The sequence below is a fragment of the Rattus norvegicus genome, chromosome 12, assembly GCF_036323735.1.
Source record: "Rattus norvegicus strain BN/NHsdMcwi chromosome 12, GRCr8, whole genome shotgun sequence".
NCBI lineage: Eukaryota > Metazoa > Chordata > Mammalia > Rodentia > Muridae > Rattus > Rattus norvegicus.
In genome coordinates this window covers 27,028,052-27,153,823 of record NC_086030.1, presented here as the reverse complement: position 1 = coordinate 27,153,823, position 125,772 = coordinate 27,028,052, and the positions used below count along the sequence as shown (strand labels likewise).

Sequence of the window (125,772 nt, the reverse complement as noted above, 5' to 3'; positions counted from 1 at the left end):
AAGGCCAGTCCGTTCTACACAGCAAGTTTAGACCAGCCAGAGCTATTTAGTTACACTCTGTGTGATGGTTTGAATATGCTCAGCCCGGGGAGTGGCACTCCTAGAAGGTGTGGCCCTGTTGGAGTAGGTGTGTCACTGTGGGCGTGGGCTTTGAGACCCTCACCCTAGCTGCCTGGAAGTCAGTCTTCCACTAGCAGCCTTCAGATGAAGACGTAGAACTCTCAGCTCCTCCTGCACCATGTCTGCCTGGATGCTGCCACGCTCCTGCCTTGATGATAATGGATTGAACCTCTGAAGCTGTAGGTCAGCCCCAATTAAATGTTGTCCTTTATAAGAGTTGTCTTGGTCATGGTGTCTGTTCACAGCAGTAAAACCCTAACTAAAACACCTTGTCACAGGAAAAAAAAAGTTAATGATAGGCTCAGTAAGTAAAAATACCTTTCGCCACACCTGACAACCCCACTTATATTTCTATCTATGCTGACTCCTGCAAGTTGTCCTCTGACTTCCACATGTGCTATGGTGTGTGTACATATACACAATTTTTAAAGAGGATGCTATATTTTTTTTTAAAAATTTAGGGGCTGGAGAGATGGCTCAGCGGTTAAAAGCACTGGCTGCTCTTCAAGAGATCCTGAGTTCAATTCCCAGCAACTACATGGCGGCTCACAACCATCTATAATGAGATCTGGTGCCCACTTCTGGTGTGTCTGAAGACAGCAACAGTTATCTATATGCATACACTATCACTGTCTTCAGACACACACCAGAAAAGGGCATTGGATCCCATTACAGATAGTCATGAGCCACCATGTGGCTGCTGGAAATTGAACTCAGGACCTCTGGGAGAGCAGTCAGTGCCCTTAACTGCTGAACCATCTTTCCAGCCCTACACACAATTTTTTTTTTTTTGGTTCTTTTTTTCGGAGCTGGGGACCGAACCCAGGGCCTTGCGCTTCCTAGGTAAGCGCTCTACCACTGAGCTAAATCCCCAGCCCCTAATTTTTTAATGCTAAAAAAAAGGTTGGGGTTGGGGATTTAGCTCAGTGGTAGAGCGCTTGCCTAGCAAGCGCAAGGCCCTGGGTTCGGTCTCCAGCTCCGAAAAAAAAAAAAAAAAAGGTTACAAACCCACTCAGAGATATCTTAGTCAGCACAGCACTTACCCCACAAGCATGAGGATCTGGGTTAGATCCCAAGAGCCCACATGAAATACCTGGGTATGTTGCTCTGTGCTCATATTCCCAGAGACAGGAGTAGCCATGGGACTTGCTGGCCAGCCAGTGTGGCCCAGTCAGCAAGCTCCAGGCCAATGAAAGACCCCTGACACAAAAATCAAGGAGACTGATAACCTGAGGAATGACAGGCGAAATTCAATTCTGCCCTCTACACACACACACACAAAACATATAGGCACACACATATGTGCCCAGGTACATGTAAAATGTCTTTTGTTATTTTTATGTTATTGTAGTCGTGGTGGTGGTAGTAGCAGCCAGGTGTGCACATCTTTTATCCCATCCCTCAGGAGGCAGAGGCAGGCAGATCTCCAGGTTTGAAGCCACACTGGTCTACAGAGCTAGTTATGGGATAGCAGGGCCACACAGAGAAACCCTGTCTTGACAAAACAAACAGCTCCTCCAAATGTGTGTGTGTGTGTGTGTGTGTGTGTGTGTGTGTACGCGCGCACACGTGCGTATGCATGTATATGTGTATGTATATAAAGAAAACAATAAAAGATTACTGTAGGGGGTTGGGGATTTAAATTAGTGGTAGAGCGCTTGGGCCCTGGGTTCAGTTCCCAGCTCCGAAAAAAAAGAAAAAAGAAAAAAAAGAAAAGAAAAAAAGAAAAGAAAAAAGAAAAGAAAAGAAAAAAGATTACTGTAGCCGTATGTAGTGGTGCATGCCTGCAGGCTATGCACTGGAGTGACTGAAGTGGGTCATATGAATCCAGAAGTTCAGGAGCAGCTTGATCATCAACACGAACCTCATCTCTTTAGAGACAGCATTAAGGGGATACAAATAATACTGGGTTATGATTGGTGATTGACTTTCTTTGTGCTGGATCAGTACTCTGTCCCAATATTCTAGACACTGATTCTAGAGACTCAGGTCCTCTATATGGTACAGAAACCAGGTGTTCCGTAGCTTGCTTTTGGGGCGTGACTTTTGGAATTCGGGTTCATGGAAGAGCATAATCTTCTGAAGTTGCGAGAACACACAACATATCACAAGCAGGTGCCTGGTCTGTCCTCTGATGGCGGCCCCAGTTTCAACATCTGGTTTCACAGGCTGTTTCCAGAGTTCAGAAGAATTTAGCCTGGGGAAGAGTGTGTGTTTTTGTTTTTGTTTATAATGATTTATTTCATGTGGATTGGTGTCTTGGTTGTATGTCTGTTGTGTGAGGGTACCAGATTCCCTGGAACTGGAGTTACAGACGGTCGCAAGCTGCCATGTGGTGCTGGGAATTGAACACCGGTCCTCTGGAAGAGCAACCAGTGCTCTCAACCACTAAGCCATCTCTCCAGCCCCATAACTATGGTTTCTGCTCGGTATACAAATGCTGCTGCTGCTGCTGCTGCTGCTTGCAGTTATTGTGGTTTTATTTAAGCACAAATAAATCATGGATGTGAGCGAGCCTGCCACTCACTTTCTCTGATGCACAGTCTGGCCTGGGGACTGGTGACTCTGATGCTGCTCTCTCAGGTGGCTGGCAGAACTCACAAGCACTGTGTGCCATCTCAGTATAGTAAAACTGACTTACACCAGGAGCAGTAACAGCTGTGTGATGCTTTAAACCAGAAACTTCTGGAAGCCACCAGGCAGTGTGTGCTTTGTTTTCGTATTGCTCCTGTGTTCGTGATGCTCCAATGTTGGGCATCAGGATCTGGCCCTTGATTCTGCATGGCATCCTGTTCGGCAGACACCTCTGCATTTACACCAGTTGCTCTTAGTTCTGATGTAATGGTCTGACTGGTGCAGGATGGGATCTTATTTCACCAGAGGCTAAAGGGCAGCCATGATGCTTGAAAAAAGAAAACTGCCACTTCACAGGCAAGCCGAGAGGAAGAAGGTGATGATATCTGCTTCTCTTTAAATTTGGGGGTTACTTGTGTTTTGGGACAGAATTTCACTATGTGGTCCTGGCTGGCCTTAAAATCAGAGATTTGTCTCCTCTGTCTCCCAAGTGCTAGAACTTGCCAAAATTTTAGAGTATTTTTGTTCAAACGGTTTTATATTATATATAAGTACACTGTAGCTGTCTTCAGACACATCAGAAGAGGGCATCAGATCTCATTACAGATGGTTGTGGGCCACCATGTGGTTGCTGGGATTTGAACTCAGGATCTCTGGAAGAGCAGTCAGTGCTCTTAACCTCTGAGCCATGTCTCCAGCCCCCGTTCAATCAGTTTTTTGAGACAGGGTTTCTCTGTGTAGTCTTGGCTGTCCTGGAATTTGTAGAACTCAGAGACCAGCCTGCCCCTGCCTCCTGAGTGCTGGGATTAAAGATGCGTGCTACCCCTTCCAGACAAAATTTTAAACCAGTCTTGAACTACCCTAGCTTCCCTATCGCTAGTGAGTCACCATGCCCCATGTGACTTCCACTTTCACATCTACTTCTATCTTGTGAACTTCCAAACATATGTAGTCCACGCTGGCCTGGAACTTCTTGCAATCTGCCTGCTTCAGCTTCCTGAGAGCTGGGACTGCAGGCACAAGACACCACGCCAACACATTCAGTCTTTTAAACTGTAGGTCAGAGATGAAAATAGTACCATTTTATCAATGACCTGCCGTATTCCAGAGGTAGGTGTGTGTGTGTGCGCGCATGCATGGGCTGTGTTGGGGGGATAGACATTCTACATGCTAAATACATGCTCTATTTTTGAGCTACGTTTCAAGCCTGGACATTTCACATTTGAGCCTTATCGCAGTAAACATAGATGCTTACTCCCTGAGGGAATGGATTGCAGCCAGTGATGCTGTCTGACCATTTCAAGGTCCAGAAATGACTTGCCAATGGGCTGTTTCCAAAACACCATTTCAGACTTTAACACCTTAGAAATGACATACCACATCATGTTTTATTTCTGTGTTATGTGCATATTTGTACTTTCTGCAACAAACGGGTCGTTTTCTGAAACCAGCAACCTATCGTGGAAGCAGGACTCACTACATCCCTAACTGTCCATGACGACTAGGGATGTGGATCAGGGAGGAAGTACTTCTCTGGCGTGTGTAGGACTGCATTCCATCCTCAACACCATCACAGCAAAATAACCTCTCATAGCCTTGCTCTTTTCCAGGTGGCCAAGGCTGGCTTAGAACTTGAGATCCTCCTGCCTCAGGCTCCTGAGTCTCGAGCTGTGCCACCATGGTCAGCTCAGTTTTACTTTGGACTGGTTTTCTGAGGTAGTGCAGAACTGTGAGCACACGGCAGAGGGAGACTGATGGAGCTGAAATGGCAAGCACGAATTCAGTCCAAGGTCTGAGCGTAGAGCTCAAACTTGCTCCTAGTGTTTCCCTGTAGAGCCCCACCAACTTTGCCATCTACGAAGTGATCCTTTAAGGATCCTTTGAGTGGTCCTTTAAGACCTTTTAAGTCTCAGGAGTACATTTTCCGTGTGCATTAGGTGTGATACTTGGGATAGAAGTCAAGTTGCATGTTCTAACGTTGAGCTGTGTTCCGACTCTCACTGGCTGATCTATCAGGTCCTTGGTTACTGACCCATACCTGATTTTACCGAACGACTCTAGGCCAGTGCTGTACCATCAAAGTCTTCTCTGATTCCAAACCTACTTTTTCCTCTTTTCCTCAAAACCAAGATCTCAGGGAGCCCAGGTTGGTCTTGAAACCACAATGTAACCGAAGCTGGCCTTGATCTTGAGTTCTTCTAGCCTAAATTTCCCTAGTGCTGGGCTTACAGGTGTATGCCAGTAGATCCTACCTGTTTGTTTGAAAAGGGGTCTTGCTATTTAGCCCAGTATGGGCAGGTTGGGTTCCAGGCTGCATGGGAAGACACTACCTCAAAAAAAAAAAAAGTTTGGGGCTGGGGATTTAGCTCAGTGGTAGAGCGCTTACCTAGGAAGCGCAAGGCCCTGGGTTCGGTCCCCAGCTCCAAAAAAAAAAAAAAAAAAAAAAAAAAAAAAGTTTTTAATTAAATTTAAAGAAGGCAGCAGAGAAGCATGAACAGCAGAGGGAGTTCTTGCTGGCAATAGCTTGGATTTAGGTCGTGAGAGAAATTAAACAGAGCTGTCAGGGGGTGGCCTTGTACTTGTGCTGGTTTGGGGAGTGGGTGTCCATGAGCAACACTGGTGATGTTCTTTTCTTGTTCTTTACTTTTCATCAGTGTAGCAGTGAGAGGATCTTCTTCATTGTATCCTTCGATGTAGGGCATAAGGTTTAGGCAATGCTGGGTTCACTTGTATTCGCCATCTGGGTTTGAGGAATAGATTCATCACCTTTGATCAGGTTATTTCAACAGTAATTCTTTCCCTGCAATTTCTACTTGGGCCCTTCCACTCACCAGGCGGGAGCTGTTTAGGAATCCCCTACCAGCAAACATGCTTAACCATCTGAAAGGCGGAGAATCATAAATCAGCTTTGTCAAGTTCAGGATAAGCTACCCATTCACTGGGGAAGGGGGGACGCACTCTTCTCCCTCTTCTTTAACAAGGTCTCGTGTAGCCCAAACTGGCTTCGAACTTTCAACGTAGTCAAGGATGATCCTGAACTCTTGATTTTCCTAGAACTGCAAGTAAAATTCAGTGTTCATGGGGCTGGAGAGATGACTCAGCGGTTAAGAGCGCTGACTGCTCTTCCAGAGGTCCTGAGTTCAAGTCACAGCAACCACATGGTGGCTCACGACCATCTGTAATGGGATCTGATGCCCTCTTCTGGTGTGTCTGAGAACAGCTACAGTTTACTCATATAAATAAAATAAATAAATCTTTAAAAAAATTCAATGTTCATTTAAATGAATACCACCATGGGAGCATGTAATGTCAGCTTTGAGTCACAAGTGCCCAGGACACTTGATGCCTACTATTTGTTTTGTCTGTTAGCACTGCTTTCACTCACCCGATTCTTTTCTTTTTGTTCTCTCCCCTCCCATCCCAACCCCCAGCCCTGGCTGTCCTGGAACTCACTCTGTAGACCAGGCTGGCCTTGAACTCAGAGATCCACCTGCTTCTGCCTCCAGCATGCTGGGATTGAATGTGTTCATCATAATCCCTGATTCAGAAATTCTTTCAAAGGAGAAACACTTCTATATCCACAGTACTTGGTCTAATACACAGAACATAAGCCGTGTGTTATCCAGAACTGAATTCCATGGCAGTTGAGTGCTAAGTATGAGCCAGGTACAAAATACTCAGGACAAGCTGCAGTTTGAGCCGGATGTTGAAAAAGTAGTTTATTCAATCAGAAGAAATTTCCAGGTGGGTAGTGAAGAATTGGAAGACGAGAAGTCAAAAAGAAAAAGGTGTGATATTGACTCTGGAACACAGCTATTTAAGCAGTGATGACACAGGTCTCCAGTTACATGAACATGAAAAGCATAAATAATTCTTGAAGGGCCAGGAGTCATAGGGGTTTAAAGGACTTGATGCCAGCCTAAAACTCACTAGGGAGAACCAACTCCCACAAATTATCCTCTGTACCATATATACTTAAAAATTTTCTTCCCAATGGTGCAGTGGCTCACACCTTTGATCGCAGCACTCCAAAGGCTGAGGCAGGCAGATTTCTGAGTTCAAGGTCAGCCTGGTCTACAAAGAGAGTTGCAGTACAGCCAGGGATACACAGAGCCTGTCTCGGAAAACAAAAATGAAACAAAAGTTTCTAGTCAAATGCAGTGGCACACAACACCTGAGAAGCAGAGTCAGGTGGCTCTGAAGTTCGAGGTTGGTCTGGTCTATAGTACAGCAAATTCCAGGAAGCAGTAGATTGGGAAAGTGGTGACTTCGAAATCTCATCCCACCAACATCATTGCGGCCTCGCCTGGCACACACCACGTGCGGGCGACACTAGGTTCGGCCTCCCAGTGAGGTGTCTAAGGGTCTCTTGAGGTGCACAGTAGGGACGCCCCCGGGCGGGTGCGCAAGCGCGCTGAGGCCTCAAGGGCCCAAGGGGCGGGAGGGTGCGCGCGCTCCCCCGCGCACGCGCGCACGGGGGGGGGTGCGAGCGACGGCCGCGGTGACGTGCTGCGGTGGCAGCGGGTGGACGACGACGCGTGAGGCGCGTGATATCCCGCGTCTTGGGAGCAGTGTCCCGGCCCCCAGCCACTCCCCGCCGCCGCCATGTCCGGCCGTTCGGTCCGGGCCGAGACCCGTAGCCGGGCCAAAGATGACATCAAGAAGGTGATGGCGGCCATCGAGAAAGTGCGGAAATGGTGAGGGGCGGGAGTGGGGGGGGTTGCTGACGTGGGTTTGCGGGAAACCCGGCGCGGAGGATCGCCAGACACGTACAGACAGGGTGGGAACCAAGAGGCCGGCCTCTGGGGGGAGGGGGCCGGAGGAAAAAAGCGAAAGGAGGGCGCGCCGGCGTCGGCATGAAGTCAGAGTCCGCGTTCACAGTAGCCAATCAGAAGGACAGTCGGCTCTTAGCCCCTCCCACTAGCTGTCATTAGTCGCTTCCGGCCCGCTCTGCCTGGGGCGGGACCTGGCGCTGCAGTGTTGCACTTCCGCCGGGGACCTCGCGGAAGTGCGGCTTGGCGGCTCCCAGCTGGGTTTCCGCTCCTGCGCATCGCAACTGTCCAGTGATGTCCGTTGTTGCCAAGTCTTATGCGCTATAAGTGGTCGAAATTAAGCGGAAGTTTACAAACGCGGCACTTTTGGAACACAAATCCCTTATATCTGTAGATCTGGGGCCCTTAGCCAGCGCACCCGTTTGCTCTAGGCGCCCAGGGGACTCCGTCTCTGCAAATACTTACTGCAAACCCGGATTTAACGGACAAATGGTCAGGATTTCATTGCATTAAACTGTTCTGAACCAAGTCTTTGAGCCATTCCCCCTCACTTAATGACGAGTAATTTCGTTACTGTTTCGTTCATTTTGTTTTTTTTTGGTTCTTTTTTTCGGAGCTGGGGAACGAACCCAGGACCTTGCGCTTCCTAGGCAAGCGCTCTACCACTGAGCTAAATCCCCAACCCCTGTTTCGTTTATTTAACCGGATCTCCCCGAGTACTACAGTCTGGCTTTACACTTGCAGTGATCCTTCTGCCTCAGTTTCCCCAGCGGCTAAGAGGCCGCTAGAGTGATTTTTTTGTTTGTTTTGTTTGTTTGTTTTGAATCAGTGTCTTAAAAACCTTTGGCTGTTTTGGAACTCACTTTGTAGACTAGGCTGGCCTTGAACTAAAGATCCGCCTTTCTCTGCTTCCCAGGTGCTGGGTTATGGCATGCCTCTGCTTCCTATGTAATTCTCAAGTGTCTCCATCCCCTTTTATTTTTTACTGATAAGGAAAAGTTTGGAGGCTGGAAAATGGTTTAGTGGTTAAAAGCCCTGGGCTGTTCTTGCAGAGGACCTGCATTCAATTCCTGCCACCACATGGCAGCTAACAAACACCTGTACTTCAGTCCCACACACACACAGGAGAAATGCTGAATGAGTTGAGGGTACACTTGGTTCGGTTGGGTTTAGAGACCTGGGAGGCCTTCATAGTTTGCCTTAGGGTGATCTTCAGTAAAAGCCACTCAACGTTTTCTTACTTTGCTAGTACGTTGGTAAATCTGACATTTCTACCTCAGGAGGAACAAGGAAGAATGTTGAGGGAGGGGTCAGTTTTGTTTGTATGCTGGGGATGGAGCCCATAGCCTTGGGCAGGCTAGACTAGTGCCTCCCACTGTTGTTCCTGGCCAGAGAAAAAAGGCAGCTAGCTACAAAGCTGTAGTGTTTCTCTGTGAGTAATCTCAGTGACCCAGCATGCAATTGCTGCCTGTTCCTTTCTGGTGATTGTTCTTCCTTTGGAGGAACCTTAAATGGAAAATGAACAAAACTAGTTTAGAGAGACTTGGAAATTATCTCCACCATCCTCCCTGACTTCTGTCTGCGGGGGATCAAAGTCAGGACCAGTGCATGCTAATAAGCCTGTTAAGACTGAGCCACAATCAGTGTCTTTCGTGCCTTCCTCCAACCCCAATTTGTGGCAGTCCTCCTGCCTCAGCCTCCAAGTGCTAAAATTACAAGAATGCAAGTGAAAGCCTCCCCACTCCCCAACCCCTGGCTTTCATCCCTACTCTGGTTACATCCTCTTATACAAACCCACCTTCAGGTGTAATTTGATGGCATTCGAGATCAAAGGAACAATCTCTTGAGACACAAAAGCAGAGTTAGTAAACAAACAAGAAATGTGATTTATTAATCCTAATTAATGCTCATCTTCTAGGGAGAAGAAATGGGTGACTGTGGGTGACACGTCCCTGAGGATATTCAAATGGGTGCCTGTGACAGATAGCAAGGAGGTAAGTAGGGGGTGGGCAACAGTTAAAGAAACCACTGTCTTAGCTTCCATTTCTCGCCTCTTTCAGTTATAAAGGAAGTTCTTTTCTGAAAAGACCTCAGGCTCCCTCGGCCCGGACTATGCAAAGTGCTCCTTTGTCGTTTGCTCCTGTATCCTCTCTTTACTTAGACAGTAGCTTCAGCCCCGTTCCTGTTGATGGGTCATTTCTCTAATGGTGAAGTGAGCTGATGCAAGCCAGATTAGATTATATATAGGCAGGTTTATTAGGAAGCTGCTCTCCGGGGAGTTCGTTGACCCCAAGGACAGAGGCCAGAGAAGTCACAATGGGGAGAGAAAAGGGTGGAGAGAGAGACACACACACAGACACACCGACACACAGACAGACAGACAGATAGACAAAGTCTGGATTATATAGAAAAGACTCTCTTGGGGAAGGGCAGCCCACTGGGCTGGAAAGTTTAGGGTATGCCAGGTAGGAACTAAGGAATCCTGGGAGAGCCAGATGTAAAATATGCTCCTCGGTCCCCTGTCTGGGTGTCAGAAAGCAAACACCTGTATTTTTTCTGCATAGGCTTTTTCTTTTCATTATGGCTGTGCTGCCTGCATGTATACAAGTGTACCATATTCATGTCTGATGCCCAGGAAGGTCAGAAGAGGGGTTCAGATCCCTCGGAACTGGAGTCATAGATAACAGAGTCACCATCCGTAGATGGTAGAACTCAAACCCAGATCCTCTGAAAGAGCAGTAAACAACATTCTTTAACTGCTGGACCATCTCTCCAGCTCCTCCACATTTTAAAAATATTACTTATTAGCTCAGCGGTTAAGAACACTAACTGCGGAGTTGGGGATTCAGCTCAGTGGTAGAGCGCTTGCCTAGCAAACGCAAGGCCCTGAGTTCAGTCCCCAGCTCCGAAAAAAAGAAAAAGAAAGAAAAAACCAAAACACTAACTGCTCTTCCAGAGGTCCTGAGTTCAAATCCCAGCAACCACATGGTGGCTCACAACCATCTGTAATGAGATCAGATACCTTCTTCTGGTATGTCTAAAAACAGCTACAATGTACTCACATATAATAAATAAATCTTAAGAAAAGAGAACCTTTTAAATATATATTATTTATTTTTATTTTATGTGTGTTTTGCCTGCAGAGGCCAGAAATGAATATTAGGTGCTATGGAACTAAAGTTACAGACAGATATGAGCTGCTGTGTGGGTGCTGGGCTGGAACCCCACTAAGTCTCTGGAAAAGCAGCAAATGTGCTTACACTGAGCCATGGCTCTAGCCCCCGTCTTGCTCTTTAGACTACTGTCTGGGTAGCTCTGCATGGACTCAGAAGGGTATGAGGTCTACACCAGTTTCCTGGTCACCACCCTCCTCTCTGCCTCCGTCCGTCTGTAACTCTAGCCCCAAGAGATTTGATGTCCCCTAAAGGAAAAGATAGATAAGGTGCTGGCGGTTGCTGCATTTGCCTAGCAACCTTATTTCAATACTTGGAACCCATGTGAGCGTGGAGGGAGGGAGCTTTATCCTTAAATCTCCACCTGTGGGCCATGGTGTGTGCCCCCCCCATTGTGCACACATAATAATTAGTTCATTAAGAATATATAATGGGGGGCTGGGGATTTAGCTCAGTGGTAGAGCACTTGCCTAGCAAGCGCAAGGCCCTGGGTTCAGTCCTCAGCTCCGAAAAAAAAAAAAAAAAAAAAAAGAATATATAATGGGCTGAAGAGATGGCTCAGTGGTTAAGGGTGCTTGCTGCTCTTTCAGAGCACCTGGGTTCAGTTTTCAGCACCCACATGAAGGCTCACAAACTGCCTGTAACTCTAGTTCCAGGGATCTTGCGTCAGGCACACTTGTGCTGCATAGACATACGTACAGGCAAGGGACTCATACATGTAAACAAACCTTTTAAAAATATATAAGAAAGCTGGGGGTGTGGCTCTGTGTGCTGGGGGTGTGGCCTAATGCTTGAGGCTCTAACTTCCCTTGCACTGAAAGAAAAAAGTGTATGTACATATGTAGAGAAACATATTCAAAACAGAACTTAGTCTAGTAAGTATAAACCAGTGTCCTTGGCATATATGCCTAGGTCTAGCTGGGTGGTGCGTACATGTAACCAATCCTAGCACTCAGGAGACTGAAGTGGGACGGGGAAGTCTAAGCCAGTCTGGGCTGCACAGCGAATCCCCTGTCTTGGGTGAGTAAGTTGGAAACACTAGGGTCCAGGAAGTGAGCATCACTAACTCTGAAGATCCCGTGCCAGTCTGTCCTCCTCTCCAGGAGTGGCCACTCATGTATTTCTTACCACCACTCTGGTCATTTTTAGGGATTTTGAACTTTATACAAATGAATCATAGGGCTGGAGAGATGGCTCAGCAGTTTTGAGCAGTGGATGCTCTTCCGGAGGACCTGAGTTCAGTTCCCAGCCCCCACGTGGTGGCCCACAACCATCTATAACTCCAGTTCCAGGAGATCGGGTAACCTGTTCTGGCCTCTGCTGGCACCAGGTAGATGTGTGGTGCAGACGGTATATGCAGGCAGTCCACCTGTCCACATAAAATAAAAATTGGAAAACTGAAAAATGAACCATATAGTGTCTATTTTTGTGTCTTGATTTTGCTTTGTTGTGATTTTGGTTTGTTTCTTGTTTTGCTCCGCACTGTATTTTTGGTAGCAGTCCATGTTGTCTTTGGTCCTGTTTTTCCCTTCCCTTCTACTATAGAATTTACTTTCTTTTTTTCTGTCTGTTCTTTGTTTACATTTTTTCTTTGTAGGGGAGGGTGAGACAAGGTCTTTCTTCTAAGCCCTGAATATTCCGGAATTTGCTATGTAGGTCTAGCTGACCCTGAACTCATATAGATCCTCCCACCTCTATCTCCCCAGTGCTGGGATTAAAGGTGTACACCTCAGGGCGTGGTGGTTGCTGCCTTCAATCTGAGCCGAGACAGGTGGATATCTGTGAGTTCAAGACTAGCCTGGTCTACAAAACAAGTCCAGAACAGCCAGGGCTACACAGAGAAACTGTGTCTCAAAAAAACAAAACACAAAACTACCATAGAAAAGGAAACACGAATGCATGTGTATACCTGTATTGAGATTTGTCCCAGAGTTGTTTCTTTTTCGAGGTAGGGTTTCATGTAAGCCAGGCTGTCTCAGGTCTAGTGTACAGACTTGAACTTCTGATCACCCTCCCTTTGCGGTCTAAGTGGTGAATTTCTAGGCTTGCATCACATCACTGTGCTTGGCGGGTTCCTTACGTAGTCTGTTCCTTATGAGTTGTGAGAATTCTGCTTACTGTCCACTAAGCTGTCCATGCATCTTTCCACTTGTAACTTGTTTTTAGGAGTGTTTCATTTTATTTATTCATTTGGAGATTTTTGCAACAGAATCTGTGTAGCTCAGGCTGTCCCTGGACTTGTACAGCCCTCTCTAGCCTCCAGAGTGCTAGGATCACAGGTATGAGCTGCAGTGCTCAGGTACAGTGTTCAATGGATAAAAATAAATCTTTGAAAATATAGTTGGTGCCTTTAAACTAAAGCCGGAAGGACGTTTTCCTGCTGAGTGTGGTAACGCACTCTTGAGATCCCAGCAACTGGAGGCTCGTGAGCCTGGGCCTCATAGCTGTCTAAAACAACAACTACTTGGGCCTAGTGCCACAGGCCTGCAGTCACAGCTATTCAGAAGGCAGAAGAGGAAGAACACAGCTTCACAGCTGTCTGGGCTACAAAGGGAGTCTGAGGTCGGTGTGGGTAATTAGTGAAATGGAGGCAGATCTGTGGTAGGCCCCATAATGAAGGGAACAGAAGAAATATGGCCGTTCTTCGAGGCTCCAGAGATGATCTTCCATGTAATCTAGAGGCTGCCTGTTGTTTTTCCATTTAGAAGACACCTGAGACAGGGCGACATGTGTGAAGTAGGGCTCCACTTCCATCCATCATTTCCATGCAGATGGATATGTGTCCTGGCTCTTTACTGGGGACAGTGCCAAGTTACCCCTTCTCCTCTGTCCTCACAAGTGTTCATTGATGTGGCCAGCACATTCTGGCTGCCATTGATGGTCAGATTCCTGCAGTGTGTGCCCTCAGGCTTCCTCGTTGACTTGGTTATCAGGACCTGAACTGTCCTCGGCCCCTGAGCATGGTCTTCAAGTGGGCTGCTACTGAGGGATTTTGCAGGCTTCTTTTGTGTTTTAAAACCTGCCGCACGGGCTGGGTGTACACCTTTAATCTCAGCACTCAAAAGGCAGAGGTGTCCAGGCCATGCTGGCGTGCACCGTGCCTTGGTTACTTTTCTGTTGCTGTGATGAGATACCATGACCCAGGCAACTTTAAAAAGAAAGAATTTAATTGGACTTTTGGTTCTAGAGGGTTATTTAGAGTCTACCGTGGTGGCCAAGCTAAGGTGTGGTGGTTGGGACAGCTGAGCGCTCGCTCTGCAGGAGGCAGAGTACACTGGGCGGGGTCTTTTGAAAACTCAAAGCCCACACTGAAAGCCCTCCTTTGTCTTCAAATTGTCATTGGTAATTAAAGACCTTTGATCCTAAGCAGCTTGGGGAAGAAAGGGTTTATTATTCTAGTTTACAGCTCTCTGGTTTCATCCAGTCATTCTCTGGTTGCAGTCTAATCCTGGCAGGAACTCAAGGCAGGAACCTGGAGGCAGGAACCAAAGCAGAGGCAGGAAGGAGTGCTGCTTCCTGCCTTGCTCAGCCTGCTTTCTTATAGCACTCAGGGCCACCAGCTCAGAGGTGGCCTCATCATCCTTCAAGAACATGCACCACAGGCTTGCCCACCTGCCAGTCTGATGGGGACATTTTCTCAATTGCAGTTCCCTCTTCCCAAATGACTTAGTGTCAGGAGGACCAGGAACAAGCCAGCACCTCTTCCAACAAGGCCTGGCCTCCACCAACCAGAGACCAAGTATTGAAACATATAAACCTGTAGAGACCATTCTCATTCAAATCACCACACATAAGAGTTCTAGCCAGACTACATAGTGGAGTCTCTCTCAAAAACCAACCAAACAAACGAAAACATGCATCTGCTTACTATGCCTTCCACTCATTTTTGATGTATTTATGACTTTTCCACAATAGGCACTTTTGTTGCCTCTGAAACCTGTATAAGGAGTTATTGTACCGTTTCTCAATCTCTGGGATTTTGCTCTGGTTACTTCGTTTGCTCCTGCTCTCTTAGCTTATTGAATTGTTTAACTCTTGTGGGCATTTTCATTTGTTTAATTCTTTTATTTTGAGTGTGTGGGTGTTCTGACTGAGGGTGTGCCTGTGCACCACATGCATGCCTGGTGCCTGCACGAGGCTCAAAAAGGTATCAGATCCCCAGGAAATGGAGTTACAGATGGCCGCGAGCTGCTGTGTGGGTGCAGAACCCAGGTCCTGTGGAAAAGCAGCCAATGTTCTTTCCTGCGATCTATCTCTCCAGCCTAGTTGGGTTTTGTTTTTTTGTTTTATTTGGGAGGTTTTGTTTTTAGGGTTTGTTTGGGACAGTCTCATGGAGTCCAGGCTGGCCTCAAACTTGCTATATATACACAAATACATATATGTATACCTTCATATCCACGGATGACCTTAAACTTCTTGCCTCCCAGGTCCTGGGATTGCAGTCAGGCACCATTACACCTGACTTCATTCAGTGTTGGGGATGCAACCCCAGGGCATCAGGAATGCTACGAAATGCTATGCAAGCACTATGCCACTGAACTACATCCCAGCGCATGTGCGCATGCGTGTGCCTGTGCGTGTGCATGCGCACACACAACTCTAAACCTGGCTTTTAGGCGGGGCTGGTTGAGTGTTGACTGTTGTGGTTAGAGCAAAGGAGAGCCATGTTGCTGTAGAGGAGCCTCACTCATTGCTCAGCTGTTCCGATACAGCTACAGCGTTCACTCTACAGCTAAAGAGGCTGCGTCGAGAGGAAGCAGTCACCTGCGTCTTCCTCATTCTCTGTCTCCTGGCTTCCTAGTTCCCACATTACTTCTGTTCGGACCTCTGAGGGCTCTCAAATAGCAGGTCCCCTTGTCCTCCTTGTGAGTCCTGCTTACCTGTGTCGTATTTCTTTCTTTTTCTTTTATAGAAAGAAAAATCAAAATCTAATAATACAGCAGCCCGAGAACCTAATGGTTTTCCCTCCGATGCCTCAGCCAATTCCTCCCTCCTCCTCGAATTCCAGGGTGAGTTGACGTTTTCCTTTCAGAAAATAGAAAGCTTAGGGACTGAAGGCCCCCAAGCTCAGTGCTTCAGAGCACTCGTTGCTCTCACAAGGACCCAGGTTCGGTTCTCAGTGCCCACAGGGTTGCTCACAGCCATCCACAACTCCAGTTCCAGGCGGGGCATCTGATGCCTTCTGAGTTCCAGAGGCACCAGGAACACAAGTGGGGCACACATGAAGACACAGGCCAAACCTCACACACATACGATAAATCTAAGAACAGAATAATTCAAGGACATCATGGGAATGAGAGCACACCTGGGAGCCATGTGTGGTGGCACCAGCCTTTAATCCCAGCACTCACCTGAGGCAGAGGCAGAGGCAGGTGGATCTCTGAGTTCGAGGCCAGCCAGGGCCGCACAAAGAAACCCTGTCTCAAATAAAACAAAATAACTGGGTTGGGGCAGTGGCTCAGTGGTTAAGAGTAGGAACTGGGGGTTGGGGATTTAGCTCAGTGGTAGAGCGCTTGCCTAGGAAGCGCAAGGCCCTGGGTTCGGCCCCCAGCTCCGAAAAAAAGAACCAAAAATAAATAAATAAATAAATAAATAAATAAATAAATAATAGCATAACGAACCCCATTGCCGCAGGCTGTGACAGCTCACCCGCAAGTGGCTCTCTCTGAATCTGTGACCAGTCTGGTCTAAATAGAGAGTTGCAGGGCGGGGTTGGGGATTTAGCTCAGTGGTAGAGCGCTTGCCTAGGAAGCGCAAGGCCCTGGGTTTGGTCCCCAGCTCCAAAAAAAAGAACCAAAAATAAATAAATAAATAAATAAATAAATTAATTAATTAATTAAAATGAAAAAGAACAGCGCCACTCACACTGTGGTCAGAAGCAGTTCTATGCCATCCTCATTTTTATCCTGTCAGGCTATGTGTGGTACAGGCCGTGCAGTTGTCGCCAGCCCCACTTAAGGAATCGCACACTCCAGGGTGCACAGGTGACAAGACTTGGCTGCTCTTTTTTCCCTTTTGTCAGTACTTGGGATTAAATTTACAGCCTTCCTAGGGTAGGTCCCTGCCTCTGAGCTTTGCCTGCAGCCCTGCTATCTTTAATTCTGAGATAGGATCTCTGTAGGTTCCACAGGCTGACCTTAAACTGTCATCCTTCTGCCTCAGCCTCCCAACGAGGTCTGTTACAAGTCTGTGCCACTGGCCTCAATCAGAACTTCAGTGGTAGAGCGCTTGCCTAGCAACCGCAAGGCCCTGGGTTCGGTCCCCAGCTCCGAAAAAAAAGAAAAAGAAAAAGAAAAAAAAAAAAAAAAAGAACTTTAGCTTTCTCTGTCACACACGCACACCCAAAAAACCAGAAAGCCACTTTGGTTTTAGTGTGGAGGATAGTAGTCCTGGGAAGAGGGAAGCCCGCAGCAGCCTTCCACTGTCTCTCAGGAACCATATGCAGAGATACCTAGCATGCAGTTGTCCTTGCTGTCCCCCTTCCACCACACCAAGGTCGATGTCATGCAGGAACGAGAACACAGGGAATGGCATTCAGTGATCAGAAGGTTCCAGGAAACGAGAGGCATCAGTCTGGTCCCCAACTCCTCCTTTTTGTTTGTACTTCCTGTGTCTGGCACTGGGACATCAGGGACAAGGCAATGACAGAGACTGCCTATAGAGTGTGATAGAGGGTGACCAGTGTGTGCCAGGGCCAGTAGAAGCTTCAGACACTGGGGCTCCACAGAGCAACTGATGCTGTCATTGCGTTTTACAAACATATAGGAACTTTGCAAGGAACCTGGAAAGGGAAGTCACACTAGCCAGCAGCAGGAAGGTTGGGAGCAATATGGTCGGAGAAACAGTGCTTAGTCAGCTTCTAGCTGCTGGAGCCAGGGTAAAGGTTAAAGAATGGCAGACAGTGAGGCCTGAGGGCAAAAACCTCTCTGCCTGCCCTCGGAAGAGCAGGGGCACAGAGCACTCTCCAAGGAGGAGCCAGGCATGGGTTGGAGCGTTCGCTTTGTCTGTGGTTAAGACCGAGATTCAAGGCTGTCACAACAGGCTAGACCAGTGACAAGGAGATCTGAGCTGATGCCCTGCGGAGCAAGAAACAAGTGCAAGTGACCAGACTGCCTGCTGGAGGCGATGGGGGAGGGGACTGTGCATGCCTCAGCTTTTAACTTACTTGGTGACCTTAAGCCTGTAGACAGAGCCCCGGGTGCTAATCTCTCGTCCTTGGGGCAGTCTGGTGTCTGAGAGCCTGAGGTGATCACCTCCAGACACCACTGCCTTCTTCAGGAACCCTGAGGTCAGGACACGTGGTGCTACCATTCTCTGTGCCATGGGAAGGCACAGATGGCACCCCTGCCTCCCACGGTGCAGCGAGGAGCTACCTACCGGGTTGGAGCTGTAATTGGTAGGCAACAGAAACACGGTTATATAAGCAGAGCTCCATAGTCCTGAGCTGGAAATGTTGCAATGCTAAGTTATGGCCGCGTGTTCTATATATTGTCAAATAGAAAACGCTGGGGGTGGGAATGTGGCTCATTTGGTAGAGCGCGCGCTCAGGATGCATGCAGCCCTGGGTCCCGTCCTCAGCACCACACAAAAGCAGGTGTGGTGGTGCACGCCTCTGGGCCCTCCAGAGGCGGAGAAGGCAGGAGGCTCAAGAGTTCATAATGAGTTCTGCTGCTTGGTGAGTTCTTGTCCGGTGTGGTGAATCACGTCTGTAATTAGGATGGGGAAGCAGAGCCAGGAGGATGGATGTAAGCTTGCGGCCAGCCTGGTCTGTATAGTGACACTTGTCTCAAAGCAAATTAGCTTAAACTCTGCAGAGTCCCCCCACCCCAGGACATGGGAACCCCACTCAGGCCCCCCTTTTAGGGGCGTGCAGCAATGGTAACTGTGCCAGCGACTCTGTCTGAACTCCTTGTGCGGTGCCAGCTGTTGCCTTACTATGCTTGGTTTCCAGATGAGAACAGCAACCAGAGTTCTGTGTCAGATGTCTATCAACTCAAGGTGGACAGCAGCACCAACTCAAGCCCCAGCCCCCAGCAGAGCGAGTCCCTGAGCCCAGCACACACCTCAGACTTCCGCACGGATGACTCCCAACCCCCCACCCTGGGCCAGGAGATCCTTGAGGGTGAGTCATGAAGATGCCCCCCTGACGCATCTTTGGCCTTCATTAGCTTCTGTTGTTTGGCCACACAACGGAAGTTATTTTGGTGTAGATACTGTGTGCTTGCTGTTGGCCATGTGTTGTTCTAGATCCTTCCATGTGTTGTTTTATCTGATGCAGCAGCCCTCTCAGACCAGGGAGGCTTGGTAGGAAGGGTGATGTCCAGAATGGCAAGTGAACGTTGGCTCCCAGTGTCTGCCACTCACTCAGGCTGGGATGGTGGCCCTCTGTGATCCGGTCAACTTCCTTCATCTTATGTGAGAGACAGGGCTTCTTAGCTAGACCCTGCACCTGTGGTTGCTGAGCCTGCATCCTCCGGATGTCAGTCTCAGGAACTGCCCCAGGCCCAGGCCGAGGCTTGACTTACCTTGGGCTGACACTGCTGCTCTTACAGAGCCTTCGCTGCCTGCGTCTGAGGTTGCAGATGAACCCCCCACGCTCACAAAGGAAGAACCGGTGCCAATAGAGACCCAGGTAAGAGGTTGCTAGCCTGCCCTGTGTTCTAGATAGGGGCAGGGTTTGGTCACCTGGGGGCAGGCAGAGCGTAGGCTGCAGGTGGCAGTGTGGTAAATCCGAGGACTGCTGGGAATGACTCACCACGCCGTCCTGTTTCTTCCAGACCACTGAGGAAGAGGAGGACTCTGGTGCCCCACCCTTGAAGCGATTTTGTGTGGACCAACCTGTAGTGCCGCAGACCACGTCAGAAAGCTAGCACCTTCCGGCCCCTCGCCTCCTGGCCCCTGCCTCTATTTATTGCATTCTGGTCTGGCCGAGCTCTGATGCTGGGGTCCGGGCAAGCACTAGGGTCCAGAGCCTGTGCGTGGGAGCCCTCTGGGCTAGAAGGCTGACGGAGGGCGTGGGGTCGTCGCACCATCTTCCTGTCCCTGACACTTGTGTCTGCTTGCTCTTGGGCAGAGGAGCGCTCACATCTTTTCTGCACCCCAAGTAGGCCAGAGCAACAGGGTTCATGTCTCACCTCCGAACCACTGCACGGAGCTGCTGGCGCCGCCACGAGGAGAAAGGTGTGGAGGGCACCCTAGAGAGAGTGCCTAGATTACTCGAACTGAATGGAGACTGTAGAGTATGGACTGTGCCGCGGGGCCAGGCCCTGCAGGCTGCTGCTGGAAGAGGGACTGACCGGTAGAGAAGCGGAGAACACGGGAGAAGAGGCTCTTCCAGGAGGGAGGGGCTTCCACTGTGGGCAGGAGACCCACGGGGGATCGCATCCTTCCCTGAGGCAGGCCGGCCTCTGTTGGATGCCCCAGCCGCTCCCAGCCCTGTGCCTGCCAGAACCTTCCGCTTCCTCACGCTCACTACGCACACGCGCAGCTTCCTGTCTTCACCTGTTTCATTCCAGCATCCCTGCCTCCTGCCACAGAAAACCCCAGCCATGATTGGAGGTTCTGACCACAGTACCTGCCCCCAGTACTCTTTCAGCTCAGACTTTCTAGAACGTTCCCTTTTCTTTAAAATCTGCATGTTTAATTAAACTTTATGATTTTATTTTTTGTCTGAAAAAAAGAGAAGTTTAAGAAAATGGAAATGGGTAACAGCAAGTGAAGACCTATTTTAGCACTGAATAGAGTATTTTTAAAATTAAACTATTTGAAATATTTCTTGTTAGTACCCGATTGCTTCTTTCTACAAGGTTGTGGGAGCAGAGTTGGGTGGGTGAGTGGTTGTGACATCATCACGGCTGGCAAATGCCAGCCCTGCAGATTGAAATGGTTTCCGGCTGCCCTTGGAATGAGTGTGAGTGCCGAGTGCACTAACAGCCTGGAATACCAGCCCTCAGGAGCCTGCGGCAGGAGAATCTTGAGGCTGACTTAGAGTTCGAGGCCTGGCTAGCCTTCACAGAAAGATCCTGCTCAGGAAAACAAAGACACTAGACTTGAAGAAATGGCACAGTGAGAGCCTCCAGGGACTAAGCCACTCCCCAAAGACTATACATGGACTGACCCTGGACTCTGACCCCATAGGTAGCAATGAATATCCTAGTAAGAGCACCAGTGGAAGGGAAGCCCTGGGTCCTGCTAAGACTGAACCCCCAGTGAACTAGACTATGGGGGGAGGGTGGCAATGGGGGGAGGATGGGGAGGGGAAGCACAAGTAGAAAGGGAGGGGGAGGGGCTAGGGGGATGTTGGCCCGGAAACCAGGAAGGGGAATAACAATCAAAATGTAAATAAGAAATACTCAAGTTAATAAAGATTTAAAAAAAAAAAAGAAAGAAAGAAATGGCACAGTGGGTAAAGCGTTTTACCTGGAGACAGTGAGGACCCAAGTTCCAGCCCCACCCCCACCTACGTAAGGCCAGATGGAGGAGTGTCGGCCATTATCCCTGTGTTCCTATGTGAAATGGGAGGCAGAAACAGACTTCCTGCGAGCTCAAGGGCCAGCCAGCCTGGACTACATGGGTGAACCAAATACAAGGTGGAAGGTGAGGACCAAACTTGAGGTGACCTTCTGACCTCCATCTGAACTCTGCTGACATGTGAACACCCCAACCTACATGAAGATCTAACACAAATATATGTATAGAAGTTAGGGTTACATACATTATTAGCCAGGAGAGGTGGCTTAGTGGTTACGGGCAGCATGTACTGCTCTTGCAGAGGACCAGAGTTCAGTTCCCAGCACCCACAGGATAGTTGACGACCAGAGGTTCTATCTTCCACATCACTTAAAACGAGGTGTAGATGGATAGGCGGGAAGACCAGGGTCAGCCCTAGCGTGGTGGCACATGCCTTTAATCTCAGCACTTGGGAGGTAGAGGCATGAAGATTTCTGTGAATTCAGGGCTGGTCTACATAGTTTCAGGAGAGCCAGAGCTGTACTCTGACTCAAAAAAAAAAAGGGGGGGGGGCTGGGGATTTGGCTCAGTGGTAGAGCGCGCTTGCCTAGCAACCGCAAGGCCCTGGGTTCGGTCCCCAGCTCCGAAAAAAAGAAAAAAAAAAGTTTAGGGTCAGTCCTTTAGGCCAGCCTGGATTCCACAGGGTCCTGTCTCACAAATAAAAAAGGGCACTAGTTTTTAGAGTGGACTCAGGTTTGATTCCCAGACCCCACATAGATGCTAACAATGAAGGGTAACTTTAGTCCCAGGAGCTCTGACATCCGTTTGTGGCCTCTGAGGGCACAGCACACCTATAGGGCACAGCCAAACACACAGACCAAACGCTCACCCACATAAGTAGTAAAAGCCGGGAAGAGTGGCACACGCCTTTAATCCTAGCACTAGAGAGGCAAAGGCAGCTGGATCTCTGTGGGTTCAATGCCAGCCTGGGGAGTTACACAGTGAGTTCCAGCACAGCCAGAGCTGCATCATGGAACCCTGTCTCAAAAATAAATCAAGGAATAACAAAAGTTCCAGCTTGGTTATGGAGCTCTAAATGGTGCTTTCCTGGCAGGAAGCCAGCTACTGCTGACACAGGAGGAGGTCTGTAGAGGATGCCTAGAACTGCCTGCCATCTTTAATCTTTGTTCTTTAGTATTAATTTGTTTATTCAAGTGGGACAGAGCCTACATGGAATGAGTAATCGTGCTAAAGTTATGATTTAAAAAAAAGAAAAGAACAGTCTTGCACAAGGGGTTGGGGGGGGGGTTTAGCTCAGCTGGTAGAGAGCTTGCTTAGCAGTCGAGAAGCTTTGAGTCAGACAGAGGCCCTGACAGCAGAAATGGGGCACCACACACCTGTAAGCCAGGCTCTGGGTGGTGGAAGCAGAAGATCAGCGGTTCAAAGTCATTCTCTCAGCTACACAGGAAGATGGAGGCCAGCCTGTCTCAAAAACAAATCCAAAGCCTTGAGTTGTGCCTATCTGCACGAGACCTTCTCAAGACCGAGCTCATCAACATTCTGTCATAGACGGAGGGACTCACAGACCCTGCCCCTCCCTGGGAATCTGTGAAAGTCAATGCTGCTGGGAGAGGGAGAGGCATCGTCAGTGGTGTGGTGACTGGCAAGACGCCCACACTCCTGTATGTAAGCCCTCAGCCATGCTCATGCAATCAGCTGGCATAGACCTCATCCTCCCCCCCCCCCCGTCTCTGTCTGTCTCTCTCTCTCTGTCTCTCTGTCTCTGTCTCTGTCTCTGTCTCTCTCTCTCTCTCTCACACACACACACACACACACACACACACAGGAAAAACAAACAAAAAGCGAAAAACAAAAAACCCCGAAAAGTAACAGTAACAAAACCAACAAAACATGAAAGTAGGGGTTGGGGATTTAGCTCAGTGGTAGAGCGCTTGCCTAGCAAGCACAAGCCCCTGGGTTCGGTCCCCAGCTCCGAAAAAAAGAAAAAAGAAAAAAGAAACAAAACAAAACAAAAAAAAAAAAAACATGAAAGTAAAGTCCTGTAGGGGTTGCGCATGTCTTTAATATCAGTACATGGGAGGCAGAGGCAGGTGGATCTCCGAGTTCAATGCTAACCTGGTCTAAAGAGTGAGTTCCAGGACAGCCAGGGGCACACAGAGAAACATTGTCTGGAAAAAAATCAAAAAACCAAACCAAAACAAAATTAAAACACAAACAACAAAACAAAACAGAAAACAAAAACCCAAAACAAAACAAAATCCATGAAAGTAGAAAGGGATGGTTAGTTGTTCTAGTTCAGAATAAAGAATCAGAGTAGGAAGGAGACAAGGGAGGGTTAAGAGCGTGCCTATGATCAAAATATATACTATGGGCCTGCAGGATGGCTCAGTGGGGTGCTTGTTGTCAAACCCCTGAGGACCTGAGTTTAATCCCCAATATCCACATAGTAGAAGGAGAGGACAGACTTCCTCGGACCTCCACACCTGTACAGTAGCTCCCATGCTCCCCTCAGAAATAAAGAAATAAATCTGGCCAGGGCAGTGGTGGCACATAATGAATTCCAGCATTCAGGAGGCAGAGTCAGAGGCTGATCTCTGTGAATTTGAGGCCAACCTGGTTTACAGAGTGAGTTCTAGGACAGCTCGGGCTACACAGAGAAACCATCTCTCAAAAAGGGTTTCTCTCTAGCCCCTCAAACCCTATTTTTAATGATGGTTCTTAAACGCTGCTTTAACCTTCCTCCTAGTCCACCACCCACCAGGGGTCTTAGAAAAGAAAGGATACTAGGGACGTGGACCTGTTTAGAACTGGTTCTTTGGGGGCTGGAGAGATGACTCAGAGGTTAAAAGCACTAACTTACTGGCTGCTCTTCCAGAGGTCCTGAGTTGAATTCCCTGCAACCACATGATGGCTCACAAGCATCTGTAATGGGATCTGATGCCTTATTCTGGTATGTAAGTGTATATACAGGCAATAAATAAATAAATAAATCTTTTTTGAAGAAGAAAAGAAATAGTTCTTTCAAGCAACTCTCATCTGCATTGTCAGGTATAGGTCAGCAGCAGCAGCTCCATCCACTCCCAGACATCTTATAGATATAGTGTTGGGATAACAGGAGATGTCAGGACCTAGCAGGAACAGCCAGGTGTCAGCCTCAGCACCGGTCAGCAGGAGGGATCAGGAGGGACACCAGGGGAAGGTCTTGGTTGTGCCTCTCAGTGAATCGAAGATCAGCGAAGAGTCAATACCAACAAGCACTGCACAGCTAACTATACCAGCAAGCCAAGCTTAACCTCTGTCTGTTGAGTCCTTTGAGTTCTTTGCTGTATTTCTCTCTATGGAGTCCCAACAAATGCAGTCCCAACTACGAAATGTAAGGTAGACTAATACATGCGTGTCATTAGAGAAGAATCCTTCATCATGCGTCCTTTCACATGCTAGCAGAACGTCCTTGCTCCCATGACTGCTTCATGGAAACGTTCCTTCATGTGTCTGCCTTAGCCTTTCTTTCATCTGTGTCTGCTTCAGTGACATGTTCCTTCATATGTTTGCCCTGGCAAAACACCATCTGACACAACTGACTTTCCAAAGAATCCTTAAGCTTCCACTTCAGGTGGGTGTGCTTAGAACAATTAGGAGGAAAAAATTCAGAAGCAATGAAGCCATCAGAGGCACAGTGGAGAGGTGGATGCAGCTGGGAAGACTGAGGCAGGATGGCAGGCTGGCCTGGCTGCGTGGCAATGAACCTGTCTCACCAAACCAGGATGGCAGTGCTGGATAATTCTGTCCCTGTCAAGTGAGTGCATTTTTCTTACTTTCCCTTTTTTCTTTTGTTTCTCCTTTCCTTCTTTTGCTCCCTGTCCCTACCCCCTCCCATTTTTGGCAGTCCATAGTCCTGCCAGACAAGGATCTGGTTGCCTCCCCTCCCCAGTGCTGAGATTCTGAGATTCTGATCTCCATGGCCACTGAGTGTCAGGTCCCCAACTCTCCAGCTTTTATTATTTTATCTCTCTCTCTCTCTCCCTCCTCCCTCTCTCCCTCTCCCTCTCTCTCTCTCTCTCTCTCTCTCTCTCTTTCTCTCTCTCTCTGTGTCTATGTGTGTGTGTGTGTGTGTGTGTGTGTGTGTGTATGAATGTATGTTTTGCCTGTGTATCTGTGCCCTACATGTGTGCAATGCCCAAGGAGACCAGAAGAGCATGTCAGATCTCCTGGGATTGGACTTACAGACTTTTGTGAGCCACCATATGGGTGTTGGGACTCTAGACCCCCTGCAAGAGTAGCCAGTACTCTTAGTTTTGAGCCATCTCTCCAACCCTAACGTTCATATATATGTATATATCCTTTAATATCATTTTAATTAATGCCACAGACATTTAAATTTATTATTGTTATTGGTTTTAGAGTCTTACTTTGTACTTAGTTTTTAATTATGTGAAGGGCTGGAGGTGGGGGTGCGGTGTGAAGGTCTGTGCATACGCCTTCAGGGAAGAGGGCGTTGGAGCGCCTTTGAAATGGAGTTACTCACAGTTGGAAACCATCCCACGTGGATGCTGGAACCCACCTCAGGTCTTCCGCAAGACCCGTAAGTGTTCTTAACCTTAAGTCATCTCTCTAGGCCCATCTTTTTTTTTTTTTTTTTTTTTCTTTTTTTCGGAGCTGGGGACCGAACCCAGGGGCTTGTGCTTGCCAGGCAAGCGCTCTACCGCTGAGCTAAATCCCCAACCCCCACCTTTTTTTTTTTTTTTTTTCTTCCGGAGCTGGGGACCCAACCCAGGGCCTTGCGCTTGCTAGGCAAGCGCTCTACCACTGAGCTAAATCCCCAACCCCAACCCCCATCTTTTTTAAATAATACTTTTATTTTTATTTTAAATTATGTGTATGGGGGGTATGTTTTCAGGTTTGTAAGCGCCTATTGCTTTGGAGTTACAGGTGATTGTGAGCTTCCAATGCAAATACTGTGAATCAGACTCAGAACTTCTGGAAAAACTGGAAATCTTAATTGTGGAGCCACTTCTCCAGCCCTATTAGCTTAATATATATGTCCTCTAACATAATTTTATTTTATTTACTCATTGTTTTAGGGTCTTGCTATTCAGCCCAGGCTGGCTGGTAAGACTCTTTGTAGCCCAAGCTAGACACAGACTATTTATCTATCTATCTATCTATCTATCCATCCATCCATCCACACACATATATTCTCTTATATGTGTACATACAAAAGAAATTTCTCTATTATTCTTCCACTTTTTTTTTCAAGGTTTATTTTTAAATTGGGTATGTGTGCATGCATGGTGGGGGATGTTGTATGCACATGAGTGCTGTTGCCTGAGGAGGCAAGAGGAATGCTAATTCCTGGAGTTGCAGCTGCAGGCAGGGTCGTGCTACCTGATGTGGGAGCGAGGAATTGAACTTGGGTCCTCTGAAAGAACTTAGCCCCTGAGCCAACTCTGCAGCTCTTCCTCCACATATTTTTAAGGAAACTTCTACATTATCCTTCCCTGTAGTCCTTAATTTCTGTTTCGCAGTTATGTCTGGTCGGGAAGGGTTGGGGTCCCAGTCGCCCCACTGCGGAACTTCTGTTTGAAGAGGATCAGAGTTACTTCCCGCCCAGAACAGCTCCACCCGCGCATCCCCGGGCGTGGCCGAGCGCGGCCCCTTTAAGAAGGGGGCGGAGCACGAGTGGAAAGACAAAGCCCCTGGCCGCGCGCTCCCCCTCCCCCCTCCGGCGCACCACACGGACAGTGAGTGCCCGGATGTCGGTGTCGCCGTCGGTGACAGATGGCGCAATGTCTGTATCTATGACAGGGCTTTCTGCTCTGACCTCTTTGAGTCTTCCGCTTTTCGTCCTCCCCCTCCCACTTGCTGTCCCATTACTTTTTAAGTCCGCCACTGGAGGCCCGCATGCCAGTCACCGGCTCTTACATAACGTGACCTTTCACCTTTTCAGACTGCCCTCTAGTGCGCTGCAACTAAACTTTGTGGCTGGGGCCCAGGGGGCGGGACTCGACCGCGGAGCGGCAGTCTCTCTGAGCCAATAGGCTACGAATGCCGACCAGTCCTCCGCCTATCGGAGCATCCGCCCCAGGGCGCCACGGAGAAGCAAGTTAGTCTGTGCGCTGGCCCGGCAGCGGGGGGGAGGAAGGGAATCTCCCGCCATTTTTCAATAATTTCCTCCCGTGCCCGCTGGAGAGGAGTCGTGACTAGCGGCCGCCGCAGCGGAGATCAGCGTAAGGTGAAAGCTGCCGGAAGGAGCGAGCAGAATCTCTCCAGTTTTTCCCCTCGAGGCGTTCCCCTTGCTTCCATGGTCGTGGCGCGGTCCCGCCAGCTCTGAGGGAAGCCGGAGTTCGCGCCGCCCTCTCACCCCTCCCCTCCCCCATCGCCCCGGGAGCCAGGCGCTTCGCTAGCTCGTTCGCCCGGGGCTGCCCGGGCCTAGCGCTGCGCAGCGGAGCGGCCGAGCCTTCGGCGCTCCGTCCCTGCCGGCGCTGCCGCGATGGCGCCGCTGTTGGGCCGCAAGCCCTTTCCTCTGGTGAAACCGCTGCCCGGAGAGGAGCCGCTCTTTACCATCCCGCACACACAAGAGGCCTTCCGCACTCGGGAGTATCCTTTTTTTCGTGCGCGGTGTGGACGCTCGGCCGCGGCTGCGCAGGGCGAGGGATGGAGATGGCGAGAAGCGAATGGGCCGCGCGCGACTCGCCGGGCAGCTGTCACTGCACGGGGCCATCCGCGGGCTGTGATGCCCGGGTCCTGCCTCGCCGGGCTTGGGATCTCCGTGGCGAGATCCATCTGGGCTGTCTGCAGCCGTCCTTCCCGGAACCTCGCGCCTCCATCCTTTTCCCCCTTACTTTGTCCCCGGGGCCTTGGTGATGATCGCAGCACCAGTCCCCTCCTCCCCAACTTGGCTTCGGGCCCTAAGTGACTAGGGAGGGTTAGCCGGGTTTCCTTTGCGCATTTTATTTCTCTCTCCTTTCATATAAAAGAAACCGTCAAGTTAAGTTTCTGAAATTGTACCGGCGCAGCCGCGTGATCCGGCTTGTGCAAGCCTCTACTGCGTCTTGTCTGGGCTGAGCGTGGACACTGATGTGGCTTGTGGGTTTTGTTTTTTTCTCCTCCGGAGTGGACTTTAGGCCAGGGATGAACTGACAGAAACCCGGCATTAACTTCTTGCCAACTGAAGGTAGGGAGGAGCAGAACGCTACATTGATAGTGCTGGTGGCCTTTGCTTTTCTAGAAAACAGAGAAGTTTGACATTTAGAAGTTTCATTTTTCTGTCGTTTTTGAGAGAGCGCTTCATATAGCACCGACTGGCCTCGAACTCAGTATGCAGTAGAGGTTGGACACTGCATTCCTGATCCTGCTGCTTCCCCTTCTCCAGCCGGCTTGCTTTTCTTTCGTTCTTTTCTTTCCTTTCTCTCTGTTTTTAGGACCGTGAAACTGGTGTTTTGTAATAGGAAGTCTGCATTTCCAATCATTACTTTAAGATTTCTTGACCAAGCATAACCTCTTAATTTAAAGTTGTATTACTTTTTGGGGGGGGGGCAAGGTAGGGGGAATGTTGAATGAATCTTTTAAGGCTTATTTGTTTTTTTTAAAAGAAAGATAGGTTTCTTTACCAAACTTAGTGTCCTGCTAGGTTTAGCATCCCCTTTCCTTTGGAAAGACTAGATTTTGTCTTACTTTCTGTTGTACTTGTGAGAGCAGGAAGGATTCAGGTGAAGAATTTCAGTTTGCTCGTGGCCTTTGCTTTCCTGGTTTGTTTATTGTTGTTTTGTTTTTAATTGTCTTGTAGCCTAGGTCGATGTCCAACTTATGTGTTGGAAGCTAAGCTGACCTTGAATGTGGTGTTATTCTGCCTAACCTCCCAAGTGTGATTGCAGACATCACCTGCGTAGCCTTAATACAGCGTTTTGAGTATTTAGGATACTTTTGCTCCCTTTCCTCCCCCTGATATTTGGGGGGATTTAACATAGGGCCCTGCAGTATTAGTAAGCTCTGTCCATAGCCCTCTGTTCTTTTATTTTGTGTCAGGGCATTGTTAGAATTGCTGAGGCTGGCTCTGAACTCACCCTGTGGCTCAGGCAGGCCTTGAACTTTTGTTTCTCTTGCTTTACCTCCCTAGTATTTGGGATTAATAGACCTCAGTACCAGCTAGCACGAATCTTGTTAGCATCAGTTCTGAAAGGCAGTGTCCACCTACAGAGAGACTTGGAAAAGGAGTCTTTTTTTTTTCTTCCCCCTTTTAAACACCCCTTTGCCTGTAGGGGTGTTTGCCTGCCTGTATGTCTATGGAGTGTTCCTGGTGCCCCTGGAGGCCAGATTTGCATCCCCTGGAATTAGAGTTAAGATGATTGTGAGCTACCGTGAGGGTGCTGGGGACTGAACTGCTGACTCTAGTCCGGGTAAGTTCTTGTTTTGTTTTGTGTTTTTTTTTTTTTTTCTTTTTCTTTCAATCAGGTCTCAGTGTGTGACTCTGTCAAGCATCGAAATCATTTTGTAGCCCAGATTGGCCTGATACTCAAAGATCTGCCATTCTTTACCTCTAAGTTCTGAGATTAATGGCTTGCACCACCACGCCTGGCCTCCGTGTAGGTGTTTTTGCTTAGGTATGCTGATGGCATTTCTGAGCTGAAAGGGGTCTTAGAGGTGGTCCAGATTTCCTGTCTGCTTGCCAAGTGCGTCCAAGGGAATTGAAATTGGTATGACTTTGAGTATGATGGTGAATGTTGGGATTACCATCCAGTGCTCTTTCAACTAGGTCACTGTAAATAAATCATGGGAAGAGCGAGGAACTGTGATGCTGGGGTGGAGCCCAGGGCCTTCCTTGTGTGCTGTACACTGAGCTGCAGTGACTGACATAGACTGTCTTGCTCTTGGGCTCTTTAATCCCGCTTCAGCCTCCCACTGTGCCACACATCCTCCATTGCTTTTAATCGAATTAAAACACTTTTTAAAGACTTGTATATTTTATGGATATGCATGCTTTGCCTACTCATATGTGTGTGAAGCTTCTGAGTGCCTATTCATGGTTGCCATCATGTATTAGCTGAGAACTGACTTAGGTCCTCTGTAAGAACAGCAAGTGCTCTTAACTGTTGAGCTGTCTCTCCAGTAACTAGCCTTACCCATTTATTGAAATATTAGTCTACTGTGTGTCAGTTTGTGATGTAATTAGATGACATACGGTATATTTAGTTCTATGAAGTACATTATTCTGAAGGTACCACACTTGGTTTTTAAAACAATTTCTATGATTTCAGTAGAGTAATAGTTTACTCCTAGGACTCTGACATAGTCTCCATACATGTCAGTTATCTGTCTGTCCATCCATCCAGCCTTGTATCTACTTATTTATTAAGTAGGTGTCACTGTACATCAGCCCTAGCTTGCCTTGGCCTCCTGGGTGGTAGGATTAAAGTCTCATGGTACCATACCCAGCTGTTGATTCTTTTGGAACTGTTGATGGTCGTACTAATATTACCAGAGGTGGAATATGGTCTTTTTTGTTTTTTTCCAGTCTGATCCTAGTGCAGTATAATAAGTACTTCATAAAAGAGATGAATTCCACATCTAACGGATATACTGAGACATTTGAGAAATGGCCATAGCCAACTAATTTAGAACTATTAACAAAGGCACTGTATATTATCTATTTATTGTGTAGGGGGGTGTATGGTCACTCATATGCTTGGGTGCACATTGTGGAGCATGCTAGTACTATTTTCCTAATCTTGTAGACATTTTATTAATGAAAACTGAAACCTGAACCATTTAAAATGGTATACATTTAATAAACTTTCTTTTAGAATTTCCTATACCAGTATTTAGGACTTTTAAACAAAGGAATTCTTTTTAAAAAGATTATATTTAGAGAAAATTGCTCTCCTAGAAATTTCCTGAAGCAGGGAGCACATTGAGGGTGGTTTAGAGAATTCTGGACCATGTGGCTGGCTGACGTGTTTCCTTATGAGGCTATTCGTGGTTCCATAGAGGAAAGCAGACGTATGGTTGAGCAAGAGCTGTATTTGAAGTATTACCACTCCTCAATTTATATTTATGGTCATTTTTTTTTTTTTTTTTTTTTGGTTCTTTTTTTTCGGAGCTGGGGACCGAACCCAGGGCCTTGCGCTTCCTAGGCAAGCGCTCTACCACTGAGCTAAATCCCCAACCCCTATGGTCATATTTTTAATAAGATTAATTTTCTCCTCATTTTGACTGCATAGTTACAACAAATTTTCCTATTTTAACTTAAAGTCATGAGTAAATCACTATGTTCTTGAAGGGTACCTTGTACGTCTTCATTGAATTTACAGTGGAGGCTTACTGGTGGCTTATGGCTGTAATCCCAGCATTCCAAAGCTAATGCAGGAGGAAAGGGGGCTTTAGGTCAGCCTGGCTACAAGGGAGACCCCTGTCTCAACAAAAGGACTAGACAGTAAGACACTTAAGGCTCTCCTTACCAGAGAAACCTCAGATTGTAGGCTCAAACCTCCTGTAAGTCCGGCTCCAAGGGAACATAATGCCCTCTTCTGGCTGCTGCAGGTACTACAATACATGGCTTGCTTCGTTCACAGACACCAGCACACATAAAATGTTTTAATAAGATTCATTTTATTTTATGTATATAAGTACACTGTAGTTGTCTTCAGACACATCATAAGAGGGCATCAGATCCCATTACAGATGGTTGTGAGCCACCATGTGGTTGCTGGGAATTAAACTCAGGACCTCTGGAAGAGCAGTCAGTGTTCTTACCTGCTGAGCCATCTCTCCAGCCCCCAGTTTTTTTAATTAAAAAAAAAAAAGGGTTGGGGATTTAGCTCAGTGGTAGAGCGCTTGCCTAGCAAGCACAAGGCCCTGGGTTCGGTCCCCAGCTCCAAAAAAAGAAAAAAGAAAAAAAAAAAAAAGGAAACTGGAAGTTGCAGATAATACATGAATTTAATGAGTGTATGTTTTTATTATCATAGGTTATTAATTGTACTTTACCTTTGGACCTATGGGATATTCTTCTGTAGGGGAAGTACCATAGGCAAGACAATCTTACTAGAATAACAATTGATTAGAATCAAGTTTGGTGTATATTTTTTGTTGTTGTTGCTTTTAGATTTTATGTGTCTGAGTGTTTACAGACATTAATGTATGTATGGTACACATGGAGATCAGGGTTGGATCCCCTGGGATTGTAGTTACAGTTTCGAGTGTCCATGCTATGAATTGAACCCAGGTCCTCCTTGAGAGCAGCCAGTGGTCTTAATCATTGAGCTATTTCTCTAGCCCTCTTTGTTTTGAGACAGGATAAGCCAGGTTGGCCTTAAATTTACAGAGACCCATCTACCTCTGCCTCCCAAATGTTGGGACTAAAGGCATGTGCCACCTTGTCTAGTCCTCCACCCTGTTTTTTTGTTTTGTTTGTTTGTTTTTGGGAACTCAGAGATCCTCTTGCCCTTGCCTTCTAGTGCTGGGATTAAAGATATTTACCACTACTAAGCCACTCGCCAGAGTTATGGTCCTGCTTATGAAGTCCAGACTGGCTTTTACTTGAGTTTGACACCGTTGTGTAGCTTTTTAGCCCTGCCTGGCCTGGAGCTTTAGGCAGCCCATCCAGCCTTAGCCTCCTGGCTGGTGGAAATGCAGGCGTGCATCACCATGCCCAACCAGTGGTTTTTGACATTTGGTCATAGGATGATCTATTTAGTAAAACTGGGTTTTAAAAAGAAGCAGGAGCTGAAGCTAGCAGTAGCCTGGTGTCATGGTTCTGTGGTGTGCATCAGTTGTTTGTGTGTGATTAGGAACAGCTGTCTAGGAGCTTTGGCATATGCTCCAGGAACTCTCTTTCTTAGATGGTTTAGTGAGGGGCTGTTATTTGTACGGTAAATCTGGCTTTACCAGACTGAGCAGAGCATGTTTGAAGAATTGGGTAGCTGTAAATAGAGTTAGCTTATAGTTCTAGATAAAATTTCTTTTTAAGCCAGGGTTTCTCTAACCCTGGCTGTTCTGGATCTTGGTTTGTAGGCCCGACTAGCCTCAAATTCTGTCTGTCTCCACCTCCCAGGTGCTGGGATTAAAGGTGTGGGTCACCAATTCTGGTTCTGAATAAATCTTTAAAAACTAAAAAAAAAAAATAAATAAATAAATTACTTTATCTGTGTTTTGCTGGCATGTATGTCTGTACCACGTGCATGTCTGGTGCCCTCAGAGCCCAAAAGAGAAGAGGTCAGATCCCTGGGAACTAAAGTTATGGATGTTTGTGAGCCACTATATAAGGCTAGAAATAAATCCAGATTATCTGGAAGAGCAGCCAGTGCTCTTAACCACTGAGCACCTCTTCAGCTCCCAAAATTGTAGTTTTGGTAGGGTTTATTTTTCTTTTTAATTATAGCCCATGCTGGTTCCAAACTTTCTGTGTGGAACAGGCTGGCTTTGAACTTGGGGCAGTCTTCCTGCTTCTGTCTCCCATCTATTGAGATTACAAGTGTATGACATTGCCCGCTTAATTTAATATAATAAATGATGCCAGGTTAGAGTTGTTAATTGGCACAGTGATCCAAAGAGAGAAAAGATAGTATTAAAAGGCAAATCTGAGCTTTGGCGATATTCAAACTCTAGGATTATATTTGTGTGTTTGTGATAGGCTCAGGGGTTCTGAGATTGCAAGTGTGTGCCACCCACTTTGAGTAATTACTGTGTATGGGGATTTCAGTGCATGTGTGTGTGTGTACCACATGCATATCTAGTGTCGGTGTCAGAGAGAGCATCAGATTTCTGGAGATCTTCAAATGGTTGTACCTTTGAGTTCTGGGGACAGAACATAGGCCCTCTGTGGGAACATCAGGTGCTCCAAACCACAGCTTTCTCTACCCAGCCCTTTTATTTGTGCTATTTAAGTCTCCATATGCTCTTTTCAGACTGTCAGTGTCTTGGTCAGTGTTGTGTTGCTGTAATGACACCATGACCACAATCATGCTTATTAAAGAGAACATTTAATTGGGGCTTGCTTATAGTTTGAGAGGTTTAGTCTATTATTGTCATGGTGGGGAACATGGCAGCGACAAGGTGGCATGCAGACAGAATAATGGTTCTGCATCCAGTTCTGCAGGCAACAGGAAGAGAGGACTCTGGAATTGGCTTGGAGTTTGAAGCCCCAAAGCCCACCTCCTTGCCATACTTTATCTTACAAGTCTACACCTATCACTGTTCTTAATACATCTCAGGTAGTGTCATGCACTAATGACCAGGCATCAAATGTGTGAAACTCTGCGGCCATTCTCGTTTAAACGACCACAGTCAGGTACTTTGGAAAGAAATAAGCCTTATTAGGTTGAAGAGAATCAAGCAGCATATTGTGGTGAGGCGAATAGTTCAAGAAAGTAAGTGCATAATGATACAGTCAAGGGCTTCCAAGTACCTGATCAGTTATAGATTGCTTAACCTTTTGAGAATTGCTTTGACATTTTGTCTTGATTACATATACAGCAGTTGCTGAAACAGAAGAACCTCAGTTGACATTTTCTGTGAGTGGTTACTTGGGAGTGAGTGACTTCTGGTAACCTAAAATCTAAAACAGAATTTAGGGGCTGCTGACTCAATATTCCTTAACAGGCTAGCCCCCCATCCCATGCTTTTTGTTTTGTTTTTGTTTTTTTTTTTTTTTTTTTGAGGCAGGATTTCATTTGGCCCACGCTGGTCTCAAACTCCTTGTGTATGAGCTGGAACTCCTGATCTTCTGCCCCTGCCTCCTAGGTTCTGGGATTACAGGTGAGTGCTACTCCTGGCTTAAATATACAGTCCGGATGAAGCATGCTGCATTGCGCATACTGGGATTGACAGCTGACTCTAGCTGCAGCTCAGTTTGCTTTCTTGTAGAGCATCTGTTACTGTTGGTGCACAGAAGTCAACTAGTTACTTGCTGTTTGAATTTGGGTGTGCCTGACTGATAGTGAGCTCCAGTTGGGACAGACGGTAGGAATTTGCATAGTGTAAGGCACTCTTCTAGTCTCTTCTCCCATCTCACTCAGGGAGACTGAACAACTAGGTAATGATTTGGTGAGTTTAGTGTTATCAGAGCCAACATGAAGGCTGGAATAAATAGTATGTCAAAGCTATGTTTAGGTTAGGCGCTCATGCAGTTGGCTTGCTTATTTTGAATTGCAATACTGGAATTGAATTGACAGTCTAGTGCATGCTTAGGCAGATGTCACTGAGTGACAGTCCCAGCTTAGAATTTGTTTTTCAAGCCTTAGGAAGGAACAGGTGTTCAAGGTAGATAGAAGGGCTGGTGGTAATGAGTCACTAGTCTGCATTTCCCTCAGACTGTGGGATGTGGTCATCTTATCTTAATGTAGACTGATTTTTTTAAAAAAATCTGTTTTTAAGTTTATTTATTTCATTTTATATGTATAAATGAATGTTTTGCATGCGTGCGTGGCTGCATACATGCATGCATATATGTATGTGTACATGTAGCATGTTAGTGTCTGAGGAGTTCCAAAGGAGATACTGAATCTCCTAGAGTTGGTATTAGAGATAGTTGAGAGTTACCATGAGGGCGCTGGGAACCAAATCTGGCTTCCTTGGAAGAGCAGCAAGTGCTCTTTACTTCAACTATGTCTAAGTTGTACTACAGTTTCACTTAATCTTACGTCACTTAATCTTAAGTCCTCATTCCTGCTGGGTATGGTGGTGCACACCTTTAAACCTGTCATTCAAAGGCAGGTGGGTCTCTGTGACTTTGAGGCCAGCCTTGTCTACAGAGTTCCAGAGCTACAAAGAGAAACCTGGTCTTGAAAAACAACAAAAAATGTGACCAGTTAATATCATTCATTTACAATCATACTTTGGATTTATGACTTGTACAGATTTCATTCTTATTTTCTCTTCTCTTACCTTAAAGAAAGGACACTTGGTCATTTTTCTATAAAGTCTTCTCCGAGTGTGTGGTGGGTGTCTTTGTTGCTTGAGTATTGTTTTCCTGAGCCACTGTGACAGAGAGTATGAAGCCCGCTTGGAACGATACAGCGAGCGCATTTGGACCTGTAAGAGCACAGGAAGCAGTCAGCTAACACACAAGGAGGCCTGGGAGGAAGAACAGGAAGTTGCTGAACTGTGAGTAACAGAAGCCTTGTCCTTTGGCTTTACCATCTTTACTATGTCAGGGAAGTTGGGGGGCAGGGATAGTGCCCCTAAGGTAGTGTTTGTATTTAAGTGTCTGGGACTTGAATGGAATACATTGTGTTAGTGTACTGTACTCGGAGTGCTGGTTGGTTAGCATTTTGCTGGTATTTGTGTATGTGTACTTACTGAGTATTTTACTAAGCCTTGGGTAAGTAAAGGACTGATATGATCTAGAATTAATATCCAGGCAGCAAAAAAGCAGACTAAACCTGAATTGGCTAGAGGTTCTACAAAATAAATGATTTGGTAATTAAGAATGTTAGAAGTAGGGGTTGGGGATTTAGCAAGGCCCTGGGTTCAGTCCCCAGCTCCGAAAAAAAGAAAAGAAAAAAAAAAAAAAAGAATGTTAGAAGTAATGGGGGATTCTTGAAAAAGAGAGAAGGGGTCTGAAGAGATGGTTCAGTGTTTAGAGCACGTGTTGCTCTTAAAGAACACTTACATGGTGGCTCACAGCCATCCAGAACTCCAGTTCTAGGCAGTTGCAGAGGATTTGATGCGTTCTGACCTGCTTGGGCATATGGTATGCATTTGGCACACATCCATTCATGTAGGCAAAACACTCATAGCATGTAAAAGAAAATCTAAAAACAATTTTTTAAAAAGTTAGAGAAGTTTTAACATTTTTAGTCAAGGTAGAAATCTTTTTTTTTTTTTTTTTTTTTTGAGGTAGCCCGGGAAACTCGGAGGGCTGAGAGGGCGGCCTAGAAATCTTTTTCTGATTATTGAAGTAATTCTGGGGAATGCAGTTCAGTGGTATCCCACATGCCTGGAGTTGCTAAGAAAAAGTAGTGTGAGGTTTTAAAACTTGATTGACTTGATAAAATTAATGGAAAGAGATTGAATTTGTAGGGTTCAGGAAAAAACTTAGGCATTAAAGAAAATGGAATTAAAGAACTCTGAGGTCGGGGGGTGGACCAGGAGGGGAATAAAATCTGGAGTGTAAAAATAAAAAATTAGGGGTTGGGGATTTAGCTCAGTGGTAGAGCACTTGCCTAGCAAGCACAAGGCCCTGGGTTTGGTCCCCAGCTCCGGGAAAAAAAAAATTTAATAACAACAACAAAGAAGTCTGAGGATGGTTAGGCTGGGAAGGGAGGTACATGGGAAGAGTACAAAGGTAATTGACTACATACCTTAACCCAGACCAGATTCTACTTTGTAGACTGCAGTAAGAGACTTGAACTCCAGAAGTCAGTTAGAGAGCTGTAAGTAGCCATGGACAGCACAGACTAAAACAAGACGATACACAAGGCTGGGCTACAACTCTTTGGTGGAAGACTTGCTTGACACGCCCCTGGGTTCAGCCTCTAGTAACTCAATAAAGCACACGTGACACTGTCATTTCTAGTTGAAATTACATGTCTAGTTGTCCAGTTAATTTTTATTTTCTGGGGAGGGGGAGGGGTTAGGGGGATGTTGGCCCGGAAACCAGGAAAGGGAATAACATTTGAAATGTAAATAAGAAATACCCCAGGCTGGAGAGATGGCTCAGTGGTTAAGAGCGCTGACTGCTCTTCCAGAGGTCCTGAGTTCAATTCCCAGCAACCACATGGTGGCTCACAACCATCTGTAATGAGATCTGATGTCCTCTTCTGGTGTGTCTGAAGACAGCTGCAGCGTACTCAATACATGAAATAAATAAATCTTTTTTTTTTAAAAAAAAAAGAAATACCCAATTTAATAAAGATGGAAAAAATATTTATACCAAAAAATTTATTTTCTGTTAAAGGAATTCAACTATGAATATCTTTGTATATATAGCAGGTTTTTTAAAAAGATTTATTAATTTATTATATATAAGTACACTTAGTACAGATATTAAGCCAGCATGTATGTGTGTACAGTGCCCTCAGAAGCTAGAATCCTCTTGAACAGGAGTTACAGATGTTTATGGCACCATATGGGTGGTAGGAATTGAACCTGGTTCTCCTAGCACAGCAGCCAATGCTTTTTTTTCCCTCCCCCTTTTTTCCCCTCCCCCACAGCCAATGCTCTTAACCACTGAGCCATCTCTTCATCCCCCAGTTGCTTTTCAAAAGGATTGGAACAGATTAGTCATTAGTGTCTGAGGACCACTGTAGCATTCACTGCCATCCTTGGGCTGATATTAAAATGACTCTATGCAGATAAGTAAGTGAAGGAACTCTTATTTAAGCTCATTGTTTTACTTTGCTAGGGTTTTAGATTCAAGTCAGGAACTGAACAGGTAATCTTTCCTGAAGCTTTTGTCTGTAAAGTAAAAATGCTGGACAGCTCATGGGATATTGTGAGGAGTGAGTGACTGCATTTGAAACACACACAACCAAGGGGTAGGAAGAGACTCGCACTTGAGAAGACGCGCACTGCAGAAGCAAGGCAGTGGGGCCAAGCTTGATGGCACACACCTTAGATTCCAGCAGAGTTCAGAACCCACCTGGTCTACATAGAGGGTTCCAGGGCCACACATTGAGAGCCTAAAAAGGAAAGTAATAGGGGAGTGTTGAACTTACTAGTAGAATGCCTGATATTTTCATTTATGAGTGAGAAACTAACCTGGATGGATTAATCTGACAAGTAAGGGCTCTCCCTGCCTATCTGCTCCTGTTTATCCACACACTTTGCACATTGGCCTAGAGCGGAGAGATCTTGCTTCTGCCACCTGACTGCTTTGTTTTGTTTGTTGTTGTTGTTACTTGGGAACTACCATGTCCTGGTTAGCTGCACAGTTTTTTATTTTTTATTATTTTGCTTCATTTTATTTTTTATGCTGTGTTTATTTTATGCATGTGAGTATTTTGGCCGCGTGTATGTATGTGCGCTCTGTGCTTGCTTGGCACAGGAGGAGGCCAGAAGAGGGCATCAGATCCCTTGGAACTGGAGTTACAGACAGTTGTGAGTTCTTATGTGTGAGTCCTAAGACTCAAAGAGCAAATGCTTTTAACTGCTCAGCCCTCTCTCCAGCCCCACCTTGGGCTTTTTAATCTTTGTTTATTTTCCAGTTCTCTGCTTGTATTTGCTGGAGAAATACTTTTGGGGGGTAGGGAGTGAAACACACTGTATGAAATTTTCAAGTAATAATATTTTAAAGGAAATATTTGTTTCACTGTTACCCTAAAATTGCTCTAAAATGTTGTCTTTTTTTAAAGTTTGAATTGAAATCTCTTGGTAAAGGCTTTTGTATTTCCTTTCTAATTGTTGACACTTATTTAGTTTGAAGGAAGAGTTCCCTAACTGGTATGAGAAGCTTGTTCTGGAAATGGTTCACCATAACACAGCCTCCTTAGAGAAGCTTGTAGATTCCGCCTGGTTAGAAATCATGACCAAATATGCTGTGGGAGAAGAGTGTGACTTTGAGGTAAGTGTCTGCATTTCTGTTTGTTTTTCGAGACAGGGTTTCTCTGTATAGCCCTGGCTGTCCAGGAACTATTCGCTATAGACAGGCTGTCCTCAAACTGAGAGATCCAGCTGCTGGGATTAAAGGTGTGCACCACCAGCACCTGGCTTATTTTGGGTTTTTTATTTTGTTTTGTTTTGTTGTTGTTGTTGGGGTTTTTTGTTTTTGAGTCTTAGGCCTCATTGCCTGTCTCTGCCTGGCCTGGAACTTTCGATGTGGTCCAGCTAAAGTGAAAGTGATTTGTCTGCATCTGCTGGGATTAAAGGAATATACTCCCATGTCTGGCTGAAGCTAACAGTTTTTAAAAATACCTGTATGTTTGGGATAGCAGAGTCACTTTACAAAGGCAAAATAATCTGAAGAGAAATAGTAAGGTAACATTTATTTTCATAGGTATTCATGTTGGCATGTATCAGAGATGAAAATTGGGTGTTTGTTTGTTGTTGGGTTTTTTTGTTTTGTTTTGTTTTTGGAGACAGTTTCTCTGTGTAGCTCTGGCTGTCCTGGAACTTACTTAGTAGACTAGACTGGACTTGAACTCAGATGGGATTAGAGGCGTGCACCACCAGGGTGTTCTGAAACCTAGACTCTCGCAGATTTGTAGTTCTTAGCTTGGTTGCCTAATGTTCTTTTCTTCCTTTTGAAAGAGATGGATTTGGAGTCCAGCTTGGCCCGGAGCTCATAGTCCTACCCCAGCCTCCTAAGCGCACCACAGTGCCTGCCAGCGGGCTGTTTGATTTCCATCCCTCCTGCCCTGCCCAGCCCTTAGGAAGGGAAGCCAGGGCTGTACGAGCCTCCATCACATCTCTAGACTTTTTGTTGCATTTTGGTTCTGAAATTGTTACTGTATTTGGAGTGAGGGGATACTTGTTAGAGGATTATATTTTATTAATTTTTTGTTTTTTTTAACTTAGGATGTTGTTCTATATCCCATACTGGCCTAGAACTTCCAATCCAGGCTGACCTCGAAGTTGTGGGCATCTTGCCACAGACTCCCTAGTTAGTACTGGGATTATAGCTGAAGACCTTCATGCATGATTTCGTGTCTTCTTCTTTAAGAGCAGTGTGACAGATTGATTTAACACAGTTTTTCATTAGTTCACTCACTTGTGTGTATGCACACTCCTGTACCACAGTACATGTGTGGAGGTTAGAGAACACCCCGTGTGAGTTGGTTCTTGGCTTCTAGCATATGGGAATTGAACTCCGTTTGCCAGGCTTGTTGGCATGTACCTTTATCTACTCAGCCATCTTGCCAGCCTGAACATAAATTTATTTAGGAGAAGTGAGAAAGAACTTCAGTGAGGGGAAGTGGCTCCAAAGGGAGGACTATTCAGGAAATGCTCTTTTTTTTTTTTTTTAAAGCACCTGGTATTCCCAGGAGGTCTCCCATCCAAGTACTAACCAGATCCGACCCTGCTTAGCTTCCTGCAGACGAGATTGGGCGCGTTCAGGGTGGTATGGCCATATTAGGAAATGCTCTTCTAAGTGGGAGAAGAAAATGTTTCCAGAAAGAAAAATAAAGCAGCCCCTTATCTTGGCAAGCTACTGCCTAGATACTGGTTTAGACAGCTACCTATCTTTACAAACTAAGAATGTGCTTGTCAGGGTTTTTAAGTGGCAGGCTATCTTGCTCAGGGGCACAATGTGCTCCATAAATAGTGAGATCAATATTCAGTTCATATATGTATCTCTGATACTTCACTCTGTTTTCACTTTATTTTACGTATTAATGAAATTACTCCTTTTTTTTTAAGTTTTATTTATTTATTATGTATACAGTGTTCTGGCTGCATGTATGCCTGTGGGTCAGAAGAGGGTACCAGATCCCATTACAGATGGTTGTGAGCCACCATGTGGTTGCTGGGAATTGAACTCAGGACCTCTGGAAGAGCAGTCAGTGCTCTTAACCTCTGAGCCATCTCTCCAGCCCCATGAAATTATTCTTGTTCTGTGTATTTTATATTTATTTGTAGTGTCTGAGGTTATCAGTGGTTTTGTTTATTCGTTGGTTTGGTTTGATCTTTTGAGAGTCTCATTCTGTATGCTATGTTGGCCTTAAACTCTAAGCCATTTTCTTGCTTCTGTCTCTTTTTGTTGTTTTTAGGACAGGGTTTCTTTACATACTCCTGCCTGTTTTAAAACTCACTCTGTAGAATAGGCTGTCTTCCAGCTCAAAGAGATCCGCCTGTGTGAGCCTCCACACCTCTGCCTTTAAGTGTTGTGATTACATGCTATATAAGTCTGGTTTATTAGTGAGTTTTAATCACATGGTTGGTATCAGTTACATGTTGACAAAAAACAGATGGAGGACTAGAATGGTGTGATTGAATTGAGTTTAGTAAAGGGACTTTTGAAGTCGGACAACAGTCTGATCAAACATAAGCAATGCTTCACAAGGAGAAGTCCTGGTTGCTATGAGCTGTAGGGATATCGTCATTTCTAAACAAACTTGAGGGAAACAGAGGGAAGGTAGAGGATCCAAAATGTAGAAAGAGTAGTTGTAGTTATTAGAATAATTTACTGATCTGATCTAGCTAACTTGTTTGGAATTTGTTCAGGGAAATGTACCAGAAATAACCCCACCTCATTTCTCCCATGTCTGGTTACCGTGTGCTTCCCATGGACTGAGTTCAAGATCTGGAGGACACAGAAACCCAGGATAGTTAGCCTTTGTAAACACCAAGCCAAGTAGAAAAGAAAGACTAGACTTAAAAGCAAAAGGAAGAAAAACAAAACACAACAAAAGCGAGAAAAGGAAAGCATTGGGCATATCTGCAAGATGGGAAAGGCCTGGAGACGCGCTTCCGTTACAGCTGCGTGCTTAGAGTCTGCCTGCCAGCGAGGGCTGCAGGACGCTTGCCCAGCATGAGCAAGGCCCGAGACTCCATCCTCAGCAGACACTGAAAATAAACCAAAACAAAGATGGAACAAGAACACGCGAGGCAGAGGATGGGAATATGTCTGTCCCAAACCATGAAAAGATGTTTAAACTCATTTCTACTTCAGCAGTCAAATCAAAACCACAGTCAGGAATATTTTGTACATATAAGATCAGTAAATATGAGCAACTGCCAAAGTTTGGTAAGAAAACGGAACTGCTCATAGGTCATTTTTGCTTATTCTTTTTCCCGTGTGCTGTTTGTGGTACTCAGCCGTATACATGCTAGGCAGGTGTGTTACCTCTGACCTATATTGCAGCGTCCATTCACCACCGGCACTGTGAACGCTATGGCTCTTTTGGTGAATGCTTTGGAATTGTTACTACAGTTGAATGTGCAAGCCCTTGACTGGGCTTTCATCTTTGAACATTTATTCTTTTTTTTTTTTAAAGATTTATTTATTTATTATATATAAGTACACTGTAGCTGTCTTCAGATACACCAGAAGAGGGCATCGGATCTCTTTACAGATGGTTGTGAGCCACCATGTGGTTGCTGGGAATTGAACTCATGACCTCTGGAAGAGCGGTTGGGTGCTCTTAACCGCTGAGCCATCTCTCCAGCCCTGAACATTTATTCTTATATCACCCCAGGATACTTGCATAAGAACTCAATATTTTATTTATAATAGTCCAGAGAGGAAATAACCTAAGGACCTATCATTGGCAGGTGAATGAATAAATTGTTAAGGCCTTGAATACTCAGTTGAAAAAAGAAATGTAAAATTAAAAGAAGGTAGTCACAGAATAATATAATCTTGATTCCATTTACTGAAGTCAAAACAAAATAATACAGTGGTTGTCAATCTCTGAGGTAGAGACGGATTACTTTAAGACCTGTTAAAGTTGCACTTCTATATGTGTGTGTGAGAGGGGTGTGTGTGCTGTTCCCCCTTCCCTTGTATTTTTGGAGACAGGGTATGATTTAGTTCAGACTGGCCTCAAAATTCGTTGTATAGTCAAGGGTGGCCTTGATCTTCCTACCTCTACTTTCCAAGTGCTAGGATTGCAGGTATGTGTCCATATGCCTTACTGTCTTGTGTGTGATAAAAATATAGTGTATATGGTGTATGATAAAAATATAGTGTATATGGTGATGTAGATGTTGTGTTGTCTCAATTCTATAACTGCTTAGCCTAAGTACTGGGTTTGTGTGTGTGTTTAATTATGTATGTGGATGTATGAACAAGTACTGGTGTCCATAAATGTCAGAGCTGTCTGATCCCCTTTGAGCTAGAGTTAGAGGTGGTTGCAAATGTGATGTCCCCCATTCCCCCCAAGTTGCAGTTTCTGTGTGGTTTTGAGACAGGACTATAGTGTGGCACAGGCTGTTGCTATTCTGGCAGTCCACAGGACGAGGCTTGCCTTCTCCTTGTGTCAGTCCTGCCTCTTCCTCTAGAGCACTGGATTACAGTCACGTGGTACCATGCCCAGCCAGTCTAGTTTCTGTGGTAAGACAGTTAGTGCTTTGGATAGCCTAATATCTCAGAATAACCCAGACGACTGATTTGTAATAGTCACTGACAGGTAATCAAGTGGAGAAAAGATAACAGACTGGTTCTGTAACCACTGGATATGTTATTTTTGGAAAAGAAAAGTTCTGAGTGTGGCGATGCACTTGTAATCCTTTCACTTTAAAAGAAAGGACCACAAGGTTTAGGCCTTGTCTGCTATACACGGTGAGTTCCGGGTTGACCAAAAAAGGCAGTTCTTGAACTGTACTTGGCATACAATTTAGGCTCACACAGCAGCTGCCCTTAGTATATTAGCACATGAATTATGCAATGGATATTATTTTTAAGGTATATTTTACTTTCTGTTTATAAATGTTTTGCTTACATGAATATATGTGCACCACATGTGTGCTCCAGCCCCTGTGGAGTTACAGAATGTGTGAGCCATCATATAGGCACAGGGGTTCAAACCTCCGTCTTTTGCAAGAGCAACTGCTCATCTTATTTATTCAGCCCCCCATTTTATTCTGTTCTAACTTTTTTGTTGTTGTTGAAACAGTATGTTGCTATGTAGACCTTGAATTCACTATGTAGGATATGATGAAGAGGCCCTGATCTTCCTGCCTCAGCCTCCTAGGGATTATAGATTGTCATGGTATTGTGTGGCAGATCTTTCCGTTTGTTTGTTCAGTGATCAACCTGTGGGTCATGACCCTTTTGAGGCTGTATATCAGATATTTACATTTTGATTCATAATAGTAGCAAAATTAGTTATAAAGTAGCAATGAAGTGATTTTATGGTTGAGAGATGCCATATATGAGGAACTGTATTAAGGGCCACAGTCTTAGGAAGGTTGAGAACCATTGGTTTAGTTGAGTTTTGGAACCGTGTTTTTGTAGCCCATGCTAACCTGGAGCTCACTACTTTTTCAGACTGGCCTTGAACTCACAGCTTCTTCCTCACCCTTTCAGATGTTGAAATTATAGGAATATGATACTGTGACGGGCTCATTTTATTTTTTAAAAAATGTATATTTAGATCTAGAAATCTGAGGAGCAAAGTTTACTGTGCCTGGATACTTCACAGTTTGCATGAATCTTTGTTTGTTAGGTGTCTTAGTCACTGTTCTGTTATTGCTGTGAAGAGACACCATTGACCAAAGTCACTCTTACAAGAGAGCATTTAACTGGGGGCTTGCTTACAGTTTTAGAGGCTTACATTTTCAGATGGAGAGCATGGTGGCACACATGTTGCTGGAACGTTGCTGACAGTTACGTCCTGATCCATAGGCAGACAGACAGACAGATGGACAGTCAGTCACTGGGACTGGCTTGGACTTTTGAAATATCAAGGCCTGCTCCCAGTGATATGCTTCTAACAAGGTCTTGACTTTCTAATTCTTTCAAATAGTGCCATTCCCTGGTGGCTAAGCATTTAAATATATGAACTTATAGGGGCTATTTTTATTAAAATCACCATATTAGATATACTGGGTCATGCTTTATTTTTGTAGGTTTCTAGTTCTACTTCCTAAGTATCTCTTCATTTTCTCTTGTATTGCATGCACAGGTAGGAAAGGAGAAAATGCTCAAAGTGAAGATTGTGAAGATTCATCCTTTGGAGAAAGTTGATGAAGAGGCTGCTGAGAAGAAATCTGACGGGACCTGTGATTCTCCATCAAGTGACAAGGAGAATTCCAGCCAAATGGCTCAGGACCACCAGAAGGAGACAGTAGTCAAAGAGGACGGAGGCAGGAGAGAGAGTATTAGTATGTATGACGCTAGCCCGCTCCCGAGTCGAGGCAGTGCTTATTTGTTACATAGAAATGTAGCATTCCGTAGCAGCCGCATGTCTACTTAGGCTTTTATATAGCCATGGTTTTAGTCATTATGATTCAAAAAGCCACTAACATACCCACAACCTGACTTAGGACTTAAAACTCCCTAAATAGTTGAGACCATTCTTAACCAGGATGGTAAAAAAAAATGGATTTCTGTTCATTTTCCTACTTTTTTTTTGTTTGTTTGTTGTTGTTTTTTCTTTTGAGTCAGGGTCTGAATATGTAGACTAGGCTGACCTCATTTGGAGTGGTCCTCTTGTCTCTGTCTCCTGAATTCTGGGATTACAGGTATGCACCAAGATACACCTAGGACTCTTTCCTACTCTTTGTTCTTTTTGGTTGATTGGTTTGTGGTTTTTCCTTAATCAAGGTCTTACAATGTAGCCCTGGCTGGCATAGAACAGAGATCTGCCTGCCTCTGCTAACACACCCTGCCCTCTTGCCTTTACTCTTAAAGCAAAATCCAGGTAAACAAAGCGCATTCTAATCCCTCCTGATCCTCACAGTGCAAGCTAGTGTGGTGGCTTTCAGATACAGCTTCTCTGTTTGTCTCTTCTGACCTGACTTTCACATAGGAGCCACTAGATTTCTAGAACACTGTGTTAACCAAATATAATTTTTACAGATCTGGAGACTAAAATAATATTTTACAGTTAGAAGAACTGAGAGCTTTGCTTACTTGGAAAGCTTTTCTGATAGTGTGTCTTAGTTATTAGGGTTCCTATCGCTTCGATGAAAACATCATGACCGAAAAAGCAAGCTGGGGAGGAAAGGGTTTATTTGGCTCACACTTCCACATCACAGTCCATCATTGAAGGAGTCAGGACAGGAACTCAGACAGGGCAGGAACCTGGAGGCAGGAGCTGATGCAGAGGCCATGGAGGGCGCTGCTTACTGGCCTGCTCAGCCTGCTTTCGTACAGAACCTGGACTAGTATAGGAATGGCACCACCCACCATGGGCTGGGCCGTCCTCCCCCATCACTAATTGAGAAAATGCCTTACAACTGAAGCTCTTTGGGATGATTCTAGCTCAGTTGTCAGGCAAAACCAGCCAGTACAGAGTGTTACCACTTTCTAAGCCTTTGTTATTTAAACTTAAGACTCATTAAGGAAATTAACTGTCTTAAAAGTCTTTTGTCTCTAAATGAGCACACAGTATTTGGTATATATGATCTGTAACTGTTGGCTGATTGAATAATTTCACCTCACTATTTTAATTGCCACTTTTCCTGCCAGCCTTTCTTTTGTGTCCAGATGTTTTGGATCCACGCTGATTATTTTAGAAGTCCTTATAGTAGTCTGAAGGAAACTTCTGAGGCTTGGTCGTAGCGGGTCTTTTGGTTTTGTTATTTCAGCTGTGTTTTCTGCTTTGTTGGGATTGCATATCTGTCCCATTTCTAGGTTCTCTCTTTGAAACTGAATTTATATTTATTTGTAAGCTTATTCTATTTGTGTGTGAGTGTATGGCCTGTGTGTGTAGGTGCACAAAGGCCAAGAAAAGGGGTCAGATCCTCTGCATCCAGAGTTACAGGTGATTGTGAGTCATCCAGCTTGGGTGCTGGGAACTGAACTTGTGTCCTCTGGAGGAGAACAGCAAGGGCTCTTAACTGCTGAGCCTTCTCACCAGCCCCTAAAATGTGGAAATTCTGATTACCTGAGGTTGAAAATTGTTTCATGAGGAGCTGACTGAAGAGGATATCTTCCTACTCTTCTCCCTCTGGAGAATCAGTTGGTCAGTGGGATACCAGTGATCCCGAGACTGTTTGACGTCACTCCTGAGACATTGGTACCCACGAATCGGGATTTAGGTTCGACTTCCTTTTTAGTGTGTTTGCCTTAGTTAGGTTTTAATTACTGGGATCTAGTGATATTTCTAATGTGTAGATGATATTTCTAATGTGTGGATAGGCAGGTTGAATCAATGTTACAAAACACTGAATGTTTTCTCTAAACTTAAGATTTCTGTAGGAGTGTGATAAAATTCTAGTTTCCATAGTATTTTCTTGGTGGGGAGAAAGGGTTAATAATATATCAGGCAGAAACATGTTAGCTCTGTGTTTTTATTTTGGCTTGATATTTTATTTATTTATTTATTTTTTTAACACTAGCCTTGAATTTCTGGTCCTCCATTTGTACCTCCCAGCAGTTGGGATTACAGCTAGGTGTGCCACCACACCCAATGGTACTCCCCTATCCTGTTTATTCCGAGAGTCTTGAGAATATTTTCTTCTGTACAGACAAGCCAGTGGTTGACTCCTTTGTATTAATTATGATTTAACTTATCTGACTTTTTACTTTTTTGCTTGGGGACAGTAACTCAAATAGGCTAGCCTCAGGCTCACTATGTCTGAGGAAGATGTTCAACTCGTGATCTTTCTGCCTCTGCCTAGAGAATACTGGGTATTGTTATAAGCTTGTGTCGCTATTCTTGGCACTGTTTCTTTGTAGGCTGTTATGACAGCCTAGTACTGTATTTTGCTCTGTGACCCAGACTGGCCTTCCTCCGTTGAGTTCTGGGGTTACAGGTGTATCAAATGTATGCTTCCATGCCTACGTTAACTTCTGCCTTTTAATGACTCAGAGTTTTCTAATCAGGTTGCAGATGGCTTCTTATTTGCCAGGTACAAAGAATTTTCTTAAACACTTGTTTACTTTTTGAATTTTTAGAGATTTCATGTGTGTCAGTTTTTGCTTGCGTATATGTCTGTGCACCACTTGCATGCCCACTGCCCTTTGAGGCTAGAAGGTGCCAGATTCCCTGCAGTTAGAGTTACAGGCGGTTGTGAGCTGCTGTGTGCTGGGAATCAGACCCAGGCCCTCTTGAAAAACATCCAGTTTCTTTTTTTGTTGTTGTTGATTTGCTTTGGGTTTTTTGTTTTGTTCTTAATCTTAAATTTACTTTATTTTCTGTGTATGGGTATTTTGCATGTATGTCTGTATACCACATGCATGCAGTGCCCATGCAGGCCACAAGAGGGCATTAGATTCCCCTGGAGTTGGCGTCAGGTGCTTGAGTCATCCTGTGAGTTCTAGGAGCCAACCCAGTTTGGTCACCTCTCCAGCCCTAATTGTTTTAATATTTTTTGTTTTAACAAAACAAAAAAGTTCTTGTTTAACTGGTGGTTATCCTGTTATAATTCACTTTCTTTTATTCGTGTCTTTATTTTATGTGTATAGGTGCCTACATGTATGTACACCATACGGATGCCTGGTACCACAGAGGTCATAAAAAGACATTAGGTCTTCTGGACTGCAGTACAGGCAGTTGTGAACCACCATGTGGGTGTTGGGAATCTAACCCAAGTCTAAGCCATTTTTCCAGCCCATAAGTCATATTCTTTTAAGGTGTTTTCATGCTCACCTTCTGGAATATTTTCTGTACTTTGAGAGTGTTCTTGTTTGTCAGCCTGTGTAGTGGGATTGTAGGCATTAGCTTCCCTGACTTCCTTCATAGACCAGCTCCTGGAGGTTACGACCACACCTCATCAACCAGTGCCTGGCATAAGTGAGGGACCAAATGAAGTTATTAGTTATGAGTAAATGAGTTGAATTAAAATAATTTATTATTATTATTTGCTAATTTCCTGTTGATTTAACTAGATGACAGAGCACGTAGGTCTCCGAGAAAACTTCCTACTTCGTTAAAAAAAGGAGAAAGGAAATGGGCTCCTCCAAAATTTCTGCCTCACAAATACGATGTGAAGCTACAGAGTGAGGATAAGGTGGGTCAAACCGCTTCTGTGGTAGACCTTACGGACTTTTGTAGGGGCGGGTGGTTTTCATGGGGGAAAATATGCTAAGGAAAAGCGTACAGGAATGTCTTCACAGAAATGTAAAGTTACATGAGGAGTCGACTCTGAAACCACGTTTATCATTAATCTTAATAGATTTCAAGCTAGTCAGTACCCTTAACTACTGCTTTTTTACCTTTTTAAAAAAAAAAAATCCCTCAATGAGTATTGAACTCAGGGTATTGCTATGCTAGGCAAATATTCTACAAGGACTTACATCCCCAGCCCTTTTTTTCTGAGATATAAGGTGTTTGGCTTTTACATTCTTAATTTTTCATGTGGAACTAAGGCTCTTTTGTATGTTGGAAAGTACAATCACTGAACTGTTTCCAGCTCTAGTTTTTTTATATCTTTCAATATATTCAGAGTCACGATGTATTTAAAGGCAGTTGGCGAGGGTTTATTTCCTAGCTCCTGGTAATTGGAATATGGAAGCAGGAGGATCAGGAGTTAAAGGTCATGTCACACAGTGAGCTTGAGGGTGACCTGGGCTACATGAGACCTTGTGGCAGAAAACAAGATTTAAACGTAAATAAAATATGTTGCCTTGATGAAGTCTAGATTTAAAAAATATTGGTATATTATTTTGGGTGTTTCTATACATACCTGAATGGGACTTTTAAGTTTATTGCACAGAGGACTAAGATGTTGAAAATCATAGATAACCCTTTCATACAAGAAGCAGCTTAGCCCCGTGAGGTTTAACCTTGCAAAAGGTCGTGACGAATAACCTAGGGATTGTTTATTTTGAAGTTCTGTCTCAGAATTTTGCCTTATCTTCTAACAAGAAGGAATTGTGATTCTTTCCCTTGTGTCTGTGTTTTGTTCTCGTTGTTTAGTGGCTTCGCTTCCCAGTGCTGACTTCTTTGTTACTTTTTCACCTAGATCATCAGCAATGTGCCTGCAGACAGCTTGATTCGGACAGAGAGACCCCCAAATAAGGAGATACTCCGATACTTCATCCGGCATAACGCCTTACGCGCTGGTACTGGGGAGAATGCGCCTTGGGTGGTAGAAGATGAATTGGTGAAGAAGTATTCCCTGCCCAGCAAGTTCAGTGACTTTTTACTTGACCCATATAAGGTAAGCTCACTATTCTGTTGGACACCTAGGTGAAGCCTTACTAGATCATTTTCTTTTCTCTACTAACTCACAGTAGAATTAGATTCATATCAGGATTTGAACCTTTAACAGCAGATAATTCACTCAGGAACTGAAGTAGTGTGTGAAGGGATGACACTGGCTTGCTCCTGTGCTTGCTCAGCCTGCTTTCTTATACAGCTCCTAGCCACCTGCCCAGCCCATATGAACTGTGCCTTCTCACGTCAGTCGTTAGTCAAGAAAATGCGTTACAGGTTCACCTGTGAGCAGTCTCTAGAAGCATTTCCTCAATTGACATCCTCTCTCTGGATTACTCTAGTGAGTGTGGAGATGACAAACCCTAACTCGGATGTCAGAACCAAGCTAGGCACAGTGTCACATGCCTTAATCCTAGAACTTGGGACACACAGACCAGCAGATTCTCAGTTCCTGGATGGCCTGGTTTACATAGTTTTAGGACAAGGGCTATGAGAGACCCTGTTGGGGTATGGGGCTATGGAGGTGGAAGAAAAACTGATTTTCTATATAAGGCAAGATAATTTTGACAATCCTATAAAGCCTGGAATATAACTTATGGGACATGTTAATAGAAACCAAGCCTTTTCTTCTCGAGACTACATTTCCCCCTCCTGAGTTGTCCTTTTTGATCTTTAAATCATTTTTATGTAATTTATGGTGTATCTATTGGTCTTATTTTATAAGTGGGGAATCTGAGGTATAATCTAACTAGAACCAAATAACAGTGGGTGATTAACTGAGGATTTGGCTTAGGATTTCTTTTCTTTTTGTTTGTTTGCTTTTTTTCTCTCCCATCTTCCCTCTCTTGTCTCCTCCATTCCTCTTTCCCTCTCTGTGTGAGGTTCTGGGCTCAGTACCCAGGACTACAAAACAAAACAGAAAAATGCCTTCCCAGCTAACTTACTGGCCAAAAACATACAGCGGTTGAGATAAGCTATTAATTGCCCTCAAACTTGTGCTGTGTTGTCATCGGTGAGGAGAGAAGGAGAAAAGCATTGAGTTTGGTGGTAGACGACTTGTCTGCTGTGAGAGGCCCTGGATTCTATCCCGTGTGCAGCAAGGAGGAGACTGGAGCTCTCTCTCTCTCTCTCTCTCTGTGTGTGTGTGTGTGTGTGTGTGTGTGTGTGTGTGTGTGTGTGTTAGCACATGACTTCATCTAGTCTCTATAGCAAGTGCCAGAATAGCCAGGACTACATTTTTTCAAAGGAGAACAAAAAACAACCCACTGGAATAAGTATGGAGTATGTGAGTGAGGCTGAGAGATGGCTAAGTGATTAAGAGCACGCACTTCTTGTCTGGAGGGCCCAGATTCAGCACCTGTCATCACATCAGGCAGCTCACAACTGGCTGTGACTCCACTCCCACAAATTTGACACTTGTGGCCACTCTGCTCACCTGCACTGACAAAGCTCTCAGTTGGTCTGAGTGCTCAGACACGGTATTTTATTATTAAATTCAGCTTCAGATTGACTTGCTGCAGATTGTTTCCTCATTGTTAATCAACAAAGAAAAGTTTTCTTTGACTTAGAGTCCTGGTGGTGTTATGTTCTCTGTGATGGAATAATATTAGAATAATGTTAACTTTTTCTTTCGGCCTCTCATGTTGCTGTCACAAGTACTTAGCACTGAGAAAGGGCCCTTACCAAAATAATTTTTTCCTATTCCCCCCCCCCCCGTATTAATCTTATAGAACTGTGCTGAGTGGGAAATAGAGGAGACCCTCAGCACATAAGTGGTTTTATACTTTTTCAGATTCCCCCCGAGTCCAGCCATGCCGGCTCCCATTTGGCTGTGACTACCCAGCATGCTCCATGCTGAGATGATCCAGCTACTGAAGGACTGCTCACGCCGGGAGCCGGCCTGTTGGGAGGGGGTTGGGTGAGTTCATTTCTTTCATTTTTCAGAAAAAAAAATTTTTTAATGTGATATGACTTGATGAAAATAGAGACTAGAGCTCTGGCCATTTAATGGTTCATATTATTTTTCAACACTGCTTCCAAGTGGAAGTAAAAGCACCTTATTGTAACTTTGAATTCTTTTAAATAGAAAGACAATCATTAAGTTGGGCCTCCCAGTTCTAATGATGCCTATTAAAGGTATCTGTTTAAAATGTCAGAACAAAGCTGTCTTGATCAGCCTCCTATTTAAGCATGCACCTGAGCATCAGCAGGAGTGGTCTGTTTGTCCTGTTGTGCGGTTGGTTGTCTGGGCTGCTTGAGGAAGGGCCAGCTTGAGTGCATACACTTGTTTTCACTTGCTGCTGGGGTTGCAGGACAAGCTTGGCAGTACATTGCTCTCTGAAGCACTCACAGTGTTGTTGTCTGTGAGGGGAACCTTAAATAAGTTGTCTTTTTTTTTTTTTTTTTTTTTTTGCTTATTTCTCATTAACATTTGATATTTAGTCCTGGGAAACTACAAGTAGGGAATTCTACAGTGGGGAAAGGTATCCCAGGAGTCACAGCTAGTGTTTATGTTCTGTAAGATGGGGAACCTTCGTCCTGAGAAAGGGGTATTGGGAAACAGCACATTTAGTTTTAATCAGGAACTAGTAAGCAGCCAGCTAAAATCAGCTAAAAGTCCTGCAGTTTTCCTCCTCCTACGAGGCCGAATGGGGGCGTGCACCAGTATCTTGTTGCCTATAATTCTGAAAAGCCAGCTTGGGCTTTAATGTTGGGATTTGCTCATTTACTCAAAAGAAGAGTTTAATCATAGTCTGTTCTCTCAGGCTCTTTTGCTTTCGGTTTTGTTGTGGTTCTATGGGTTTGTTTCCTTGATTCTGTTCTTAATGTTTGAGCTGACCCTCCTCCTTTCCCTCCTGAGTGCTAGGATAACAGATGTGCGCCACCATGCCAGTTAGCCCTGTCCATTCAAAATGGTTCCTCAGGGATAGCTGCTTCCGGTGGTGGAAATTATCTAGTACTCTTTTTCCTGTTAGCTCAGATGAGTTTGACCGTTTAGTTTGTATTTTAACTGTCAGTTTACTGTTTTGACTTGTTTTGGGTTTTTTGTTTTGAGTCATGGTTTCATGTAGCCCAGGCTGCCCTTGCCCCTCCTGTTCCTGTCTTTCCAGTGCTGGGGTTATAGGCTTTGACATACCTGACTTATCATTATATTGTTTAAAATATTAAAATCAATTAAAATTTTATACATACTTTAAACAAATTCCTGTTGTGGCCAGTGAACTAGGTTCTAACCTAGTTTTGGTTGTTTTTGAAATTGGGTCTGACACTGTAGCCTCATCTGTTGGCCATGAGGAAATTCTCCCAGTTTTCCAAATGTTGGCATTTCACATGTGCCTTTTAGATTTAGTTTATTTTTTTTAAAGATTTATTTATTTTATTTATATGAACACTGTAGTTCTCTTCAGACACTTGAGAGGAGAGCATCCCATTACAGATGGTTGTGAGCCACCATGTGGTTGCTGGGATTTGAACTCAGGACCTCTGGAAGAGCAGTCAGTGCTCTTAACCGCTGAGCCATCTCTCCAGCCCTAGATTTAGTTTTTTTTTTTTTTTTTTTTTTTGGTTCTTTTTTTCGGAGCTGGGGACCGAACCCAGGGTCTTGCACTTCCTAGGCAAGCGCTCTACCACTGAGCTAAATCCCCAACCGCTAGATTTAGTTTTGGTACAGTGTCTCATACTGTAGTTCCGGCTGACCTCAGACTCCTACATGACACTCCTTCTGACCTGACAGTCTTTCTCCCTCAGCCTCTGGAGTTCTTGGATTACAGGTGTGAGCAAGCATGCCAAGCGCCTCTTAACTAACTCTATGCGAGGGAAATGAGGCATGGAAGCTTGGGGTGCCAGAAGGTGTGAATGGAGCAGGAAGGGAGATGGACTGTGAGGGAATGGACTGTGAGAGGGCCAGCAGCGGATTATTGTAGTTTCTGTCCTGACGCGTTTATGATGAACATGAACAACCTGGGCAGAATGGACTGGGCTTTTCCAAGTAAATACAGAATATGAAGTTGTTCGTTTGTGTGAAATGGTTTGTAATGACTGCCTAGAATTAAATTTAAGTGAGGAACAGTGGAAACCAGTCATGGTGGTCTATGCCCATCTACTCTGTACGCTTGGAGCATGGCTTGTTCAGAGTCTTGAGACTGTCTTGGGCATATCTTGTTTATTTGGAAGGGATTTGTCAGCATGTTTCAGACAGAGCTCACTGGATATCCCTGGATATCCTGAAACTTAGAGACTCTCATGCCTCTGTATCTTGAGTGCTGGGATCATAGGTATGAGTTACTGTGCCTGGCTCTGATGCCTCACCTCTTCAAAAAGTACAAACAGGTTAGGATCTTGAAAATGTAATAAAATTAATGGATTTAAAGTTTTATGAGATACTCTGGGTGGTGGTGGCACACACCTTTAATCCTAATACTTTGGAGTCACAGGCAGGAAGATCTCTGTGAGTTCCAGACCAGCCTGGTCTGCAGAGGTAGATCCAGGATAGCCAGGACTACAAGGGAAACCCTGTCTCGGAAAATAAAGGAAAAAAGGCTTGTGAGATTGCAACATTGTAGACTAGAGTGGCTGAGAGAATGAAGGGGTGGGGGAAGCATTCAAACTATACAGTCAGGATTGGCAGTGTAGCTCAGTAAGGAAAGGTACTTGTGTTTAAGTCTGAGCATCTGGTCAAATCCCCCTGATCGACATGATGGGAAGGGAGAACCAACTCCCTTCATGTTTTCCCCTGCCCTCCACATGCCTACCTTGGCCTGCGCATAGCACCACCCAGCACACATATACTCAACCTACGTAAGATAAACAGTGGACAGTGTTAAAAGAATTTTAAAGAACTGTATAAAATAAGTGAGAATTTATAGTGCTTGTAGTTAATATATTCATAGAAATGAGTTTTTTCATTGTGGGAGAGAACAAAGAAGAATTTGAGAAACCAAGAGCCAAGGCCAGGAGGGTTCTATATCTGAACAGTATTATTACCACTCCACATAATTGTGTTTTCACAGGAATGTATGCCTCTGGGTTGAAACTAGGTATTTGTATAGTATATTCTACTTACAGCAGAAATTATTGAAGCTGACTTAAAATTAAAGGTTGAAAATCTAACTTATTTCAAGAACAGGGCTATACCCTCTCGATGCCCCACCCCTGTTTTCAGGGACAGGATACAGGGTTTTCATGTTCGGCAAGTGTTGTACATAGAGTCAGCTGGAGGGAGGGTTCTAGGAAGGTGCTCTACAGCTGAGCTGCACCCTCAGGTTGAGAGTGATACTTCTTGAAATCTTGAGATGCTTCTGATTTTAGATCAGTTACTTCCTAATCGGACCCATGGATAGACTTTGAAAACTGTATGCATGGTTTTTATATGTTGTTGCTGGAGAAAGTGTTCATAGAGTTCATTAAAATACGTTGAGAACCACTAAGCATATGGGAACATGAAGCTAGCCATGCACCAAAGCATCTAGCATTCAGAGGACGGTAGACTGGTTACAGTGCTGGAAGTAGAACCCAGGTCCTCACATATAGAGAAGCGTCCTATCACTGAGCTGTACAGCTCCACAGTGCACATTTTGGGGGTTGGGGGACATTGAGACAGTCAGTGAGTGAGTCAGGATGTCCCCAGTCTTGGTATGTAACAAAGACAGACTTTAAATTTCTGATCTTCTTGCTTTACCTCCTGAGTTTGGGGATCACTGGTACCTCCTCCACCACATCGGCCAAGTGTAAGCTTTGCTCTCAGACAGGTCTTCCCATGTTGTGAAGCTGGATGTGTGGCTTTACAGGGCTTAGATAGTGCTTGCTGCACATAGTTTTTAAAAGTAATTTTGCTCCTGTTCTTAAATTTTAGTATATGACTCTCAATCCCTCTACCAAGAGGAAGAATACTGGATCTCCAGACAGGAAGCCCTCAAAGAAACCTAAGAGAGACAATTCTTCTCTGAGTTCCCCACTAAACCCTAAGCTGTGGTGTCATGTGCACTTGGAGAAGTCGTTAAATGGCCCGCCACTCAAAGTAAAGAACTCAAAGAATTCCAAGTCTCCAGAAGAACATTTGGAAGAGGTGATGAAAATTATGTCCCCCAACAAGCTACACAGCTTCCACATACCTAAGAAAGGCCCGTCCACCAAGAAGCCGGGGAAGCACAGCGACAAACCTCTGAAGGCCAAGGGCAGGGGCAAAGGCATCCTGAACGGACAGAAGTCCACAGGCAACTCCAAGTCGCCCAGCAAGTGTGTGAAGACGCCTAAGACCAAAATGAAGCAGATGACTTTGTTGGATATGGCCAAAGGGACTCAGAAGATGACTCGCACCCCGAGGAGTTCTGGGGGTGTGCCAAGGTCTTCTGGCAAACCCCATAAACACCTACCACCTGCAGCCCTGCATCTGATTGCCTATTACAAAGAAAATAAAGACAAAGAGGACAAGAAGAGCGCCCTGTCCTGTGTAATCTCCAAAACCGCACGGCTTCTCTCCAGTGAAGACAGAGCCCGTCTTCCAGAGGAGCTCCGGGCTCTTGTCCAGAAACGCTATGAGCTCCTGGAACATAAAAAGAGGTGGGCCTCTATGTCTGAAGAGCAACGGAAAGAATATTTGAAAAAGAAACGACAGGAGCTAAAGGAGAGGTTGCGGGAAAAAGCCAAAGAACGGAGAGAGAAAGAAATGCTGGAGAGGTTAGAAAAGCAGAAGCGATATGAGGACCAGGAGTTAGGTGGCAGAAACCTCCCGACATTCAGGCTGGTAGATACCCCTGAGGGGCTGCCCAACACCCTTTTTGGGGATGTGGCCCTGGTAGTGGAGTTCCTGAGCTGTTACTCCGGGTTGCTCTTGCCTGATGCTCAGTACCCTATCACTGCCGTGTCCCTAATGGAAGCCTTGAGTGCAGATAAAGGTGGTTTTCTGTACTTGAACAGAGTGCTGGTCATCCTGCTGCAGACCTTACTGCAGGATGAAATTGCAGAAGACTATGGAGAACTGGGCATGAAGCTGTCGGAAATCCCCCTCACCCTGCACTCTGTCTCAGAGCTGGTCCGGCTCTGCTTGCGCAGGTGTGACGTCCAGGAAGACAGCGAGGGCTCAGACACAGATGACAATAAAGATTCAACACCATTTGAGGACAACGAGGTACAAGACGAGTTCCTAGAGAAGTTGGAGACATCAGAATTCTTTGAGCTGACCTCAGAGGAGAAGCTACGGATATTGACAGCTCTGTGCCACCGGATCCTCATGACGTACTCTGTGCAAGACCACATGGAGACCAGACAGCAGATGTCTGCAGAGTTGTGGAAGGAGCGGCTTGCCGTGCTGAAGGAGGAGAATGATAAGAAGAGAGCAGAGAAACAAAAGCGCAAGGAGATGGAAGCCAGAAATAAGGAAAATGGCAAAGAGGAGAACGTGCTAGGCAAAGTGGACAGGAAGAAGGAAATTGTGAAGATTGAAAACCAAGTGGAAGTGGAAGCAGATGACATGATTAGCGCTGTCAAGAGCAGAAGGCTGCTTAGCATGCAAGCTAAGAGGAAGCGGGAAATCCAGGAGAGAGAAACAAAAGGTAAACTTTGTCCTGAGAGCTTCAGGAAAGCCCTTTCGTGGGTAGAAGAACAGAAAGTACTAGTAATGGTAGGGTATCTGTCGTAAACTAGCACTCACTAAGATAGTTTTGTTTTCTCAGTTTTGAGATAAGGTCTTAATTAGCTCAGCCTTTCCTGAAACTTAATTTTTAGCTAAGCCTGACCTTACACTCACTCTCCTGCTTCAACCTACAGAATGCTAGGATTACAGGCATGAGGCCACCATGCTCGCTCACCAGCTTTGTGTGCTTTGGATACAGTGTGTGTGTGTGTGTGTGTGTGTGTGTGTGTGTGTGTGTGTGTGTGTGTGTGTGTGTGTGTCTCTGTGCGCGTGTGTGCGTGCGATTCACAACTATTTCCAAAGGATCCAGCCTCCCCTTCTTTCCTCCACAATCATGCAGGTGGTGAATGGACATATACAGGCAAAACACGCAGTCATAATTATTAAATGAATAAGTAATTGAGGGACCTGCAGACTGTAGTAAGCCATGGAATAATAACCACATATAGACAGCGGTTGCGATTTTTGTGGCTGCCTGCATGCACTTAGACTTGTCTCTTTTTGTTACTGTTTTTGTTTTCTTTGTTTGTTTCTTTGTTTTGAGACAGTCCCACACTGTAGCCCAGGTTGGCCTTGAATTTAAGGAAATTTCTCTGCCCTGGAATTGAATGTGTGCACCAGAGCATTTTCTGAGAGGTTCATCTGTGTTATAGCATGTAAAACAGTATGTTGGAAGAAATCAAGACATAAAAGACAGACTTATATTTCCACCATCCCAGAAGAAACCTCGAAAGTTGTTCTTAGCCTCTGAAAACTACCGATTTCTCTGGATTCATATGCTCTGTGCATTTCATTTAAATAGATTCCCATTGGGCCAGTAAAAGAACTCAGTGTCAGTTGCTGTCACATCTAGCAACTTGCGATTGCTCCTGGGACCCACAGAGCAGAAAGTGAGAACTGACTTCCACAATTTATTCTCTGACCTTTACACACACAGGATAATTAAATGTAATATATATATGCATTATATATTAAATAGTATCACATCAGGCTGGAGAGGTGGTTCAATGATTAAGAGAGCATTACTGCTCTTTGAGAAGATATGACTTCTGTTTCTGGCAAAATAACTTATAACTACCTGCAATTCCAGCTCCAGGGGATCTAACACCATCTTCTGGCCTCCTCGGACAACTGCATTCTCATGTACATGCCTTCACACAGACACATGCATGCACATAATTTAAAGTAATAAAAACCATATAATCTACTTTAATGTTGTATTTCTTTCATTTGAATGGATTCAAGAATCACAGATGTTATTTGTTGACTGCTCACCAGTCAGTGGACAGTTAGGTCACTTGCATTATTTGGTTGTTACTAGTATGCCTCTGTGAGCATCTCTGTAAAGGATTTGTCTCCACATAATGCCTTTGGGGTATGCCTAGGAAAGTACTTACTGAGTCCTGTAGCTATGCTTAACCGTTTGAGGAGTTCCCCAGCCATTTACAAAGTGACTGTATAGTTTTACATCCCTGTCGCCAGAATGAGGGTTCTGATTTTTTTTCCACGTTTTCACCAGATCTGTTTTTAACACTTACTCCCTTTAATGTTTACTTTTGTACTTATCTCTTCTGTAACTGCTGTAATTATATAGCTAATCCATCTAGAGAACTTTATTAAAGGCCATAGATTTTATACTTCATTTAATTTTTGTGGTTTCAGGGCTCAAACTGAGAGTTTTGGATGTGCTAGGCAAGCACTGTACTACTGTGGTTATTTTTGTTTAATTTTTTTTGTTTTCTGAGACAGGGTTTTCTCTTTGTAGCCCTGGATGTCCTGTAATAAACTCTGTAGATGAGGCTGGCCTTGAACTCAGAACTCAAATATCTGCCCGTCTCTGCCTAGAGTGCTGTGAATAAAGGCATATGCCACCACTGCCTGGCTGTTGTTTTGTTTTGTCGAGGTTGTCTCTCACTTCCTGGAACTCCGCTCTATGTACTCCTGGCTGACCTCGATCGAACTCAGAGACCTTCCTGGCTCTGCCTCCCAAATGCTGGGATTAAATGTGTGTATTATCAAACCCAGCTTTATTTATTTAGATAGATAAATAGGTAAGATTTTTACCTTATTTTTAAGAGATCCTGTTGACAAATGTATTTTTTAACATTCTAACTATATTGTATGTATGATCATAGAGACAATTTTGTGACATTGTAAATAGCAGCCTTTTGTTTATTATAGTAGTAGGATTTGACAGACAAAAACTTAAATACTGGATTCATAGATTGTTTTTATTGAGCAACATTCCACATAATAACAAGGTTGGAGACCAGCTTGGGCTACACGAGACTCAACTCCATAATTTTTTCCCATCAGTGAAGTAATAACATTAATTTTTAACTTGTATTTGTTTATAATTGCTTTATCCTTATGTATGTATGCGCACCGTGTGCCTGTCTAGGGTCACTTCCCTTAGAACCCAAGTTACAGGTGGTCGTGAGCTGCACACGAGTGAGCTGAGGTGAACCAAGTGCTCCCAGCCTCTGATCGTTTCTCCAGCCCCCAAGCAGTAACTATTAAAAACAAAGTCATGTGGTGATGGTGGGTGCCTTCAAACCAGGGAGGGAAACAGGGACAGGCAGACAGATGGCTGTGAATTCTAGGCCAGCATGGTCTAAATAGTGAGTTCAAGGACAGCCAGAACTACACAAAGAAACCCTGTCTCAAGGGATCTGAGTGCCCAGTGGTACCACATTTAATCTCCACACTCCAGAAAGTCCATGAGTTCAGGCCAGCCAAGGATATAGAGTGAGATCCTGTCTGAAGAAAGAAATGCTCTCCGATGAGCCTCGTGTTAGTACACGGGTGTCTGGAGTTTGGCTTTGGATGCTAGGCAACTCTGCCACTGAGCCTCACCCGTACTTCTGTCGTAATTACTGCTGCTCTTTCCCTGTCCTGATTTTTTTTTCTCCTGTCACATTAAGGAGCCCAGTGTGGTGGCCTAAACCTTTAGTCACAGCACTTAGGAACAGAGGCAGGCAGACCTCTAAGTTGAAGGCCAGCCGGGTCTGCATAGTAAGTTTAAGGCTGAATGGAGCTATATATGAGAACCTGTACATACACACATACATACTTAGAGAAGTTGTCGCAGGTTCTGCACAGGCTTTCTGTGTGTGTGGCCCTGGGTGTCCTAGAACTCTGTAGTCCAGGCTGGCTTTGAATGCACAGAGATCCTCCTGCCTCCCCAGTGCTGGGATTAAAGATATGCACCACCCCTCACTCCCATCTGCACCCTCTGTCTTGACTGAAATAATTTCTTTTTAATTCATCAGGGATCCTGTGGCAGTGAGGGTGAGACATCCTAAGGAATATGGGGAGGATCATAGATGATCATGTCCTACCTTACATGGAAAAGGAAGAGAGACTGGTCCGGCAAGCACGTGCTTCATACAGACACTTGTTTTTAATCTTCACAGTGAGATTGGAACGGGAAGCTGAAGAGGAGCGAGTGCGGAAGCACAAGGCTGCGGCAGAGAAGGCTTTCCAGGAAGGGATTGCCAAGGCAAAGCTCGTCCTGCGCAGGACACCTATTGGGACAGACCGCAACCACAACCGGTACGTCACTCAGCTGAGTTTCTGTGTCTTCGGAGTGGTCCTAGTTGTTACTGGTTGGGAAGCTAGCTGAGGTGTTCTGTTCAGTTTCTCAGTTCTGTTTGTAGCCATGATTGCGTGCGGTTCAATCATTGACTATTACTGGTGTCAGATGCTAGGGTTGAAGTTAGATAAGGCAATTTCCCAGGCTTATTGGTAGCTTATATCAGAGCTCTTGCATAAACCATGGGTTCTATTCCCATGATTAAGAAAAAAGTCTCCTCTTGTCCTTAAGGCTACCATCAATAGGAAATTTAAATAGCACAGACAGATGAACTGTAATCCAAATAGTTATTTTTAAGTGGTTCGGTATTTTAGGAGAGATGGTTCCGTGATTAAGACTACTTACTGTTACTGGGTTTGGGTCCCACCCACATGGTGACTTATAACCATTTGTAACTCTAGCTCCAGGGGTTCTAATACCCTCTCTGAACTCAGTGGGGCCCCAGTCATGTCTATACATACATACATACATACATACATACATACATACACACACACACACACACACACACACACACACACACACACACACAATACAAAACACTAAAAATAATTTTTCAGGTAAGTTATTTTAAATTTATTCATTGTGTGGAACCTAGTGAAACAGAATAGGTACTACAGAAATGACACAGACATTAGATGAGTTCCAGATGCCAAGATGTCTTTGTTGCCCTGACTTTCCTTACAGATTGTGAGGAAGGGACTGTCAACTGTGACCAGTTTCCTGCTTCTCAGGTTGCTGTCCAGCAGTAAAGCGACCCAGCCTTCTCCCTGTCCACTGTCTCACTTATCATGGCTGTCACTAATTAATCCCTTGTTGTGCTTTGTAGATACTGGCTCTTCTCAAACGAGGTCCCAGGGTTATTCATTGAGAAGGGCTGGGTCCATAACAGCATCGACTACCGGTTTAAGCATCACCGCAAAGACCACAACAATCTACCTGATGATGATTACTGTCCCCGCAGTAAGTGTATCTGCTGCGGAGCTGCTGACGTCAAGCAGCGCTTCTCAGCCAGGGCTGCAGGGGCGGGGTGGGGGTGGGAAGACCCTTTCACAGGAGTTGATAGTCAGGTGGTATGGTTGGGGTCATGCGCCATGAGGAACTGTGTTAAAAAGTTGCAGCACTAGGAAGGCTGAGAACCGCTGCCCTGAGTATGGTGTCAGCCTGTCACAGGCGGGGGATGGTTTGTCCAGAGTGCCCTGAGTAAGTCAGAACTGTGGAGCAGCAGCACAGCACGAAGCACTATTTTCCTAAGTGAGTGTGTGGCTGCTGAGGAGCTGTGGCCACACCAGTGTGCTGCACATTGCTGTCACAGAAAAAGATTTAAGGACTGTTTCCTTTGAGTGTGTTTTGACCTTCTTCTTTTGTAAAGATGAAACATTTTTATTTGTTTGAAGCAGTGCCTTGCTATAGTTCAGGCTGGCCTAGAACTGTCAATCCTCCAGCCTCAGCCTCTTGAGTGCCAGGATTGCAGGTGCACACCTCTGCCCTGGCTTTGAGATATTTAAGGTAGGGACTGTTTGTGGTTTAACAGAGTTGGGTAGGATCCACACTGCGGACGGACTCTCTTGTGCCCCCTTTCCCAGCCATGTGTTTTCTTTATTACCAGCCTAGCTTCTGAGTGAAGAGGAGCATGTAGAAAGGAGAGAACCTGGGAGCCCTGCTCCTAGCGTAATGAGGGAAGATGAAGAGCTAGCACGTGGGTAGTCGATTCTACAGAAAAAGCTTTCAGATTTTGTACCTTGGGAATGTCTGTAGAGGCGGCAAGCCTAAAATTGAAGCAGGAGACCAAGGAACGAGTTCTCTTCTTTCTCTGCTTTTTAAATTAATTCTGAAATATCTTGTATCATGCAAAGGAAATCTAGGTATGCTGGGGATTTGACTGCAAAAAAAACAGATAAAGTCCTGAGTGTCACTTCACTGCAAATCTAATAAGGAGGAAACAGTATCTTTTTTTTTTTTTTTAATTTATTTATTCATGTTTGTGAGTGCACTGTCACTCTCTTCAGACACACCGGAAGAGGGCATTGGATCCCATTACAAAGTGTTGTGAGCCACCATGTGGTTGCTGGGAATTGAACTCAGGACCTCTGGAAGAGTAGTCTGTGCTCTTGGCCATTGAGCCATCTCTCCAGCCCAACAGTATCTTGTAATCTCAGCACTTAGGAACCTGGGGCAGGAGGTTGTGAATTTGAGGCCACCCTGGGCTTCATAGAGACCCTATAGGGTGGGTGCTGGGGTTGACTGAGACTGAGGCACAGTGGCACGTGTCTGTAGTTGTCGTTCCTTAGAAGGCTGAAGCAGAGTGATTGCTTTGAGCCTAGTTGTTGAACAGACAAAACAAGACAACCACCTACCACCTGTTTGGGAAGCTCATATAACCTGGGTTGGTTTTGAAGTCTCCCTCTCCTCTCCTTCTCCTCTCCTCCCCCGTCCCCGCCCCCAAGTATATGTGTTTTGTGTGTCCGTATGTCTGAACTGTGTGCATTGGTGCCAGTGAAAGTCAGTAGAGGCATCAGATTCTATGGAACTAGAGTTATAAATGTTAGCTGTCATAGGTTCTGGGATTTAAGCCCTGATCCTCTGGAAGAGCAGCCAGTGCTCTTAACTCCTGAGCCCTGGCTTTGGACTCTTTGATGTAGCCTAGGACTACCATGAACTTTTAATTCTCCTGCTTCTACCTCTTAAGTTTCTGGAATTGTAGGCATGCAACATCTTGCCTTTTTATTTTCTTCTTGAAATAGAAATAAATTTTTAAATTGGTAAACATGGATTTGATTTTAATTTTTAATGTTTGTGTCTTCTTTGCTTGTGTGTGTCTGTGCAGCACATGTGTACAGGCCTGGTGTCCTCAGAGGCCCAGGCAATTGTGAGCCACCCTAAACAATAAAAACATAAATAGGTGATTTAGAAGAGTTATGAAGAGTCACTGATAACATTTTCTTATTGTTGGTTATGAGGTATCTAAATTGAAAAACTAAATGTAAGTGTACTTTTCTGGATAGATATAGTTTCTTCAGCCATGTGTGTATGTGTATATTCAAGAACAAAAGAAACTGTTTCAGATCAGATGCTAGGGTTAGTGAGGTGGTTTCTTTGTAGTTAGAAAGGGTCTTGTGGGCTTTAATAGGATATTTAGTACCACCTCTTCCTCTGGCCACTAGATGTCAGCAGGCATGTGCAAATGTCTCCAAACCCTGAACACGTCCAGTATGTACTGTCTGTCATTATACCTATAAAACAAAAGGTTGGGGACCATGTGAGACTCATATGATATTAACATCCACTGCTTTAAAACATACGGTTTTCTTTTTAAGCAAACATACTTTCTCAAGGTTTGGAATTTAATTTTTTTATGTAATATAACTATAGTTTGTAATGCTCTTATTAAATGAAATACTTGTAAATCTGGGAATAGTTATTTATATATTTCTTAAATCTTATTAATTAAAATTCGACAGTTTAGTAATTATAAATGTATTCTGTGTTTAATAGGCAGCATCTGTATATTGTTAGGCTGGGCATGGAGTCTGCTTAGGTTTTCTGAACAAGGAGTTGGTTTTTAATGTATTAAATCTAACATTTGCATTTCTCTTAGGTAAGAAAGCAAACCTAGGCAAAAACGCAAGTGTGAATGCACACCTTGGATCAGCACTAGAAGCTGTGGAGACCACTGTGCCCAAGCAAGGGCAGAACCTATGGTAAGAGCCCCGGTTGGCTTGCTCACTGTCACTCCTTCCCAGTGTTGAGGGAGAGCTATTTAACACAGTGATGTCAAAGACATTTCATGTCGCACATGTTCTGCATGTCAAAGCCTACTGTTGGGTGAGGGGTAGCTCCACTGGGAGAGCCCTTGCCTGATGTAAGTGAGCTCTGCGCTGCATCTCCAGCAGCTCTCAAGCAGTTTGTGGGAGTGAGTGCATTCCTGGAACCCAGCACTTGGAGATGGAAGCCGGACATATCAAGTCCAGGACCAGCCTGGGCCACATAATACCCTGTCTCAAAGGAAAGAAGGCCCAAAACCTCACTGTTACAAAACCACATGTGATCTTTGGGTAACCAGCTATTTCTCTCAAAGTTCAGATTTGGTTTCCCTTGCTTGTTCTACTTTGGTTTCTGTTGCTGTGATAAACAGACACTGTGGCCTAAAGCACTTTGAGAGGAAAACGGTCATTTTAGCTTATAGGTTCCCATCCATCCTCCAGGGGAGCCGGGGTAGGAAGGAGTTCATGGCAGGGGTCACCGAGGGATGCTGCTTCCTGGCTTGCTCCCAGGCTCACTCTCAGCTTGTCTTCTTTCCTTTGCTTAGGCATGGTACTTCCTGCCCACAGTGTGAAAGCAATCAAGAAATGCCCGCAGGCCTGTCTGATGAAAGCAGTTCCCCAAATTGAGGGCGCCTCTTAATAATAGTTGTATCCAATTGACAACCGAGGTTAGCCGTCAGACCTCTTTATAATATAATCTGGTATATTACGTGCTGGATTTACCCCCAATTCTTGAGACACATAGTATTACACTGTAGCTCAGGTTAGCCTGGAACTCACTGTGTAGCTCAGGCTGGCTTTGAGCTCACGCTAATCTTCCTGCTTTAGCTTCCCAATGTACTAGGATTACAGGCGTGCACCATACGTCTGCTGTGTAATGCATCTTATGTAGCACTGCCAAATGCTTCTGAATCAATTTGGGAATATGAAGACTTTTGAATTTGTTGATTATACTTTATAAAGTATGTCTAAAATAAAATTAAGGTAAATGTAATTATTAAGTAAATTTTACCCATGGAAAAAGATTAAAAATGACTTTTGGTTCCTGGGTATGTACAATTCTGCTTTTAGGCAAAGAGCTAGATTTTGTGAGGTCTTTACTACCTTTGATTATATAAAATATGTTTGGTGCAGTCACTTAGCTGTTTTTGTTTAAGGTATAATTTACTTTTTGACGTTGTTAGGACAGGTGTTCTGTTGTCTTTATACAGTCTATCATGAGCCATGTGATTGGCACACACACACTGTTAGTCCCAGAATAGAGGCTGAGGCAGGTGGATCTCTTGAGTTCAAGGACAGCCAGGGCTACACAGAGAGAAACCTTGTCTCAGAAAAAACAAACATGTTACTGTATAGTAGCAGAAGCCCTTCACTCTTCCATAACTTACAGTAAAGTTAATATCAGGTGTTCTAATGGAAAACATTAGACGGAAAACAGTTTGGAATTCTGCATTTCTCACTCACTGTCAGCCTGAGACTTCGTACACTGTTGGGTTTTCGTTGTATTTCCAACTTTAAGGTTTGTTTCTCCTCTTCAGGTTTCTGTGTGACAGTCAGAAGGAACTGGATGAGTTGCTCAATTGCCTGCATCCTCAGGGAATAAGGGAGAGTCAGCTGAAAGAGAGACTGGAGAAACGGTAAGTGCTTCTCAATGTCAGTGTCAGTGTGTGAGTCACGGTGTGCTTTTGAAGTGGGGTCTCTGTAGGTCAGTCTGGCCTCAAACTCACAAGAGATCTGCCTGCCTCTGCCTCCTAAGTGCTGGGATTAAAGAGTGCACCATGATACTCAGCAACAAGATGGGTTTGGTTTGGGCTTGTTGGCATGCTTGATTTCTGTGTGTGTGTTCTTTGATTTTTAATTCAGTAATATTATGTGTATGAGTGTGTTGTCTGTATGTATGTCTGTTCAATGTGTGTTTAGTGCTCTAGAAGGCCAGAAGAGCTGTGGGTATTCCTAGGATTGGAGCTGTAGATTGAAAGCCATTGTGTAGGTGCTTAAGCAATCAAAACCTCGGTCCTCGGGCTGGAGAGATGGCTCAGTGATTAAGAGCACTGACTGCTCTTCCAGAGGTCATGAGTTCAATTCCCAGCAACCACATGGTGGCTCACAACCATCTGTAATGAGATCCTGTGCCCTCTTCTGGTCTGCAGTCACATATGCAGGCAGAATGCTGTACATAAAAAATAAATAAATAAATAAATAAATAAATAAATAAATAAATAAAAACAAAAAAAAACCTCGGTCCTCTGAAAGAGCATCCAGTGCTCTTAACAGCTAAGTCGTCTCTCCAGCCTCAACCTGCATGCCTATTTGAAACAGGGTCTCCTTTCTGTATAGCACAAGATGACCTTCACCTTCTTACTCTCCTGCCTCTACCCTCTGTGTGCTGTGCAGGTCTCAAGGAGCTCTTGGCTAGAGCTGTGTACAGTCATACCTGACTTTTTGTTGATAATCTATTAACGTTACAAGATAAGTCTGTAACCTGTGATGTTCACATAGTTTGTAATCTTTTTGAGCATCATGTTTATTTGGGAAAATACTTTTAGGGTGGTATATATGATCCACGGGTAGCATCCTTGCTCTTTGACTAATGTGTGGCCTGAACCAAGCTGTGAGCCACTGTAGTTAAGCAGTGTTGCAAAAATGCATTCCTACCTGAATTAGTGTTCAAAACTGATCCGTCATCATTCATGGTAGACCAAAGATGGATGCCGTAACTGTCTACTGTAGAGAGACAGTGTGACGTCAGCTAGCACACCATTTACTCACTTACAAAGGGATGACAACTGGAGAGACGGCCACACACAGCACATGCAGACAAAAAACCTCATAAACATTTTTTTAAAAAAAAATTGTGAAGCCCTGGTTTGTGCTGCCACATGGGGTAAGTATCAAAACATTTGCTAATAAGCAAAGGAAGCCAGATATGAAAAGCCATGTATTGTATGATTCTGTATATGTGATGGGTCAGTATCCAATATAGAATAACACAGGAACAGAACCGGTTACTGGCTGCTGGGGGATGTAGAGAGCGTTTGCAAAAGTTTCTTTAGGGGCCCAGAGAGGTAGCTGAGTGATTAAGAGCACTGACTGCTCTTCCAAAGGTTCTGAGTTCAATTCCCAGTAACTATGTGGGGGCTCACAACCATCTGTAATGGATCTGATGCCCTGTTCTGGTGTGTCTGAAGACAGCTACAGTGTACTTATATACATAAAATAAATAGTTTTAAAGAAGTTTCTATAATTTCCTCCTTTCTCAATCTCAACTCCTGTAGGTACCAAGAAATTACACACTCCATTCATCTGGCTCGGAAGCCAAATTTGGGTCTAAAATCTTGTGACGGCAACCAGGAGCTCTTAAACTTCCTGAGGAGTGATCTCATCGAAGTGGCGACGAGGCTGCAGAAAGGAGGACTTGGCTACATGGAGGGAACATCCGAGTTTGAAGCCCGGGTAAGAGTGCAAGAAACCCCCTTGGGGAGCTGGGTTGCGTTCTGGTTAGGTTTGCTTTGGATGATACATGTGGAACCAAAATGTGTACATAAAGCTCTCTCGGTCATGGCTTTCGTTTGCTAAGTATTTATCAGGAAGTGGGCCAAAGCTAGTTCTTTCTCTTGCTGACATTGGATTGTTTTTCTTTCTGGCCTGATTTTTTTTCTCTTCAGGCAAGGTTTACTACATGGACCTTACAAAACTCATATGTAAGATCAAGCTAGCCTCACACACAAGTGATCTCTTGATTCTGCTTCCCTAGTGCAAGGAATAAAGGTGTACACCACCACACTTCTTTAAAAATTGGCATTCCTTATGTGACTGTCAAGATTGTAGTGCACAACGTTTAAAGCACAGTTTTGTGACCTGAAGGGCTGGCTCCATGACGAAGAGCACACAGCGCTCTGTGAAGCACCCAGCTGTACCTCCAGCACCAGACACGTTGGGGCACTGCACTCATGCACGCATATTCAGGCAGGCACATATGTGTGATGAGAAGTAAAATACATCTTTATTAAAAGTGTACGTCAAACATGGTTTTATAGCATGAGCTTGATCCCAGCACTGGGAAGGCAGAGTTAAGTGGGTCTTTATGATTTGGAGGCCATCCTGGTCTATATAGTGAGTTCCAAGCCAGCCAGTGTTGCCTAGTGAGACCCTGTATCAAAAATTGTTTTTAATTTTTTTTTCCTTTTCTTTTGAGACAAAGTATCACTGTGTAGCTTTGGCTGGTCAGGGACTCTGCTATGTTGAGCAGCCTTGCTCCACCTCAGGCCTACCTGCTTCTCAAGCACCGGAAGTAAAGACTTGGGCCACCACTCCCAGCTCCAGTTTATTTTTTTTTTTAAGATTTATTAATTTATTATGTATAAGTCCACTGTAGCTGTCTTCTGACACACCAGAAGAGGACATCGGACCTCTTTACAGATGGTTGTGAGCCACCATGTGGTTGCTGGGAATTGAACTCAGGACCTCTGGGAGAGCAGTCAGTGCTCTTAACCGCTGAGCCATCTCTCCAGCCCCTCCAGTTTATTTTTGGTGTGTGTGTGTGTGTGTGTGTGTGTGTGTGTGTGTGTGTGTGTGTGTGTGCGCGCGCGCACACACACACAGTTCTTGTCCTGGAAGCTGGAGGTGCTGGATCCCGTGGAGTTGGGTTAACTGGTGATTTTGAGTCTTCTGACGTGGGTGCTGGGAACTGAACTCTGGGTCTCTACAAGAGCTGTGCACACTCTTTAACTGCTCAGCCATCTCTGCAGCTTCACAAAGAATGTGCAAAGAAAGATAAGGATTTGGTGCCTGTCTCAACAGTCATAAAATTAACAAAGGTTTAGTGGAGGTGGGAAATGTAAAGCTTAGTGCTTGAGCCCAGCCAGGAAGTGGAGAGCTTGAGTCTTCTCAGATTGTCTTTGCTTTCTTGCCTGTGTTTTATTTCCGGTACTGGGGTTTAAAGGTATGGCCTCCCACATGCTTCACACAGCCTCTGTACCTCAACCCTCAAGTTTGTCCTGTACGCAGTGAGGAATAGTGAGTCCATACAGGAGCAGATGGAGTTTCAATCTTCTGGATCCTTTCTGGGGAAGTGCGAGTGTCAGGTGCTGGTAGATCCCAGTCTACCATGGAAGGCGTGCAGGACTCGCGGAACTGTTCTGGTACTTGGCTTGGGATGTTAGGAACTTACAGGCGGACTCTTTAATGGTCTCGTTCTCCTCTTGGTGTCAATTTAAAATCTTTCCCTAGGTCATCTCCTTAGAGAAACTGAAGGATTTTGGTGAATGCGTCATCGCCCTTCAAGCCAGTGTCATAAAGAAATTTCTGCAAGGTTTCATGGCTCCCAAACAGAAGAAACGGAAACTCCAAAGTGAAGACTCCACGAAGTCCGAGGAAGTAGATGAAGAGAAGAAAATGGTAGAGGAAGCAAAGGTATTGAGTTGCTGAGTCTAAGCACCGGGTTCTTGCTTTAGGGGACTTGTGTGAATGTAAGACGGAGAAGCAGAGAGCCGCCCGCTGACAGTAGTAGCCTCAGCTGTTTGTAGGGACAGCTGGTGTTGGACATACAGCAGGGTAGAAAGTACCCTGAGCGTGCTGTCCTGTGGCAGGCACAGCGTCACATGACAAGCATGACAGTGAGCTGAGTCCCAGTTCTTCCTTAACAGTGTGGCCAGCTTCTGCTGCGGCTCCATGCTCCTGCCTCAGCTTTACCAGAGAGGATTGTGCTTGTGTCAGCCAGCCATTGCTAGCTCAGAAAAGATGGACTTACATGGGGTTTCCACGAGTTTTCCTTTCACACCATCTTTGAACTCAACCCCTCCTAGCAGGCAAGTCTCTGAGTTCAAGGCTGAGACGCCAGGGCTATATAGAATCTCTGCCTCAAAAGGAAAAAAATTAAAGTCATTGTGAGTCCAGGCCATTTGTGCTGGTGGATAGGAGTGGCCCTTGAGCTAACTTATGAGTGCCAGGGTGTCAGAGCTTCCCAGCAGTAGTAGTAGTGGGCGGGGGCTGGGTTCTGAAGGAACCTAAGTGCAGATTAAAATGAAGTCTGTCTCACTGTGAGATAAATCTATCTAGTTCTCTTTTATTTTTGTTTTAAGCCAGTGGTCTCACTGTGCTGGCCTGGAACTCTATGTAAACCAGCCTGGTCTTAAATTCAGAGTTCTACCTGCCTCTGGGATTAAAGGTGTGTGCTACCATGCCTGGCCTTTGTTTCCTTTCTTTGTTTTGTTTTGTTTAGATCCAGGGTCTTAACATAGGCTTGAACCCGAGTCCTTTTACTCAACATCTCCCAAGTGGTAACAGGCGTGCAGCACCACAGGCAGAGACTTTTCAGAAGTCACTCTCAGGCGCTGCAGAGATGGCGGGGCAGTTACAGCCTTGGCTGTTCTTCCAGAGAACCTGGGTTCGATTTCCAACGCTCATGTGGCAGCTCACAACTGTCTTAACTCCAGTTCTAGCTGGTCCAACAAGCCGTTACGTGTGCCTATGTGATTACAAGCAGAAATGCTTAGGATTAAGTCCCTCCTCTTCCTAAAACACCTCGAGAGTTTGTACACAGTTAAGTTTCTCCTTCCTTTTCTTAGACCACAGTGGTATATGATTCAGGGTGATCATCTGGGGTGAGAGGCTGATTTACTTCACAATGGGACTTCACACCTAATCAGTATTTTACTAGCACGACTGTAAGAACTCTTCCTGGGTTTCTTTTAGTGGCCTTTAGCACCCAGATAGTATTCTAGGTGATCTCTGAGACAGCTTCAGCCTCGGGCTCGCGTGCTGAAGTTAGAGACCTAGATTAAATTTGCCCCAGTTTTGGTTTTAGTCGTATGTGTGTTGCACATATTTCTGTGCTACAGCAAGTGGAGGTCAGAGGACAGCCTGAGGAGTCGGTTGTTTGATCACCTAGGTCTTACTGTCGGATGGAGTTTTTTTTTTTTTTTTTTCTTTTCTTTTTTTTTTTTTTTTTTGGTTCTTTTTTTCCGGAGCTGGGGACCGAACCCAGGGCCTTGCGCTTCCTAGGTAAGCGCTCTACCACTGAGCTAAATCCCCAGCCCCAAGATGGATGGAGTTTTGATTGTTGGGCTTGGTGGCAGGTGGCTTTGCCCTGTGAGCCATGGTGCCCTTTAACCCAGCTTTGTAGGGACTTTTATTGGAAAGTTCTTGGAAAAATGTTTCCTTGCTATTTACTTTTCCTGTGAGATTTTCTTCTTACTGAGGACCAACAGGTAATTAAGTCCCATTAAGGTCCCTTTGTGTACTAAACCCTGAGCTGAAATAAATGTAAGCCCTAGACTGAGTGCAAAAGTGGAGAGCTTCTTGGAAAAATCAGTTAGGTTGCTTGCTGAGTGGTTCTGCTCTATTCTGTTCTAGCAATATCCTGCCCAGCAGCTCCCACCAAAGGTCAGCTTTGCCACAGCTCAAAATTTTCCACTGTCCTCTGCTTTGAAAGTTTCCACTTAGCAAGGGCCAGGGTTTCCTTGGCCGGGACCAGGCTGCTACATGAGTTTATGTCAGTCTCTCTTCTGGGCTCCAGTTTCTTTGGTTCTGTGAGATCGTCTCGCCGGTCCTTTTTGTAGTAATACATGATCTAGGGTCTGCAGTTTTTAAAAAGTTAAAAAGTAGCATTTATTTTCACCTACGTTGATATGTGTGTGCCAGCTTGTCTATGTGCACCGTGTGTATACAGTGCTCTCAAAAACCAGAAGGCGGCATCAGCTCCCCTGGAACTAGAGTTGTAGGCAATTCTCAGCTGCCTGATGTGAGCGCTGGGACCCGAACCATGGTTCTCTACAAGAGCAGCAAGTACTCCCAACCGTAAGCCACCTCTTCAGTCCTGATCTATGTAAATATAACAACAATTTTCTTCCTCTAAATTGAGAAAGATAATGCGTACTTAGGAAAATCCTGGGAGAAATCCTGCTCTCTTTCTATCTCTTCACTCCTTCTCTGCCTTGGTCTCCTTTAACATCGGGTCTTAACCATGTGGTCCAGGCTTGCCTCAAATCTAATTTTGTCTCAGCCTGTTGAGTGTGGAATAACAGATGTGCGTCACTATGTCTGGCGTTTTTTTGTCTGTATTTGTTCTGACAACCCTGTTGTCTGCCACTTTTTCATTTTGTTTTGTTTTTATGAGACAAAGTTTTACTGTCTCCCAAGTGCTGAAATTACAGATCTGAATTGCTGTGGGAGCCTCTGAGCACCGCAGACAGCATAGAATGGTCTGAAGGAGGCAAGAAGGCATGTTGAACATGACATCAGGACTCTGACCCCGGGCAACTTATTTTAGGCATTTTTAAGTACAGTACACTTTGGTGAAAACTTCCCTGTGTACAGTAAAGCACACAGAAAGCTAAAGATGGGAGGTGATTACATCAAAGTGGTGGGAAGTGCATTGACACCTTCCGTAAAGACGGATTGTATAGGCGACTGCTCTTGACAGCTTCCGTAGATGGCTTCTGTAGCTTGAAAAAAACAAACTTAGGTTAAGGGTTTAGGGGAGGATCTGGTGTGGCCTCCAGCCACTCAGATATCACAAAGGTCACCAGGCTAGAATGTATGTCTACTCCCAGCTTTCTAGGAGGATAACAGGTTATGCATCCCTTCCTCAAAGTAAAGCCCTGTATGCTTAGCATTCCAGGTTCCCTAGTGTTTATCCATGCGCACAGGACTTACGTGCCTTCTGAAAGCTTCCAGACCTGGCTCAACTTGCCTTTATTATTTTAGCTGTATAAATTTATAGTATGCATTATAACTCAGTGTATGTACATCTGTATAATATCAAGTCAGAGTAGCTAGTACTCCCCCTCTTTAAACACACTTCATTTAGTTACTTAAGTCATTCATTTGTTTGTCTATTTATGGCAGTTTCTTGGTGTGACCTTGGCTGTCCTGGAACTCACTCTGTAGACCAGGAGATCCTCCTGTCTCTGCGTCTTCTGTGTTAAGATTAAAAGCGTGCCTCACCACAACCTGACTAGATTTAGTTTATGCATAGAGTAAGGTTTGCCAGAGAGTGTGAGTGTGTGTGTGTGTGTGTGTGTGTGTGTGTGTGTGTGTGTGTGTGTGTGTGTGTGTGAAGAAGAGGGGGGATGTTGGATTCTCTGAAGTGGATTCTTGTAAACCACCATGTGGATACTGGGAACTAAACCCAGGTCCTCTACAAGAGCAGCCAGTGCTCTTCTTCTCCTAGCCATCTCTAGCCCCATTTGAATTGTCTAGAAGCTCATTAATACCTGGTAACTGCATATTTATGAGGTGCTGTGTAATATTTAAAGGTATGAATTTGCCTAGTGCATGTACACCCCATAGATGTTTCATGTGGCAGTCCCTTACAGTCCTTGGGACATGAGAACTTTCGCTTTGATTAAAGGCTGGTGACACACAGATGAGAGGAGCTTTATCTCAGGTTCACAGCTTTATAGATAAGACTCACCGTATCTGTGGCCTGAGTGGGTGACTCATTAGCCAAAGTTTTGTAGGGCGTACATTGATTGATCATGTGTGCTGGTGTTTATTCCTACGTCTAAATGATTTCACTGGAAGAGACATGTTGCTTCTCGACCCTACTGTATGCTTAGTTTTGGTGTGACCTCTGCCAAGCTTCTTTTTTATCCTTTGAAGCCTTGATGGGGGAGTATCATATAAGTGGGTGGCTTTAATGAAACTCTAGAATCCTCCGAATTCTGTCTTTACCCACTCAGACCCCTTTGTAATCTTTGAGGTCATGGTCATGCCATCAGGTTGTCTCCTTGCTGCTTAGGTTGCCTCTGCCTTGGAGAAATGGAAAACCGCCATCCGTGAAGCACAGACCTTCTCCAGAATGCACGTCCTCCTTGGGATGCTGGATGCGTGTATCAAGTGGGATATGTCTGCAGAAAACGCCAGATGCAAGGTTTGCCGGAAGAAAGGTACGCACTGAGGAGAGTTGATAGCTAAGTGTTCCACTCAAAGTTTTCTTTCTCTTTTGAAGGGATTTTGGTTTTTTGAAACAGGGTTTTTCTGTGTTGCCTTGGCTGTCCTAGAACTTGCTCTGTAGCCCAGACTGCCTGCCTGTCTCTCAAGTGCTGGGATTCAGGAGTGCACCACTACAGCCCACTCTCTGAAGGAATTTTTGTCTGTCATTTAGTCCTTCTGTGTGTATCTCTAACTGGGTAGGGCAGATTTCCCCTTTGCGATCTCCTGCTGGTGACCAGCATGTGCGAGCATCTGCGGTGTGTGAGCATCCACGGTGTGTGACTGGAGCAGCTGCCCAGTCTTCACTTTGTGCAGGAGCGAGTTAGTGGAGTAAAATCTGCAGTCCTCGGGCCTGTGAGCCGAGCTGAGGTCAGTGCTTCCAGCAGGGGGCAGTCTTTGCATATTGCGCACCCCGACCTCAGTCTTTAAAGCCTTGAGTCCAGGGCCACGCATTTGGAAATGTTTTTTACTTTTCCTTGACTAATTCTATGTCATGAATTAGCTTAGGGGTTCAGTTTCCAAAGGGTGAGGCACTGTGTAGACTTGATTGCTGTAAAACTGACTAGAGTGGCAGTCAGAGAAGGAAGTTAACCAGATCTGAGAACCCAGGCAGACATGTGGAAGAATTTGGGGGTCCAAGGAGAACAGCAGAGTCTCCAGCCATTGATTTTTTTTTTAATTATTTTAATTTTTTTGCTGCCTTTTAGTTAAAATACCCATACAATTAAACACGTTTTATTTACTTATTTACTTTTTTCTTTTTTTTTTTTTGGTTCTTTTTTTCGGAGCTGGGGACCAAACCCAGGACTTTGCGCTTGCTAGGCAAGCGCTCTACCACTGAGCTAAATCCCCAACCCCTACTTATTTACTTATTCTGAGATAGGGTCTCATGTAACTCTGGCGAGACAGAAACTCAAAAATACCTACCTCTTCTGCCGCCTCAGTGCTGGGATTAAAGGAGTGTGTCACGATGCCCAGGTAAACTTAGTGACTACTAACTGTCCTGCCCTGATTCTAGATAGTTCTGAGGAGATACATTAGGAACTCTCCCTAAATTGTCCAATTTTCAGAAAGTAAATGCATTTTTTAAAAATGCAGGCTGCAAAGATGACCCGGTAGGTAAGATGCCTGTGTGTAAGCATGGGGGCCAGAGCTCTGTGCTGCACCCACGTAAGTCCCCATCGGCCATGGCGGCCCTCCTGCCCAGGCTCTTAGGAGGTAGAGACAAGGGCTTTTACAGAACCAACCTTGAGCTCGGGATTCGAGAGAGAGGGGGCGGGGGGGGGGGGAGACTGACTGACTCAGTATATAAGGTGGACAGCCGTCAAATACGATAACTGATGTCAGCCTCTAGCCTCCATGTGCACACAGAAGCAGCTGAGTGATGGGTGTTCCTGTGATCCCATCACCTGGGAGGCAGGGCCAGGAGGAGCTCCCCCATTGTGGCTGAACGCTGAAACCTTATATTGAAAGAAAGAAAAAGGAGCTGGGGTGGTGGCCCAGCTCTCACAGGTGCTTGCTGCTTCTCCGGAGGACCCGTGTTGGGCAGTTCTTGTAACTCCAGCTCCAGGGGATCCTGTGCTCTCTATGGCTTCACAGATTCAAACACACATGGCATATGTTCCCACAGGCACTCATGGACATAAATTAAAATAAACCTTTAAAAAGGGAAGAGAGAAGTGCTGCCCCACGGCGTTTGTTCTGTTGTGCTGCCAACAGTGCTGTGTGTGTCTGTCTGCAGGTGAGGATGACAAGCTGATCCTGTGTGACGAGTGTAATAAAGCCTTCCACCTGTTCTGTCTGAGGCCGGCCCTCTATGAAGTACCAGATGGTGAGTGGCAGTGTCCAGCTTGCCAGCCTCCTACTGCCAGGCGCAACTCCCGTGGCAGGTGAGAAGTTTTGAAAGTAAGTGGGGGGCTGGGATCTGGTAGAATGTTCTCTTAGCATATACAAAGGCCTGGACTTCATCCCTAACTCTGCAGAAGTCAGGCATGGGGGTGCAACTCTGTTACCCAAACACTGGGAAGGTGGAGGCAGGAGGATCGGGAGTTCCGGGTCATCCCTGGCTACACAGCAGTACAAAGCCTTTCTGGGCCGTAAGAGACCATCAGATAAGTGCATGGGAAAATTCAGTTCCTCAGAACTGAGTGTTTCCAAGGAGCTTTAAGCTTACTTGGGTTCGAAGCTTGACCTTTTGTGGTGCGGATACAGGAGCTTAGATGCTATCCTATGACTTTGGTTTTGGGTGTGTGTATGTGTTTGGGTGTGGGGGGCGACAGCATTTAGTTTTACTTTTTAATGTGTATGAATGTTTTGTCTGAGAGTGTGTCTTAGCCATGGAGGTGAGAAGGGTGTATTTGTTCCCTTGGAACTCCAGTTGTGATGGTCACAGGCTATCATGTGGGTGATTGGAATTGAACCCTGGTTCTGAAAGAGCAACAAGGGCTCTTAACTGCCGAGCCACTTGGTTTCGTTTAGTGTTGACATTTCTGCTTTTCACTGTTAGCCCTGTCCCTTCCCTCAGTGTTTTGGTCTTTCAAGCGGGGTTTCTCTGTAGTCCTGGGTGTCTTTCAACTCAGATCTGCCTGCCCACACCTGCTCACAAGCTCCCCATTTAACTTTTTATTTTGTTTTAAATGTTGTGTGGGGGGGTTGGGGATTTAGCTCAGTGGTAGAGCGCTTGCCTAGGAAGCGCAAGGCCCTGGGTTCGGTCCCCAGCTCCGAAAAAAAAGAACCAAAAAAAAAAAAAAAAAATGTTGTGTGGACATTTACCTGAACGTGTATCTGTGCACTACATGTGTCCCTGGTGCCTATGGAGGCTAGAAGAGGGCGCCGGATCCTCTGGAACTCAAGTTACAGGTTGTTGTGAGCGTCTATGTAGGCGTCAGGAATTAAACCTAGGTCCACTGGAAGACCTGCCACTCTCTAACCCCTTGATTCACTTTATTCTCCGATAGCAAGAGCATCTTCCCCTTCCTTTAAATTTACTCATTGCCTACTTTACTGCCGCTTCTACAGGCGATCACCACTGAGTATCTGCAGCCAAACCACCGCCTTCGCTACCACGCTCCGTTTCCTTTCCTTGCTGTCTCTTTCAACATGGACTCCCCTGTACAGCCAAGCCAGCACCGTGAAGGCACCTAATGTCTTCCCAGTTAACTGTGGTTGCTTTGTACATTGACATTTGAGATCGCAAAAGGGCATCCTTACAGGCACTAGGCTGTCTCTTGTAAAGGGCAGCTGTTTGATTCCAACCACATCTTAGCAGCCTTGCTGGGTTAGTTCTCCCTCTGCCTCCATCCCCATGTCCTCTTGCAGGGTCACACGGCCTGTTGCTCTGAAGCAGTGTTTGGACCAGGTGTCCTGAGCGGGATCAGTTGCTTTGTTGTGTGGTCACCTGCAAGCTGTCTCAGCTCCGGGACAGGAGCTGGCCAAGTCTGCAGTGACACTTGCTGGGCTCTCTGTCCTCTCAGTCCACCCAGAGTTGGGGCAGCTTTGGTGTCTAAAGTGTTAACCTTATCTGACTTTTTTTTTTTTTTTTCCTTTTTTTTTTTTCCGGAGCTGGGGACCGAACCCAGGGCCTTGTGCTTGCTAGGCAAGTGCTCTACCACTGAGCTAAATCCCCAACCCCTATCTGACTTTTGTGAGGCAAAAGTAATAGTGTTTTGTACTGTTTGTGAGAGGAAGTAGAAGTTGTATTTTGTTCTTCGTCCCCTTCCCCCATGGGTGTCCCTTAAACCATTTTAGGCTTAGGACAGGGATGTACAGTGCGAAGCATAGTGGGCCTACCCCGGGGTCTCTCCCTTACTGGCTGTCTGTGTGCTTCGCTTCAGGAATAGAGGTGTTGCACATCCTCTGGGGTTTTCGCTCTCCTTGAGCCATCCTGGACCAAACTAAAACCGCGTCTCTACTTGGCTTTGCTTCTCCATAGGAATTACACTGAAGAGTCTACCTCTGAGGACAGCGAAGGTGATGAGAGTGGTGATGAGGAGGAAGAGGAGGAGGAGGAGGAGGAGGAAGAAGAGGATTATGAAGTGGCCGGCTTGCGGTGTAAGTATCTAGTATGGCATACTTCCTTGGTCTCAAACTGACCAGAGAAGCCTGGCTGGGAGAGAAATTCAGCATTGCCATTTTGGTGTCTTCCTCTTCTCTCTTGGGACTGAGGAAATGAGCTGCCATGTGTATATTGGCTTTCGGGACAGGATAGAGGGGTGGATCTATACTGCTGTACCATGTGATCAGTGTTCACTTCCCAGTGTCCATGTTGGGCAGCTCACAGCTGCCTGTAACTTCAGATCCAGGGACCTAGGACACTTACCTGGACTCTGGGCACCTTCATTCATGTGCATGCATATATATATATATATATATATATATATGTACATGTACACACAGGTTCACACAGAAATGTAATTAAAAGTAAAATCTTTTTAAACTGTCTGGGAGCAGGTGGAGTGATCCCCAGAGTGTCCGCCCACAGCAGATCACTTGCTCTAAGATTCAGTGGGCGTCATGCACGTTTATGACAAGGTTTCTGGTCTAGCCCCATCCATGCACAGTGACAGTGGCCAGAGATGTCTTTGACCTATGGTCCAGGGCTGGTTTCAGCAGCCTACCTGCTGACCGATGCTCCCTGACGTGTGCGGTTTTCCAGTGGTCACAGGATGATAAGAATGCTCCTGTTGGCCTCGATGAAGCCAACAGCTCAGCCCTCCTTTCGTGGTTTCCTTCTCATAGGCTGGTAGAAAATAGAGCACAGGGCCCACAGCCCTGAGGAACTGTCCACACTGTGAGAGGAAGCAGGTGATTGCTTGGCCATTTCCTACTGCGGTGGCGCATCCCGTGTGTTCTGGCCTCGCTCACACTCTGCACAGCTCTGTCTTGAGATAGGAACGCACTGTGTATCAGTGGCTTTCCTGGAACCTCCAGTGTAGGTCAGGCTGGCCTCACATTTCATAGAGAGCTGCCTGTCTAGGCCTTCTGAATGCTCTGATTAAAGGTTTATTTCCAAAGCTGTCCTGGAATAGCTCCCCATTGGTGGGATTGCAGACACAGGCCACCGCACTAGACTGTTGGTTCACTAGGTCTGACCTGAGGGGTGCAGGGCCATCCTGTCAGGAGACCCCTCAGTGATCCATAGAGTGATGCACCCTCCTCACGGCTGAGTCCAGCAGCCTGCTGATGTTTACTTTCATGCCAGTGGCTGCTTCCCACCTCTGCTCCATGGAGGCGATGGTTCTCTTTCGCTGGCCTCCCAGGGTTATTGCCCAGCTAGGAAATACTCGGTACTTCAGAGCCCCTGGTGCCTTCAACCTTTCAGGCCACCCGTGTGTCCTGTCCATGTCAGTTCCCTTGTGCAACTTCAGGCCTAGGACCTAAGCCTTAGCTTCTTCCTCATGAACCTTGTCTGGAGCTGGAAGCCTTAAAATAGCCACTGAAGGGTTAGCGTGGTCCAGAAATAGAATGGGAAGAGCGTCGTTCATTGGTTCTGCACATGGCTGCTTCTGTGAACACATTCTCTGCCCAAGTGTCATCTCCCCCCACCCAGGGCATCAGTGAGGAAAGGTTGTGGAAAAGGTTTTAGTGGAGAAGAAGCTTTGAGCTAATCCTTGCAGAGAATGTTCCCAAGGGCATCCCAAGGAATGTTGGTTTGCCTGCCCTGAGCACCTGTCGCCAACCAGTGACATGAGTAGTCTACGTGCCTTTCAGTTTATTCTCTTCAGAGATTCCAGGCGGGGCTCTCAGGGAAGAGTCTCACCTACCATCTTGGTTTTCAGAAACATGAGAGGGTGGGTCCTGACTTATATTTGCAGAATGTTGTGGGCCATTGTGTGAGTGAGCTTTTCCCTGAAAACACCAGGTAAAGAGCATAGGGTAACTGGAAATTACGAAGCAAAGTCAGATTCCCTTGTATATGGAGGTGTGTGAATTCTCTTGGGCTAAGTCTGGGCTGTCGGCAAGCCATACTGCCGGGTTGACAAACATGTTTCCAACTGAGTTACTTGACAGTTGACTCCTGCTGACCAAGTAGAGACAGGATAGAAGTGCTGGGACCTGGCCTTCTGCAGCCCCAGAGAGTCACTGCCTGTCTGCTCTGGTGGTCTCGTCCCTCCCCTGCCACACCATGTCCGTGTCCATCTGTCCAGTGCGTGTCCCTACCCCCAACCCCTGTTGCTGCACTCTCAGCCCATGTTTCATTTCAGTGAGACCCCGGAAGACCATTCGAGGCAAGCAGAGTGTCATCCCTGCAGCAAGGCCAGGCCGACCGCCGGGTAAGAAGTCACATGCTGCTAGACGGTCACGGCCAAAGGATGACACAGAGGTCGATGAGCTGGTAAGAATCACTTAGCCTCCTCTAGTCTTTGTATTCTTTATGTTCTAGTCCACAATGGGGAATTCACAAGGCAACAGGTGGGAGCCTGCCCGCCCTTCCCCTCCCCTTGGGTCGGGGGCTGAGGAGCAGATGGATAGGCTCGGTGCAGACGAGGCAGCAGGCCCTCCAGGAGCAGCTATGCCCGGCATCCTGCCTAGCCTGCTGCAGACAGTCTCCCCTAGTTAGCAGCAGCCTGCAGCTCGTTAGGGACTTTAAAATAGTATCCATGTGTCTCTGGTGGGCCCAGAGGGGTGGGCCTCCCTGTGGGAATGCCAGCAATGCCAGAGCCACTAACTGCTGCTTTAGCCACAGTTGTTAGAAGGACATTGCCCCACTCCTCTGTCCTCGCCACCTTGCTGCCGTGGTTTAGATCCGGCTTGGCAGAAGGAAGCTCAGGCACTGGTCTGTCTGCTGAGTTTGGCTTGAGGACATGAAGGAAACCACTGGGGAGAGGAACGGTCCTTAACATTGCCAGTGCCTCATGTGCGGCTCCTACAGCCGTGCATTCCACCCGCCAGTGGCTGCCTGCAAGGGTGCCCCGCCCCGGTCTCCTTAACACCTCCTCCTGCAGCCACTGAGGACTGGCGCTACACCGCCTGCTTTTCTTCCTAAACATCCGTGTTCCCCAAAGCTGGCTGCTGGGGTCGGCGATGGCTTGTTCATGTCTGTAATTCTGGATTCATCTCTCACAGGGTTAGCCCTCTCCAGCCACCCCCTCTCTCTATTCTGCTGATGAGCGCCTGCTGCGGCCCCTCTGCCACATTAGCCTCTCTCTGACTTGAAAGCGCCACCTGCCCTGAGTGTCACCCACCTGTGATGCCAAGGCACTGCGCTCGAGTGCACATTTGTCTATGTGTCTTGTAACCCTTCTGCTTCTAAGTCCTGTAATGACTGGCGCTCTGCTTCCTCTGTGCCAGGTACTTCAGACCAAGCGTAGCTCAAGGAGGCAGAGTCTGGAGCTACAAAAGTGTGAGGAAATCCTTCACAAATTAGTAAAGTACCGCTTCAGCTGGCCCTTCCGGTGAGTGCCCCGCCTCTCCCGCTATTCTGACTCCTTCTTGTTGAGACAGATCTTAGCAAGGGGATGGGGAGTCACGGCCCATAGAAGGGGGGCAAACTTTGTCTCCTGGGTCGGCTTGATCCGTGACTGCAAGCATCCTGTGTGGTGCTTCTCTGGCCTGGTGTTTCTCACTTGGTGTTTTCCTAGGGAGCCTGTGACCAGAGACGAGGCTGAGGACTACTATGACGTGATCGACCACCCCATGGACTTCCAGACCATGCAGAACAAATGCTCCTGCGGGAACTATCGGTCTGTTCAGGAGTTCCTCACCGACGTGAAGCAAGTGTTTGCCAATGCTGAGCTCTACAACTGCCGCGGCAGCCACGTGCTGAGTTGCATGGAGAAGACAGAGCAGTGCCTGCTGGCCCTGCTGCAAAAACACCTCCCCGGCCACCCCTACGTCCGCAGGAAACGCAGGAAGTTTCCTGATAGGCTCGCTGATGATGAAGGGGACAGTGATTCAGAGTCTGTCGGACAGTCCAGGGGACGAAGACAGAAGAAGTAAAGAGGCAGGGTCCTAGTGAGGGAGCCGAGGAGGGGGGACAGGAGGAGACCTCCAAGGGGTGTGGGAGAGGCAGGGAAGCTGGGAGGATTTAAAGGGAAAGTGACGGTAGGTAGCATCCAGAAAGGCCTGTCACTCCATGCTTGGGCTTTTCTGCAACTCCCATGGGGCCTTTTTCAATCAAAGCCAAGCTCTTGGGGAGAATCGAGCTAACCTGATGCGCCCTGCCCAGAGAGCTAGCGGCAGATGTGGGCCCCATCTTGAGTTCTGAGAGGTGGGGGAAGCCTAGATATGGCTTCTCCTGTGAGCTCTGCCCTGCTCTCCTCCTCTTCCTCCTCCTCCTCCTCCCACCTCATTACAGCAGTGCCAAGCCCCCGGTCTCAGAGAGGGTGTTGTACCCCACAGTAGGAAGGAGCGTCATCAGGCCACGCTGGGTGAGGTGTGGATCTTTTGAATTTATATTTATACACAGTCCTATTTCTTTACATCCGCACTGTCTCTTCCTCCTCCTCCCTCTCAGGTGACAGTATCAGCGAGTGCCATACAGAATTCTGTGTTCACCAGCATCTTGGGACAGTGTGGGCTTTGAGTTGATTGTGGCAGAGTAGAGGGACATTTTCTGGAGCTGTCCCTGAGGACTGTCTACATTGTGGCAGCCCTTCCTACCCTCACCCGACTCACCGCCTCGTAAGAAACAAAGCAAACTAAGGCACTTCCCATAGACTGGAGTCCTGCTTCCAATCATGCTATGACCTTGGCTTTGATGGGTCTGGCCAGAGGGGTGTTGGAGCCCAGCCCACCCACAAACCAGACAAGCCCTTAGGGAGCCGGAAAAAGAGCAGGAAGAAGTTAAAATGTTTAATTTTTTAAATTGACTTTTGTAGTTATTAAAGTTGCTTGTTTCCGCAGTGATATTGTATAAAGAACATCTTGTAAAATAACTTGTCATCTTGCTTTGGCACATGTACAGTACAGTTTCTATGATATGTGTTCGCTTTACTACCCTCAAAGAGGCCAGCAGGCAGCAGGGTCTGGGGTTGGAGTCCTCTCTGCCTACCTGTGTGTGCCTGCTACTCCAGGGCCCACTCTGCAGATCTAGTGCTCCTTCCTGGATGGTGATTGCTGTCAACATCTGGAGAGTGGGGAAGGCCAGCTCTGCCCTTCATAGCCGGTCTAGCCTTGTGTTGTATTAGGCAAAAGTTTGTAGTCTGCGTTCCCTTTTATGACAGATTTTGATAAAAGTACAGACAGGGTTTAATTTTCTTTTCCATCGATTTTCAACTTGGAAAATGTGAGTCCCTCAGCTCTTGTTTAAAGGAAAAGAAGTCTGCCAGGTCCGGGAGCCCGCCATTCCACCGTTCCCGGGGCTGAGGGAAAGACAGCCTTGCTGAGTGCGGCTCTGGGTGTGGCCCCATCCAGTAGCTGAGGAAGGCTTCCTTCTGTTTCTCGAAGGGGCTTGGCTGGGTTAGCACTAACACACCGTGATCCTCTTCCTGCTTCCTACCCTAGATGTTGGTGTTTTAGCAGAAAGCTGGTGTTCCCACTGCAGTGACATCTACCTGCGTGGTGGATTTTTAAATTGTCTTAAAGGAGGAAGGGCCACGGTAAAGGGTAGACTTGTAATAAATTGGAATTTCAAATAAACATTATGTACTTGTGTTTATAAAGAAGAGACAACTGCAATGGCTCCTTTTTCTCTTGGGGCAGTGGTGGGCAGTGCAGCCCTGCGAGCTGGGTATTTGAAGATGAACAATACAGCGTATCTATAGCTCCTGCCTAGAGCATGCACCCTACCCCATGAGAGGCCATAGCTGTTTCAGACACATCCCTGCTACAGAACAGAACAGCACCTCAAGCCTTTGCTGGCACGGCCTGTCTGCCCTGAGTCCTGAGCAATGGTTAGTCCTGAGGTGCCCTTCACTTCCCATCTCTGCTTCCGTCTTCCCTCCTAGTTCCTCTAAAAGCCACACCAGCCTCGCTTCTACTGCACAGACAGCCAAGTACTGACCCCCTCTCTGCTGGCCCATTAAATGTCCACTTCAACATGGCCCCCTGCCTTCCCCATCCTGTCTGCAGGTCCTTGAGCAGATCCTGTGCACCACTCCCAGTGTGGGCTGTAAGTTTTCTCCTGCAAGATGGTCAGACAGATGCTCCTTACAAAGAAAAGGCTGAGGGCATTCTCTGTATGAAGAACTTAGGAAAGGCTGGGGGTGCGGCTCAGTGGTGGACTGCCTGTCTGTCCTCCTTCTGGCCCTGGGTTCCATCCCCAACAAAGCAAAAGTAGCGTTTTGTGTACCAAGTATCTATCTAGTTCCTACCCTGGTTCAGTTACGTACACACGCTATTCCCGGAGATAACTGCATGTAATAGAGGTGTTTTGTGTTTCCTACCGCTGATTTCAACGAGATAACGAGAGACATGAAGTGAGGCCTGAGGTTTCATAAAACAAATGAAAAAACTTTCTTAGCCAATCCTGAGTGCCTTTAATCGCAGCCCTCGGGTGGTAGAGACAGGCAGCTCTCTTGAGTCTGAGGCTGGTGGTCATATGGTGTCCAGGACAGCCAGGGCTTATAGAGAGAGACCCTGTCTCAAAATACAGAAAATACACACAAAAGCTTTGAGGCGCTGCACTGGAAAATGCCGGGTCTGTGTAGAATCCATCCAGGCCCACTCGATCACGATCTTTGCCAGTGGCTGGTAAGATGGAGTAGTGGGCAAGAACACGTGCTGTGGGGACGTTAGGACCTGAGAGAAATCCCCCTGCACCCACGGAGAAAGCTGGGTGTAGATCAATGAGCTGATAAAGGCCTGCCGTTCTCTCTGGCCCATGTATGCATATATGTGCATACGCATGCGCACACATTCACACAGGCTACTTCTGCCTGATTGGCATCAACGGCTTAGATAGAGGCCAATATTGGCCGACACAGACCTCCAGGATGACCATATACCTCACAGGGGACAGGGATGGGACAGGTCCCAGTAGCCTGAGCCTCCCTAGCACACAGGTATACATGGTGCTTTCCCAACCTCCCATGCATGCGTCCCAACCGTCCCAGCACAGCTGTGCACATCCCCATGGTCCTGCCTTATCCCACAGCTATGTCAGCACCCCAAGTTCTGGAGTTTGGGGTGGGCAAGGAGGGACAGTCAAACTCAACAGCTCCCGACCTCCCAGACTGCTACCAAGAGACATGCATGGTCCTGCCCGTCTTTTCCCTCCATCCAACACCAGGAAGAGATAGCCTGGGGCTCTAACTACTGAGTATTCTGTTTGGTTTTTGTTGTTAGTGAAGGGTTTTGTTGTTAATGTTATGTTTTTGTTTTTTCAAGACAAGGCTTCTAACTTGCTGAGCAATTCTTTTAAAAATAATTTTACCTCAGTTTAGGGAATTGAACGCAAATTAGATTGGATGGTAAGCAACTTTCCCTGCTGAGCCATCTGACCTGCCCACTCCTTTTTTCTTATTTTTGTGTCCAAAGAGTCTCAGGTAGCCAGAGGATTCCTGATCTTTCTGCTTCTATCTCCCAAGTATTTGAATTACAAACATGCTCCACCAGGCCGCTTTTGAGCCCTGCTGGAGGCAGAACCCAGGGCTTCGTGCATGTTAGGCAAAGACTGCCAACTGTGCTTGGGTCCCAGCTCTCTGCAATCTTCATAGATAGTGACGCGAACCATCTTCCAGACTTGGAAACAGTCTAATTCCCTTGCTTCCTTTATAAAAAGCTTCTTATTACATAGGCATACTTGGAGAGCAGGAATTGTGCCACAGAGCACAGGTGGAGGTCAAAATGACAATATGTGAGTTCTCGGACTGAACTCAAGCTTTAGCTGTAAGCACCTTTAACCACTGAGCTCTCTTGCCAAACCTGACCTTATTTTGCTAAAGCGAAGTGTGGGTGTGTGGGGGTGGGGGAGCTTACCTGTTTCCCCAAACAAGCTAGATGACAGGACTACAAGTAGCCATGTCCCAGCCAGGGGTTCCTGGGTATTCACGAGGAGGCTCTTGTTTCACTTCAGAAGCACAGATCTCAGTCTTGAGACAGGTGAGAAGAGAATCACGCATACACGTATGCACAGTCTAGGACGCCTATAATCCACCCATGCCCCACAGAGGAACTTCCTCCTTTACATGGAGAATGAACTTCATAGCTGTCGCCCCCCAGCTCTGCTTAAGACGTTTCTCACCCTCCTGTCTTGTCTTCCCTTTTTCCAACCCAGACAGGACACAGCAGTGCCACACGAGGGTTTATTCCAGTCACAGCTTCCAGAGAAATGCCACAATAAATTACATCATTAAATAAACTCTGCTCTGGACCCTGCCCCACCTCTGCCCCTTCTGATCCTAGGACCCTCTGTGGACTTAACTAGGCCCACTCCCTGCCTGAGAAGGAAAGACAAGGCCCTGAGCTTTACTGGGTCCCCACCCTAGTCCTCAGCCCCCTGTGTCTCACTTGTCTGACCTTGACAGCTGGGCAGCTGTTAGTCAGCTGTCTCTGGAGGGGGGGAGGGGAGGGCAAGGAGGGAGCAACCATAACTCAGCCCAGCCTATGTTCTAGAGGTGTGTGGGGTTCTCCAGAGAGGGGTCTGTCTTAGTCATGTGCAAGACCACCGTGGGGGCTTTGTAGTGACAGTGGGTACCCCGGCCATAGCCCCCTGGGGTTCGGCAGGCCTTGGCCCGGGCTCGACCAGCTGCCATTTTTCGGTAACATAGACTCTGCCAAGTCTGGAAAGTCTTGGAACTCCATACCCAGACTCCACTGGTGATGCCCACCACCAAGGACATGAAGATTTTGAGCATGAAGACGGCCACAGTGGGCACCGAGCCCCCTGGCAGCGAGCAGTCTCTCCGGCCTCCAGGCACGGCAGCGGCAGTGCATGGTTGCTCTGTGGCCCGAAGACGCCAGAAGTCCATGTTGAGGCGTTCGTAAACATAGCAGACAATGACGCAGGTAGCCGGCACTGTGTAAAGGATGGAAAAGACTCCGATTTTCACCATCAGCTTCTCCAGCTTCTCTGTATTGGTGCCGCCCGTCTTCATAATTTTGCGGATATGGAAGAGAGCCACAAAACCTGTCAGGAGGAAACTGGTGCCCAGTACCAAGTAGCAAGAGAGGGGCACCAACACAAAGCCAGTGAGAGCTGCCGGGTCCATGCTAGCTACATAGCAGAGCCCAGTCAGCTCATCCCCAGCCACCTTACGTAGAGTCAGGACCACGATAGTCTTGAGTGCTGGCAAGCCCCACGCTGCCATGTGGAAGTAACTACCGTGAGCCTCGATGGCTTCGTGGCCCCACTTTTTGCCTGCAGCCAGGAACCAGGTGAGAGTCAAAACCACCCACCAAAGTGAGCTGGCCATCCCGAAATAATAGAGCAATAGGAAGACCAGGGTGCAGCCTGTGTTTTCCAAACCCTCCTGGATCACATACAGAGCCCCTGCCTCCTGGTCGCAGGCCACACTCTGTGCACCTGCCACCGCTCTGATCAGGAAGGCCAAGGAGTAGACATTGTAGCACATGGAAAGGAAGATTATAGGGCGCTCTGGGTACTGGAATCGGTGAGGCTCCAGCAGGAAGGTGAACACGGTGAAGGCCGTGGAGAAGAAACACAACGCGGACCACACAGCCATCCAGACCAGCGCGAAGTCCTTATCGCGCCGAGACCAGAACACCTCGACGCCTGGCCCGCAGCGCGGAGCGCACGAGCGACTCTTCTCCACGTACTGGAACTTCTCGGGGTTGTCGCAGGTGCCTCCACTGCCCGGACCGGGGGCTGAATCTCCCGGTGGCCTCGCGGGCCGAGGTGCTACAGGAAGCATGCCCAGGCCCTTGTGGGGTTCTGTGGGGCCTGCGGTAGCGTTCTCGGGTGCCTCCATGCAGAGCGCGTGCGGGTCGTTGCGCGTGGGGAGCCGGGCACAGTCGAGGGAGTCCGGCCAGCCGAAATTGAATTGCTCCATGATGGGGGCGCAGCGCAGGCGAGCCTGCTCGCACATGGGCCGGCAGGCGGGGATGGGAGTGGAGACCTGGTCGGTGCACATTGGGGCGTAGAGCGAGCAGAGGAAGAAGCGCAGGTGGCTGTGGCAGCCGTACTGCACGAGAGGCGAGAACTCGGCCAGCTGCGCGGCCGCCTCGCCCTGCGACGTGTGGCCCAGTAGGTTGGGCATGCGGGTCAGGTTGTAGCCGATGCCCCGGCACATGGGGATCTCCATCGCTTGGCACGGTGCGGGGCCACGGCCGCGCTCCGGATCAAAGCGGCCGATCTCCAGCGCCGCGCCGCCCGTCGCCAGCAGCTGCCACAGCAGCAGCGCCCCGCGGAGCAGCGGTGGCACCGCCATCGCCCCGCGGCGCGGCCGCCCCGGCTCACACGCGCCGCTCCATCCCGCGTCCCGGGATCTGCGCGCCACGTCGCGGGTCCCACGCCATCTCTCGGCCGCCCACGTGTGTCCTGGAGCGCGCGGCGCCTTCGGAAGAACAGCCGCTACCACCGCCGTCGCCGTCGCTGTCGCCGCCGCCGCTGCCGCCGCCACTCCAGCCAGAGCCGGCGCGGTCTCAGCCGCCAGCCGCAGCAGCTCCGAACCCCGAGGGCGTGGTCAGTGGGAAGACACGCCCCGGGGCGGGGCTGTCCCTCCGGGCACGCCCCCGTCGCGCTTTAAAGGTGCCGCGCCTCTCTGCCACGCTGGAGGCGTGTGGGCGACGTTGTGGGGCAACTCTTCTTCCCTTCTGCTCATTTCTTTCCCTTCCTTTGCAGACTCGACAGTCCGTGGGGACACACCTCCCTCGTAATGTCAAGTGCGCCCTCTTCTCCCAAGGTGGGAGGGGACCATCCCAAGCTCTCCCAGCTCCAGGCAAGGAAGTTGCTTGCTGCCCCTCTCCTCTCTTCTCCTCTTCAGCGTATTTTTGTGGATCTTGTTTTTTGAGACAGGGTCTCAGATAACCCAGGCTGGCCCTCAAAAGGGCTGCCTCCACATGAGTTTTATGCTGTTCGTTCTAGGAATCAACTCAGGGAGACTCATACAGGCTAGAACAAGCCACTAAGCCACATTGGTGATTTTGTTTTCATTAACTTATCATACACACATCCTGCCGTTTGTATGTGTGTATGTGTGTGTGACGAGTATGCACGCGCACGAAGCTGCAGGCAAGCAAGGACAACTTGGGGAGTCAGTATTCTTCGACCATGGGGGACCTGCCCACTGAAATCAGGTCACCATGACTGGTGACGACTAGTTATAAAGGTTATACTGAACCGTTTCTCTGGCTCCTCCATTTGTCTGTTTTGGTGTTGTTCAGCCTTGTTTTTAATTTTTTACATTTTCTTATTGATGACGTATGTGTGATTTGCCTGTCTGTGCATCATGTGTGTACCTGGTATCCTTGGAAGCTGGAAGAAGGCTTTGGAACTGGAGTTGTGAACCTCTATGTGGGTGCCGGGAATCGAACCTAGGTCCTCTGGAAGAGCAATCAGTGCTCTCAATTCCTGACCTATCTCTCAAACTCCCCATTTGTCTGTTTCCCAGACTGTTTCATGGTGTCCAGGCTGGCCTCACATTCGTTACGTATCAAAGGATGGTGTTGGACTTCTCACCCTCCAGCTTCCACCTCCCAAGTGCTGGGATGACAGCTACGAAATACTTCCAGTGCCCGAGCCTGGCATATCCCAGGGACACTTTCAGCCCTTACTGTGGCCTCACAGGAAAGCCTGTGTCTATGGTACAAGTCTGAAGGGCAAGCTACATACTCAAACTCACATACGTTCTAGGGGGTCAGGGCTGGCAGGCATACTGTTTCCTGCTTGCATTTGCCTGGTACACACACACACACACACACACACACACACACACACACACACACACACACACACACGAGGCACGGGAATGGAAAGGCAGATGCCCGGCTTGACCAATACCCTCCCGCTATATTTAGAGCTGGGATTCAGGAAGAAGCTGGGACTGCGTGGATGGCCGCAGTGAGAGAATGAGGCGGTCATTTCCTAGTCTCTCGGCTCCCTGAGAGCCAAGCTGCAGCTTGGCAGGGACAAAGAAAAACATATGTGTCACTGGTGTGCACCCAGCCCCTCCTCCCCTGAAAAGACTGGAGAGAAGAGGTTTTTGTGAAGATGCAGCCTGCCCTGCACGACAAACTCAGCCCCTGGGGGTCCCCAGATCGTAAACGTGGGGCTGGGGAGATAGCATAGGCAGACATGTGCTTTCTGGGCGAACATGAGGACCTGAGTTCGGATCCCCAGCACCCACAAAGCCAGGCAGTGTGATACACACCTGTTGATCCCAGTCCTGGCCAGGAGACAAGATCTCTGAGGGTTATGCCTCCCCCTCCTCCCAACCCCACCCCATTAACTACCCTACTTCTCCAACCTTTAAGGGTTTTTTGTTTGTTTGTTTGTTTGTTTTACGAACATCCCAAGACCTTTCTCTTATCCCATCCATCACAGTAGACTTAAGCAGACGTAATCATCACCTCCTAGTGGCAGCCTCTGCTTTGGGTCCTCCAGTGTCCTTAACTCTCTGCCTATCTTTCCCTTCCTTTCTGCAGAACTCTAACAGCCACGCCAGACACCTGAGTCAGGGAGCACTAACTTCTGATCTTGAGGCTTAGCCTTACTTCCTGAGCATCTGCCCCAAAAGACTGGGGCTCTCTGTGAGGAAAGTTGTCCCTTCCCTCAAAGCCAGCTTGGAGGTACAGACTAGACTGGGAGTCCTGTTTTGTATGTCCCTGCCTCCCACTCCAGGATGCAAAAGAGTTGGAGGCCCCCCGAACTCTGGCAGCCATAGTGGGGAGGGCACTCCAGGGGCCAGTGGGATGCAAGGCCTGCCTGTCGCTATGGCAACAGCCAGCTCCTGGGAAGCCAGAGGTGTATGTGTGCCTACCCCACAGTGCAGATGCTGCTGGGGGGAGAGAGGAGAAGAGGCCCCTTGGGCTGCCTGCCCACCCACCCGGCTTTGTTACCCGATCCCCCTCTTTACAAAAGAGGAACAATACCTCCGGCACACACTGAAAGGGAGCCGATGCGAAGGGCAGAGACGGAAGGAGGTCACCATCAATGCCCACTCCCACTGGGAGTCCCCCAAAGCTCCACCTCCCTGGAAGATGCCAGCCTTCCTAGGGGCCTTGGCTGGGGGCCCGCTGTGGGAAGGGACAGCCTTCTGTCCTGAGTTCCCACCCTCTCCACGCCAACCTTCCTCTAGGCCTCTCTTGCATTGTAACCTCCCTCCCTTCAAGGATAAACCCGTAGCCCCTCCCCCAGGCCCCACCTCAGCTCTGATTAACCCCCACCCCCCCAACCCCCGCCAGGGTCAGGATGCCTCCTACCGACGCCCCACTGCAGAGTGCAGCTAACGGCTTCAGAGTCTGATTCCCCTACAAAACCTGGGGGCTTCAGGAGGAAGGCACCTTGCCATGCCCTACAAGGCTTTGGCGCCTGGCCTGGATGCCTATAAATGTCCACTGTGTTAAAGGAACGTGTGAAAGAGAGGGACCATTAAAAAATGCTTAAAGGGGGCTGGGGAGACAGCTCAATGGGTAAAACACTTGCCGAGTAAGTGTGAGGAGTGTGAGGAATGTGAGTTCAAGTCTCCAGACCCATCTCCAGGCATGGTAGATGGCTGTAATCCCAAGGCTTCTACAGGGAGTAGGAGGTGAAGACAAGGAGAGAGGCCCTATAAGCTAGCAGGCAGCTACCCTGGTTTACAGATGAAAGGACAGCAACAGAGCCTTGACTCAAACCCAAGGTTGCCCACTGACCTCTACATGCAGGGCAAAACGTACATACACAACGCCCTCCTCACCCACAAACTGTGCGTGCTCGAGCGCGCACACACACACACACACACACCCCAGAGCCTTGACTCAAACCCAAACTCAAGGTTGTCTACTGACCTCTACATGCATGGCAACAACCACACACACACACACACACACACACACACACACACACACACACACACCAACACTCCCACCCCCACAACACAACACACACACACCAACACTCCCACCCCCCACAACACAACACACACACACACATGTACACACGAAAAAATGGTGGTGTGTGCACCTTTGATCCCAGCAGAGGTAAAGCCCAGTCTACACACTGAAACTGTCTAAAAGAAATGCTAAGAGTATTTTTAAAACCTGTTACATGTATTTATCTGGGGGAGGAGGTATATTCCTGCCACAGTACCCGTGAAGGTCAAAGGATGACCTAGGGCTTGGGCCTCTCCTCCACTATGTGACCTTTGGGGACCTTTACCTAGCAAACCATCTTGCCAGCCCTAAAAAACGATCTTTCTTTTTTTAAAAAAAATTATTAAAAAGGTTAGTTTTATGTGTGTGCAGCTATACAGGAAGGGGTATGTGGACGTGAGATCTGGGGACCTCAGAGGCCAGAAGATGTCAGACACCCAGGAACTGGAGTTACAGGTGTTTGTAAGGTGTTTGACATGGGTGCTGGGAAGCAAACGTGGGCCTGTGAGAGCACCATACGCTCTTAGCTGCTGAGCCATCTCCAGCCACAGAAGCTGTTCTTTTCTTCCATTTTGTTTGTCTGTTTTTCTTTTTTTTTTTTTTTTTTTTTTTTTTTTTTGGTTCTTTTTTTGGAGCTGGGGACCGAACCCAGAGCCTTGTGCTTCCTAGGCAAGCGCTCTACCACTGAGCTAAATCCCCAACCCCTTGTTTGTCTGTTTTTCAAGATGGGAGTTTCCTTATGTAGCCCTGGCTGTCCCTGGAAATCGATGTTTAGACCAGGCTGGCTTTCAACTCTCAGAGCTCCACCTGCCTCTGCCCCCTGAGTGCCGGGATTAAAGTTGGGCATCACCATGCCCTGAAAGCAGCATTTCCTTAAACTGTGGGCGCACACCTTTGATCCCTGCGCTCAGAGGCAGAAGATGGTGGATCAATGTATGCTGAAACCAGCCTGGTTTACAGAGTAAATTCCTGAAAGGCCAGGGCTACACAGAGAGACCCCCATCTCAAAATAAAGTAGAAGCTAGGCATGGTGGCACATACACGTAATCCCAGCATTTGGGGGAGCAGAAGGATTGTCATGAGTACAAGGCCAGCCTAGGTTACACAGTTAATGAGAGGCCATCCGAAGCCAGGTACGGTGGCAAAAGCCTGTCATGAAAATCTTCTGGACCGGAAGCAGAGGATCAGGAGATGAGGGGGTCATCTCATCAGTTTATTTTTTTCTTTTTCTTTTCTTTCCTTCGTTTTTTACCCCCATGCTGGCCTCACCTCCTAAGTGTAAACCATATTGAGGAACAGTATTAGTGTTATATATACCATAAGTAGCAAATAGTTTTCTTTTAAAGTTTTGGTCGTTTGTTTTTGAGACACGGTGTCTTAGTTTGGGTTTCATTGCTGTGAACTGACCCCATGATCAAGGCAACTCTTTTTTTTTTTTTTTTCCTATTCTTTTTTTTCGGAGCTGGGGATCGAACCCAGGGCCTTGCGCTTGCTAGGCAAGCGCTCTACCACTGAGCCAAATCCCCAACCCTCAAGGCAACTCTTATAAGGACAACAGTTAATCCAACAGTTAATCGGGGCTGGTTTACAGGTTCAGAGGTTCAGTCTGTTATCATCGAGGGAAGGAAACACGGCAGCATCCAGGCAGGCGTGATGCTGGAGGAGCCCAGCGTTCTACAGCTTGATCTACAGGCAGCAGAAGGGGGCTGACAGGCAGCCAGGAGGAGGCTCTGGAATTCCACACTCCGTAGAGTTTAAGCATTGAGACTTCAAAGCCTGCCTTCGTGAAATACTTCCTCCAACAAGGCCACACCCACTCCAACAAAGCCACACCCCCAACAGTGCCACTCTCCAGGGGCCAAGCCTTCAAACACAGGAGTCTATGGGGGGCCAAACCTTTTTAAACCACCACATGGGGTCTCACGGGTTAACCCTGGCTGGCCTGGAACTCACTATGTAGACCAGACTGGTCTTGAACTCAGAGATCTGCCCGCCTCTGTGTCTTACTTAGTGCTGGGATTAAAGGCGTGTGGCACCACACTTGGCTCTGTTTATGTTTTACTAGCATAGATCAATGATCTATAATTACATAATGATGGTCTCACACAACATTTCCATACATGTACATAATGGGATTTTCTGTGCGTGCATGTGTGGAGGCCAGAAGCCAGCCTGCAGGATTCAGTTCTTTCCACCATGGGGGTTTGGGTGATGAAACTTTTCCACCTCTACAGCCCTTGACATTTAATGAATCTGTCATCTGTCTGTCTGTCTGTCTGCCAGTCTGTGTATTGAGGGCACATGCCAGGGGCAGAGTGCAGAGGTCAGAGGACGACCTATGTGAGTCACCTATCGTATGTGAATCAGTTCTCTCCTACCATATGGGACTGGGAGATCAAATTCAAGTCAGGTCGGTGGTAAGTGCCTTTATCTACTGAGCCATCTTGCTACTTATCTTGCTGATCCAATGATAAATTCTTTTTTAAAAGACTTATTTGTTTGTTCAGAGATAGGGTCTAATTGTGTAGCCCTGGCTGGTCTTAAACTCACAGAGACCCACCCACCTGCTAGAATTAAAGACTTGTGCCACTAAGTGGCTTGATCTTCTCTTCCCTTCTCTCTTTCCTTCCCTTCCCTCCCTCCCTTCCTTCCTTCCTTTTCTCTCTTTCTCCTCTCCTCTCCTCCCCTCCCCCTCCCCCTCCCTTTCTCTCCCTCTCCCTCTCTCTCTTTCAGCAGTGTTTCTCTGTGTAGCCCTGGATGTCCTGCAACTAACTCTATAGACCAGGCTGGCCCTGAACTTAGAGAGCCCCCTGCCTCTGCCTCCCGGGTGCTGGGATTAAAAGCGTGTGACCAATAGCTTGATTTTCAACGGGAAACTTTTAACTGAGCACTTACTCCATGCCAGGCAAGGACTCCTTCGCGCCCCCTGCAGTTCACAGCCTTTACTACATTTGAGTATACTGAAGAGGAAGAGGTAAGGAGCAGTCACAGACATGGTCCAGACGAGGAGAAAGAAGTGATACTCCTTGTCCCGCTGAATCTCCAGTCCTAAGGGGAAGCCACGGAGAAGAAAAGGGAAGAGTGTTCAAGATGAGCAGAGTGGGTGCACAACTGATTCCAGCACTTGGGAAGCTGAGGCAGGAGGATCACGGGTCATCCTGTGCTGCATAAGGAATTTGAGATCAGCCGGGGCTTCATGAGACCCTGTCTGAAAACACCAAAAAGAAGAAAGACTAGGATGAGGAGGGGGAAGAGGAAGAGAAAAGGGAAAGGAGGAGGGAAGGAGGAGGGGGAGGACGCAAGGAGAGAAGGGCAGCGAGGAGGACAGAAAGAGAGAGGAGGGAGGGTGAGAAAAGCATCAGCCCTAGAGGATGTGCATTGGTCGGGTAAAGTGGAGGCCCCCAACCAGGACTCGGGGATCCCCCTAGGGCAACAGAGCCAGAGAAAGCTTTTAAAGGGGCGAGACAAAGAACCAGACCCTGCTGGGGGCAGGCGGGATCCCGAGCGGGGCTGAGGGGCGCTGCTGGGAAAAGGCGTGGGCGAGCACGAAGGCCAAGTGCAGCCTGGCTGGGCTGGGGGAGCCCCGACGGCCGGGGCGGGCGGGAGGCGCCCGCCGCAGCTCAAAGCGGCTTTTGTGCAGCTGAGCCCGGAGCGAGCTCCTGTTTCGTTGACGTTGGACGCTCCTGCTTATTTATCCAGTTCAGCAGCAGCCCAGGCGGGTGAAAAAAGAAGAAAAAAAAAAAAAAAAAGAAAAAAGAAAAAGGCCTCAGCTGCTGAGTTAGCGAGGAGGAAAGAGGCCCTGCCAACTTCCACAGCCCTTCCCAGCCCGGAGGGGCCTCCAAAAGCCTGGCAGAGAAGCCTCAAGCTGCCCGAGGTCCCAGGGATTGCCCACACTCCCCGAGCGCTGAGTAGTCCGCTAGGCCTGCAGTCCTTCTCCCTGCAGGACACCAACCCTCCTCTGGGGTGGCAAATAGCCCAGGGTGGGGGGGTCAACCAGGTGGGAGGGGCACCGAGCCTTTGCCAAGCCTCATCTTGTCCCAGTAACATCTGCCAGGGTCTAGCTAGGCTTCTTGGCTTTATAAAGATCTCTCCACCTTGCCTGCCAGCTGCAGGAAGTCGTCCCACCGATGGATGAACTCTACTGTCCCAAGCCCCATCTTTCCGATCTGGTTTGAGCAGTTATGGCTGCTAGGGAGTGAATCTAAGTTGGAAATTCAGTGACCGAAGTCACCAGGTACTGGTCCGTGGGGGTGGCAACTACAGGAGGTGGATAGTCCCTGGTACTCAGGAGGCAGAGGCAAAGAACAGAGACTTCAAAGCCTGTCTGGGACACAGAGGGAGTTCAAGGGCAGATGGGACAATGCAGGGAGACTCTGGTAGTACGGCTGACTTGGAGGCACATTAAGGGGAACCTGGAAGAAAGAGAAAACCTACTCCCGAGTGGTGGCTCGACACTGTCTCTCCTTAAGAGTTAAGCCAGGGGGCTGGGGATTTAGCTCAGTGGTAGAGCGCTTACCTAGGAAGCGCAAGGCCCTGGGTTCGGTCCCCAGCTCCGGAAAAAAAAAAAAAAGAACCAAAAAAAAAAAAAAAAAAGAGTTAAGCCAGGACTGGCAAGCTTGGCCCAGGGCAATGCTCTCTGGAAGGCAGGTTCCCCCGAAGTTGTACAGAAGAGGTGGCAGGAATAATTAGCCCTTTAATGAGATAATATATATTTTCTTCCCAGAATTCCTGCTCCTAACACAGTGCCTACAAGCCCCTTTGTTTCTGGAGTGCCTGGTCTTTGGAAGTGCTGGCCCCAGAGCCTAAGTGTGTCTTTCCTGGCACTCTGGGCCTCTCTCCCCCAGAGCCCCCTCCCTGCTGTTTGGCTGCTTGTGGACTCCTTGCTGGTTTAACCCAGACAATATGGCCTCTTCTCCCTTCTTCTCTGTTTCCTTCCTCGATGCTGCTGCTGAGATCTGCAGCCCGCCTGCCTCGGTGTGTCTCCTTCTTTCAGATTCACGTGTGTGTGTCTGTGTGTGTGTGTGTGTGTGTGTGTGTGTGTGTGTGTGTATGTGTGTCTGTGTGTGTGTGTGTCCGTGTGTTCTGCCTGCATATAGGTATGTGCCCGATGTCTTCCAGGGCCAGAAGAGGCGGTTAGAGCAAATACAGAGGCGAATGCCAGCAGCAAACCACTGAACTGAGAACAGGACCCCCGTTGAAGGAATCAGAGAAAGGACTGGAAGAGCTGAAGGGGCTCGAGACCCCATATGAACAGCAATGCCAAGCAACCAGAGCTTCCAGGGACTAAGCCACTACCCAAAGACTATACGTGGACTGACCCTGGACTCTGACCTCATAGGTAGCAATGAATAGCCTAGTAAGGGCACCAGTGGAAGGGGAAGCCCTTGGTCCTGCCAAGACTGAACCCCCAATGAATGGGATTGTTGGGGGGAGGGTGGTAATGGGGGGAGGATGGGAAGAGGGAACACCCATAGAGAAGGGGAGGGGGAGGGGTTAGGGGAATGTTGGCCCGGAAACCAGGAAAGGGAATAACAATCGAAATGTAGGGGCTGGGGATTTAGCTCAGTGGTAGAGCGCTTACCTAGGAAGCGCAAGGCCCTGGGTTCGGTCCCCAGCTCCGAAAAAAAGAACCAAAAAAAAAAAAAAAAAAAAGAAATGTAAATAAGAAATACCCAAGTTAATAAAGATAAAAAAATAAGTAAAAAAATAAAAAAGAAGCGGTTAGATTCCCTGGGAGTGGAGTTACCATGTGGATACTGGGTCCCCTATGGCAACAAGTGCTTTTTCTTTTTCAGATTTATTATTTATTTTATGTATTTTATATATGGGTCCCCTATGGCAACAAGTGCTTTTTCTTTTTCAGATTTATTATTTATTTTACGTATTTTATTTTATTATTTATTTTATCTCATTACAGATGGTTGTGAGCCACCATGTGGTTGCTGGGAACTGAACTCAGGACCTCTGGAAGAGCAGTCAGTGCTCTTAACCACTGACCCATCTCTCTAGCCCCCATACATGCATAATTAAATAATAAATAAATCTTTTCTTAAAACCCAAGAGCTGGGCTGGAGAGATGGCTCAGCGGTTAAGAGCACCCGACTACTCTTCCAGAGGTCCTGAGTTCAATTCCCAGCAACCACATGGTGGCTCACAACCATCTGTAAAGAGGTCCGATGCCCTCTTCTGGTGTATTTGAAGACAGCTACAGTATACTTATATATAATAAATGACTAAATCTTAAAAAAAAACAAACCCAAGAGCTGACGTTATAGCTATGTTTATATATCAGTATATATGTGTCTGTATACATGTATATATGTGTATACATCAGTGGCAAGAGTGTTTTTTTAAAGAGATTTATTATATATTAAGTACACTGTAGCTGTCTTCAGACGCACCAGAAGAGGGCATCAGATCCCATTACAGATGGTTGTGAGCCACCATGTGGTTGCTGGGAATTGAACTCAGGACCTCTGGAAGAGGGGGTTGGGGATTTAGCTCAGTGGTAGAGCACTTGCCTAGGAAGCGCAAGGCCCTGGGTTCGGTCCCCAGCTCCGAAAAAAAGAAAAAAAAGAAAAAAAAAAAAGGACCTCTGGAAGAGCAGTTAGTGCTCTCAACCGCTGAGCCATCTCTCCAGCCCAGTGGCAAGAGTGTTAATGGTGATAATGTATTTGTCTCTCTGAGATAGGATCTCTGTGTGTAGCTCTCGTTGGCCATGAACTCGTTAGGACCCTCCATCTTCAGTCCCTGAATGCTGGGATGAAGGAGCTGCATGGGGGAGGCTTTCTCCTTAGAGGAGAGCGTTGGATCCCCTCGAACTGGAGTTACAGATAGTTGTCAACCACAACGATGGTTCTGGGAACCAAACCCAGGTCCTCTGACTCATTTTTATTGACGAGAGGTAAAGATGACATTACCAGAGCTGGGCAGTAGGTGTGCGTGTTTTTTTAATTCCAGCCGTCAGAAGGCATCGGCAGACCGATCTCTGAATCTGAGGCCAGCCTGGTCCAGAGCAAGTTTCAGGAGAGTCAGGGCTACACAGAGAAACCCTGTCTTGAAAAAAAAAATTAAAAAAATTAAAAATCAAGATGATGGGGGCTGGGGATTTAGCTCAGTGGTAGAGCGCTTACCTAGGAAGCGCAAGGCCCTGGGTTCGGTCCCTAGCTCCGAAAAAAAGAACCAAAAAAAAAAAAAAAAAATCAAGATGATGGGCTGGAGAGATGGCTCAGTGGTTAAGAGCATTGGCTGCTCTTCCAGAGGACCAGGGTTCAATTCCCAGCAACCACATGGTGGCTCATAACTGTCTGTAATTCCAGTTCCAGGGGATCCAACTCCCTCATATGTACATACGTGTAGACCAAACAACAGATATACATTAAAACAAACAAATAAATAATAAACGAAATAGAGAAAAAAGGAAAAAAATCAAGATGACATTATCAGAGCCACATCTGTGACTGGGGAAATGACTCAGTTGGTGGCATGCTTGGTGACATAATGAAGCCCTGAGCATTTCTTCAGTGCCACTGAAGCACTCAGGGGGAGGGGGTGGAGGCAGGGGCTTAGAGTTTCAAAGTCATCTCTGACTATGTAGAAAGCTGGAGGACAGCCTGAGCTACCAGAGACTCAGAAAACAAACAAACAAACAAGCAAACAAGCAACGACAATAACAGATATTGCAGAGTCCAGATGAGCTTGCTCCCACCCAGTAAGGCACAGAGAGGTGCATGGCAGGCGGGGACAGGAAAACCTGAATTGTACGCATGCCCAAAGGAATGAAGGAAGGAATGCGTACACAAACATATGAACAAATGTATGAATAGATACATAGGAAAATGCATGAATGAATGTAAGTGAAGGAATGAGTTATACAAACGAATACATGAATGAATGCGTGGGTGAATGGTCAGACACTGGCTTGTCAGTAAAGAATAATCTAGGGGCTGGGGATTTAGCTCAGTGGTAGAGCGCTTACCTAGGAAGCGCAAGGCCCTGGGTTCGATCCCCAGCTCCGAAAAAAAGAACCAAAAAAAAAAAAAAAAAAAAAAGAACCAAAAAAAAAAAAAAAAAAAGAATAATCTATGGTTGGGGGTAGCCAGTATTTTCTAAGTCTCTTCACGATGGCCACAGCATTCACTGTCCAGCCTTCAGCCTCTGAAGTGGACAGAAAGGATGACCAGAGAGATTGGTGAGACCCGGGCGAGATGCTAAGCAGGACTGAACCCAGGCTAAGCATGGTGAGCTTCCGGTTAGCTGACGCTGAGGCTTCCCTCCACCGTGACCACAGGTCAGTGCTAGGGTACCTTAGCCCGGGTCTGGGAATCTTCTGGTCCCTGAATCCTTTCTCGCCCCTCCCTCAGCCTCAGTCCATCCCAAGTGCCCTCCCTCAGCCTCGGTCCATCCCAAGTGCCCTCCTTCAGCCCCGGTCCATCCCAAATGGTATCATCCTTGCAGCCCTCCGTCCCTCCCCACACAGAAGCCCTTTCACAGCGCTGGCTCTAAGCGCTGGCAGCTCGGGTCCACGCCTCCTTCCTGCCTGGGCCCCCATGCTGCCCCCTGTCCCCAGGCTCCTGTGGCTGGCCCAGGGTGGGGAACTCAGGCAGGGAACACAATGTGGCTCCTTGTTCCCCAGCTCAGCCTGCTGGAATTGGCCCATTTCCTGCCTGAGCCTTGGGGCCTTGTCCAAGGTAAATAAACAAACACAGAGAAGTTAGGGACTGGGGTGGAGAAAGGGGTGCTGGGGTTTCCCTACCCCTGGCACCCCACGGGCTGGGCCCTTACTCTGTGAGGTTCTTTGACTTCTGGGAAGACCACCTCTTCTTGAAGATTTGGGTGCTCTGCCCTGGGTACCCAACCCTGCTCCCCCCTCCAAGTGCTGCCTGAGAGAGGAAGCCTGGGCCTGGGCAGGGGGCAAAACCGACTGACAAACTTTCCGGAAAAGAGATCTGGGGTGCATGGCAGGCCCTGTGTTGCTGCGCCGCTTGGCATTGATTTCAGGAAGGAAATGACAGCCACCAGCTTTGGATATGGGCTCCTCCCATGGGGCGCTTCCTGGAGAGCCTCGACACCTGGTCCTCGGCTCTGACGCGGATCAGTTGCTTGCTGTCCTCTGGCTTCAGTTTCCATGGCTTCAAAATGGGGGCATTTCCTCTTCCAGAGTGGCTGGTTACAGAATGCAGGCACTCAGCGGGCTCACGGCTGTGGGAGACCCTACACCTGCGTGTAAGGAACGCTCAAGACTTTCTTGTGAAGAGAATGAAAAGAAAACCTAAATGGTGGCAGGCGCCTGCCACACAGTATTTCAGAGGCTGAGAAAGGTGGATGGGCCAGCCTGGTCTACACAGACAAACCTGACCAAAAGAAAGAGAAAAAGAGGGGGAAAGTGAGAAAGCCGGGGTGCAGCTTACACGGTGGAGGTCTTGCCTAACACCCACAAAGCCATCACTAGGTTTGAACATGCCATCACTGCATAAACTGGACATGATGGACCACGCCTACAAGCCTGGCACTTGGAGATGGCGGCAGGCGGGTTGAGGATTCAAGGTCATTCTTGTCTAACTGGAGGTTTAAGGCCAGCCGGGACCACATGGGCTCTGTGGGAAATAAAATGATGATGGTGGCTCTGACAGCCAGGAGAGGCAGCAGAAGAGACGTCCGGCAGCCCCCAGGACTCAGGGCTCAGGCTCCCCACCCTCACCTCACTTCTGCCCAGTCCTCTCTGTCCGCTGGGTCCCACATGGCCTGAATGTGTAGGAAAAACATGGGGGAGACAAAGCACTCTCATACTTGTCCTTTTTCTGTGTATGTCTCGGTCTGTCTCTGTCTCTTTATGTCTGTTTCTCTGTGTCTGTTTCTGTCTGTCTGTCTGTCTGTCTCCACCAACATGCTTCTCTCATGGAGAAGACACATCCATCACCTATCCATGGCTGTCTACCATCCTTCCATAGTCCATCATCTGCCCACCTCCACCTGTTGTAAAAATTTTAGTCCCAATCTGTTTTTCTTTTTTAAAAGATGTATGTATGTATGTATGTATGTATGTATGTATGTATGTATGTATGTACACACACACACACGCACACACCAGAAGACACACCGGAAGAGAGCATCAGATCTCATTACATGCTGGGATTTGAACTCAATCTGGGATTTCTACCCCACTCTGACCATTTAGTTTTCATGTAAAAGACACATAATTTTTATCATTTACAGTAAGCCTTGAGTGGCACAGAGCTGGACAGATATCTACCTCTGTATTATTAAAATCTATTTTTTATTGATAACCCGAGTTATCACTCACTATGTCTTGTCTGAATTGCTCTTAACTCTAATTGGCCAGCCCTCAGGGCCATGCTTTTTTGACTCCTAAATCATGGCGGCCATTTTTTTCTCACCTTCTTTCCCTGTCTCGTGGTTCTCTGTTGAGGTAATAAGGGAATCCCCTCTATATTTCCTGGTGGGTGTGCGTGCGCTTCTCGCTGTTGCTCTGATGTTCTGAATTTCCGAAAGAAAGACACTCATACACAGCCTTATATTTTAAATACCTTAAACTGCTCAATGGCTGGGCCATTCCCTAACTCCACGTGGCTGACACAGACTCTGATATTCCTGAGTTGATGCTTACTAAATCTGTATTTCATCCTTGCTGCCCTGGTCCCTGCTAGGCAACCCTCCTGGGGCCACTTTCCCCTGCACCTACATGTTGGATGTGTCCCTCCTACACCTTTCTGGTGTGGTCCAGTCTCTTATGCCTTCATCATGGTGGAATCCCCTCTTCCTCCTCCTCTTCTTCCTCCTCCTCCTCCTCCTCCTCCTCCTCTTCCTCCTCTTCTTCCTCCTCCTCTTCTTCCTCCTCTTCTTCCTCCTCCTCTTCCTCCTCCTCCTCTTCCTCCTCCTCTTCCTCTTCCTCTTCCTCCTCCTCTTCCTCCTCCTCCTCTTCCTCCTCCTCTTCCTCCTCCTCCTCTTCCTCTTCCTCCTCTTCCTCTCCTTCCTCCTCCTCTTCCTCCTCAGTCCCTTTCCAGGATTCCTAAAAGTCCCACCTCTGTTTCCCTGCCCAGCCATTGGTCATTGCTAACTTTATTGACCAGTCAGAAACCAACTGGGGACAGGCTTCCTTTAGTCCTAAATGTAGGACACACACTGCAAACAGGTTTTTGGATAACATAATTCGCATGAGAACACAATCCAGCAACAGCAAACACCTCTCCTCTGACCCAAAGTCCAGGGAATCCTAAACTCCACCTATGTCTCTTCTGCTCAGTTATTGGCTGTTGGTATCTTTACTCACCAATCAGAAGTAACTTGGGGGCAAGGTCACATAGCATCACTTGGGTCTATGTGCAGACTCTCTAGTCTCCGGGGCAACCAGGTCTGCCCGCCCTTAGCATTACAGTACTCAGCAAAACCATTCCTCATCTCTTCCAACATCCTACTGAAATCCATTACCCATTCCTCATCCTCCTCCCATGGACCATCATCCTCCCATGGACCATCATCCTCCCATGGACCATCATCCTCCCATGGACCATCATCCTCCCATAGTCCATCATCCTCCCATGGACCGTCATCCTTCCATAGTCCATCATCCTCCCATGGACCATCATCCTCCCATGGACCACCATCCTCCCATAGACCACCATCCTCCCATGGACCATCATCCTCCCATGGACCACCATCCTCCCATAGACCATCATCCTCCCATGGACCACCATCCTCCCATGGACCATCATCCATTCCTCACCCTCCCATAGACTGTCATCCATTTCATCATCCTCCCATGGACCATCATCCTCCCATGGACCATCATCCTCCCATGGACCATCATCCTCCCATGGACCATCATCCTCCCATAGTCCATCATCCTCCCATGGACCATCATCCATTCCTCATCCTCCCATAGACTGTCATCCATTTCATCATCCTCCCATGGACCATCATCCTCCCATGGACCATCATCCTCCCATGGACCATCATCCTCCCATAGTCCATCATCCTCCCATGGACCATCATCCTCCCATGGACCATCATCCTCCCATGGACCATCATCCTCCCATGGACCATCATCCTCCCATGGACCATCATCCTCCCATGGACCATCATCCTCCCATGGACCATCATCCTCCCATAGACCATCATCCTCCCATAGACCATCATCCTCCCATAGACCACCATCCTCCCATAGACCATCATTCTCCCATGGACCACCATCCTCCCATAGACCATCATCCTCCCATAGACCATCATCCATTCCTCATCCTCCCATAGACTGTATCCATTTCATCATCCTCCCATGGACCATCATCCTCCCATAGACCATCATCCATTCCTTCATCCCCTCCATAGACTGTCATCCACTCTATCATCCTCCCATGGACCATCATCCTCCCATAGACCATCATCCATTCCTTCATCCCCTCCATAGACTGTCATCCACTCTATCATCCTCCCATGGACCATCATCCTCCCATGGACCGTCTTCCATTCCATCATCCTTCAATAGTCCATCTTCTATTCCGTCACCTTCTAAAGACCACCATCCATTCTGTCATCCTCCCACACTGTCAGCCATTCTGTCACTGTTCCATGGAACATCATGCTCCTATAGACCGTCATCCTCCCACCATTCTTCTATAAGCCATCACTCTTCTTTCATCCTTCTGTAGACGACCTTCCGTGCATCACTCACCATAGTCCATCATCTATCCACTGTTCTGTAGACCCCCATCCATTCATCATCCATCCCTAGACTGCCATCCAGGATCCTTCCATAGCCCATTGCCTCCTTACCAGCCTCTCACTGTCCACCCGCCACTCCCCAGTGCTCACCCCACCTCCCACCTGCCCATCTGCTCCATCCTGCCTGTGGCCACCTCACGTACTCAGAAAGAGATGCCTTCTGCTCCAGCGCTTAGCGTCCACCCTTGTCTCTCCAATGCTCCCCAATCTCCTTCATTTATTCTCTCTGCTGGTGTTTGCCAGGTGCTTACTTAGTCCCAAACTCTGTTCACAGAAGCAGTCCATGCCCTCAATAAGAAGGTCTTAATGGGTGTAGGTGGCAAAGGGAGGCTTGAGGGAGTGTTTCACGGTCTGCATTCTTGGAGAATTTATGTGTTTGGTTTGATTGGTGCTGGGGATGTGTCAGCTTGCTTTCCGTTATTAGGATAAAGACTATGCTCAAAATCAACTTGGGGTGGAAAAGGTTTATTTATTTGGCTGACAGCTTACAGTCCGTCATCAGAGGAAGCCCAAGCAGGAACCTGGAGGAAGGAACCATGGAGGGCTGATGCTTCCAGGGTTGGCTGTTCTCCACCGGTTGTTTGCTCAACCTGACACACACACACACACACACACACACACACACACACACACACACACACACACACACAATCTCTCTCTCTCCCTTCTTCCCTCCCTCTCCCTCTCCCTCTCCCCCTCCTCCTCCCTCTCCCTCTTCCTCTCTATCTCAAGACAGAGTTCTCTGTGTAGACCTGGCTGTCCTTGAACTCATTCTATAGACCAGGCTGACCGCAAACTCAGATCTGTCTGCCTCTGCCTCCCTGGTGCTGGGATCAAAGGCCTACGCCATCATCGCCTTGCTCAGTCTGCTTTCTTACAGCAGCCAGGACTTCCTGCGCAGGGGCAGCCCTACTCACTGAAGGCCAGGCCTCCTACATCACCCACCAAGCACAAGCTGTTAGCCCACGGAGCCATCTCGCCTGCCCCACAGACCAAAGAAACAGAGAGGAAGTGGTCTTTTCTGAGCTCCCACACCTGGCCAAGGGAACTGGCAATAGGGTGAGTGACCGTGCCTGAGGACGGCCTGGAGGAGGCAAGAGGGCTAGGGTAGGGCCTGTTCAGGAACTGAACACGCCTTGAAACGGTATCCGAGAGGGGCGTGTCCTACGGGGACATTTCGGATTAGAAGCAAGGCTGGCTCAGTCAGCCACTCCAACCTCCTGCCTGGATCCGGGCTCCCTTCTCTTGGCCTGACACGTCCTCCATCCTAACCCAAAGCCTGTTTCTTCCTCTCTGCTCCCATCGGCATCAGAGCTGTATCCCGCCGCCCGCCCCCGCCCCGTGCCACCCCCGCTCCGCACCTCCCTCACTAAACCCGGAGGGTCTGAGGTGAGCATTAGAGGTGGGAACCAGGCCATAGAGGACAGGGCCTGGGCTTTCTCTTCAAATGAACGAGAGTGTGGGGCTGGGTGTATTTATAATCTGGCCTTGAAGAGGACCAGGCCGCACATAAATCACACTGTTTCCTAGCATGAGTAAAAATAGCTTGCGGCAGGCCGCTTAGGCCTGAGCACATGGGACAGAGTTGGCCTCGACAGCCCCCCAGCACCCCCCCCCCGCACGCTCCCCCACCCCCCCCAGGGGGCACGCCTACTTTGACAGTCCCGGCCAGGTTTCCGCTTCTCGCTCCTCTCATGGCTCCAGCTTGCTGAGTGCTCATCTCCCAAGACAGGGGTGCCCCCCAACAGCGCTGGAAGGCTCGCTTGCAGATGGCAGCGTTAGGAGAAACTGGCTAAGAGACTGGTAATTTGGGCTGTCTCTGGCTTGCTCAGAGAGGGACAAATGACAAAGTTTGATGGAGGGAAGGTTGGAGCCAGGTAGCCAGCTCAGTCTGCCAATCCGGCCTCCTGCCCCTGGCCGAGTCCTTCTGAACGCCTATTATCCTACCCTGTCCCCTGAAGGAGGTGTAACAGCAAGGTGGGGATGGGGGCGAATATATGCCAGAGAACCCCGAATCAATACCCGGGTGCATGGGAGGCCTTTTGTGATCTGACAGTAGGGGAAATGAAGGCAGAAGGAATGGAGGGCCTTTGTTGAACCCAAATCAAGATTCCAGTGGGAGAACCCCTTTGTCGCTAAGGCCATCTAGGGATGCTTCACCATGAGCCCTGTCAGTACCCTCAGAAGCCCTTGCGACCTGGACTCTGTGAGGTGTGACCAAGACTACTTTTGACTTAATTTGGGGGAGTGGTAGTGCTGGGTTCCACATCAGGGCTTCATATCATGCTAGACTACTTACATTTTGCTTGTTTTTGAAACTGGCTTTTATATAGCCCAGGCTGTTCTCAAACTCAATATGTAGCCAAGGGCGACCTTGAATTTCTGGTCTCCTGCTCCTACTTCCTGAGTGCTGGGGTCACCACACCCAGTTTATCAAGTGTGAGGGATTAACCCTAGGACTTCAGGCATATTGGGTGAGCACTCCATCAACTGAGCCACATCCTAAGCCCCGCTTACTTTAAAGTCTTACTATGTAGCTTTGAGTGGCCGGAAACTCGCCATGTAGCCCAGGCTAGCTTTAGACTCATCCTGCCTTAGTCTCCCGAGAGCTGGGATTATAGGCCCCACCAAGAACGACAGCCTTTTGTGCATCCTGAAATCTGAACTCTGGACCTCAAGCTTTTGGCATAAGCAATTTACACAGGAGGGGGAGTAAGGGGTGCAGAGGGGTTTGCGGTGTGGTGGGGTATGTGTGTGGGCTTGTCTCTTCCCAATCTCCATTTGTAATTTTCATTGTGGGTCTTTGAGGAACTGTCCATGCCCTCAAACGCAGCATCCTGCCACTCCACGGATGTGCTGGGAGCTGGACAAGGTCAGGACCACTTCCCCTGCCTCCCTGGTCCCTCGTCCCTTCCCTTTAAGCCAGCCAGTTTTCTAGCTGTCTGTGGGTCAGCTACTGTGGAAAAAAAAGTGACCTGCTGGAAAAGTGACCTATTTGGGGCATGATCACACCCTGCCCTGGCTGGCACTTGTTCCAGTCTCTCTCTGGGGGTCAGGAGAGGTGGCTTTGTTGTAAAAGGCCTTGGGTCGCATCTGGGAGGAGTCACAGAGAAAGACCTGTGGACCACACCTCCAGCAGCAGCTTTTTTCTTCTTTTTCTTCTTTAGCCGTTTGAGAATGAAGACCTCTAAGCTGGGCATGGTAGTGTGTGCCTTTAATTCCAGCACTCTGGGGGAGGTGGGGGGCAGAGGTAGACAGAAACTCACATAGCCCAGGCTGCCCTCCAACTCACTGTGTAGCCAAGGATGACAATGAACTTCTGGTCCTCCGGCCTCCACCTCCTGAGTGCAGGGATTATACCACGCCCAGTTTGTGCAGTGCTGAGCCTGGACCCCACGGGGTAGCGCTCTGCCACTACCCAGGCTACATTTTAATTTTTGTTTTAATTTCGTTTGCTTTGTCCTCCTCGGTTTCTTCTCGAGACAGGCTCTCATTGTGCAGCCCAGACTGACTCTGAACTCATGATCCCTGATGTCTGCGGCTGGGTCACACACAGGCCTGTACCACACCGGGCTCCACCGTCTCTCTACCCTCACGGAGGGGTCTCCGCCAGGGTCTCTTTGATGGTTATCCACGAGTGCTACCAAGTCTCCCTGCTGTGATGTTCGGGACGTAGGCATCCAGTTGAGCTCAAGCCAGAGATGGCAGCATGCCCTGCCCTCTCTCTACCTTCCCTGGGCATCAACCTCTGCCAGGCAGAACTTCACTGTGCCCCCCCGCCCCCACCCCCGGCGCTGAAGCTCTGCCAGAGCCTTCCGGTCCTTAATTCATCTAATTAGACTGGAGCAGCGGTTCTGGCCACACCAAGCCCTGGGAGATCTCGGGGGAGTTAATTTCCTCCCGAGTCTGATAAATTCCAATCCAGCTGACAGCCTGCTTGTGGCAGCTCCAATCGGGGATATTCTCTTGTATTCTATACCTGCCCTGGGTGGGTGAGAGTAAGTGGGGAAAGGCCCCTGTCCACAGGACACTTCTATCCTAGGGAATGTCACAGAATGTAATGAAGAGAGGAGGAGCAGGGACTCTAGGAACCAGGGAGATGGCTCACTCAGCCAGTGTCACTATGCAAGCACGAGGACCTGAGTTCAATAGCCAGCGTCCCTGTAACAGTCCGGTGTGCATCTGTAACCTCGATGCTGGGAGTAGCAGACTCAAGTGAATCCCTGGAACTGGCTGGCGAGCAGGGCTGGCAGGGCTGGCTGATTCCGTGAGCTGCAGCTTCAATGAGAGACTGTGTCTCAGAACATAAGGTAAGCAACAAAGTAACACAGCAGGCAGCGTCCACCTGTGGCCTCCGCACCTCTGCAGGCATGCCCACGTGTGCGCACACCCACATGAACACACACACACACACACACACACACACACACACACACACACAGAGAGAGAGAGAGAGAGAGAGAGAGAGAGAGAGAGAGAGAGAGACCAACCTGTCTCAAAGTCTCAAAGAAGGAGGGAGAGGAGGGGGAGGAGAAGGAGGAGGAGGAGGACCTTTGAGTTTGATCACAAAATACATTTTAAAAAACATCAGTGGGTAAATGCACTCATTGCTCTTGCAGAGGACCTGGGTTCTGTTCCCTGAACCCACACAGTGGCTCACACTGATCGCTAAGTGCAGTTTCAGAGGACCCGACGCCCTCTTCTGACCTCCGAGGGTACCAGGCGTAAGCATGATGCACAGGTAAAACGAACACACAAAATCAAACAAGTGTTAAAAAGGAATACTCCACTAGAGTTCTCCTTTACATTCGACCCAGGACCAAGGCCAGGGAATAATGCAGCTCTCCCCTAGGGCAGTCTCCCCACTTCAGTTAACCTAAGCATAGCAATCCCTCACAGGCATCCCAGAGTCATGTAAGGACCGTCAGGTGTGCCTAGTGAGCGGCCTCTTAGAATGCTACATTCTGCTGTTAGTAATCAATACCGACCCCACAGGATGTATTAATAATGCTGGGGTTGTTTCAGTTGTTATTCTGAGCACATTATAGCCCTGTTTGAGAACTCACAGAGGTCTTAGGGAGGTGGCACCATTACTCCAATATTAGCCCTCCATCACTGCAGGGCACACCTCGGAGGCATTTGTGAATGTGCTCCTGGCATCAGGAACTGCCCTGGGAAGGGTTAGAAATCGGATTTCTCAGGCTGCCCCATCAATGGATCTGGATGCTCCATGGGAGGGTAACATGTCTCTGTCTGTCTCTGTCTGTCTCTGTCTCTCTGCTTCTGTCTCTGTCTGTCCTCCCCCCCCCTTTTTTTTTGAAAGAATTATTTATTTAATGTATATGGGTACACTGTCATTGTCTTCAGGCACTCCAGAAGAGGGCATCAGGTCCCATTACAGATGGCTGTGATCCACCATGTGGTTGCTGGGAATTGAACTCAGGAAGAGCAGTCAGTGCTCTTAACCACTGAGCCTTCTCTCCAGCCCCCCTTCCTTTTTCTTTCTCTGTGTGTACGCATGCAAGTTTGTGCAGGTGTGTGTAGGTGTGTGTGTGTGTGTGTGTGTGTGTGTGTGTGCGCGCGTGCGCGCGCATGTGTCCACACCTGTGTGTGATGTGACGTTGGTTGGATCACCACTGTAGGTGACCACCATTAGATGCTGCCCACCTTTCATAGGTCAGGCTCATCAGATTGCAGAGATCTGCTCCTCTCCACCACGGCTGGGGTCAGAGGTGTGGACGACCTCCCCACACCACCACACTTGCTTTTTTTTTTTTTTTAGGCGAATTCCTGGGATCAGAAGTCAGGTCCTTGTGCCTACAAGGGAAGGGCTTTACTGAACCATCATCTAAGTTCTTTCCTTTCTCAGTCTCTCTCTGTCTCCCTCCCTGTTTTTTATTTTGTGACTGGGTCTCACTTTGTCCTTCTGTCTTGCCTGAAACTCACCATATAGACCAGACGGGTCTCGAACTCACAGAGATCTGCCTGCTCTGCCCCTACTCTGAGTGTCGGGATTAAACATGTGTACACCACACCTGGCTTTCTCTTCTTTTAACGCTCTTTATTGTTAGGGTGTAGGTGTGGGTGGAAGGTACCAGTCCCACTCATGCAGAGGTCAAACGGTCAGGCGACAACTTGTGGAAGTCGGTTCTCTATGTTCCCCATGTGGGCCCTAGGGAACTCAGGTTGCCATCATGGTGACAGGAACCTTTCCCTGTGGAGCGACTTCTCTTCGCCCTCCCTCCTTCCCTTACTTCCTCTCTTTGTTTTCAAACAATCCCTTCTGTAGCTCAGGTTAGTCTAGAATTCTCTATGTAGCCTAGGTTAGCCGTGAACTTTCTCTTTCTCCCTTGGCCCCTAGAGTGCCCCAAACACAGGCTTGCGCACTCCCCACCCTCCAGCTCCTCCGTCTGTTTCTGGCTCCATTTTGGGGACTCCAGACCTAGATCTGTGATGTCAGCAGAACCTCCCTCCTCCTGGCCTTCTGGGGTACAGACCAGAGCGGGGGGGGGGGCGCTTTGCTTACCGCAGCCCCCTTTGGAATGGCTCTGAAAGGCGTATAAAGAGATGAGCAAACATTTATTCAAGAAAACTACTGACACGTGGGAAGCACAGTGAGAGCCTGTGGTTTTTGAGCTACGATCCATTCCCTACTCCCTATGCAGGACAAGATGGAAATTCCACTCCAGGCCGCACAGCCAAGAACACTGCGGCCCCTCTCCCTGGCGAGCATGGACTCCCACGTGGAAACCTTTTCCTCAGGAGGGAAGCTGGGGATACTGGGTTCCTGCCTCTTCCTCTGGCTGGACAAAGAGTCCACTGTTTTGGCATTCTTGAAAAAGGGTCTCATGTAGACCAGGCTGGCCTTAAACTGTCTTTGTTTCAGAGCATGATGAGAGTTTGGGAATTACAGGCGTGTGTCTCTAAGCGCAGCTTCTCTCTGTAAGCCCAGTGATGGGGGGTGTCGAGGAGTGAATGGCTGGAAGTCACCGGCCGCTGGCTTAGCTAGGAAAGCTAGTCTCATAGGAAGGCAGAGGGCCTGGCAAGATGGCTTAGTGGGTAAAGGTATCTGCTGCTGAGTGATAACAGTGCGGGGGGTGGGGGTGGGTGGGCTGGGGAATCGACTCTGTGGTAAGTTCCTGTAATCCGGGCACTCAGAGGAGGGGGCAGAAGGATCAGAGGTTTAATGCTAGCCTGGGCTACCTGAGACCTTGTTTTAAAAAAAGAAAATTAAAAAGGCTGGGAATGTAGCTCAGCTGACAGGAAGCCCTGAGTTCTGATCCCAGCACAATATAAAGCTGGCCTCGGGTTATGTGCCTCTAAGATCTCAGCACTCAGGAAGTAGAGCCCGGAGGGTCGTGGTCCAGGGCTATCAGAGGTCAGTATCAGGTGTCTTCCTCCGTGGTTCTCTGCCTTAGGTATTTTTAAATTACATTCATTTGTATGTGAATGGGGGGGTGGGTTCGGAGGTCAGAGATCAGCTTGTACTTTGCTCCGTCACAATTGGCAGCAGCCGCCTTTACCCACAGAGCCATCTTGGCAGTCCCCTTCGGTGTGCAGCTTTCTCACTGAATCTGCAATTCACTAGACGACAAGGCTGGCTGGTCAGTGAGTTCCAGGGATCAGCCTCTCTCCATCCTTATCATGCGTGGCAGGGCCCTCTGGCCACACTGGCCACAGTACTGCCCACTTCATCCATCTAGGTTGCGGAAGAGCCCATCTTTCCTGGGAAATGGCAGTAGGGTGATGGAAGATCTCCCGACGTCCCCCAGAGGCACTCTGTCCAGGAAGAAAAGCTTTTGCCTCCTCCACTCTGCCCTGGGGTTCACATTTCCCGTGCTTAGGCCAGGACTTAACCTTCCCTGTGAGTGTTTTTTTTTTCCCCCAAACACACACTCCACGCACGCACGTGTATTTTAGGAAAGAGGAGGTAAGCTTCCAAGCTCTGTTAAGAGTAAAGGGGAGGGGAGAGGGCATGGCGAGCGCAGACAGAGGCCCCTTTCATCGCTCAGGCCGCGCGCCCCGGGCCGCTGCCAACACAAATGCAGGCAGATCCGAACCCGCGCAGCTCCGGCCACGCTCCAGCCTGCGGTCCCGCCGCCCCGCGCTGGCGCCACGCTGCTTTCTGCTGACGGCGCTGGAATCACAGGCAGCGCGGGAACCCTCCCTGCCGGGGGTGAGGTGGGGTGGAAGTGGGGGTGGGGAGGGTGAGCACCTAGTTCAGTGTCACCACCGCGATGCACCATCCTCCGCAGAGCCCTGAGGCTGTCCAATAGGTCTGCAGCCATCTCGTCCATGAAGCCCATTTGGCTCCCAGCGGCCAGAACTGGGCCCCCAACCGTGTCCCTCTGCTGCACTCCCTTCACCGTCTGCAACCTTGGAGGGGACAAGACAGGGCTCTTGCGGCTGACAAGATGGCTCGGTGGGTTAAGCACTTGCTGAAGACCTGCGTTTGTTTGATTCACCCTGGCACCCATTTGAAAGCTGATGTCTGTTTGTTGGGGAGGCAGAGACAGAAGGATTAAAGGGTGAGCTCCAAGTTCATTAGGAGACTCAGCCTGAAAAGTGGAGAGGGCCTGGGACCCACACAGAGAAAGGAAAACACAAATAAACAACCAAACCCAAATAAAACAACTCCTTCAAGTTGCCCTTTGACCGCTGCTCATGTTCGTTCTCTCTCTCTCTCTCTCTCTCTCTCTCTCTCTCTCTCTCTCTCTCTCTCTCTCACACACACACACACACACACACACACACACACACACACACACACACCACACAAATACAATGGAATTAAAAGTAAAAGACAAGGGGTTGGGGATTTAGCTCAGTGGTAGAGCGCTTGCCTAGCAAGCACAAGGCCCTGGGTTCGGTCCCCAGCTCCGAAAAAAAGAAAAAAGAAAAAAAAAAGTAAAAGGCAGAGTGACTGAGGAGATAGACAGCCCTGGGACCTCTGATCTCCAGGCATGCACACCATGTGCACCTTGTAATAACAAATGTGTATACACATGTACACCATACAGAATGAAAGGAAAAGAAAGGACTTGAGCCAGTGAGATGGCTTTGTAGGTCACCAAGCCAGAGGACCAGAGTTCCATTCCTGGAGCCCACAGGGTGGGAGGGGAGGACTGACTCCTGTCCTCTGGCTGTGCAAGAGCTGTGGGAAGCTTCCTCACAGACAAACACACGCATAAATGAAAGCGACAAAGAACCTTAAATAGAGGAAGGCTCTTAGTGACTCACTTGCCCTGCAGGCTTGGGGGCTGGGTCTGAAATTTCTTTCCTACATCTTGGTCTGATGGTTCACTAGGTGGGGCCAGGAATCTGTTTAATCCCCTGCATACTGTGTGACGTTTTTAGTTTTGACATTTTGTTCCTTTGTTAAGACAGGGTCTCTCTACATAGCCCTGGCTTTCCAGGAACTCACTATGTAGACCAGGCTGACCTCAGACTTACAGAGATCCCCCTGTCTCTGCTTCCCGAGTTCTGGCATTAAAGGTATGATCCATCATGCTCAGGCTTTTGTTTGGGCTTTTCTTTTCTTTTTTTTTTTCGGAGCTGGGGACCGAACCCAGGGCCTTGCGGTTGCTAGGCAAGCGCTCTACCACTGAGCTAAATCCCCAACCTTATTTTCTTTTAAAAAATATTTTATTCTATGTGTATGGGCGTGTGAGCTGCGTGCGTGCGCATGTGTGTGTACCTACCACATGTGTATGCCTGGTGCCCACATGGATGCTGGGAATCGAACCCAGGTCCTTTGGAAGAACAGCCAATGCTCTTAGCCCCACCCCACACCCTACCCCGCCCCCACACCAGCACCATCTCTTCAGACCTGGTTTCTTTTCTTCTTCCGAGGAGGGGTAGCTACAGGGGTAGTCCAGGCTAATCACAAATTCACTCTGTAGCCCAGGCTGGCCTCAGACTCATGAGGCTACTGCCTCATCTTCCTGGTGCTAGGGTTAGAAGTCTGCAGTACTGTGTCCTGTGCAGAGAAAGCTACTGGATCTCAGGGCACCATGACGACAGTCAAGTCACCTCCTCTGCTGTCAGAACTCTGGTGCTGACGGGGAGTGTATCGGTTCTTTTTCTGTTGCTGTAACAGACATAACTGAAACTGGGTCCTCAGAGTTAGCTGGGACTTAAACCAGGGCCTTGTGCTTCCTACACAAGCCCCAAAGTCATAAACCCTGATCACAAATTTATTTTATTTATTCAGGTGGGGGCATGTGTGGAGGTCAAAGGACAACTTGTAGAAGATGACTCCCGGGGTTGGGGATTTAGCTCAGTGGTAGAGCGCTTGCCTAGGAAGCACAAGGCCCTGGGTTCGGTCCCCAGCTCCGGGGGGGGGGGGGGGGGGGGGAAGATGACTCCCTCCTCCTCCATATGGCCTGGGATTGAACTCGGGTCACCAGACCTGACATCAAGTGCCTTTCCCCACTGCGTCATCTTGGTGGTTTTTATTTATTATGGGTCTAGCACCCAACTTCAGAGGAGTGCGGACCTAGAACAGGCAGTATTGTCTGTTCAGTCTTCACTTTGGGAGGAGTTTTGGTGAGACAAAATATGATGGCTGTGGAAAGTCTCTTGCATTTATAAGGAAGCTCGAGACCAGTGAAAGGGCAGTATCGTCCCATCTGTCCATCCATCCACCCATCTTTGGGATAAGGGCTCGTGTACCCATTAGCTTCCAACTGGATATGTACCCGAAGATGACTGTGACCTCTGACCCCCCTGCCTCCACTTCCCAGGTGCCGGGATTACAGGCGCGGGCCGTCTTTCCAGCCTCCGAGTCTTCAGCAACTCCTCCAGCAACTCTGGCTGGCCTGGAACTTGCTGTATGGACCAGGTTGGAACTTGCTATATGGACCAGGTTGCCCTGGAATTCATAGCTAGCGATCTACCTGCCTCTGCTCCCTAACCTTTAGTGCTGGCACTAAAAGCCATCCATTCTAGATGGACGTGGTGGTGCACACCTTTAATCTCAGCACTTGAGAGGCGGAGGCAGGCAGATCTCTGTGAGTTCAAAGCCGGTCTGGTTTACATAGCAAGACTTGGTCTCAAATTAAAAAAAAAAAGCAGCAGGTAGAAGAACGAACCAAGATGCCATGAGGACTACACCAACCTCTTCCCAAGACTGAACCTCCTCCCATGCCTCATCTTTAAAGGTCAAAGGTCAAAGGTTCCACTTCCTTGATCTTCCTCCCACTGGAGATCAAGCTTGGATGAATTCACTGGGTATGAAACCACTACAAACCATAGCATGAGGACAGCTCGGAACCACAGGGTGGATGATTCTTTTTCGATAAGGTATTTATACCAGTTAGGAATCCTCTCTGGGATTCACATCCTCCTCCTCATCCCTCGCCAAGGTCACCCCACACCCTCATAAAGGAACCCCCCAAAGTCCCCCAACGGAAGAGGTTTGGTCACTTGGCAGCTTTCTGGCTCTCTGGTTTCAGACCCTCATGACTGAACTCTCGTCCCCAAATCATGAGGGCACAAAACTTCCCAACTTCCTGTTTCGTTCCGGGGGGGGGGGGGGGGGGGAGCAAGGGCGCCAAGCGGAGCCAATCAAAGCCATACTTGAGCTGTTCCGGAAACAGTCCCAGGAATCCATCTTTTTTTAGACAGGGTCTCACTACAGAGGTCTGGCTGGCATGGAACTCACAGATCCGGCTGCCTCTGGCTTCCAAGCGCTGGGCTTGAAGGTGTGCCACCACACCAGGCTTCCAGTTCCCAGTCCCACCTCCGGCCCATGGGGTGGAATAAACAGCAGTGACCCTGTTGGAAATACTTCAGCTTCCAGCAGTGTTCAAGGACACAATGTTTCTAACACCCTTAGCTCCAGGCTGTTTTCTCTCTCCCTGTTAGAGGACTGACTGGTCTGCCATAGGACAGAATGTTTTGAATGAGGGAGGGAGAGAGGGAGGGAGGGAGGGAGAGAGGGAGAGAGGGAGGGAGGGAGAGAGGGAGGGAGGGAGGGAAGGAAGGAAGGAGGGAGGGAGCATCCTCATTCCCAGAGTTCCCTTCAACAAACTTGAAAAGCACGTGACTGCTTAGCAACTCAGTTTACAAGCCATTCAGGGGCAGGGCTGAGGGAGAGGTTAGGGAAGACTGTGGATAAAATGGAGGTCCTGGGAGCTGCGGGTTTTGCTTAGGTCAGCGGTTCTCAACCTGTGCTTTGAGACCCCTTGGGGGGAGGGGTCTAATGACCATTTCACAGGGGTTGCCTAAAACCACGGGAAAAACACAGATATTTACATTATAATTCGTAACAGCAGCAAAATTACAGTTATGAAGTTAGTAATGACAATAATTTTATGGTTGGGGCAACCATAACATGAGGGACTGTGTTAAAGGGTCGCAGCACTGGGAAGGCTGAGAAACGCTGTTTTAGATGAACCCCTGGGAGAGGGAGGGCAGGCAATCCTGGGTGGAGTCCACACGTTGGAGGTACATGAAGAAGAAAGGTACAAGAGGAAAAAGGGAGTGTGGCAGGGAGGATTCCGGGGACAGAGTGGAGCCAGGGGAAAGGTTTGTGAAAGTCACAAGAGAAGGAAGTTTAGTTTGAGGCAGAGTCTCTTTCTAACCCAGTCTATCCTGGAGCTAACTCTTTAGCCAAGGCTGGCCATTCAGTTGAGGCAATCCTTCTACCTCAGCTGCCCAGTTGTGGTAATACAGGAGTGTCTCACCTCACCAGATTTTTTTGATTCATGGTGTTATTGGAGCTGGTCTCAAACCCCCAGTCTTCCTGCCTCGGCGTCCAGTGTGCACCTCTAAACCCAACAGGAATTTTGTTACTTTGTTTTTGTGCCGGGGATTGAACCTGTGCTTTGCTGCCCCTCACTGTGAGGATCCAAGCAAACAACCACTGAGCCACACTCCCTGCCCCTGCCCCTGCCCCTTCCATACCATCTCATTATATAGCCCAGGTTAGCCTTAGCTTCATGCCTTTCCTGCTTCACCTTCATGGGTGCTTCAGGGACAAGTGTGCACCATCTTGCCATGCCCAGAGGGGTGTCACCATTTGAAGTGTTAATACCTCTAATCCCTTATTGTGACTGTCTCTCAGTCAGCATTTTACCATAGCTCCTTTTCAACTGTTTTCCTGTAGTACTGGGTGTGGGACTCAGGGCCTTGGGCCCATCGGACAGACAAGCACTGTGTCCCAGAACTATGCCCTCTTTACTTTTCAAGTGAGCCCGTACTTGCTGATCAGTTGGCTGAGTTAGCTCAGCTCCTGCTCCATCAGACACAGATGTTAGATGTCAGCAAAAACTTCCATGCACACTCTTGGGACTGCAGTCTCCAGGGGCAGCTTGGCTGACCTGACCATCCAGTGGGGACCTTCTGAGTCCACCTCCCCCACATCTGAATAATCTCCCTTCTTAGACGTCCCTCTTTGGGGCTGTGGCTCAGTTAGGACAGGCACTTCCTGTGCAAGCCTGGTGACCTGACTTTGGGCCTTGGAAAGCATATAAAGGTGCAGAGAGAACTGACTCTTCAAAGTTGTCTTCTGATATTCATACGTATGCCACAGCACTCCCCACCCCACATATTAATAGTAAGTTTTAATTAATACATTTTAATTTTAATTTTTAAACTTTAATTTTAATTCAAGTTTTCTTAATCAATAAATATTTTAAAAATTCTTTCTCTGGATGGGGGCGTGGCTCAGTGGCAGAGCCCCTGCCTAGAGTCCCCCAGTGAGGGGCTGGGGGCGTGGCTCAGTGGTAGAGCCCCTGCCTAGAATCCTCCAGTGAGGGGCTGGGGGCGTGGCTCACTGGTAGAGCACCTGACTAGAATCCCCCAGTGAGGGGCTGGGGGCGTGGCTCAGTGGTAGAGTTCCTGCCTAGAATCCCCCAGTGAGGGGCTGGGGGCGTGGCTCAGTGGTAGAGCCCCTGCCTAGAATCCCCCAGTGAGGGGCTGGGGGCGTGGCTCAGTGGTAGAGCCCCTGCCTAGAATCCCCCAGTGAGGGGCTGGGGGCGTGGCTCAGTGGTAGAGCACCTGCCTAGAATCCCCCAGTGAGGGGCTGGGGGCGTGGCTCAGTGGTAGAGCCCCTGCCTAGAATCCCCCAGTGAGGGGCTGGGGGCGTGGCTCAGTGGTAGAGCACCTGCCTAGAATCCCCCCAGTGAGGGGCTGGGGGCGTGGCTTAGTGGTAGAGCCCCTGCCTAGAATCCCCCAGTGAGGGGCTGGGGGCGTGGCTCAGTGGTAGAGCTCCTGCCTAGAATCCCCCAGTGAGGGGCTGGGGGCGTGGCTCAGTGGTAGAGGCTTTCCCAGCATGTCTAAGGCCCGGGATTCCTTCCACAGCAAAAAGATGTGGAAGAAGCAAAAAGTGAGAGAAGAGGGCTTCTGGCAGGGGTTAGTCCTGCTTCCTTCATGACAGACAGCCTTGTTATTTATTTATTGTGGAGGAGGAGGAACAGCCCCTGGGCCTGGAGAGAGGAATGGAAAGGTATACCTGGAAGGGGAAAGAGACCTGAGAATCAAAGGCACAGTGAGGAAGGGCTTTCTCATGAAATCAAAAGGGAGCCAGTGACGCATTAAAGGGCGGCTGAGGAATCCTGAGGTTGGAAACGTACCTCAGTGATTTTTTACATCTATTCCATGGGGCTTGAGGGAGGCTCTTTGTATGCTGTGAAACACTGTGGCATTGATTTTCTGTGCCCGGATAGGGCCAGGCCCCTCCGGGTGCCAGCCTTTCTTTCTAAATGGTTAGCTAGACTGGAGTAGACCCCACTGAGCAGCAGGCTCTGTGGGGCATGCATGTATGTGCCATGACGTTGGTAGCACAGCCAAGGAGACAGGCAGCCAGCGGGGCCAGGGCCCTTCTTTAAGCCAGGCTATGGGAGTCTTGCCATCCAAGAGTGAGAACTTGAGGGGTTGGGGTTGTAGAAGAGGTCCAAACTCTCCCTCTATTTCCAGCCAACTCTGTGCTTACTGTGCCTCCCCCAAACCCTTCCCTGGCAGTGTCTGGCAAGGTGCAGCTAGACCTGAGAATGTCATCATCAGGTCTGATGTTCACGGCCAGTGGGGAGGGAGGTCCCCATGTGTCACAGCTGAGAGTTATTGAACTGGGTCTCTTGCTCAGCCCTCTGAACACATCCTGGATGGGGGCTGCACTCAGAATTGCAGCTTGCAGACCTGCCTGGGCTTCTGTTCTTGTTTCCTTCCTGTTACTGAGATTAAACACTCTGGCCAAAAGCAATTGAGGGAGGAAAGGACTTATTTGGCTTACCCTTGCATGTCACAATCCATCACCTAGGGAGGCCTGGGCAGGAACATAAAGCAGGGACCTGAAGACTGGCTTGCTATTCTAAGCAGCGACATTAACTCTGACCAGGGAACTCACTCACAGCCAGCAGGAATGGTGGATGAATACTGTTATCTGGCTCACTTGTGCAAGCTCAGTCAGCTTTCTCATACAGCTCAGACCTATTTGACTAGGGAATGGTGCCACCCAAAGTGGGCTGAGCCCTCCCACATCAATTAATGATCATAACCCCTCCCTTATAGATATGTCCAAAGCTAATCAGATCTGGGTGATTCCTCAACAGATTCTTCCTTCTCAGGTGACTCTAGCTGGCAGTAACAGCTAACCAGAAGAAGTTCATAGGAGGGAAGAGACCTGGCAAAAATCTCCAACTCGGGCTGGAGAGATAGCTCAATGGTAAAAGCACTGACTGCTCTTCCAGAGGTCCTGAGTTCAAATCCCAGCAACCACATGGTGGCTCACAACCATCTGTAATGAGATCTGATGCCCTCTTCTGGTGTGTCTGAAGACAGCTACAGTGTACTCATATATAATAAATAAATCTTTAAAAAAAAAAACAACCCAACTCCCATGGCCCAGGTTGGATTCTGTCCCTGGGTCTGGATTAGTCTTTTTTTCTTATCAAGGGTTTGTCACTTAGGTTTCCTCTACAGGGCACTGGGGTCAGTGCAGACTCCGCCCAGACTACTTGCTATGTATCACCCCTCACCCTGTCCTGGGGCCGGGCTTCCTTTACTGATTATCACTGAAGGGGTTGGAGAGGGGCTTAGCAGTTAGCAGCGATGCTTTCCAAAGGACCTGGGCTCTGTCCCTAGGCCCCACATGACAGCTTCTGGCATCTGTAATTCCAGTTCCTGTGGATTCAACACTCTTGGCCAAGCCACTGTGGGCACCAGACACACACACTGGTGCTCTCAAACATGGGGCAGCTCACAATCATGGGGCAAACACATACATGTAGGTAAAACACTCACACACATTAAGAAAACATTTTGAAAAGTATTACCACAGTCTGGTGTGGTAGCCTTTAATACCAGCGTTGGGAGGCAGAGAGGCAGGCAGATCTCTGTAGGCAATTTGGTCTACATAGGAAGTCCCAAGCCAGCCAAGGCTACAAGGCTACGTGTCTCTGTCTCACACAAAATTATCGTTGCTATTACTACTTTGGTGGTATTGAGGATTTAACGTGGGGCCTCCTACATGCTAGGCAGTAACTACCACTGCACCATGCCCTACCACCCCAGCTCCTCACTGGGGATCACTGGACCCTGAGGTACCACCGAGCTGCACACATCCACTGTCTCTTCTCTTTCTTATTGAAACAGGGTATTTATTCATTTTTGTTAGTTTTTTGAGACAGGATTTCTCTATGTAGCCCTGGCTATCTTAGAACTCACTCTGTAGACCAGGCTGGTCTCAAACTCACAGAGATCTGCCTACCTCTGCCTCTCTGAATGTTGGGATTGAAAGTGTGCACTACCACCCTCCTGACAGGGTCTTGATAAGTTACTTGGGCTAGCCTTGAACTTGTTCTCCTGCCAAGGTAGGCCTTGAACCTGAGTCCCTCCCATTTTAGCCTCTTTAATAGCGGTGACTCCAGGCCTGTATCACCAGGCCCATCCCATAAGGGTCCACAGTAGACAAAGCCTCGCTGAGACCTAGGCTGAGGGAGGAGGTATGGAACATCTTACTGTAGGCGTCTTAGATGCCCCATTCTGGACCCTCCAAGAGATCTGAGGCTCTCCCTCACGGACCCAAGTCTGCAGTTGGACTCCAGGGATAGCAGAACTACAAAGGCAGACCCTATGATGAGATCAGCTTCCAAGCAGAAGCAGTCACCTGAACCACCGTGTCCCCTCAAACAATGACTTCTAAGGATCACCTCATAGAGCTGAGACGATGATCAACCAGGTCTGCTTAACTATGCATGCCTGTTACCTACTTCGATTCTTCCTCAGATTAAACCTGAAGTTCATGTCAGCACCCCCAAAACAGTCTTGGGGTCACTAGACCCCCTTTACTGTCTCTCAGATACAAGACTTGCTTGAAGCGCTCTTTCTCCCAACATTCTCTTCATTTGTACTGGGAAGGTGGCCAGGGCTGGTTTGTTGGGGCTTTTCAGCCAGGGTTAACCACAGGGTCACATTCACAAGAGCAGCTTTTCCTAGAAAGAGGCTCAGATTGCAAAGTGCTCGCCGCCCAATCATGAGGACCTAAGTTTGATTCCCAGGACGGATGTTATAAAGTTGAGCATGGTGGCTTGTGCCTGTAACCCCAGCATGGGGCAGGTAGAGAGGCAAATCTCAGGAATTTGCTGGCCAGCAAGCCATGAACTTTAGTTTCAGTAAGAAGCCCTGTCTCAAGAAATAAGACGGAGCTGTGACTGGGGGCATAGGCCTTTAAAATCAGCGCTGTGGAGGGAGGGTCTACAGGAGTCGGGACGCACATTGTGTCTTTGTGTGCTGCCTGCCTCAATTGCTACCTAGGTCCCCTCCCTGACCCTGAACTGTGTGCTAAGGACCGGTTCCACTCCAGGAGTGTGGCTATTACATCCCTGACCACGCCCCATCCCCCCACACTGTTAACAATCTACACCGCCTGCCTGTGGTACCAGAGTGTCTCAGGGGCCATTGCTGGGACTGATGGCATGATGTGGGCTATGTCGCCCCCTATCGCCCAACGTTCAGCGCATGAGTCAGTTTGATCCTTGTGGACTGGGTTCAAAGAGCTCAAAATCCTTATTTCTTGTGTGTGTGTGTGTGTGTGTGTGTGTGTGTGTGTGCGCGCGTGCATGTGTGTGTGTCTGTGCCATGTTGCAGGGCCAGAGGACAACTTACAGGAGTTGTTTCTACCATGCTGGCTGGCCCTGTGGCTTGAACTCCGATGACCAGGCTTGACCACACGTGCTGATACCCTGTGTGCTAGCTCAGAGTCCCTCAAACTCTGGATTTGAAAGAGATAAGACAGACTGAGGTAGGAGAGGACAAAGCTTGAGGCTACCCTGGGCAAGTGAGACTCTCTCAATATAAAAATGCAAAGAAGGGCCGGATGTGTGGCTTAGCTGTAGTATTTCCTGACAGGTACAAGATCCTGTGTTTCAGTGCCCAGCACGGGACAAAAAACAACATCAAACCAAACCAAACCAAACCAAACCAAACCAGCAACTGGTGGAGTGATGGATCTGAGGGCTGGGGTGTGGCTCAATGTAGAACATGGGTGAGCATGAGTGGGTGCTAAACACTAAGCACTGTACTTACTTCACGTGTGTCACCTGATACAAGACTTTCCTTCCCTGGGACTCAAAGGCTAATTCTGAAGTAACCCTGGGGATTCATTCCACTGTGGCCAGAGCAGATTCTGGGAGGGTAGCATCCTACCGTGTCTGACTAGGAAGATGGTTCTGGAAGCTTCCTGTCCTTTCTAAGCTACCCTTTTCCATCCTTGGTGTGGATCACCCTGCTGGTGGACACACAATGGTGGCAGGTTGAGCTGAGGGAGGAGCACAGCAGAGCCCAGGCCTCTGGCTGCCCAGAGTGGGCAAGAGCCATTCCTTACCTGTTCCCACATTATGCAACAGGGAGTCTGGCTCTGTAGCATGCACATGGGCACACTTCACAAGAACACACATACAAAGACCATGTGAAGCATGGGGACACAGTCTGCTCCCAGGTAGGGACAGGTGAATGGAGACAACATCGTGAAATAGGGTGTAAGTAATTTGATCATCTGTGCTGGGAGTTAAAAAGGGGAGATCAAAGCCCTAGAACTTGCCTTATCTGAGAAGGGAGCTGGAAATGATGGGGCACGCCTGTCATCCCTGCTACTAGGAAGGCTGAGGCAGGAAGACTTCAAGTTCAAGGCCTATCTTGGCTACAAAATGAGTTCCAGGCCAGCCTAGGCAAACTTAGGAGACCCTGCCCAGGAACACAGAGGGAGGGAGAGGGAGGGAGGGGGGACAGACTTGAGATATAACTTAGTAGCAGAAAAGTTATCTAGAGTGAGGGGCTGGGGTGTGGCTCAGTGGTAGAGCCTCTGCCTAGAATCCAGGAATTCAAGGCCATTCTGGACTACTGTACAGCAAGATCCTGTCTAAAACAGCAAACAATTAAAATGGGAAACTACAAGAGAATTCAGCGTTGGTTCATGAATTGTGGGAAAATCACCTTGATTTTGC

At 47.7% G+C, this 125,772-nt stretch overlaps 3 protein-coding genes, 2 long non-coding RNA genes and 1 pseudogene across 7 annotated transcripts; 4 read left to right on the top strand and 2 right to left on the bottom strand.

The window, feature by feature from the left end:
* The first annotated feature begins 7,192 nt into the window (after nt 1-7,192).
* Bcl7b (BAF chromatin remodeling complex subunit BCL7B) lies at nt 7,193-20,412 on the top strand. The gene is made up of 6 exons (NM_001420935.1): nt 7,193-7,391; nt 9,385-9,460; nt 15,552-15,648; nt 18,591-18,761; nt 19,192-19,271; nt 19,417-20,412. Exons 1-6 carry the CDS (start codon nt 7,300-7,302, stop codon nt 19,507-19,509), a joined length of 609 nt encoding a protein of 202 aa, NP_001407864.1. The 5' UTR covers nt 7,193-7,299; the 3' UTR covers nt 19,510-20,412.
* A 6,900-nt stretch (nt 20,413-27,312) lies between these two features.
* Nucleotides 27,313-85,283, top strand: Baz1b (bromodomain adjacent to zinc finger domain, 1B). Of its 2 annotated transcripts, NM_001191916.1 has the most exons (19): nt 27,313-27,706; nt 36,089-36,205; nt 39,461-39,605; nt 45,610-45,808; nt 49,482-49,603; nt 50,558-50,755; nt 56,603-58,301; nt 61,798-61,936; nt 62,806-62,939; nt 65,575-65,677; nt 67,279-67,377; nt 69,016-69,193; nt 70,970-71,152; nt 75,483-75,630; nt 77,418-77,565; nt 79,608-79,726; nt 81,880-82,010; nt 82,967-83,070; nt 83,257-85,283. In NM_001191916.1, exons 1-19 carry the CDS (start codon nt 27,600-27,602, stop codon nt 83,612-83,614), a joined length of 4,431 nt encoding a protein of 1,476 aa, NP_001178845.1. In that variant the 5' UTR covers nt 27,313-27,599; the 3' UTR covers nt 83,615-85,283. The 2 variants fall into 2 exon arrangements, with proteins under 2 accessions (NP_001178845.1, XP_038945581.1); XM_039089653.2 differs by lacking the exons at nt 27,313-27,706; nt 36,089-36,205; nt 39,461-39,605; ... (1 more) ...; nt 49,482-49,603; nt 50,558-50,755 and adding an exon at nt 52,542-52,669 and having other exon boundaries at nt 83,257-85,281.
* Nucleotides 41,001-41,116, bottom strand: LOC120096080 (5S ribosomal RNA; annotated as a pseudogene).
* A 2,586-nt stretch (nt 85,284-87,869) lies between the features above and the next one.
* Fzd9 (frizzled class receptor 9) lies at nt 87,870-90,184 on the bottom strand. Its single transcript, NM_153305.1, has one exon. It carries the CDS (start codon nt 89,944-89,946, stop codon nt 88,168-88,170), a length of 1,779 nt encoding a protein of 592 aa, NP_695217.1. The 5' UTR covers nt 89,947-90,184; the 3' UTR covers nt 87,870-88,167.
* A 19,945-nt stretch (nt 90,185-110,129) lies between these two features.
* LOC134481280 (uncharacterized) lies at nt 110,130-113,400 on the top strand. Of its 2 annotated transcripts, XR_010056749.1 has the most exons (4): nt 110,130-110,637; nt 110,947-111,068; nt 111,449-111,565; nt 112,110-113,400. It is a non-coding gene; the product is annotated as an uncharacterized LOC134481280 (long non-coding RNA). The 2 variants fall into 2 exon arrangements; XR_010056748.1 differs by having other exon boundaries at nt 111,449-113,400.
* Nucleotides 113,401-116,670: 3,270 nt separating this feature from the next.
* LOC120095916 (uncharacterized) lies at nt 116,671-122,163 on the top strand. Its single transcript, XR_005491891.2, has 2 exons — nt 116,671-117,631; nt 121,897-122,163. It is a non-coding gene; the product is annotated as an uncharacterized LOC120095916 (long non-coding RNA).
* Nucleotides 122,164-125,772: the final 3,609 nt, after the last annotated feature.

What these genes read in the sequence shown, in the direction of transcription:
- Fzd9 (NM_153305.1), bottom strand. Translation starts at nt 89,946, where the DNA reads ATGGCGGTGCCACCGCTGCTCCGCGGGGCGCTGCTGCTGTGGCAGCTG.
- Baz1b (NM_001191916.1), top strand. Translation starts at nt 27,600, where the DNA reads ATGGCGCCGCTGTTGGGCCGCAAGCCCTTTCCTCTGGTGAAACCGCTG. An exon ending in AGCTACAGAGTGAGGATAAG is followed by an intron (nt 49,604 to 50,557) that starts GTGGGTCAAACC and finishes TTTTTCACCTAG; the next exon opens with ATCATCAGCAATGTGCCTGC. An exon ending in CATCCGAGTTTGAAGCCCGG is followed by an intron (nt 69,194 to 70,969) that starts GTAAGAGTGCAA and finishes ATCTTTCCCTAG; the next exon opens with GTCATCTCCTTAGAGAAACT.
- Bcl7b (NM_001420935.1), top strand. Translation starts at nt 7,300, where the DNA reads ATGTCCGGCCGTTCGGTCCGGGCCGAGACCCGTAGCCGGGCCAAAGAT. An exon ending in CTGTGACAGATAGCAAGGAG is followed by an intron (nt 9,461 to 15,551) that starts GTAAGTAGGGGG and finishes TTTCTTTTATAG; the next exon opens with AAAGAAAAATCAAAATCTAA. An exon ending in GGGCCAGGAGATCCTTGAGG is followed by an intron (nt 18,762 to 19,191) that starts GTGAGTCATGAA and finishes CTGCTCTTACAG; the next exon opens with AGCCTTCGCTGCCTGCGTCT.